This window comes from Poecilia reticulata, chromosome 15, assembly GCF_904066995.2.
Source record: "Poecilia reticulata chromosome 15, P_reticulata-male-v2, whole genome shotgun sequence".
In the NCBI taxonomy this organism is placed as follows: domain Eukaryota; kingdom Metazoa; phylum Chordata; class Actinopteri; order Cyprinodontiformes; family Poeciliidae; genus Poecilia; species Poecilia reticulata.
In genome coordinates this window covers 12,495,491-12,637,759 of record NC_088844.1, presented here as the reverse complement: position 1 = coordinate 12,637,759, position 142,269 = coordinate 12,495,491, and the positions used below count along the sequence as shown (strand labels likewise).

Here is a 142,269-nt window from a genome sequence, read left to right as displayed (position 1 = left end):
GGCTAAGAGCAGAAATGAGCGCGGGGTGCGGGAAAGAGGGGCGCGCCAAAGTAAAGTGCTCACCCTGGGCCATTATGATTAACCATCAGCAGTTTTTGTGTAATCATCGTCAATGTGCTGGCTGCAGAATTCTGTATGGAATGGGCTGCAGAGGAAAATCAATCACATTATATTACTGTGGACATGCTTTATTGACCTCTGTTGGTGTTCACACATTTCATACTTGATTTGTATCTACTGGCGGGCATTTAGAACAATGTGGGCAATTTGGGCGATGAGGAAAAACAGGGCAGCGTTTTTAAGCCTGGAGCCCCTGCTTATAGATTGAGTGCTGCTTCATACAAAAAAGGGGGGGAAACTACTGAGATGTACTTCCTGCATACATTTCATGAAATACCTAGGGGCTTCCAGATAGATAGATGGTGTGTAGATGTGCCTGCATTGGTTCCAGACAGACAGCACAATGTGTGACATCTCTTCTTCAGACAGACAACAGTAAATAAGGGCTGGATGTCTCATTACCTGAATACCAAGCTCTGACAGCTACATTCATCCAAAATGCATTGTATCTAAAGGTTAAGAGTAGTTATGAGAAAAGTAATGTATTATTAAAATACCTTTCGGAATGAAGTACCTCCTGATATATTTTCCTTGGTAATGAAAGTAGGGCTCAATGGAAAATCTAATAATTCGAAAGCCCAACCTTTTATTCCTGCTGCTCCATCTTTAACAATTTATCTGGGGGAGAGTGAAGAGCTCACAGCTCGCGAGCAGACAGTAAACATTTTGTTATAGTCAGAACCATCTCTTATTACTGGTTTTTCATTAAAAAAAGAAAGCCTTTCGAAGCATTCAAAGCATTTCGGCGGATGAAGATGCTTCACAATTTTCTCCCTCTCACCCTCTTTCTCTCCTCACTACACCTGAATCCTTTTTCTTTTTGATGCTGTTAAGGGAGTAATTGAGTGCAGAAAATGGCTTGGCTTATTTGGACTGAGCCTGATCCAGAAATGATTAAAGCTAAAGGGGTTTGAGGTATTCAAAGAGAGAGAATGACAGAAAGAATATGGTTAATGCTTTTTTTTTTCTTTTCTTTTTCCCATTTTGTGAGAAGAGAAGGAGATGCAGTGGTGGAGGAGGCAGGGTCGGAGGGGGTGGGGGGGGGGTTGACGGAGAGGCTGAGCAGCCAGACAGGTTGGTGTTCGAGGGGGCTCAGCGGAGGGACGGAGGGAGGGTGCGAGCGCACAGAATAGCCCCTACTCATACCCCTATTAAAAGCATCAGGGTTGTCAGAGACAGTAAAAAGACAGGAAATCACTGTAAGAAATGAAGCTTCTTTTACCAATTACTGAATACCGAGTACACACCTTGGAGCTCTTTGTCCTTTGTTGCACCAGTTCCCTGTCTCGCAACCCTCTCTCTCTCCCCGGCTTTCCAGCCTTTGAGTCGGATGCATTAGCACCAAGGCCTGGGAGAAGAGGCAGGGTTTTTCAAAGCCCAGTTGGACTCACTTCTAGCCTGTCGCCGTGGCTCCTTTTCAGGCTTTTATTCGCAGACAGCAGGGGCAGGTCTGAAAGAGACGCCCTCAACCTCTCCACTCAAACATTTATCTCTCCCTTTTTCTTTTTTTTTCCTCCCCTTCGCTACGGCAGAGATGATTAGCAAAAGAGACATTTGCTGATCGGCAGCAGCTTTCCATAAAGCACATTTGGTGCATTTGATTAACACTCCCACTCAAACGCGCACACTGTCAAATGAATGAAACGGTCGCAGTCTATCTCACAGACGGACACGACTGAGAGAGTGAAACTCTTTGGCGTGGTTTGTGGATGACAAAATTTTATTATTATTTTTTTATTTTTAATAAGCTCTCTTATTAAAAATAAGTAGCTAAGTCGAATGCAGATTTCTCCTGTTTTCGCTTACCTTGGCTCACTGAAGTGTTTCTGATCAACAAGCAAAGAGAGTCAAATAAATGGTCCATTCACTGGCATCAAGTTGTAAAGGTGCTGAAGAACCAATGCAGTTCGGGATCCTCCACCCTCCAAACACCACAATGGTAGAATGATGATCATAAATCCAGTTTATCTCTGTTTCATGTTTTCTTTATTTGTGGATGATGGCTCTCAATAAGGTTGCTGGAGTCGGTTTTGTAATCCTTTCCAGGCAGATATCAACAACTTTTTGATCCGGGTATGCCATGTTCACATTTTTGTACCTTTTTGAGGCATTTCTTGATCGTATGGGTCCGGCAGTAGTTAAGCAAGAAATGTTAACCATATAATTCGTGATTTACCAAAGGTTGAGGGTGCAACTCTGATAGATTTGGACATCTGTTTCCCTTATAAAGAAAATAATCATTTAGAAACTTCTTTTATTCTTTACAAAGGGTCTCAGTCAGATGTTAAGATTTCTTCAATGATCTGAAACATTAAGAAAAAAAATTGAAACAGAAGAAATCGTTCAAAAGGCAAATTTCACAGCCCTGTATATCATCAATTTGAGCATCTGTCAGGTCATTTACTTTAAACAGATCAGCTCTCCCATACCCTTTCACCTCATCTCACTCTCGGGACCCGTAAACGCCTCGCAGTCTTGCTTTCCATTCCGCCTATCGACGAACTCGGTTAATTACTTCCCAGTTAAAACAAAACCAGATAACTAATTTAGTCTTAAGAGACCATTTAATGCTTGCTGTTGCCCTGGTTTTTGCAGCCTGCTTTCCTTTTTGCCGTGCATTGTGGATTCACATCAGGGATTTTTGTAGGGATTCTTGCCGTGGACGCAGTTATGGTGATAGCCAGCGGTAATGGTGTCGTTAAAGAAGATATAGCTTCCAAATTAGAGGTTCGCAGAGCATATTCGCCATGGATATAGCCGCCTTCAGGATCCATAACATTGTTAGTGAGTTTTCATAGACCTCTCAGACAGACGCTGTCGGCTTGTTCAAGGTTTGCTCTTATCAAGACACATGAGAGCATTATTATGTAAGATTACTCATTCTGAAGGGATTTAACTCAGGGTCTGTTCCTGTGCGCCCGCTTTAAGCAGCCCAACCCCACCCAGGGCTCCGAGCCATTCGCTTCACATCATCCTCACCTCATCTGTCATCCCTGCTTGCAGACAGCACCAGACACTTTTCAAATCGCTCGTTGTTTTTGCCATGAGCGCCGCTGTGATGCTAATAAGATTTTCATGTACTCAGAAATAGATTACTCCTGTTTACCTCCGTGCATGTGCACAGGTGTTTTTAATGGTTAAAGAGATTTTTTGGCTTGGTGTTAATGTCAACCATCAGGAAGTTGCCAGCACTGACAGTGAGAATGTGCATGTGTGTGTGTGTGTGTGTGTGGCATGACGCATTGCTTCTCTCTGGCAGCCATTTGCAAGGTTAATGTTGTAGAAAACAACATCCATCTCTACATTCCCACCTCTCAAAACACTTTCATTAGTCCTTGTGCTGTGGCTCCTCATCTCCATGTTGTTCTTATATGACATGCATCATGTTATTAGAGAGTGATGCAATCAATAAAGGTATACAGTTGGCGCAGCCACAAAGTTGTTCGGCCGGTGTGTATATTACAACACACTGGGTAAAAGTGATCTTGTATTCTTGTATCCCTTCACCCACCCCCCACCCAGCAAGGTGATAAATAAGATGCTCCTCAGGCACCATATATCAATACTAATAGTAACATAATGGGTTTAGTTTATGACAATTTCATTAACAAATTTAGTGCAGCTTTATTTGCTGTTGTCACATTGAGTGAATGAGCAAATCCGAGACAACCAGGTGAGTCAGATGAATCAAAAACTGATGAATGACTACCAATGAGATTACCCAACTTCAACGGATCATATTTTAATTTTTAACATTATCTTGGCAAAAATAATAAAACATAGTGTCCATGAAGTGTTGTCATGGACTCAGGGGCGAGTTTGAAAGAGAAACAAAAGGAAGAAACAAAGAGAAGCAGGATTTACATGAACAAAAAAAAATTTAATGTTGTGTCAACATGCAATATTTTATGCCAGTCATCTCAGGAAGTGAAATTTATATATTATGCAGAATCATCTCGTGTAGAGTGATATAATCCAAGGCTTTTGTTTCTTCTAATTTTGATACTTATGGCTTACTGATAATGAAAACCCAAAATTTAGAGTCTCAGAAAATACAATACTGTGAAGAAGGTCATAAGTGGAAACTCTAGTTGTCACATCCTAATCAGCATATTTACACAAAACACCTGCAAAGGTTTCCTTTCAACTCAATCGATCTCAATGTGGGTCTTGTGGAAGACTGCTGACTTGACAGATGACCAGTCAAAGAAACGCTTCACAAGGAGGGTAAAGCCACAGAAGGTCATTGCTGAATAAGCTGGTTGTTCAGTGAGTTCTGTACCCAAGCATATTAACAGAAAATTGAGTGGACGGAAGAAGTGCGTTAGGGGAAGGTAACATCACCAACAAGAAGAACTGCAGTCTTGAGAAGATTGTCAAACAAATCCATTCCAGAATTTGGGGAAGCTGCACAAGGATTGGTTGAGGCTGAAGTGGCCAACGTCAGTGAGGAGACAGACCAAGCAGCACGACTGCAGTAGGTCAGCAAGGATATCCCATCCCAGACTAGACATGGCTGCGTTTGGGTTGCTCGTATTTAGAAAGAAGGGACAATTTCAACATTGATGGCGCTGGTGGGGTGGTTCGCCCAGGGCACCAAACAGGCTAGGACTGCCTCTGCCTGAATGAACTGGTGAATGTTTCAGAGTGTACCATGCTTCTCACCCAAGGAATAGCCAACAATACCTACCCTCCATGGACGGACGGACGAACGGACAGAAGGCTGGACGGAATCCTTGTCCTTAGGGCATGACAAACACAGGTTTTAATATTGAACCTTCAACATAAATCAACAAAGAAATTTCATCTTTCGTGTTGTTACTCACTGCAATGTGCTTCTATAAACAACCTGGACTGAATCCCATTAAAAATAATTCACAAACCGCAGAGGGGGGTTCACTATTACAGAATCATTATTTCTGGTAGCGACACTTTTGTAAATGCTGTGGTTTTTCAGGAAGACAGCGCACAAGACACCGTTCTTCTGTTCAGTTAAACTCAAAGGCACAAAATGACCTGCATGTAATCTGCGAGCAAAATATTCTTGTGCCTGAACCAACAGAAATGGGCAAAGAAAAAAGCCTGGATAAATTGCTTTGCTCATTGTGAATTCCATATTCAATTGTAGCATTTTCTGGGCTAAATGGGATTGTGCATTAAAGTCTGAATATGCCTGACTTTGGAGGAGTGATGCATTTTATTTTCCCTTTTTCCTTGCACAGATGTGGCTTGTGGAAGCCGCGGTATTGCGGTGCTTTCAGTGAAAAGGCCATCTTTAGGACCTCTTGATCAATCTGTGACCTTTAAGTATGTAGCCATCACGAAAATAGGAGGGTGCGCTTACAGAGACTTCAAAAGCAAGGGGACCCGATAATTTCAAAATGGAGCGGTGTGGAGTGGCACTGGTGGGGAGTCCATAAAAGCCTGCCTTGTTCTGCACACACCTCCTCTTTGCTCCACAACAGCCAGTTAGGGTAATAGCTCAAGGGAGAAAGGGGAAGAGAGAGGGAGAGGAGGAGGGGTGGAGGCATGGATGGAGGGGCGGAGGGGAGCAAAAAAACAGGTAATTACTTGTAATCATTGTCTGAGGAAGAGCTGATGACCCCTACAGCATAACAGATTGTACTGTTCCTCGTTGAAAACCGCAGAGGAGTCCGGATGTAGTCCTGTCAACAGGTAACAACTTGGAAATTAATTGGTAACCTTAAACCTCCTTTCATAATCATGGAAAAATACTGTTTTCCTTTCTTTCTGTTTTTCTCTCCCATTGAGAGGAGATGTAAAAAAAAAAAAAAAGCTCAGTAAGTGCCAAATAACCGGGCACAGCAAGTCCTCATTATCCTACGATCTTTTTTATTTAGATTGGGCATCAAGTAGAGAAAAGCCTGGTTCAACAAGGAGGCGTCACAAATAGATATGTTAGAGGAAGTGACAGCAATACTTCGAGCTGTGCCTCAAATCTGATATATTCAGTCATGGTTAAAATGAAAAACAGTCATTACTAAAATGTACACTAAACCACTTACACAAAATATGTCTTAACCTTTAATCAGACAGAGTGCTTTTTTTCTTTGAAAGCTAGTGTTTATGTAAAAAAAAAACAGAAAACAAAAAATAAAAAATGTAAGAGCCAGCTTTCTGGTAAATTTAAATTGTCTTCACTTACAAAAAGAAGAAGAAACTATTTTGTTGTAGCTTGTCATCAGGTGTTTAAATACTGAGTGATATATGTAATGTTTATTTTTATAAAATACAAATATGTTCAGGGAAAATACAAATACTACAAATAAATAAAAGTTGTTTTAAATTGGATAAATGTTAGTATGCTCATAAGTATCCAGATTTTTAAAATTTTTTTTAACTAAATACACTCCGTGCTTTGACTTTGTAACGCAATGTGACATGATGATGTCCAACCTGTGGATCTGCTAAGATGTTAAGGAAGCTAAAGATGCTCAAATGGTCGTCAGCCGGTCTGCCTTGTTGGTTCTTGTGGTGCCAACAGGAGAGTACCTGTGAATTTCAGGCGAGGTGAGTCTGTGTAACAATCAGAGTGATGCCATGTCATTACAGCATCAGGATCTTTAGCAGTGTGAGCAGGTGTTGAGTCTTACTGAAAAATGAAATCTCCATAAAGCTCGTCAGCAGAGGGAGACTTGAATTGCTCTAATATTTAGAGACCTGGAAAAACATCGGACTTAACAAATACTATATCAGACCAACTTTAGTAGAGGGCATGGGACCCCAAATCACCACTGACTGTGAAAAGCTTCATGCTGGAGCTCAAATATTTTTACTCTTTCTCGTCACTCCGTGACCTTGATTTCTAGATGAAATTCACAATGTACCTTTCATCTGATGGGAGGATTTTGAACCAGTGAGCATCAGGACTGGATACTTTTTGTTTTGTCTCATGTTTATGAAAAATACTAAAAGATGTGGCCTGTGTCCAGGAGATGTCCTTCCTTCTTTGAAAGCACTAATTTCAGCTGCAGTCACATTACTACTGAATCTCTCATCTTGAATTGGTTTGTCGCAATGCTTCAGTTATTCAAGATAGATAATTGTTTTCTACCACACTTTCTCCTACAAAATTAAATGTTCCATTAGTATTCTTGTCTACAACTGTTTGTGGATGGCCAACTTCTACATCAATTATCTTTTATGGCTTACACTCATGAGGATGCACATCATAAAATGAATCAAGATTTTTTTTTTGTTAGTCTTACATAATAATCTAACTTTCCGAGAAGCTAATTTTCAGAATTTATTAGCAGTAAGGGCTAATAATCTAAATTATTAACGCTATATTACCCTGAGTAATTAATCTGTATATTAACTGAGCTTTATTGACAGGGTAAAAATAAATAAATTCTCAATCACTATCTAACTTATTGAAACAAATAGCAACAATTTGTTTCAATATTTCTGATCCTTTTGTGTATTACTGTAGTTTTGCAAGACATTATTACCAATTTTCCACTAATTATTATTATTTTTTTTTACAGAAAGAGTTATTTTGAGTTGTAAGAATTGTAGTATTTTTCATATCTGGGGACACATTTTTGAGTGAGATTGTACCTATTTGTTACATAGATGGGTCAAATTGCTTGCAAACAATTGTCGCAATTAATATCATCAATGCAGCCCTGAGTATCACTTGTATTTAAATGATTTCCTACACTCTCTCGCACAGTCTCAATGAAACGGTATTGGAAGTGTGGACTTTTGCAGAGCCGGTGACACAGGAGGACGTATTGATTTGGAGCAGTGTCTCTTCTTGGGCTCGGTGCGACGAGACAGTGGCCTCCTGACGGTGGGAGTCTGCAGTGGATCAATTGGGAACACTTGTGCCGCTTGTACCTGTTTGTAACTGATAAGACAACACTTCAGACAACTGGTAATGATTAGCTAAACATAAACATAGCCAATCAAAATACTAATTGGGAAAAGAAACACTAGGATGAACATGGAGAAAGCTGTATTTTAGATGAGCTGTATATAGATTTTTTATTTTTTTTTTGCTTTTCTGTTTTGCTTTTTCTTCTCATGACATAGTTAATAGCTTAGAAGTAAAGGCATTTTTTTAATATTAAGCTGCAATAAACCATATAAATGTTTTTTTTTTTAAATCAGTCAGAATCAGCCTGAAGGACGACTTATTGAGCCTCACCGTTTACATAAAACAAGAATCGGAAACTATTTCTCAGGATTTCGGATTTAATTAGAGTAAACACAAAGATTAAAAACATGGATGAAAATAAAATGAGACATAAATACTAATATAATGACGAATTGCATTTATTAAAAATTCAATCTAAACTCTTACTAAACGCATCAGCAAACATCTAACAAAAGCAATCAGCACTAAGGATTATGCAAACTAATGGTAAAAAAGTACATTTAAACTGGGAAAATATCACAATCTAAACTAATCTAATCACCTAACATTGTCCAAGAGTTTCTCAGTCTAAAGAAATTAGTGTTGATGGAAACAGCTGACCAAATCGGCTGGGATTTCACAGACTGGTTGTTAGTTCTGGCAGAGGTTGTTGGGTTTCTGGAGGTTCCTCAGTTTAGGTCGGGAACCAGGAAGAAAATTAAGGGAGACATATTCCTAAAAAGTTTGAGATTCCTGAAAAAGATTTCAACAATGTAGAAATAATGTATTGTGGCGTTTTTTCATCTAACGTTCTTGTATTTGTTTGTTTTCCTTTATGGAGAGAGAGAAAGAGAAAGAGAGAGTCTACAGCTACGCCGGCCTTCTTAATGATGACCTCATTAAATCTTAGCTGCATACTAGAAGACTCAGGGGAGAAGTACCTGCCAGGGAAAACAGACTATTAATTAAAAAATAAAGCAGAGAACAGTTAAGGATGCACCTGAATGGGTGAAATATAAAAGATATTAAAGGTAAGATGAAAATATGATGGCGACGATAAGATTTTCTTCCTCAGGCATGCGATCGGAACACCGACTGTTGTGACTGCTGGTTTATTCCTTTAAACAGGACAGATCAAAATGTCGCCCCTGGGAGTTACACCTTCCCTTCACTGTGTTTGTTTTCAAAATTACAGTATGACTGAGACATCATCCCCACCCACGCCGTATCCTGTTCATCTGCCTGCTGCTTTGGCTAACGCTTAGTTTTTGTTGTGGCCATTCAAAAGGAATTAGCAATAACACTGTTCATGGTAAAAGACTTGTAACCGATACAGCAGCTAGTTGTTGTCTTGTTACAGTTTAATCTGGCCTGCAGGTATCCCACCAGTGCTGAGCAGGTAATGCGAGACTCAAAGATTCGCTGCATTAGTTCTGCTTAGCTAACCGTGAATGCTAATTGCAGGAAGAACAAAATGCTGCTTTTCCCTCCTTTTCCTCTCTCCACCCCACCTTTGCCCCACTGAGAACATCATCCAAATTGTGTTTTAACAAAAGTGCTTTCTCTGCATCTGATCACATTTGGCAATGTGCAATGTGGTACTTTTATAGTTGTTTGTGTTACACCCAGTCAGAAACATCTTAAATGTTTATCTGTACAAGACAAAAAGTTAACAAGTGTAAATAAGTAAGGTTTTCAAAAATTAGATGAAATAAGATTAAATTTGTCCAACAGTTTTCAGAAAACAGAATACAGTTTTTGTTTTCACAAATAAAGAGTGAACAAATCAAGTGTTATCCTCAAGGAGTGGTTGTCAATATAGAATATTCCAGTTGGCAATTAAACAAAATATGGCTTTCTTCAGGTTTGCAGAATTTGTGCCTTTTTGTGTTTTCACAAATAGATGACGTTTCATAAATAATAAGCAAATTAGGCAGTTTAGGTTTGATCACCGTACACACTTTGGTCAGAGATGATCATAAAAATATTTGAAACAGCCTTTAATGATGAAGATAGAAATCAGAAATTAAATTTAGCCTTGTTAGTGGCTAATGATTTGCCAACTGTTTTTGTTTTGCTTTTCTTCTTCTCTTTCCTTCATTGAGATCCAGATCTTATTTGCAAGAGGGACCTGGGCAGAAATATGCAACATATAACAACCTGGTTACACAAAGGTAAAACTGTCTGCATCCTGTCTTTCATAGTTTATTTTCCCTACAAAAATAATTTAAGTGAAATGCTGCATCTTCTATACTTATGTAACTGAGCATTGTCGACAAGGCAAAACTCAAAAAACACTTACTTCCTTACTTATCTACTTCATCTTCTGCACTCACGGCTTATGCTTATTCCTCAAGACCAAAGTTGTCCATCTGACAACTGGATGGAGCCCCATGTTATATCATGGCCAGCTCCACAAGATCTCTACATCCCAATAAATAACCACAGTCTTACATTTCACTAGATAGAAAATATTTACATAACTTCTCACAAATATTAACAACTGAGCACAAAATTATAATGTACCCTTACGAGAAAACAAGACAAAAAAAAAGAAAGAGTTTGAAGAACACAAGTTTAATCCACTCTCCACGCTGATACTGATACTAATCTGTGTGCAAGGTCAAAGACCCAGTTATTTGCCAGAGGCTACAGAGGCTCAGAGGTGCTGGTCAGTCTTAGCCCTCAAACCTGTGATCACACTCCGAGGCTCTGACCTGGGCAAATGAGAGGCCACAACCCTACCGGCAGTCACTATCTTCTATCAGTCTTCAACCCAGACAGCTGTAGTCTCTACCTGCAGGGCCTCATCAGGACACAGCTATCAAATAGCCACTGTACCGAGCACTCCTGCTTTTAGCTCGCAGTGGAGATTTATTGAAATTAGAAGATTCCTTTACAAAAGCTTGGGATCAGCTTTTCTTCAAGGATCCCTGCGCCGTCCCAAGGGGGACCACTCTTTGATCCTGACCTTCGAACCCTGGGGGTTAAGCCTTCCCTTTGCAAATTAGCTTGGCATGATGGGCCACTTCCTAATTGGTCAATTGCTCAGTGTCATTGTTGGTCCTACTAGTGTAACGTGGATGGGTTTTCCCTAACACCCCCTATTATCACCAAATCAGTCAGAGGATATTATACATGCTTTAGCTACAGGCATCCAGAAAAGACATACGCACTGTCTCAAAGTCCATTTGGTTTTAAGATGTGTAAAATAAAGTCTAACTTTTACAATGCATGTCTGTCTAGAATCCCATGTTTTGGACATTTCAATTTTTCTCCCTCTCTGTGATACGCTGACCATGCTATAGGCTATGAAAGCTCTTCAGCCATCAGAGGCAATAGAAAAGAAGAGGTTTCATGTCCCACCCTGCAGCATGTGGTTTGCAAGCTTGAGCCCCTCCCTGCTTCCATCTTTTTCTCAATCAGATTACTTTGTCTAATTGTGGTTGTTGTCACTGGGCCCTGCAGGCCTCAAAGAACAGGTGGCTTAGAGCTGATATGCAGTTTCTGCATAGAAAAACAGAAAGTTCTGCTTGAAGAAGATTACTGTATTTACTAACTCGAGATTTCCTATTAGGGTCTTTTGGATTTATCTCCAAATTTATTTCCAGGTGGATTCCACCGTAATCTTTCTCTGTTACCTGTGCAAGGTTTGTTCCCTTGCAGGACCATGGGAATCTCTCTGGCAGAAAGTGTGCCTCGCCAGCCGCCGAGACGGATTGTTAAGGGGCACAGTATTAGTCAAGGAAGGGGATCCATGGCCTTGGGCATGCCTAATTCCTTTCTAATGTGACAACTGTTCTTTTGAAGAACTGTTTTCTCCCTGGCCAAATCTCTTTAAAAGCATCTTGGGGGTGCAAACAGGGCTTGGAGGGAGTGCGCTGTGGCAGGCCCCACCAGAGCCAATGGGGGGGCTCAGGTTACACCCTGCCTGCCGTGATGCATTGTTGGTGGGACTCCCAGGCTCCACTGCTCCCTCCTCCTCCTCTTCCTCTGCCTCCCCAATCACCACGTCCATCCTCCTCCTCCTCTCACTCGGCGGTGTCCCTTCGAAAGAGACTGCCGCAGAGCCTCGCAGAAACTCTGACACCAGTCCAGAGGATGCACTCTGCACATGAAACCTTACACGCAACTAATGGTTACAAATGTGTTTTCAAAGAAATCCCTGGTCTCTGGAATAAACTACACTCACACCCCCATAAATGTGCATATGCGTACACACTGGGGTGCCACAAACATGAACACAGCAGCATGGGAAGGCAGGGGCTATTTGAAAGCAAGGGACTTGGAAAAGATTAGTTATGCTGAGGTTTACATTTTTATTTCAATGCAGTGAGGCCAAACCGGAATAAAACGTGAAGTATTTATTTTTACTACCATTTTACATACTTAACAAGTTGAGAAAAGTGATAACCAAGCATGCGCCGCTCAAGAAGCCATCTTTAGAAACTGCAGGTGCCTTGTGGCTTTGACTGACACTTCACACGGATTTCACTGACCTCTTGCTTTCTTCCTCTCATTCCGACAAAGACAATGTATTCCCTTCCAGCGGAGTGATCCCTAATTAGCTGTCAGGTGATAGCGTGCTGCTCTCATTGTGTTCCCCGCCGCTGCGCTCCAGGCAACGTGGTCAGAAGTCAGACTCGGACTGAAGTGACAGATCATCTCTCTATACACCAGACCCCCGCAGCCTGAAAAAGACCACTTGGTCCTTACAAAGAGATCCCCACTCTCTGCATTAAGAAAGCCTTAATATCAAATCTCATAACAAACAAAACCACTCGCCAAACAAAGAAAAAAAGAATCACTTCAGAATCTGTTTGTGTTCCTGCAAGTAAAAACAATAACCAGTGACTTTTTTTTTCTCTCTCGCTAAAAGAAATTTGCAACAAGATTCTCATAGGACGGTGGTTATAAGGAATGTAATCACAGCATAGACACAAAAATTCAAAACAATCGTTTTGTCAGTATGTTCCTTCAATTAATTTTATTCGACTTAATTAAACCAAATGTATCATTTTTGATGCAAACATTTTAGACTCTTCCATTACTTCTCCTTAGAAACCTGCTGTAATGAGTAAATGAGTTGCTAAACATATACAGATACAAAAGATTAAGAAAATGACAAGATGCGTGCAAAAAATAATACTTTGTGTGAAACCTCCACAAAATAGTTACATTTCTTTTAAATCAAAAATTTTGACAATTATTTGTACTCTTACTGTCAGTTTGCTCAATGTAGTCATTTAATTGGAGACGTGACGTTTTCCAACAAGGAGTAAACTCCACAAAAAAAAAAAACCCTATTGGAGCACACAAGAGGATATTTCCATCATTAGTGCAGAAAATAACTGGATTTTCCAATAAAAGCCATATCTTCTTACTTTTCAGGATATCGCAGGTCATTTCTGATACAAAGATATGACTTCTTTCCTGTCTCTCTGTTAGGTCCACTGGAGGTCTGCTCTCAGACACTTCCAGTATAGACCCGGGCAGCAGGCAGGGACCTTGTTTGAAGGTCATGTCAGCACCGGGGTGTAAACGTTAGAGCTTTTTGTGGTCAGGGTAAATGTACAAGCCCGCCCTGCGGGAGCACTCCTTCCCTCTCTTTAATCGGCGTGTAACAGGCCCTTGTAGAGCCAAACTGTCTGCGACACATCAGCACTTAGAAATAAAACCCCCTTTGCCAGCCCTGCAAACGGCTGTGGTTTGAGTACGGCAGCTGGATCATTTCAGGGGGACAACACGGACAGGTCCGCTGACTGAGGAGAGACAGGAAAGAAAATATTCTGTTCTAAGGCTTCGGACTGGAATTGGACAGTTTGCATGTTGGAATATAATTGTTTTTTATTAGCAATATTTATTGTTTTAGCCGTGATGAATATCCCTTATCAATATTATCAAAGTTTTTATCATATAACTAACCGTAACAAAGCTGATTTAGACATATTCGGCATGTTTATGTTTTTAACATTGGGGCTGATTAGAGCAGCAAAAATCTATGAAGACAAAAGTACATTGAGGAAAGATTTTACTGTTCCAAGATATTATGGTATGTTTAACAAAAAACAACTTATCACAGTAATGTATACGATTTTATTTACAACAGAACAGCAACACTTATCCATTCTCACTGTTGCTAAGACGTTCAAATACTCTTCCTTCTAGGACCCTCAATATTTCCACAAAAAAATTTATTTTCCCTTTTTTTAATCAGAAGAAACAGACAGAAATTGGCAGCAACGGGTGTAGGAGGGGCAGCACTATATTTCTCTATGCATCACACTGCTGACCAGTACGTTTTTTTTATTTATGGCATCTCTTTAACATGACTATAAATCACAGAGATCACATTTTTATCTTTACCTGTAACTATGACTTCTTAAAAGCTTGATCTCAGTAGCAGAACCATATTTTTATACCATGTATATAATTCATGTTTCCAGATCATTGCTTAAAAATGCAACACTGCTATTTAGGTGTCACTTTAGAATCACAAGATTTACTTTTAATCATTTACATTTATTTTGCTGCTCAATAATGTGCAACGCATGTCCAGATAATATCCAAGCTGCTCCTTTAGCAGATTGCTCTTAATGCCCCCAACATTCAGCACCCCCTTTTCTGTGAACTCTGCAAACATAAAATCTGCATCGAGAGAAAAACCACAAAACACACAACAGCTTTTCTTGTTATCAGAGAAGCAGACCGTTTGAAGGAGCCAAGACAGCAAACTTAACAATTGTAATGCTCCAGCCGAGAAACCTAATTTACCAATTTGCAGGAAGACAAGATGGCAGGAAACAAGCCAATTTGCCACGTGTGCAGCGCACAGCGAACCGCAGGCTCGCTCCCTGGCCTCATGAGAGGTAATTATCCCTAAAAAAGAATGCCAAGCCGTATTAAGATGTGGCCGCATCAAAACGAGGGAGACAGCCTCATTACAAGTAATTATGAGGGAATTAGAAACATCATTTAACTAAACGAGCAAATAATGTCCAGGATATTGAAGAAGCTGCCTGCACTTCTGCCGACCACTGCAAGTCCCATTACAAAAATTGTAGGTCTTTAATAGAATAATGACATGCTTTATCTTCCCTGATTCCCTCTGAGGGGTTTAGAAGCAGAGGGGACGGACCGAGGGGGGGTAAGGGGGGGTTGGTAAAACAACTGTTGCAGAGCTCTCAGTCTCGGTGGTCTCACGCTTGAGTGTGTAGTGCGAGGCCTTCAAGATAACCCCCACTACTCTCTGTCAGCCCCCCCCCATTATCCCTACAAATACAAAAATGGAGAGCAGAAAATTGTATGTCACAGCCATTATTGTGTCAAAGGTAATGCTAATGGACTTATCTCCAGAGTAATGGCTGCATTTTCTACACATACTGCAGTTTGTAATAGTCTGATGCATATTGTGCTGGAAGAGGAGCACTTCAAATAGACAGTTCAAGAAATGGTCTGTAATTTAACAATGAAGTGTGATTCAGTTTGCCAATGACGGTATGATCCATGTCTTTGGTTAAACATTGTTCTTGAGGATTTTAACTTGGAGACCTGAAGTTGTTTTTTTTTTCCATTCAGTTTAAAAGAAGACCAATTTTATGTGACTGCTAGCTGCAAATGTGTCTACATCTGAGTTGTCTGTCACATTAGGAAGAGTTTAAGCAAGTTAGATTTTGCTCCAGAAACCAAATTGAAAAAGAAAATGGATAAATGGACAATGCTGTAAAAAAAAGCATTTTCCCTCTCACAGATTTATTTTGTTTTTTGTGTGTCATGAAACATATTTTAATGTCTGATAAGGACAACTTGACTAAATACAATAGGCAGCATTAAAATAATTATCTGATATATGCCGGGGGGGCGGGGGGGTATTTATGGTAAATATATTGTGAAAATAATCATCAACACGTCAGTTAGGTACAACCTGTCTGTGAATGTGAACTAGGCCAAAATTTGCACATTGACTTAAAGAAATTCGAAAACAAGAGAGAAACAAAGTCATCATCATGAGAATTTGGGACTTCAGAGAACCAGAGTAAAACCCATTATACACAAAGAGAGAAAACATTGAAAAGTGAGGAACCCTTTATCCATCCATCCTTTGTCTGGAGGGAACAATGGGAAATCTTCCCAGGTAAGTAAAACCTACCAAATTTTTAAAAGCACACATCTGGATGCCTCACTTGCTGTTTTGTCAACTAATAACTTGATCTGAGAGACTTTTGAAAAAATTCTGCAGACTGAAAAAACAAAAGTGGAACTTTTTTTGGTTCCCGTACCCCTGGTGTGAAGCTCAAACAGTATTTCCTGAAAAAGGCACACTGACAGCTAAACAAAGTGTTGGTATTACGACTGTCTGGGGTTACTTTGCTTAATTAACTGGACAGCTTCCTGGTATTGATGTAAGCAAAATTTCTACTCTAACTGGAAATCGTAACAGCGACTGTCCACCCATCAGTTCAGGACTTTAAGTTCAAGCAAACTGGGGTTTTGCAGCAGGACAGCGCTCCAAAGCAAACCAGAAAGTCCAACTGTTGCTGGCTCACAAATAAATTATGTTGGAGAGGCCTAGTCAAAGTCTGGACAGAAATCTAATTGAGTGGCTGTGCATCCATGATGGTACAGCCCTCCATGTGGTTGAATTTAGCAAAATTCTTCCTCAGAGATGTAAAAGACTCATTGTCAGTCATTGCGAACTCTAATTGTTGGAACAACCATTTATTGTGTTCAGAGTGAAAATTAGTGATTTACAGGGGTCAGTAGTCTGGTTGACTCTTGATTCATAAATGTATCTTCTGAAAACGGCATTTTGTATTTACTATATGTTATCTCTGACAATAAAATGTTCATTTGTAATAACGTCAGGATGATAAAAAAAAAATATACAAAAGCTAACAAAATACGCAAGGGGCAAATACTTTTTCAATAGCACTGTGACTATTTCCCTTCCATTATTATTAATATTTTTCACGTTCTTAAATGGTTGCTAATAAATAAGTCTATATGTTTCATTTACCATCCTGCCTGCCAGGTAGCACAGTCCCTTTCTGTCAAGAGAAAAGGGGCTTTGTGTCGGGGAGGGGGTCGGTGGGCAAACACAATTTCCCTTCAGCTCCTTCATTTCCAGTTGATATAAAACAGAATCATAAAAAATCGCTCCTGCTTCGAGCTCTCCTTTTTAACCATTAACCCATAAATACAGTGGCTGGTTAAAGCCGGGCGGATGACAGGGCCTGCCTTCAAAAACCTCGTTATGCTCCTCTCAAATTCATTTAGGGAGCAAAACAGGTCTTGAGAGTTGCCTGGCTTAATGCATCGCGATCGCTTTTAAAACTCGTGCCCGCATCTATTTCTGGTGTTCTGTCCCTTTATTCTAATATTAAGACACGTCGTTCCCTTTCATTTATAAATCAAATGTCTGTAAACAAGTTGCGAGCGAGCTGAAAGGCCCTCAGTCCAGCAAATGATGAAAGGACGGGATTTGTACAAAAGAGGATCTTGAGGCGGGTTGGATAATATTGTTGCTAGTCTGTTTAAACTCAATAATCCTGATTAAGTTAGATTAGATCTTATCTGTGGATGTAAAGGGAGGTGATATCTGGAAGTTTTCCTATAATTCATAATGATCCTGTAAATATGTTTTTAAAAAAAATTAGCCTGGGAATCAATTTACTCGGTGCACTCTCCCCTCCCCTCCCCTCCGCATGGAGCCCACAGTTCCCATTACTCCTCTCATAAATTATCTCCCAGAGTGAATTACACTTGCTTTTCACCTTACCAGGACCGTTTGATGAATCCTAAGGCAAAACATATCATCTCAACAAATCTTCATCACTGTGCCAGTCTCCGTCTCTTTGCAGTTTAAGCCACTTCAAATCATTTTCATTGCCTTGCTATTAAAATTTGTAATTCACACCTGCCATTGCCGTGATACATAGTTACACAGAGCGCTCTTTCCTTGCTTCTGCGTGCGCGCTGCACGTCTCTTTCTCTCCCCCCCTCCCCTTCCCTTGTCTTGTAAATCAAACACCTGAGGGTGACAGGTCATGCAGATTTCCCACAAGTCAGTGGGGTGCAAACATCCATCCAAAAGCGTGGCGCATTGCCGTCACGCAAGATGACATAATGACCACTTGGAAACTAATAAACAGCTTCATTCAAGCAAAGCTATTGCTCCTTTTCGTAAGCGTTACCGTCCTCCACCCCCCCCCCTCGCCCCACACACACACACCCTTCCCTTTTCCTATCTGTCACAAATTCATCCTCCTGTACCTCACCTCCTCCTTGCCATGTAGCCACAGTTACCCATAAATCACATCTGTTGTTTAACGCTATCCATTTTCCCTGAAACACAGGGCGGCTGTTGCAGAAATTGGGTCAGGCATAATCTGCGAGGCAGCAGAGCCCGGCTAGTCATGATTTCTGCCAGGTAATGTAGCCATTAGCACACACACAGAAAGAGAGAGAGAGAGAGAGGTTGGTGGGATGGAGAGCGAGCGAGGGAGCAGACGGGTGGACAGGTCGCTTCCCTTTGTGGCCCACAGGATGTGACACCCAAGAAAAAGCTGGCAAATGGCACGATTTTATCACCCTTCCATCAACCACCAGACACCCGAGAGCCTAAACATGGGTTTGGCAGAGGCTCGGTGTGTGTGATAAAGTCCGGGTGTGTGTTTCATGTTTGCATGAATCAAATTGTTATAAAATCTGAGATCCCTCTTTCCCCTCTTTTGTCTTTTGAGAAAGTTCTTGAAAATTCTAACAGGCCTCTAAAGGACGAGGACGCGCCGTCCAGGATGCAAAGCGCGGCCTGTCCTGTAATCCATTACACAAATGGAGAATACGAGATGCAGCTCAATGACAAGAGTCTTGAACTTTTACAACGTGCCTCCTTCTTAGGTTTCCCTCCCTATACAAGGCCTGGTGCTTCTAAGAGCCATTGGAGGCAAGACTTCAAATGAGAGAAGATCCCGCCCAGGGGCGTGATTGGCTAATAGTGAGCATCCCGATTCTAGCCTTAAAATGTGCTTTATCTCCCAGTATGCATGTTTTCATCTGTGACAGAGTTCCCTGGTCACTTGTAATCTATAGTAATATGAGACAAATAAAATAAAAAAAGGCTTAAAAAGTGAAAGTTGGTAATTTTGTGTCGCAATTTTGGTTTTGGGGTAGGAAGCAATATTATAACCCTTAGACAAATATATCTAATGTATTTCATCTTATTATGTATTCCTCATGAGGTGAAGCTCTCTGAATGATTTTCACTAGAAAATTGTCTTTGAATGCAGTTTTACTTAATTTACTTAACATGCTGTGGATTTCAGCCCTCATGTTTTCATTTTAAAATTATTTTTATGACATTTCACCAAATGATTGCTGATGCTCTAAAACTAACAATTATATACATGCCAGAGATTCTCACACAGAATCTTAATAATTTGCTATTTTTGGATCCAAGAAGACAGAAAATAAAGCACATTAAATATAGCAATAAGAACTAAATTAGAAATCCCTTCCCCCAAATAAAATTATTAACTTCCCCTTGTTTTTTTGTTTGTTTGTTTGTTTGTTTGTTTGTTTGTTTGGGTTTTTTTTAATGATGTACTTTGTGGTCACCAGAAAAGTTGATTTTGTTGCCTTCTAAATCTAAAAAAGCTCAAAAAGGAGTAAAATTAAAATTCCGTATAATAAAACCAAGCAATCCCATTTGTCACTGAAATAGAAAAATTTATTGAATGTGTTTATAACTGAAGGTCTAAATTACAATTAAAAAAACAATGATATATTTCCTCATATGGAAGAATTATGTATTTTCTTGTCCTTAGGTGAATAAAATCATCAGTTATAAATAAAAGTGTAAAAGCAGCTTCTTCCAAATCCACTCATCCAGGTTTTGTTTTAAGTCCCAAAATCCAATATTGTAACAGTGAAAGATAATAAAAAATAAAAACGGTACAAATTTCTTGCTATCGTTATAAGCAATACACATGGTGTATTTTATATGTATGGGGGAAGCTTGGTTGCTTTCTCTTGTAAAGTACAGTTTTTTTTTTTTCCCAACAAATAAAGTGATACAATTAATATACATGGAGTTATGGAGACAAGTATATAAAGTTTGTATTGTTTGAAATGCGTCTCTGTTTGTTTTTTTTTCTCGTGGACTGCAGTGGTAAACGTAGAGCACAGTCTATCAGTACTCTATCTTGTTATACAGGTTGTATAAAGGTAACGCTGGCAGGTTGCTCCCCGGGTAATACAGGGGCGTCGGGAAGGCGATGGACCGAGGGACGGGGACGCGCAGGAGGTTGTTATCTCTGAAAACCAGCGGCATCCCCACTAATGTCTGTGCGGAGGCGTGGGCCATGTTGGCCGCCTCCAGCTCGGCGGAGAGCTGCCGTTTCCACTTGTTCCTCCTGTTCTGAAACCACGTCTTGACCTGAGTCTCCGTCAGCTGCAGGCTGGACGCCAAGCAGGCCCGCTCCGAGCTGCTCAGGTAGCGCTTCATGTCGAAGGTAGACTCTAGCTGGTACACCTGGCTCCGGGAGAAAACGGTGCGCGTCTTCTTCTTGGACGAGTTGCCGTGTTTGTCCGCGCCGTCCGTCTGTCTCTCTTCCGACAGAGGAGACATCTGATGGCACGGTCTGTCCTGCTCCTTCTTGTAATCCTGCAGCAGAGGCTGGGACAGGTGCGGCCGCCGTGCGAGTCCGTCACTCCCGGAGAGAAGACCTTTAGCGGCACCTGATCGCGTCAAGAGAAGCGCATGATCAGAACCGTTCCTGAACCGGTTTAACAGCCACTGAGAATGCGAATTACCTTTTTTTTTTTTTTTTTTAGACAGAGTCAGACTGAGCGAGTTTGACTTAAACCAAATGAGTGGCAAACATGGTGAATTTTCTGAATAAACACATCAATGTCGAGTGTGCTTAGTGCAGCTACAGTAAGCTATTAATTAAATTCCGCTATATTTAACGCTCAATTGACGGTGTGTATGCGTGTGTGTGCGTGTGTGTAGGGCCTGGTGCAGCCATTTTGGAAACATGCTTCATCAATTAGTGGGGCTCAATTAAATTTGAAATGAGAGGATTAGACATGGGGCTGTTTTGTGCGACCTTCCACTCTCGCCGCTGCCTCTGAGCTCGTGCGCACACACACGAGTGGAAGTGAACGCGGCTGCACGCGAGTGTTACAGTGTCAGAATGTAAACTAATGGAGCATGGTTTGAACATAGCAGCTAGAATCAAGCCAACCAACACCAAATAATTTAATAGGGAATAATAATAATAATAATAATAATAATAATAATAATAATAATAATAATAATAATAATAATAATAATAATAAATTTCTGACCTAAGCAGGAGAAGTTGTGGGCTTGGTGCTGCGTGCATGGCTCGCTTTGACCCGTGTCGGAGCAGAAGCAGTCCGCTGAGTCCTCCCCTCCGCTGCACTCCTCCTCGGAGGACACCGACAGCGAGCGCCTCCTCGGCGGCGACGGCCCCTTGGACAGCTCCTTGGCTCCGGAGCGCGGCTCATCGGACGCCGTGCCCAAAATGGACTGGATGGTGAAGCTGGAGACGGGGCCCGACGAGCACTTGCTCCCGCTGTCGTCTGCGCTACTCATTCTCGCTTCATAACAGTAGCGAAGTATTGGCTGAATCGGTTAGTCCCGTTGGATTCCGTGATTGCTTTCTACACGACTGGTGCGTAAAAATTACCAAAGCTTCTTTTGTCCGCTTTCTTTTTTCCTTCTTCTTCTTCTTCTTCTTCTTTAAACCCCCCCAGCCGGTTTAATTGTAGCGTTTTAACACTGAAGGAGGTGGAGGTGTTTTTTCTAGAGCTCTGGGAACATGAGTGTATTCCCGGTCCTCCTCCTCACGCTCTGGATCCGAGGCAACAAAGTTGCGTTGCTTCATTTGCATGTAGGTAAGCTCCTACTGGGCCAATCGCAGCACCCAGTATGAGCCCGGAAATTTCAAACTCCTGTCAGGGTTTTGAGATGGGAAGTGGAGAGGGAGAGATCGCCCATATGCCCAAAATTACATATTTCAGAACTTACGTGAAACTGTAAAATGCAGTATTTATATGGTCAATTTTCTATGTATTTATTGCATGCAATGCGTAATATACAAAGTTATTTTTTATTAGAATAAATAGTAACATTTAGGTAAATCAATTATTTTCCATATTTTTTTTTCTTTTAGAGTGGTTGTATGTTAACAAATACACGTTTTTAGTAAACATGTTTTTTTTTTTTTTTTTTTATCCTTATGCATGTCTCAAAACGATGACAGTCATGTTTTTTTTTTGGTTTTTTTTTTTGTATGCATGCCAAATTGGCTGCCCTGACAGTAACACGCACAAAACCTTTGGAACTAAGACAAAGACCCAACTAATTTTTTTCCCCCTGAAAATAATAAACTCATTCCCCGTCCATTATCTACGATTAAGAATTAATTTGATCATTACTGAGCTAATCTGCCTCGTGATGACCGCGCGTGGAGTGGAGGCCGGCTAATTGATTGACTAATTGATTGGAGGTGGTGGGAGGCTGTGGGCGCGCACGCGGCGGTGCAGGGAGCATAGTGAGCGCGCATCACCACCTTCTGAAAATATGTGAGTGTGTGTGTGTGTGTGTGTGTTGTGTGTGTGTGTGTGTGTGTGTGTGTGTGTGTGTGTGTGTGTGTGTGTGTGTGTGTGTGTGTGTAGGGGTGTGTGTGTGTACGCGCGTGACTCTCTTAGATTGTGTCTGCCTGCGGACACAATCTCACATTAGCACCATGCAAACAGTTTTGCAGCCGAACCAAGGCATTTGCAAGCTAAGCTGCTGCTTCAGGCCCCCAGGCCAGCAGGGGGCCCAGAAGAGCTCTCTACTTCTCAAACAGGACGTAGATCTCCAAACCTATCATTCGTACTTAGATTGATCAAGAATGAGCCTGATTTTAATTTTGCTCTAAATTTGAAGTGTAAAATTCTTTTAAAAACATTTACAATGTAAAATCTAGATTTATTTGTGTTTTAAAAACCTTGCAAATGTGCTAGTTGTTCTCATGCAGAGAAAAATCATCTCAATTTTGACAGTTTTGCCAAAGTCATCATCTGTTGCAAATATTTCTTTTTATTGCTTATTTCTGTACTAATGTCACATTTCATCCACAATGTAACTAAAGATAAAGCTGATAAATAGCATACAATGTCTGTTGTTGCTTGTAATAAATTATCAGCTGAGCAAATTGAGGCTTCAAATAGATATGACTGAGGTGTAGGTTGATATTACGTCTATGAATATCTTAGATTTAGGCGGAAATATTTCGTCTGTGGTTTGACCTCACATATGTAGTTTCACAAGCTCATTAATGAAGTAGAATCCATAAAATTAATTAACAATTCACAAGTACCATACACTACAGACCAAAATCTCAATCATGTCATGTTGTGATTCTATAATCAATGCGTGGGGGAAAAGAAAGACTATTTCTGTTCAGTAGCTATTACATGAAAACATCCTGTGGTCAGTCTTCCATCGTCCTTCCAGTTTTGACACTTCTAGTTATTTAAGTCGGTCAAAATGCCCAACAAAAAAAACAAAGGAACAATGGAAGTACTATTTTGTGTTTTAGAAATCTCAAACTGTTTTTATGAGCAATCTATGTGCCCTATAGATTATGCACTTCAAGTCTGATCAAGCTGGGTGTTTTCTATTTCTAACTGATCAAAGCATAAAAGAAAACAGTAAAATAACCATTTAGTTTAGCACTAAGTTTGAATCTGACCATTAGACATCAAAAGTCACGCTGGGCAGTGAACCTTACTGCTAATATTATAAATTTCAATTTGTATGTCTTTTAAAAAAAAATTTAACTTTTGCATTCAGGTTGAATACAATCAATTGTAGACTGGACGTGTGTTGACACTTCAGACATTCCAGATGAGCAAAACCAAAAGAAAAACTTCAAAAATAAATTTTGGCACCAAGTAGTGATCAGACATTTCTGGCAGGGGTTACCCTGCACACAACACAGAGGGACGCTCTCGTTGATTGGACACAGATAGGTTTGGTCGTATATGACACATACTGTCCTGATCTCCCTCCGGTAGAATGGAGCCGTGGGCAGTGGGCCCATGTTGCCCGTATCAAAAATAACCAAGCGATGTGGTCAATTTGATTCCTGGCAAAAATCCGCGACACCAGAAGTGTTAAATACCCAGCAGAACACAATTAATGGCGCTACGGTGGCTGCCTGGTGCGGTAATAACTGTAAGTCATCCGCTTTGGTCCCCATACAATCTGGTGCCTACTCTGCGTGTCAGCGACCTTCTTCGTACCAACACAACCGGTATGTTGTTTGGACAGCCTGTGAAAAGAAAAAAAAAACTACAGAAAAAGAGAAAAGAAGCTGGGTTAATTATGCAGGTGAGGTGACGCTGCTGATGCTGACATCAGATCCTGCCGTCGTCAGAGGCATCTGGAGCCGTGCGTAAATATTCTGAAGTGGCAGCAATGCCAGCAGCTGCTAAACGGTCCCGCTGAAACCCAGGGAGGGGGTGAGGGGGGCGGAATTATACGAGGGCAGTCGAGGCGGATGCTGGATTTATGGTGGTAACACATAAGGCGTGAAATCTGCAATGACACTTAAATGGGTTTATTTTTTATATGCCGCTTTTTTCATACAAAGACCCGTGTCAGCGCGTCGCCGCGCCTCTTCCGTCACTTTCAGACGACTTTAACAAAAAAAATATCCGTGATAGTGGACACGACGCGTTGCTGTAGTGTTAAAAGAGAAGAAAAAAATAAATTAATTAATTAATTAATTACGCATACCTACTTGATGGGGAGAGCTGACGTTTACAGGTCAGTAGCGGCAAAAGGCGAGGTGTGGTTGTTTTCTGGTATTGTGGCAACAATAATCCCCTCCCTGTGTGTCTTAAGGCCGGAGCAGCAGAGGAGCGCGCTTTTAAGTTCGCGCTCTATCACAATGATAGGTGGCGTGCGGCCGGCCTACCACAATAACTGAACAAGATCTTTAGCAGGAGAGAAAGCTCTGAGAAAGACAGATGAAGTTATGAGGCGCTTTGATCTGGGAATCAAGCTCCGATAAATATTAAACAAAGAGCCTTTACACGTGTGTATTATGATATATGGCGTGTCCAAGTCTAGAATAAGGAAATTACCAGAGAAAATGATATCAATAAATTTTCTAAGTATAAACGTTGATTATGTTTCGATTTTCATTCAAGAAAGCGGTGGCTGCTCCTTTTTTTTTCCCCTCCTTTGTGCGCGCCTTTCTTGCGTGCGTGTGAATGAAAGAGAGAGAGAGAGAGAGAGACAGAAAGAGAGAGAGAGGAGAGAGTTGTAAATGCAAGCAGAGCAGTCGAGCCCTGAAGGTGTACAATTTATGTAATCCGAGTGTGGAAATGAACTGGGTAATTTATTGGAAAACACAAAGTCAGGAAGATTGGATCAGCCACAGCCTATCCAAGGGCTCCTATCCATCAAGTTCCAATTAACAACCCAACCATTGAGTTTTAATGGCTTTCCAATCTACTGCCCTGATAGACTCATCAATTCCTCGGGGAGAAATTAAGAAAATCGACCGCCCCCTCGGCGTTTTGGTGTCATTCTTCACAGCAACTATATGTCAAATTAAAAACACAATTAAAATTTAAACTGTTCCAATCAGACGCTGCTCTGCAACCTATGTTTCACTTAATAGAACTTTGATGAAAATCTGATGCCCTGCGTTCAATCAGGAAAGCAAATGGCGTCGGTAGAAAAACAAGATTTCCTCTTCAGACGCGTGATGTGAAACGCGGGAGCGCGTGGTGAAGGCATCACCTTTGTATGGTCTCTGATTATTGATTGGCATTTATCTGTTGCTTGATACTCTACATTTAATTGTGGAGAGGCTGAGGGTTTTGTTTTCTTTCACGATCAAGTTTGGCCGTTTTGCCCAAGCTAATGATAAAGTTACAGAAACTCCGAAGGGTTAGCAGCATCCGCTTTGTAATTCATATTGAAAAATAAGAATATTTTCTTTAAGTTTGGGGAGAATAACTCCAAAGGAGGTCAACAACATATTCTACAATTTGCTGAAATCAAACGTCCACAGTTGCCACATGCTTTCTCGAAAGAAGGGATTGAGCAACTGAATGACCTGCCTTAAATGGACAGCCTTGCAATATAAACTAAATAAACTGAACTTTTGTTAAGTGTTTTAATTGACATGGTATTTGCTGTGAACCGGCTTCACTGAAATAAACTAAATCAATTGACTGCATAGCATGTCTGTTGGAAACACAAACCAATCTCTTGGGTCTTGACTGTCTAGGGAACAAACTCCATTTAAATGTGAGTTGGTATATTTGTGGTATATTCATTAGTACATTTGATCATAAAATGATCAAATTTATCCGAACGCGTTATGTTTGTTAAGATTTCTTTGACATTTAGTCCAATGCTTTGCCAAAGTTCACTTCAATGCATGCACTGTTAGGGGCTACACCTATGAAAAACATAGATGTAGAAAACACAGCCAACATTGCTTAAGTCATTTTATGGTCCATAAGATGGACAAAGGAGCTTTGTACATAATGAAAAACAAAAGCAACATTGAGACAATAAAGCTTCAAAGTACATTCACATGAAGCACAGCCATTATTACATTGGACATTTACAGTTCAAACCCTGACAGAAAGACGTAATTTTACATTTCATAAATCACATTGGAAAATGTAAGGTCACATGAGCGTGATGACCATGTGAAGCATCGCATTAAAATCGTATGTTGGATAATGTAAAACGCTTTGCGCAAGGGAAAAAAAATGATTTAGAACATTTTGATGGTGTATATGTGAAAGACATGTACGCTGACATGTGAAACCTTTGTGATGTACTAGAGGTACCCAACAGATACCCATAAACTTAATGCTTGTGATGCCACCGTGAAACTTGTAAATCACATATAGCATCTATGTGAAACCGCTAAACTTTATGTGATGCCCATCTGGAATGATAAACTTCATGGGTTTTATGTAAAGACCACACAGAACCAAGAAAACTAATGTGATGTACAAGTAAATCTTCAAAATTATGCATGATGCACATGGGAAAGCTGTAAATTTCATATGATTCCCGCCTTTAAAATTCATGTGGTGTCCATTTGACACTGATGATTTACATGTAAGGCTCATGTAAACCATAATGGGATACCCATATCAACACATGCATTTTGTGTGATGCCCTTTATTTCATAGCAGCACTCCTTCTTCTCACAAGCCCCCAAAAACTGATCAACAGAAACATAACATGGAATTATCAAAACTTTTGAAATTCTTTTCACGTGTTTGCTTTCAGTGTGCCAGATCAATCATAAGTGACACTTATCTGGCCACCACTTTGAAAAATTTCTCGACGCGCCCCTGTTTCTTGCTTCACACGGTCCGTTTTTGCGAAAAACTTCTTGATGTGGACTCTGTAACCTCTGCGCATGACACTCGCTAATAAAAATAACAGGTTGGCATTATGCAAAAAGTTCACTCTACTTGAGTGTTTCCCAACTGGCCCCTGAGTCCTGTGACGGGGACTGCTGAATATTATCCATTCAGCTCTCCATTTTAATACAATACACCCGGTCACGTCAGTTTGTCCCTGTTCGTGCAAATGCGTTTAATCTGATTTTTTTTTTTCCCCGCTCTGCTCCCTCCTCCCCTCCACTCCTTTACATAAAGATGTCGCACAAATGGAAATTATCGAGTGGTGATTTTTTTTTTTTTTTTTCAATTTATGCGCGCAAATCAAGGTCATGAGCTTGGCCGAATCAGCGTGTGAAAGCTGCTGCGCTTTACTTGACGCAGCGTGCTGCAGACGTTCACAGATCGATATGTGCCAGAGGAATAATGCTATACTAATCTATTAATTTGCAGTAATGGGGCCGTGCTGAGTCTTCATGGTAAGGTGCGCGTCAATATACCCGGATGATGTGATGATATTTGAATGAACCCTTTGTCTCTTGATGAGGTCATCACAACAGAGTTCATCCTGACTGATTACTTTCCAATAATGAAAAAATATATATATTAAACGACATGTTACTAACCAGCCCCTGACGCCCAAATAAAATCTAGTGGAAAATTATGTTTGTAAAATAGAAAGAAAAAAAAAACTGAAAAAAATTTCGCCACAACAATATTTAAATATCACCAGATATCATCAGATTATCGTTTCTGCACAAGCGAGATGCTCTCCTCACCTTCCTGGTCTGAGTTCCGTGTTTTTCTCCCTCATAAACTTTGGACAGAAGATGAGCATTTTAAAAAGAGATGTAAACACACCGTGTGTGTCTACGTCTGATCTGATTCATGTAGAAGAGGGCCTTTAAAAAAAACAAAAAAAAAACAAAAAAAAAAAAAAAAACAAATGGCCCGTTATTGTGTTTTGTATCTTTATTCCAAGTTAAAAAACGCGCCCTAAATAATTACGAACCAGACTGAATAAGGTGTTCGTCATTATAAAGGGCACGCTTGACAGCTTAATCCACTTTTTTAGGTGTTTTGGTTATAACATATGATGACCTTGCCATCATATGTTCCCGGTATGAGCTAGACCTCAGGAGTGCAGTGACACCTGTAGAACCTTCTGAGACAAAGTACCTGTTAAATAAAGTATCTCTCATTTGAAGATTTACATCTTCTTTTTTTCCCGCACATTTTAATATGGATGGGGCTGTAATTTGGGTTACGGTAGAATACTGCGAGCTTTAATTGTGCACTATTACTATTATGTTATTATTTATATAATCACAGATTTAAAAAAAAAAAAAGAAAAGCCATTACCAGCCAATAATATAGGCTATTTTTAATGTTGCTAAATTGCTTTATCGTATTTAAATTCAAGTGTTGTTATAAGCAAGCTACACATAAGTTCATAATAAGCCATGGAAAAAGAAAACAAAAAGTTTATGGTGAAAACAAACAAGCTAAAAATAAAACAAATGCAAAAACAATTATAAATCGATATTTTCAGATTGACATGACACAAACGTTAAAGATACCGGCACGTACTTGGAGAATAATGTCCTCGAATACATTACCCGTAATTTTGGAAAGATGGTGCCAATTACGCACGTAATTGACCGACCCACTCTTTATGTAAAATAACGTTTTAAAGTGCGTAACACTTGGGCGACGGCAGAGAAGCCACCTGCTGTTGCTCAAAGAGTGAGTGAGTGTGTAAAGTCCTGCTTTAACTTTTAATTACATATTTACATATATTAAATGGTAGCGAGAAAACAAAAGTGTAATAAGGCAAAAAACGAAACGTAAGGAATATTTTCGATTTATTTCACAACATGATCCAGCAATACAATATCAAAACGTGTTTTTTTTTTACTTTACAAATGAGAAGCGTGTAAGGAATTTTCTTTTTTCCACGTCTCATTAAATATATACATTTACATTTTTTTTACACCAGTGTTTTTTTGTTGTTGTTGTTGTTGTCTCATTATTTTTAATCCCTCCGTTTCAAAAACACAAATTGTCATTGGAGACTTGTGCTTAAGAGAACTGTCTGTGTGGAAGGAGCGTTTAAAAGAATCACTAAAAACAGAAAGCTACGTGGATATTTTTTACAGCTAGAGTGTCTTGATTGTCCCCCTTCAACCGCTTAAAAAAAAGAAAAACAAAAAAAAGATAAAAACAACTGTTTCACGTTTAGTGAATTGACTCATCTGACAGCAGTGTCACCAGCTCTTGAAAAGGAAATAAAATTCAAATGAGGGTGTTAGGTGAGAAGTAGGTCGCCACTTTTATGTAAACAAGTTTCCCCCCTTTGCCCCCCTTCTTTTTTGTGTGCATCGCACAGATCTGACCTGTCCAGCAACAATCAGGTTTTAAGACAAGGAAAATAATAATAAAAAAAAAACACACTCATACAGTGGGCAAACTCCTGAGATAATAATAATAATAATAATAATAATAATAATAATAATAATAATAATAATAATAATAATAATAATAATAATAATAATAATAATAATAATCGGTACCCTTATGGGAAATGACACAATTACCTGTCTGACAAAATAAGTCCATGTTTGCCTGACAGTGACAGTCTCTTGTTAGTTTTTTTTTTTTCGCAATGTCTGACTTTGTATAAAAAAATATTGTCTTTCTTTTTTTTATTATTATCATTTTGTGACAAGATGAAACATCAAAACTCTTTTCGGCGGTTTTCAAACCGGTCTGAGCAGCGGCACAGACGTGACGATGGGATGAGAATAGTAGACTCCCGGGTGCGGGAAGGTGAGCAGCGGCTGGCTGACGGGCACGCTGGCCGCCGCGCCCCCCGCGCCCTCCGAGGCCGAGTTCTCGTGGTAGAGGATGGGCACCCGGACTATCCTCTGCGCCGCGGCGTGGCTCAGGTTGGCGGCCTCCAGCTCGGCGGCCAGCTGCCGCTTCCACTTGTTCCGCCGGTTCTGAAACCAGATCTTCACCTGGGTCTCCGTCAGATGCAGCGAGGCGGCCAGACCGGCGCGCTCCGAGCTGCTCAGGTAGCGCTTCATGTCGAAGGTGGACTCCAGCTGGAACACCTGGCTCCGGGAGAACACCGTGCGCGTCTTCTTCTTGCGGCACGGCTTCTTGTCCTCGTCGCGCTTCTTCCACTCCTCCAGCTCGTCCTTCTTGGCCTCCTCCGCGTCGCTCTCCTCCAGGATGATCTCGTCGCTGCTTTTGTTGTTGCTGTGCTCGTCCTCGTCCTCGTCGTCGTCGTCTTTCGCGTCCGGCTCGGATTTGAGCACAAGGTCCGGGGAGTCTCTGTCCGTGCCAGAGGTCGGGGAGGAATCTCTGGCTCCTGGTTTCTCGATTGCTGGAATGGAAACACGAGCAACGGGGGGAATGTCAGGATAATAATATGCATCTTTTTTAATGGCTTTTTATGCGTTTTGCGGCATTTATCACCGCCTGTTGATATGAACCACTCACTAGAGTTTAGGGAAACAGTTGTCTGTCAAACAGTTTTTCTACCCACAAATAGGTCATTGTGAAATATTATTAATAATAATAAAAACTTGATTTTCAAAGTTACTTTAGTACTTGATTCTAAAACGGACCTGTTCGGGTCAGCTCGTTATGATCATACATGTATAAATCATTTTAAAAAAACGGGAATGTGTAAAAAAAAAGGCCGTCAGTGACGGAGCCTCGGGGGTGAGAGGTGCACCACAAGCGCGAGGAGACAAATCAAAAGCAAGCTGCGCATCGTCGCCCTCATCCAATGGTTTCATCATGTCTGCTTCATTTTATGCACAGCGTGTCGCTTTATTGATCTATTATACCGTGTCGTGGCATAACAAAGTAGGTTATGTAGGAGACAAGGTGTTAAATCTCCACACGCCTACGAAGCCTTTCAGGAAAACGCACGAAATGCGCGATTTTATGGGAAATCTGTCTTCTGCGGGAGACGTTTTAGGTAGGTCGAAACGGAATTGGTTTATTCTGTCGCGTTTATCATTCAAAATCAGACTACATAGGTATCACTCATCTTACCTTCAGTTCTGTGCAGATGAGCCGCCGAGCCGAGGGTGTAGGGGTACCACCACGCAGAGGTGCGCTCCAGGTAGTGCGCCGGCAGAGTGAACCGCTGCGCCGGCACGTCAAAGCGTGGAAAGTTGAATTCCCCGACCTGGGAGAGGGAAAATCCTCCCTCTAAGGCCGCCTTAGCGGAGGCGACGAGCGGCGGTTTGGGTTTAGACGGCTTGCTGTCACAGTTCAGCAGGTTCTTGATGAAGAAAGGGGAATCCTTGGCCGGAGCGCACGTCTCTTGTGTCGTCTCTGGCATCGCTGCAGCTGCGGTCTGAACGCAGAGGTCCAGGATTTTTATTTATTTATTTTTTTTTATATCAAAAGCAGAGGAGGGGGTGAAAGTAAAAAAAAAAAAAAAAAAAAAAAAAAAAAGCTGACTTACAGGCTGTGGATATCCCAGATACTTTGAGTTCCTGTTTTTCTTACTCGACTTCACACCCGGAGAGCGTCGTCAAAACACACTTCCTTCTCTGCGGGTGAAATAATAAAATAAAGCGCTGATACGTGTCACAAAAAGACAATCATGGGGATGTCTCATCCCGGAGTGTTTCCGTCTAAAGCGCGGGGGGGAGAAGAAGAGGAAGAAGAAGAAAAAAAAACTCTTCGTGTCCCAGCGTGTCAGTCAGTCGGTGTCTGATGCTAATGATGAAATAAAAATGTCATCCAAGTTAAATGCGGAAAGTATAGGCGATTGGGCATGTACAATGGCAAATGGGATTAAGGGAGAGACGGCGAGGGGAGGGAGGAAAAAAGAGGGAGAGACCATCCTCCCCTCCTCTCCCCACTCCGTGCGCCCTGTGGCTGCAGGCTGTGCGCGCTCCCCTGTTATTGGTCTCATACAGTACAATTAGCGACAATTGAACAGCACCAAAAGGAAAGACTTGGACCCGTCTCACAAGGAACAAAGACTGCATCGCTCACAGAAATCTACCTCTATTTCATCTAATATGAAGGCGTGTGTGCTTTAACTCTCTACAAATTTTTTTCCCTTTCTTCTTCTTCTTTCTAAATTTTAAATTAAACTGCTTTTTTTGAACGAGCATTGAAAAAGTAACTGGGAGACGTGAGGGTATTATTTTAAGAAGTCAGTTTAATTGAAAATGCATTTCAAGAATCCCCTGCACAGTAGGCCCATTTTTCGCAACAGTTGTCCGGAATTTTGGGTAATTGCTTCAATAAAACATTTTCTATTAGATACAAATTTACTTCTAAAAGCAAATCCCGTCGCGAGTGGGTGTGGGGTCTCATGTCAACAATCATCTTAGAGCTACCAACAGCACGGGCCTGTTATCCACACTGTTATCTCACCTAATAAATAACGACTGTGAAGCATTATTAAATAAATAACAATTGAATAAATCAATTTACAATCTGCTTCTTTGTGGATAGTCGGTTCACTCTTACTTCGTGCCAGCCTGAATACACTTCATGTGTTTAGCGATGTCTGTTCCTCTGTGCGTTCATTTATTGTCAGTTTATGTTCCTATAATCTGGGGAGAGAAGAAGAAGCAAAAAGTATGTAGCTGCACGGCGCGTCACCAATGGGTGATTAGATTCATATTTCTAATTCATTGATTTCCAGCGAGGGCCACTTCCACAATGCCTGCGAGTCGTGCCGTCATTTATTTATTTATTTTTAATTCCTAATCGATTGTGTTAATTCATCCCTCAGATTGCGCTCTTTGTAAAATGCACCATGTATATTCACTCATTGATATTAATTGACTTGTTAAAAAGCAGCAGCCTCGCTGGTTGGGGAACTGCTGGGAGGAGGAACGGCGGAGGGACAGCGCCCTCTGTGGGGAGCAGGGAGCATGTGCCTGATTCCACCGCCTTATGAGGGCAACTCTGTTGTCCACGCTGTAGGATTGTGTGAAGTCACACAAAAAGGACCCCATTAGACAAAAGGGGAAAAAAGTGAGTTTAAGAAAAAAAAAAGAATTGGAAGAGTCATGCACATAATAAATTCTCCAGATAAACGCAAGGTGACAATAGTGAGGACAGAAATGGCAGATTTGCAAAAGACTGAGTTACACATGTCCTTTCATTCATTCATTCTGACTCTAAACAGTGGGATATTCTGATGTTTGATCTTGTTTTTTAGAGAATAAATTAGAGTTTAAACATGTAATGTCAAATCTAAACATATTCACTGTTTCATAATGAACTGCTCAGATGGAGACATCCTGAGGCTACAATGTTTGCTATCATTGCAACTGAGGTGCAAATAAACACATCTGTACTTTGATAAAGAGAACTTCATCGAAGCAACATGTAATAAGCTTCATTCTGCAGCATTTTTGTTATTTTGTTTTGCTAAATTATACTAGTTTTTTATGAATAACTAGTTAATATGTACTATGTAATATGATCAACAGTCTGAAGTCACCATATGCTAGCTCAGGTCGAGGGATTGCTGCAAAACCAGTTTTGTTTTATTCAATCTTCTCCAGATGGTAAAATAAAGTGAACTTGACTTTAGTGTATCATCATTAAGAGGTCATCTGAATTCATGTAAGTGAATTTGAATCTACATGAATGGATTATAATGGACTGATTTAGGTCAATTCAGTGATTAAGATTTAATTTGATAAAAAAAAAAAAAATTTTATTATTTTTTTTACAGTCCCTGAAAATAATATTCATTGTGAAATGGTGCTGAACGAGGAGAAAACTGAGTAAAAATCTACCAGGGCAAGTCTGCACTCCAAATTAAAAAATAAATCAATTTTGAAATAAAAAAAATTCAACACAGCACACTCAAGTTAGGAGTGAGACTAAAGGTTTTCAACTCAAGAAATAGGTGACCATCAGAGTTGCCAAAGATGGGTTAAAAGGCATTTGTCAGTTGCAGTTTTTCACATTCAGCCAACAAACTCTGTGTTGTGCACAGTGTAAGAACCATGACAACCAGAAATAGCTGTGAATGGACCATGGGTGAGTTGTGACACTGAATTTAGGATTTGATTTGTAGCTGTCAAGTTAATTCTAATATAAGTCTGAGTTTAACCTTTTTATGAGGAGTTTGCTCTCTTTGATTAACTGAAACTCTGTGAATGAACATGACTATCCAACACTAGACATCTTAAAGCTTGATATTTAAACCTTTGTCATGTTTGGAAAAAACAAAACAAAACAAAAACTAAACGTGGTTTTTATAGTTTCATTGAAACCATTCACTGTACATTTGTGTGTTTTTGGTTTAGTTTCACAGATGAATCCGTAACTGTAATTCAGCATTAAATGCTGGTTGCAGGAGTCAGTTTTTGTATAGTGAGAATAAACTCAATGTTTATTTTTGTGAGGCATTGGAAATATTACAAAAACGAACCTCAGATTCATAAATGTAGAGTGCGTAAAAAGAATGTAAAAATGAATACTCAGTGGAAACATACACCTCAGCAGGATTTCTGCTCTTATTGCAGTCCATGTGGCTAGAAAAAACTGATACCTGAGACCCCATCATTGAAAAGAACGTAAAAAAAAAAATGGTATTACACAATCAGTTTGAGCTTTTATTATGCATTGATTACCAACATGTAGTAGCCCGTGCCCACACGCCATTTAGGCCCTCTGAATGCTCCATAAGTCTATTTTTGTTGCTCCTTGGGTAGGTTACTATGGCCTTTATATTATTTATTTCAAAGCGCCCAGATATTGATTATTTCACAAGGAAAAATGACAAATGGCAGCAGGGAATGACACGGTCAGCAGGTTCTATTAGAGAAATGATAGTGTTGCTCGTGGTTTGTTAAAAGGTCCAGTTTAGATACTTTATAGGTTTACATCCATCATCGTCTAATGACCTATTTGATGAAAAACACGCGCTCTGGTGACAACAGCCCTGTGCAGCCAACTTTGCTTTGTAATTGCCCCCATATTAAATATAGATTTTTGTTTTGATATCTTGTGAGAATTCCTTTCTGTGGGTCAGAATTGTGATAAAAGACAACGGCAAAAGCTCAGAGGGAGAGAAGGCAGGAGGAGAGAGGGCCGTGGCAAACAAGCGACTAAGAGGTGTTGACAGTGAAACTGGGAGTTTGTTGTGAGTTTCAGGAGGAAAAGATTTAGACCCTTAACTGGAGTGAAAACAGTAGTGCTGATAAAGAATACACCGTAAAAATGAAATCCAGAATGGAGAATTATGTTTTTAAAAACATCTCAGGGTTAAGCTCTCTTGTAAATGCCAGCTTTAGTTGACATTACTGTTGACATTACTAATTTTGCATACCACCACTGATAAAAACCTTCTGTCTCCAACATAAAAAGAAAGAAATTATTTATTTATAAGTATGAATTGTTTCTTTCAGGTTAAAGTCCCATGATGCTATTAATGCTTTTTTTAAACGTATATTTATCAATTAAACTACAGACAGATGAGAGTAATAGAGTTGATTTTTGAAAGAAAACAAAATTTTTTTGCTATTTATGGTTTTTGCCTGACGGTGATATTTAGCTCTTGCCAGATAGTATTCTTTTTCATGGTTCTCTTTATATTTTAGGTGTCATAATAATGGCAACAGTAATAATAACAGCAATAAAACAATTTAAAACTTGTCATGAATTAAATAATTTAGAAACAAGTAAATAGTCACAAGAAAGTGGATATATTCATTTTACTTTCATTCAGTTTAGCTGTAAAACTAGTACAATCTAGAATTACTATAAAGAGAAGAAGAATGAATATCCAGCATTAAATGTAAATGTGATTTCTAAAATAGATGGAATAATTGGCAAAAGAGAGAAAAAAAATTATTAAAATATTCATTTGAGTATCCGCATAGCGGATGCACAATGTTTTTCTTTAAGATTTGGAGATTTAAAACAAACAAAAATAACCTTAAAAAAAATTGCTGTAAGAATGAAAATGATTGAATTATTAATATAAATATGCAAAATTCTTCTTTGTTTGACTTCTACAAAAACAAATACAATGCATAGTGATGAACTGTCGTCTTGCTATGATCACTACAGGTTTTATAAACCTTTTGAGTTCATTTAGTTTAACACATTATAACAGAGCTTACCCGTCTTTGTGTCAGCCGCCCTTCACCCAAACAGCGTTTGGCATTTATCACCAAAACTGTGTCCACTCTGTGTCCTTCTTGGACTCTTAACTCTCGATTTCAGGTTGAAACAAGCCATTGAACCAACAAAGGCCACACGGAGATTGCTTAGATTTAAGCATTGCATTTAAAGGAATTAGTGGCTGTCCACTGACCCGGCAAGCTTTAATTGGGATTGTGCAGGCATTGATTGTAAGTGGCCATATGGCTCTTGAGTTACAGCCTGATTAACTTTTACTCGGCCCCTTTGCACCAGACAGTCGAAACGAGCTCAATGTCATTCAGCCGAGCCCATCAGAAGAGAATCTTGTTGCTTTGTGTGTAAAACAGGCAAAAACGTAGATAAAAGTGCAAATTCTAGTATATTCTTTTACGTTGTCATTGTTATACATCTCTAGATCTTCCAGTTGTCTAGTTTTATTTCATAGATCTTGTATAAAAAGCTGTTGCTCCGTGACCTTCTGCACATTTTGTCATGCGGAGGAAGCAAAACAACGCAAGGCGTGAAAACCTTTCCAAAGTCAACATGTGAAAGATTTTGTATGCGCTTGTACCCAGTTATTTGTGTTAAATATCTTGTAGAAGGAGAAGCAATTCCAGCTGTAAAGCTTTTGGGTGTGCCTCTACCACACTGTAAAAAAAAAAAAAAAGATTTTTTTTTTCTAATTTACCGTAAAATCCAGGGAACCACAGAATTTTAATGTATTACACAGATTTTACCTTGTTTATATGATAAAACTGAATAAATATGGATTTTACTGGACTTATATGGCAACATTCTGACAACTACAGCTGTCGGTATTACAGAGATTTGTTTGTTTTGTTTGGAGGTTTTTTTTTACAGTGCACATTGAGAGACTGACAATATTTTTAGCTTTATCCTTTGCAAGATAGCTTAAGCTCAGATTGGATGGAGAGCCTCTGTCTACATAAATCTTCAATTTCTTTTACACATTCTCACTTGAATTCAAATCTGTACTTTGACTGGACCACTTTATCTAACAATCTACACCATTCCACTGTAGCTCTGGCTGCATGTAGAAATGTCCCAGTATTCTAGTTTCAAGTATTTTAAAGAATTTAACCGACTTTCCTCCAGGTTTGCCTTAAATGTAGCTCCTCTTATCTTCCCATGAACTCTGACCTGCTTCTCTGTCGACGCCAAACAACATCTGATCCCACATCACGATGCTAACACCCCCACTTTCCTGCTATTGAGTGCTGTTTTCAGGGTATGCATGTTTTCCATTTTGGTCTCACGTTTGTCGAGCCACCTTGTTGCAAACGGCAAATGGGACTTTTTATGGATTGTTTTCAACACATGCTTTCATTGTGCTATTGTTCCATAAAGGCCTGATTTATGCACAGAAAACCATAGTCAAACAAATGTGCCGCATACTTTACTTTTTCACAATTTTGCACTGCTTTATGTTGGTCTAACAGATAAAACTGTAGTAGAAGAGAGATTTGCAGTTGCAACTTGACTACGTGAGAAAAACTAACTATATTGTTATTGTTTTCTCTTTTATTCCCCGTTGACCTCCGGATGATGCATAGGAAAACAGTCATTGGACCTTTTTTTTTAAATCTTTTCATCCAGAATTTAATCTGAGCCCTCCAGCCACCTGCCCCAAATGTCCATCCTCTGTACCTTTCAAAACTCTCCCCTGGATTGTCGCCTTTCACCCAGCCTGCCTGCATGTGTCATTACAAGTCAGTAATCCGGAGAAGGTAGCAGAAAGGTTCTCATCAGCGTCAGCCTGAGATATAGATATGGGCCCGGTAACAAATGGCCAAATGCACAGGCAGCAGAGCACACCATCAATAAAGCAATTTCTTGTGTCATAACAGCTGCGCTTTTCCTAAAGCCAACCTTTCAAAAACTTTTCCCCCTGCAAATCGCTGCAGCCCCGCCATTACAGCCCTGCCTTGTGAATTTAATGGATTCCGTACAAATAATATTCTGCTATAATGGAAAAGGTTGAAGTCACTGAAGACAGATGAAGTCATAAACATGTATAATTGAGAATCAAAGACCGATAAATTTTAAACTGCTATCCATTTTCTCCTCTTAGATGATGATATATGTCGGTGCGGCTGCGGGAAAATGGAGGAGATTATGGCGGAAAATTATAACAATAAATTTTCTAAACATACACCTTGATTATGCTTCGATTTTTTGGAAAGGGTTGAGGCCGAGGGGAGGAGGAGGGGGGGCTTGAAAGAACGCTGGGATTGCTGAAAGCTTGCCGGCTAAATGGCACCATAAAATAGGTTCCCTGCTCTTTTGCCTGCATAGCGTAGGCATGCCTGGAGGTGTGAGCACCCCACACCCCCCACCCACCCACCCTCTCTCTAAATGGGGGAAATGAATTGTGTAATTTATTGCAAACGTGCACACAGTGAGATTAGATCAGCATATCCCATCAAAGGAACAACAATCAATCAGCCTCTAGTTAACAGCTTGAAACACATAAACCAGGGCACCTAATGGGTTTCCAATTTAACAGATTGATAGACTTATCCGGTCCTAAGGGATGAATTAAGAAAACCGGGTACTTCCATACAGGCACTGGCACTTTTGACAGGACCTTTGCCCCCTTTTTTCCAACTCACTTTCTGTCTTTTCTTTAGAAGACGAAGACAACGTTAATATTGAAATGAAGAGGAAGCCAATTTCTCCTACTTTATTTATTATTTCTACCCTTTCTGTTAGAGAAACCAGGCCGGGACTTATTTGTTATTCAGATGAAGTGTGAGAGTAAAGTGTGTCAGATGTGGGGAATGGCCTGATTTTAATTACCTGATTATCGCGGGTCATTTGGAGCTGTGAATTCAGGGCGCCTATTCAAAGCCACTTAACAATATCTAAATGTGACCCAGGTTATCCGTTCAACCGAGAATGTAAAAAACGCCGCTTGTTTGTTTCATACGGTATTAATCACATAATTAACTGATGCAAATTCACACGTTTTAAATTAGAAGATGTAACCTTGTTGGATGGAGACAAATAAATGTTTATAAAGACGTAATAACTAAGCATAACTAAACAAAAATATATAAAAAGTTCTCTAAAATATATATATATATATATATGATTTTGCATTTTGTTGTTTGCCCTAAATGAGTTAATATTACGCTGTAATAACTCAAGCTACTGATTGCAGATAAGTTGCCGTTTTGTTTTTATTTGTACTTTTTGTAATGTATACTTTAAAATATTCTCCTACATACCTATACTTCTTTAAGCTAATAAAACTGCTGAGCAATATTTTGCACGGATTTGTAACAAACGTCATTTCACAATGCGCAACATCAACAATAATTCCTTTTTCCTTGGGGTATAAATGACTTGTGACATATGCAAGTTTCTTTTAGCCATTATTCAAAATGGGAAAGACAAGAGTGAGTTTTCTATTCAAGTTAGTCTGTTGATGTTCTTGAGTCTCTAAAAACATTGTGAACTGTGACGAACAAAGCTGAACAATGACCAAGGATTTCAATCTTACCACACAATGGTTGGATGCCAGGACGTTGATTTTAAATACCACAAAAATGTACACTTTAATGTGAGACTGCTGGACTTAAAAAAATAAAATTAAATTAAAAATTGAAGGATAAACTCCGGCATGTTTCTTTAGCAACCTTCGATTAAAACAGAGGCTCACGGGAGGTCATTTGTTGTTTCATCAGCCACGGTCGTTTCTAACGTAGTCAGTGGCTGATTTTCAATTTCTAATCTCCAACATCATTATTTGAGCTTATTAAATTTGCCTGAACACCAATAATTCTAAAAAAAAAAAAAAAAAGTGACCACTAACCTAAGAGAAGTCAAATCTTTGGAATGAATTTGCAACTTGGTTCCGTGTTTCAACCCAGTAATGATCACAGTTAGCTAAAAAAACTGATGTGATCAAAAATCCATTCCTTTTTCTTTGTGAAGCACAGATTTGCAACAGGCATCATCTCGGAGCGCGCAAAATGTCATCTTGAAATCCAGTTGAAGTCCAATTTCATCTAATTCACTGCAGCCGAACAGTCTTATTCAAAGAAATTATGATCCAGTTCAATTTAGTGCTGTCAGATTCAGAGTACGGTTACATTTAAAATGCCGATTGCAACAATTTATTTTTTTTTACTTTGGTCCAATCTCTCGCTGTGAGTGTGCACTTCACTGGATGAGCAAAAGGAGATCTGCCTTTCAACAGGAAAAAAATATCTCCAGCAAAAACCAGAGAAGAAGAATCACTTTGCCTTGACTGAATTAAGGGACCAGAGAGCAGGAAAAGGAGTAGAAAGCGAGGAGAGTGTTAAGATGTAGCTGTTACCCAAATATTTCACTGAAGATAGCCTAAAGTTCACCCCAACCAGAATTAAATAGAACCATTTCGGAGGGCCCTGTCTTTTTAAAAGGCCCCACTAACCCAGAACCTTGACCCAGAAATCTTATGTAACGCACACTCAGCACATTATCTTGTCCTCATCCATACAGACAGCTGATCTTTCTGTGTTGCTGCATAATTGAGGAGCTTTTGGTCTCAAGGATGAGATCCTGAGAGCGATGGGAAAGTGTTACCTTAGACCCATCAGAAACTGATCAGACTCAAATGAGCCAACAGACAAAGTCCATCCACAGGACAGAGCTCCAATCTGTCGGAAAGCCTTTGAGTCTGCCGTTTCATAAATCTGACATTAACTAAGTTGTGCTCCACAAACAAGAGTCATTTCTACTTGTTGTAAGTGATGTGAATAGTTGAAGGGGAAAAAATAATGTAACTGTTTTCATCTCAAGGTTTTAAATACGATAGAAAAGACATTCACCTTTACTAAAATTGTTGAAACTGAAGGTATTGCAAGCACAATTTTTGAAATACCTTCAGTCCACTCTGCTTTACAACAATTCCTCAGTTCACAGAATGTCAGTGTATCGTTATGGATCATTGTCCTGAAGAAGGTTTGATTTCAGCCAACCTTGAGTTGTGGAACAGGTGGTTTCATACATGTCTCAAGCCCACTAGTTTACATATGAGTCCATGGTGGATTCAGTCAGTGAAAGATGAGCTGAGGCTCTGTGACGACACATCAAGCCCACATAATCACTCACCACTACCGTGCTTGAGAGAGTTGAAATTTCTTCTCTTGTCTCATTTTTACAAATAATTTTTTTTTTCTCCTGGGGTTTTGCTGCCATATAAAGGTGGGTTTGTACTAGAAAGTTTTCCAAACGATCCACATTTCTTCAGTATTTTTCTAATTTAACTGTCATGAACTTTAACTTTACACTCCACAAACTCAGGTTTGTAGAGTGTGAAATTGAGCTCTTGGGCTATTTGCAATTTCTCCGACCGGTGGATGACAGGACTCTGGTTTGAATTCACCAGGAAGCCCGTTTCTTAGTGGTTTTCCACTTGTGAACAAGCTTTTTTTCTGCAGAATGACAGATGTCAGGTGGTTTGAAAATTGCCTTTTGACCCAAAGTCTCAGATTGATGAGCGGCAATAATTTCCTCTCATTGTTGAAGTCTTCCATGCATTATGTTCAAAGGACTTTTATAGAAACAGTCCCACTAAGCTGAAAATAAATAAGTCTGTTCTTTTTTTTAAATCAAATAATCATCAACATTGCACTTGAACAGGGTTTCCATTTTGGCTTTGCCTTTTGTTTTGTAAATAATAACTTCATTAAATTGACCCGAGGCTAGATTTTAATGTTTTAGAAACGTGTTAAGACCTGATCCTTGTTTTCTATCCTGATATGCAAAACCCCAGAACCGGTTCTTCCCCTGCTGTGACCCATTCCCTCTCACACGACACAGAAAATGCATTGAGATTCAGCTCACAGGTTAGAAATGAGCCGCAATTGATTACCAATAGATCAATAAATTGGACAGTGAATGGGGGCCCATTACTAACCATTTAAAACTAATAGCACTTTGATTGCCTCTTTCGCCCTGCTTTTCACTCAGCTCAGTAGAAAAGCGTCTGCCATCCGACACACGGCGGGATCAATCCTCCAAAACGGAAAAGATCAACTGTGAGAACATGCAAACACAAAAACAGGAACGCGGCTGTCAAACTCCACAATTACGTTCTTTGCGGGTTTAAAACCAACAAGTGCAATTTCCTACTTGACACTAATATCCTGCCTGTTGACACAATTTTCCTGACCCCTTGTGTTTGTTTTGTAACGAGAGAAAGGGGCACATGACAGCAAAGTACGTTCAGACATAATTGCCCCTTCCTCTCTCAGTCGTCGAGATGGACAGTAATGAGTGTTTATTTTGTCTCTCCGTTCCCTCTTTGTGCCATGGGGCGGTAAAAGAGCGCCATCATAGTCAGCCGCTTAGCATAGCTCATCTCCCTCTTGTAGAAGTTGCAAAAGCTGCCAAACAGGGGTAAGAAAGTGAGTCTGAGATTTTAGATTCACACAGTGCCTTGGGACAGCATTTAAACTTCTGAAGTTTTATATCGTTTGACGCGAAAACAAACTTCAGTGTTTTTTTCTTTGTTTTTTTATTGGGCTCTTATGTGATTATGGATGGATTCATCACCTCAATTCTGTGCAGCACAAAATTTGTTCTGCAGCAACATCTGCAAACAGTGACTTTGAAATTTGTTGTCAAAAAGTCACACGCATGAGTCCTCGATTTGATTCTGGAAGACTGACGGGAGAGTTTGTGATCGCACATTTTATTACAACACAAAAACATTTGTTTTTTGTCTTTTTTATAAGGTGCTGTAGAGTTTTTGTATTTATCTGCTATATTGTATCTATGTTGTTTTGACAAAGGAAGCAGTTCTTGACTTACCCTGTTATGTTGACAAAACTATTTTTTGAAAACTAATACACATGGCTTGTTAATCTGTTTTACAACACTGGGTTATAGAAGCACTAAAGCTCCCTCCACTTTTAAATTATTTATCTGGCACCATCTTGCACACTTTATATAAAGAATAACGGGAGACAGATTTGAAGACAATCTGTTGACAATTTGCAGTCCTAAAATACTGCGAGAATGCGGCAACTGGATGATCGTTAGCAGCTAACGATGCTAAAGCCACATCAGAGCTTTTTATCACTTCTTAAACAAGTCGCTGCATTTCATAATCTCATGTTCAAAGATTTACTGAGATTTTTCAGCACTATGTAGTTCTGTACTGATCAAGGTTTTTTTAAAAGCACAATCTGTAATGTGTGAAAGATTTCATTTGTTTTTGAGCACAAAAATAGGAAATCCTCATTTTCCCACAGAGCTAAAATCTTGTCTCGTCTCGCTCTTGTGAACCGAATATTGCACATCACCTCATGTCATGAATTGGATGCACTCTCTTATACACCTAGTAACAAATAAGTGTCCAAACAGATCTGCTTATGCAAAGAAGTTTATGAACATACAATGCCATACTTCACGTACGTAGAGCTTCGGTGTGTCAAATACGTCCAAATCATAAAGTCAAACAAAACTCCTTGAGGACTTTCCATCTTTTTCTCCCACACAGAACAAAAATGTGATAGATCACTGGGCAGCATCAATCCCTAATGGGCCTCTTAAAATTGGACTCTTAATACATCAAGTATCCACAGTAACCCCTCGACAACTCTATCTTCCTCACGTCTTAACGCAGCCCTGCAGTCCTCAGGGCACCCAGGAAAATTAACCATTTAATAGCAATAAATAACAGAGTCTGACTCAAGGGGACCTCAAATCACTCTTTCCTTTCAGACACTTGCACACAAAACAAGGAGCAGCCACATATGCCGGCTTAACAGCAAACAGTCCAGTCAAATCAGTGTGACAGAGAAGGAACGCCATCTGTGACTGAGGTTGATTTCTCAGTCACGTTCCAGTTAAACATAAAGGAAATTTTTTGTTTCACAAAATCCGAGATGCTGCAATCTTTATGATTGAGCTGCCTTAAATGTCACTTGAGAATCAGCAACAAATTCACAGCAAGAGTAAAGGTAGTTGAGTTTTAAAAAAGGCATGTTTAATTGCACTTCAGTCCAAAATTTAGATCATGAAATATATGTATTCAACCAAGAAGCTTGTTTCTAATTGTAAATTATCTATAAATTACTTGTATTTGTGTAAAAAATCTATTTCTGTTTAGCAGAGGGCCTAAGTGACACTCTTTATGAAAGTAATGACAGAAATATATAATGAAAATATATCTTAAATCTCATGATTGTCACACTTCTTCTGTAAATTCAGTGAATACATCTGTATGTAATCACAAAAACTAGCAGTGATTAACTCATCCACTAACCATGTCATAGACTTAATTTATTGGTTAAGTAAAGAGACAAGACAAATTGACACAAAGATTAAATCTAAGTTCGGGGAAATTCTGAAAGGAATTGAGAATGAATGTTCCGATTATCTTTATCTGATCAAAAGTTTAGCTTCTTCAAGTTGTCTTTATTTCAGAGGTGAACTTCACTTTCTAGACTTCTTCAATCTCCTTTTAACAAAACTGAGGCCTTCAAGGATCATACCTACTTTCACTAATGTATGTAAAAATGTGGCAAACTGCGTATTCTTATACATGTATGTCCTCCACTTTCCAAAGTACTTTTTTATCCACTACTTTGTGCCGGTAAAGACTATAAAACAATTTCATGTTTGTAGCTGTAATGTCGCAACGTGTTGGAAAGCCCATTTCACACCGATGGGAACGTCACAAGAAACAGTGAAGGTTTCTTCATGGGATATGAGGTTCAAACTTCCACATTTCAAGACTAAAACTTCTACTAATCTACAATCACTGAAACTAGAGCTGAGCCAGGATTTTGTGTTTTATAATATAGCTTTTTTTTCTCCACTCATCAGATATCCAGATTAATATATTTTCTGCCAGTAAAACACCAGTTGCAGTAAAAGGTCTTTACTTGTATTTCTGTTTGACATTGTACATTCGGCGCTGGATTTCATATTAGTGCAAGATGTAGCATTGATTACTTGAAAATCCCAAGCACAAATCACATCCAACCCCCGGCGCCCTGCAACAGGATAGAGCCGCCTTTACGCGCTCATGGATAGGGGACAGTTACTGACCAATTGATTCGATCTGAAGGAGGGGGCATTCGTTTTCCCCACAGCGGAAAAGACCTTGACTGTAAGTCTGGCAATCACTCCACCATCTTACCTCCAACTACAACTGCCTCTAATACCCAACTGTGTCCTCAATCTCCACTCCAATGGGCCCTAGTATGCAACTGTTCCGTCAGCGGCGTTATGTATTCGGCTTTCTATTTCACTTTAATAGGGGAGAAATTGCCAACATATTCTTTTACAGCCCCCTGGTACCATTAGAAAGCCACCTGTCATTTGGATTATTTATGAAAAACTATTTCATGCTTACTTACATTTGCTGCTTATTTTCCCCCAGTGTGACCTGCAGGAGATTTAGTTCCATTTTGAAAGCCTTAAAGCCAATTCTTTATGTCTGCAGGTCAGCCTTCTCAATTGAGTTGAGATTGAAATACTAGTGTGTAGTGGGGGAAAAGTATGGCAAGAGGAAACCAATAGTCTTTTAGTGTGTAGGTGGGGGCTGTAGTAAAAAGGAAGAAAGGGAAAGAGGGAATAGTGAAAGAGGTGAAACAACAGAGGGGTGAAAGAAGGTGATTTCAGGTGGATATGGAACGGGAGACGAGGCAGCTGCAGAAATACGAGGCAATGCAAATGTAGCAGTAAAAGTGGAAGAATGAATGGCACACAAACATCCGGCTGCTCCTGAGCTGCGACGGTAACAAGGGCTAGAAAAAAAAAAAAGAAGAAAAAAAAATCAAAAAACTGAGTCAGCGAGTTGGCTTTGAAAGTAAAAACAGAGAGAACATAAACCAAAAGTGGTCTTAAATCTGCAAGCTTTTATATTTCATCCAAAAACATGTCAAAACCCTTCTCATGCTCGGTGTTTCACAAGGACAACAATGATAAAATTAGCTGCTAGGTTTCCCCCTCGGTGTTTAAAAGCACTTGGATTTACAGTTATGTCTGTTCAAAACTGCTGGAAATCTTTTTATTTTAAGATATGATGTTCATCAAAATAAAGTCAAAATTTCCTTGAAACATTCCTAATGTATAAGAGATTTTCTGTCCCAGCTAGAAAATCTCAAGTAATCCAGGCACAAAAAAACTGACACATGTATGATGAGAAAATAATAAAAGTACATTTTTGTTTTTTCTCACCCCACTTTTTAAAGTAATTTAAAATTATATTTTAAAAAAAAACTTTCTTGTATGATTTGACTTTGATGGCACACATTTCTTGAACTAATGTACAATTATCTTAGTTAGAAACATACCTAAATACTTGAATAATAGCAACATTTGTGCCTCTAATTTAGCATTACATGAAGAGGAAAAGCAGCTATTCACATGACATTAGAAAATATCATTAAGCCATATGCCAACATCATATCCAGACTGCAGATCCGCCATCTTTGGTCTAATGTGTCCCCCTAACAAATGCAACCATGAAGATCAGCAGAATAGGACACATTTATTCAAAGTTTTGAAATCATCATTGAAATCATCAGAAACATTAAATTTAGCATCTGTTCCTAATTAAAGATAAAATTAGCATCAGTTTTCAACATATTATGATCTGTAATCAGACGTATTCAACCTAGCAACCAAATCGTTTTAAAAATAAAAAAAACTTAAATGAGTTCCTAAATAGTAAGTGTTTGACATTTTGATAGTTTGAATGCCTTGATGCTAACGGGATTTAAGTAAATATTTTAAATTCAATAATGACATTTGTAAAAAAACAAACAGCGTGCGACTATTAAGTGGTTGAGTGAGCATAAGTGAATGAAGTCTTATGTGAAATTAAATGTTTTTTGAATGTGAGCGCAACTTTCCTGTTTAAGGATAGAATATGTATTAATCATTTTTGCTATATATATATATATATATATATATATATATATATATATATATATATATATTTATTTATTTATATTTTTTTTTCCCATTTTCTCAGTACTAGGTATTTCATGTAGAACAGCACACAGTGAATTGAAAATCTCTTTAAAAAGTGTATCTTTGATTCTTGAGCAAAACTAATCAAATTATCGGTTCGTTTATTTCGTGCTTACTTTGTCCTCTGATTCTGGAATGACCCGCCTGCACTCATTATCTCATAATATGTAAGATGGATTCAACGTGAAACTCGCACACACATGCCTCTGATTGAGGCTTGGCTCAGGTTTTATACAGTGACCTTAATAAAGTGTGGCGTGGCCGCACAGGTTTGTCACTGTCACAGGTAAATGATGTAATTAATGAGGGTATAGCGGAGAGGATGGGAGCTGGAGTGTTTTGCTCTTAAACACCTCTCCAGCTGACTGGGTTTGGGAAGGCCCAGCTGGACAGAGCCAGCAGATCGATGCAGGGGTCAGGGGTCAGTCAACCCTCCTATTATGGCCGAGGTAGCTCCCATCATCGTCTGGCTAACGATGCCCGCAGGACAGCCGGAAAAAAGGAGGAACTGCAGGGAGAGGACTCAGATTTAGAGGCTTAAATCTGCATCGACCCTGAAGATGTTTAACTTCTGAAGGGATGTTTTCCATCTTTATTCTAAAAACCGGTTTTGAGCTAAAATGATAAAATATGTCACATTGTTAAACTGCAAAACACGTTTTGTGTCTCTTTTTAACAAATGAAACCTCCATGGGCTTGTTTTTTTTTTTTCTTCAGTTAAGGTGATTTATTTTGTAAAAAGAAAAAAAAACAGCAATCATTATCATTGCCAACAATCATTCCCAAACAAAGACAAGTCTTCGCAGGAAATCCATGTGGATTATTTGTCAAAGGTTTTTTACCAGTTCACTTGAAAATAATTTATCTTAATTAACTTCTTAATTTAATTTAATTTAACTTGATTTTATTAAATTTTTTTAGCCAGGACTGCTGATATTTGAAACTGCATGAGTGGGTGGAAATTTGTCCTCAAAAAACCTAAAGTCCAATTGGGACTGACGGTTTCTGACTAATTCATTTTCTCATATAACAGATTCATCTGAATCCAAGCTGATCATTTAAAATACCCCTCAAATTCCTTAGGACCCTGATTTTTTCTTTATTTTTTTATTTGCAGGTCCTCCACTGAACACAGTTTTGTTCTTGATGGTGATGCATTATTAAAATTACAGCAGAGGAACATGGGAAATCGTTCCTGGCCAGATTGCATTAGATCAATATTCTCAAAGAGCAAAGAGCTCATTAATCTAAAACTTCCTTCACATTAGATGCATTTACCAACGCAGACCACTAACTCTTCAGTCAAAAGAGTTAGGCACCACAACAAATCAAACCTCAGGTTTTTTTTCTAAGATCCTTGTTTCCCTCACAGCCATGAACTTTTCATGTCATACCAAAAAATGTTAAACATTGTAGTTGTTTCAAAAGAGTTGTAGATTGCTTTAAATGACAACTTAATATCTGAAACATACCGTAAAATAATAACTCAAAATAAAGATGGAGTACGCAACAATTATTGATCAAATTTAACTAAAAATGAGAAGAAAATATCAAATGAACATACTGCTATGATTTAATGGTGTAGGTGAATATCTAGAGGCTAATCCTTTTTTAAGGGCAAATGTACATTTTTAAAATAATTAATTATTTCATAATTGAACACCCGATTTGATGCTCACCTTTTCTAAGCATACTCGTATGTGCGTCACCAATTTAGCTTCACAAAATTTCAAATTCACTTCAGTATCAAATTATAGCACATTTGGTTTGTTGGACAATAAAGACAAAAAGTGAAAAGTCTACACCATCTTTTAGTCCTGGATAGAAAAATAGAAAACAAATAAAACTTTTATTTTATTTAGAGATATTGTGGAACTTTGTGATCAACAAAACTCCATTGCTCAATAGATCTGCAGCTTGATGTATTTTACCAGAAATTCTCTTCCTTGTCAAATTAAAGCACCTTCGCTGTGCAAGTCCTTAAGAAAATATATTACATTATTTTAAGAAAACCAATGTTCTATCTATTTACAAAAAATATTAACATAAGTATAATAAAAAGTGCGTTAAGTGTTTTTCTGTCCTCATAGGAGAATCACACCAAGTTCTTTTAAAAATGAACTGCATGACACAACAGATGTCATGCAGTACGTGACAATGAAATGCTTGATAATTTTCAAAATAATTTAAAGAACAATTTTTATTTTTTTTCTCACCTCCAAAACTAAATCTATTTATGTTTAAATTCAACTATTTTGAAATGCTACTCTGACTGCAACGCAGTTTGACACACACATCATCACATATTACTCCATGGTGTTTAAGGATGTGCTAGTGGATGTGCTATATATTATCTTCCAATAGACAGGCTGATCCATTACCAGCCTTCTCACGGCACAAGTGTAATGCTCGTATTAGGGCAACTGTGCGTTCAGAGGTATCATTCGGGACAATGAGCTATGGCCAGAAAGTGACAAGGCAGAAAAATGTCCCCACTTTTCCGGCTGTACAAATGACGTTTGGCCACGATAACTCACGACCGGACACTTCATTTCAAGTTGGGAGCCAGCCGGCCAGTCACAAGCTATTATACCATCTACTTATTTGTGGGCCGTGGTTTTGGTAGTGGGAGCCATCAAATAAATACTGCTAAAATGCCACTTCACTCAAAAATATTGGCCAATTCTTTCTTGGCCGTGACTGGGGCCTGGATAGCGACCTGTTTCTGATGGCATAAACCTCCGAGAGTCAGGTGGTCGAGGGGCCGGCATTCATCACTCCATGAAACTGCCACGAGCCGCCGCTTGGATACATATGCAAGTGAATGCGGCTGCCGCCGGTTTGCTTGGAGCGATGCTAAGAGCTTAATAGTCAAATGAATCGATTACCAATAAATCACGGGGGAATTGCTTGCTTAGAGGAATAATCACTCATTGATGAAGATGAAATGGCTGCGAATAGATTTCAAGAATGACAATCTTTGAGGAGTAATAGTATAATTTGTCACTTGTGACAGTCGCTTTGATTGTTCCTGATATTTCTGCCTGTTGGGAATATTGGAAAGAATCTCGCTGGGTTTGTTGCAGCCAGTCTGGTGCGTGCATGTGTGTGTATGTGTGTGTGTAGCTGAGTGGTACTTCAATATGAATGTAGGGCAGTGATACCCTGCTTAGACTTCCTAATGTGACAGCAGCTTTACTGCGCGTCGGTTCATAAAATCCCACCATATCTGTTCACCCCTGTTATTAAATGAGCATTTAGCGCACCGCTGTCTGTGAATGTGTGACACAGAGACAAAGATGATGTGTGAATAACCTCATTTGTTTTGTGCGCGAGTGAAGTAATGACAGTAGGGCAGAACAAGATCAGCATGGAAACTAGGTTGAGGCCAGAAAAAAAATGTTGTGAAGGATTGCAATCAAACAACTTAAACCTGCAGAACTTAGTGTAGTGTGTATTTATATTCAATCCCCTTTACTCAAATAACCCCTGAATAAAATCCAGTGCAACCAACTCCCTTCAGAATAACATGGTGACGACATGGGAAATAACTTTAAAAATTAGTCAAGTAAAAGTTGGTTAGGCTTAAGACAGGTTCAGGTCATAAAATATAATCTCAGATTGCAAAAAGTATGGTACACCTGTAAATCTAAACCCAACATGGGGATCAGAGAAGTAGCCAGAAGGCCTATGGGAACTCTGGAGGAGCTGCAGAGATCCCATCACCCATTAATGGAAGACTTAATAAATCTGGCCTGTATGAAAGAATGACCTGGAAAAAGCCATTGTTGAAAGAAAGCCACAGGTAGTCCTGTTCGGTGACTGCAAGAAATCTTGAAAGGGACATGCAGACATGTGGATCAAAACTTGACGTTTTGGCCTTTTTGGCTTTGACCACACTAACCCCTAAAGGCCGATCCTGGGACAAAACCTGTACGAGGACACAAAAGACTTCAGACTGTAGTTCAACTCCCAGCAGGGCGACAGAATCCCAATAAAATACCCTGAAACGACAAAATGACACATTTAAAGTCTATAAATACAATCCACCATAGGCCAATAAGATGTCTCGCTTTCCACCGAGTTGACACATCTATCAAATGATAAAACCTTCGTCTTCGCAGGAAAGATTAAGTTCAGCTGGGAAATAGTAGAACCTTTCCTATGAGCCATGCAGGAAATTAATCAAGGAAATGGGGTTTTGGTGCACCTATATCACATCTAATCTATCCTTTGTCCACATGTAGCCGCCTCCAAGCCCCACCAATCGAGAGCGACACGCTGGTTTTATGAAAAGCCACTTGTTCTCTGCATAATTGGGGGGTCTGACTGCTGAGTTAAATGGGAGGCGGAGGAGGAGGGAGGGCCAAGTCTTGTTTGCCCATGTAAAGTGTGATCCAGATAATAGCATTCTCATCAAAGGCGGCAATTACATTCATTACACCGGAGCAAGGCGCGCCTGCAAGGAAATTAAGTGGTGAGAGGAAAGAAAAGCTTAATATATACCTCCTTTATCCTACCCACCCCACCTCTCAGTTCTTTTTCAAATTCTCCACGTGGAGCAGGAGACCTCAAGAAAAGAAACAGTCTCAGTCAAAGGAGAATAAATCTCCAAGCCTCCCCTTCACTTTTCTGCTTCCAAGAGGCTCCTGTCTGCTGTTACTATGGCTGCACTTGTCTGGGATTAAAAAGCTTTTCCAGGAGGGTGATCTCCGAGACAGCTTTCTACGCAAGCATAACAAATGGCACGGAGTCTCACAAAACTGCTAAAGACCTTCTTTAAATTAAATTCTAATTTCTTTCAGCGAAAGGAGGAGTAAATTAATTGTCCAGTGTAGTGTTAAACAACAAGAGGCCTTTAAATCAAGTGATTAAGGGGAGAAGGGAATCTTGCCAGAAAGGCCTTTTAAATGCGAATCGGAGCAAGTGGATAACACTGTCAGCCTCTCAGAGACAGGTGTTGTCCCCGGGTTGGTTCTGTATCGTCTATTGTTATAATAATAATAATAATAATACCCATATTTATTTGCTTAAATCATGTCGGCGTGCCAAAGTTTTACTGCTAGGAGCAGGTTTTAGGAGGACTTCCCTCTGCAGTAATCTGCGACAACACGTTTTTGGGGACCCAAAATAGATTTTTTTTTTTTTTTTTATAAATTAATGTTTTGCAAGCAGGACTGTACAGTGAAGCCGTTGTAGCACTATTGCCTTGCAAGCAATAAGGTCCTGGGCTTGAGTCCTGGCCATGGTTCTCCTGAGGATCCATCCTCCTACAAACTATAAACATAACTTTCAGGTTAAGTGTTCTCTCTAAGCTGCCCTTCTAGGCGTGAGTCCACATGTGTCCATATGTGTTTTATGGGTTTTCCAACAAAATCTACAAGCCCATGTTGCTGTGATATGTTTTAACCTAAGAGGACATGGGGGGTGAATTTACATGTATTTACAGCACATACAAAACTCTTTCAGGGCACAAATGAGATGTGATTTTTTTTACTTCTCGTTTTGTGAAAGAGCGTCTAGCACCCCCAAGTGGAAGACGCCCTGGGTTTGGAGCCATAGTGTTCAAAAACCTCCACTTTTTGCACACTTGAACCTTGTAAGGGCATGACACCAAAACTGGTTTGAGTCCAATGACCCGAATCAAGTCTATTCCTTTAAAAAAAAATCCACATTACTGTGTAACCGACTGATTTATGAAACTGTTTTAAATTGATAACCTTTTGAAAACTTTTTAGTAACTCCAAAGGCATATTTCATGTGGGGGAAAAAAACATACCTGTACTGCAAAGAGTCACATACTGGATGCAATAAGAGTATAACCTGCTACCAGTCTCATTAGCAGAGCAGCTGCCCTTTAGCGGAACAGCTTAATGTATCTGGAATTGAACAAGTCATGAATGCAAAATTAAGTTTGACCCAATGCTCCCCTTTAGTATTTTTAGGCTCAATAAATCATTCCTTTAGTCAAGAGGCCACAATGATTTGAAACCTCTGGAGATTCGCAGTTTTAAATGCGACCGAAGATTAGTGGCTCAATAATTTCTGCGGCAGGATTTTTTAAAAAACAAAACTATTGAGACAAATTAGACCACCGCAATGGGAAGTGTGCTCTTTTGTCTTCTCGTGCCCACAAATCACCATGGCTGCTTGTAAATTATTCAGGAGGTTCAGGCCTCGGTAGAAACCTGAGCATAATTAAAATGCAATAAAATAACATTAGCGAGGACAGGCTGTTGGAGGGTGATGTAACTGGCTCTACTCGTGGCCGAGGTTCACCGGATAAGGTCGACTGTCCTTTGGTTCCGCAGGTGCAAGAACCTTCCAGAATCTTGGCAATGATGAGACGTTCAAGACACAGCCTTAATTAGTGTAATCTCACCTTATGCGCCATAACATCCCGGATGTGCTGGCTTCTCAAAGTGTTAATTCAAGCAGAGTGGGCGAAGCCATTTTCACTACTGGTGCGTGTGCGCCATCTGGTGTCCAAAGTCTTTACTGTACCAGAGAGCGTGGAGAGCTACTTGAACTTACCAAAGAATTGCTGCTCAAACGGTAAAAATCCTGCTCATTTTACATAAGAATGACCTACTGTAAAGATCCGATGGTAGTCAGGTAGATGAACCTAAAAATGAACTCTAAATGAACAGCTCAAATTGCAAAGTAAAGATGCCAGCAGGCTTTTGTTACTCCTGTGACATGCATGCTCTTGATGGTAGCAGTTGTTGAGGAGTAAAAGGATACAGTAGTCTCCATCTAATTGGCCGTTTATCATCTTCTCCTCGGTGGTTTTCCTACAAGTTTGACACAAATGGGGCAACATGATCTTCACTGTGCACTTAACTTGTTAATTATTGATTGTGATCAAATTTGAATGAATCTGTCAGTGGCCTCTGGACGTATTGCTATTGCCGTGCCTCATTTGACACTTGAGTATAATTACAAACTGTACATCTGAAAGTGTGTCATGTCTTATGGTATGTGGATGACAGGCTATCGGTTAATTTCATCAGCTGGTGACAAGAGATGGGTGCTTCCACTTCTCTGTGAAAAATGACACCGAAGGTAATGAACAGAGGATAAGGATCAGGAAATAATTACCTGTGTATATATTTCAATATAAAGAGGACACTTAACTGACAGACGTAAGCAGGACGGTGCATAATTTTGCATATTAGTTGATCTTTTACACAGTTTGTCCTATCACAACTACAAACTTTGATGTATTTTAGTGAGACATGGTGAGACTTTCGGTGATAGACCACAAAAAAACTAGATGAAAGATTTTAAGGGATAAACGTTTTACTCTTTTTATTCAAGTCAAAATCTGAAAGGTGCAAACCATCATTGAATGCAGAACTCTTTCTCGGTTGTCTTTCACCTTATAGAACACCTTGGTGATTGCTTGGTGATACCACATTCAGTTTAATTGACAAACTCATTCTGTGGTTATTTTCTTATCAGTTTGAACAGTCCAATGTTTGGATGATGTAAAAAACTATGTAAAATGTATAACCAAGCACATTCTTCTCTAAATAAAAGCAAAATCACTGGTTTAAAAGGGAAAGAGATGTGTAAACATGGACCTAAGGTTGCCAAAGGGGGGCAACATAGTGAGTAAGAGAGATGTCTCCTCTGTCTAAAGCCTTGTTTCTTAAATCGAGGCCAATCTCTGCCTCAAGTGGAAGTTTCAAGTTTCTTGGTGTCCTGCTCACAAGTGAAGGTGGGGCAGAGCAGGAAATAAACAGATGGGTTGGAGCCATGCCCTCAGTAATGTGGATGCTGCTTTGATTAGTTGCCGTGAATAAAGATCTGAGCCAAATGACTCTTGATTTACAAGGTCTCCGGCAGAAGCAGCAGAAATGATCTTCATTCGTATTAGGGAAAGTGGACTTGGCCTTAGACTTGAGTAGAGGAACACTGTGATCCAAGGAGAGTTAATATTAGAGCCCCTACTCCACCCCGTCAAAAAGAGTCAGCTAGGTGAACGAAGAACCACAACTTTCTTGGGATGATCTATTTCTTCTGGCCAGGGTACACACTGATCTCACAGGGAGCTGGAGAATGTTGTTGAGTAGAGGGCTGTATGTCCCTCCACATAGATAAGCAGAAGACAATCATTGGTGCCAAGCAACTGCAACAATGCTACTTTACCTTCAAAGACGAAAATGATCTATGCTATAAAAAAATACGTGACATGACACTTGACACAATGGGTTTGTAGAGTATAACTTTACCAGGGCAAGGTTCTGACATTCCCAAGAAAATTTTATGTTGCATTTTTTTCAACATCTCTAGAGCAACTAAATTAAAAAGGGGTGACTCACACATCCTTCGCCAGTTTCCTCTCTGACAAACTCTTTACAGCGTTTCCATTTCCCATGAGCAAGTTTAACCGTTCACTGTTTTCAAATCAGTTATGTTTTCTGTGTCCATTTCCCTAAAATGTCTTATAAATATAGTCAATGAAAGTGTAAATCTTCCTCAATAAAAATTTGATCAGCCCATGAATGTTTTAAGAACAAACATCAAGCACAGAGTCTCCTTCAACAAAAATGGACTCAAAAATTGACTTAAAATCACATACAAGTAAGTGTGCTCTTTTTACTCTACGGGAGGAAGTTATGACTAACTAAGAAAGACATGTTCACTTCATCTTTTTATCTTTGTAAGATAAATTACAAAGCATTTGTATCTTATCTTATTTTAATACTGGGAACAAATTACACACTTATGAACTCGGATTACCTAATTAGGTGACTTTTGCTGTAATTTGGTTGCGCTGGACTTTATTTTGAGAGTCTCAGACTAAGGGTCATGAGTGCATGCATGCCATACATTTTACGTGTAAAAACATCTGTGCTTACCCACCAGAGAAAGTTATTAATTGTTACGTGATAAAATGTGAAAATATATATAATAAATAAAAATAGAAATAATGATAAATAAGATGAATAATAAAAGTTCAACTTTATTTGAAAAGATTTTTTCTCTATATATGAAATTTTCTACCATTTGTGAGATAACTTGCATTGATTTCAGAAAAACATGAAAGTGGCCTGTGAAAAAAACTACGTAGAGTAGATTGAATTTGTAGATTCTTAAAAATTTGAAATTAAAAATATTTATTTTAATTTTAACAATAATTTTGAACTATTAATGAAGTGTTAAAGACTAAGACTTTAAAGTTCCCGACCAAATAAATGAGAATGTCTTGATTTCATATGGCAATTAAGTTTAAACAATTCTGACCAAATTAAAAATGTTTTTATAGTATTAATACAGTAATTTTAAAGATCTTTTTCATTTCTTGCTTTTTAATGCTGTCCTGGTTGACCTTTTTACTGCTTGCAAGAAAAGCATAAGAGACAAAAACAGTTGCTGACAAAATAAAAATAAATAAAATCAAAAATTACCGCTACATTCCCGGTGGGAACCTTTGTTTAGGTGTTGCAGTTTTAGGGGACGGTTTTTAACGACGCAACATGGACTTTAACTGGTTAATTGTTTTGATTTAGCCCGCTAGCTTCCCTGGGAAATACTTGCTGTTGTTCTCATAATTGTGAGCGATGTAAGTGATTTTAGCGTACTGGAACATTCTCCCTAATGTAAACTATTGTGTCTTCGTCTGATTTTCGGTGGAGTCTTTTTTAAAAAATATGTTTTTCACTAACGGAGCTAACGTTAGCTGGCCGGCTAACACGGTTTTGGTAACAAACATGACGATGATGGTGATGCTAACGATGATGAGGAGGAGCTGCGTGTAGAAAACACCGACCAGACATTGGATCGCGCCGATTTCCTGCTTGTCAATCATTGTTCTCCAGGGTTTTTCTGTCTTTGTGTCTGGCTAGCCAGTAAACGGGACTTAACACCAGTTTTTTATTATTATTTTTTTAAAGAAATCATCCGGCTGTTTTTATCTTTGGAGGTTGGTATGCTCTACAGTTCAACTAAATGACATTAAATACACTGACAAATGTGGAGATTACAAAACATAGCGTTTTACATGTACCTGCCCAGATGTTTTTGTCTTTTAAAAAAAAAAATCGCTTCAATGTTTCCGTTGTCCTCACTGATAAGTGTCCAAATATGTGATGTTGTTAAGCAGTGAGTTGAACCTCCGTCACTTTCTTCCGATGGGGGAGGAAAAGCCGGACACGCTGGACTTTGTGAAGGATTTCCAGGAGTATCTCAGCCAGCAGACTCAACATGTCAACATGATATCAGGCTCTGTGAGCGGGGTCAAGGAGGTGGACGAGCTGCCAGCAGGTGACGTGTTTCTCATGTGTTTTCTGTTCTATATCGTTGCTTTATGAATGTCCCCAGCAAGCAGCAGGAATATGCTTGGTAGTCTCAGTATTAACGTGTCTAAATGTGATTAATGTGTTAATCGCCGTTTTACGGTGGCTCAGAAGGTTCAACAAAATGCCAAAGCAACATAGCAACAGCAAAAAGCCACAAAGGAATTTATGCTAAAACAGAAGATGTGAAAAACATGCTAGCATAACTTCACCGTTGTGGCTTTTACGTTTTGTAAAACCCTCTAGGCCACCATACAATTTAGTCAACATAGTGAAGCAACAAATAACTGTATTTTATACATATTACTCCCAAGACATACTGAGTATTATTTTTATTTTATTTATTTATTTATTTATTTCAAACATGACAGCATGTCTTGGTTCTGTTTATGTGGTTATTTAATTTCCCTTTGGGATTAATAAAATAGTTTTGAATTTGATTTTAGAATGCATTTTTGTGTGTAGGTACAGTGCCTCAGATCAAGTATTTGTATCCTTTTAACATGTTCAAATCTCGCCATGTTACAGCCAGAAACTTCAATGCATTTTACAGTGCTTTAATGCTAAGCACCCTCACACAGTATTGTGAAGGGCAATTCAGTTCAATTAATTTCAGAGATACTTTTTAAATCCCACAGGGAAATTAAATATCACGGTGATGTTAAGGAGTTTTTTTCTTTTTAAATTAAATAAAATTTGAGTGTCTGCTTATATTCAGCCCCCTTTACTTTGAAACCACTAAACAAAATACAGTGCAATCGATTGCCTTTAGGATTTGCAGGTTTTAATCAACTGGTAAACCCATGTTTTAAATATAAAAAAAAAGCTGCAACGGTATCCACGAACACATAACAAACAAAAAGATTAGTATGTTGCTTCATATGGTTTTTGTGCAACACATTTTGGTCACAGAATGCAGCCAGAATGGCCTGGAACATCCTTCGGTGGACATATCCCTGGAGGACAGCTCAGGGATCCTGGTTGATGGTTTCGAGAGGACCTACGATGGCAAACTCAAGTGCCGCTACTGCAACTATGCCACGAGAGGAACAGCCCGACTCATTGAACACATCCGCATTCACACAGGTATGTTTTTTAGAGATCATTCCACAAATCACAGTGACTTATGTGACATGAAAATATTTGCAAACAAATGTTGGTCAAAATTTTTTTTCTTGATAAACAGGAGAGAAGCCTCACCGCTGCCACCTGTGCCCATTTGCCTCCGCCTACGAGCGCCACCTGGAAGCTCACATGCGCTCTCACACGGGCGAGAAGCCTTACAAATGTGAGCTCTGCTCGTTCCGCTGCAGCGACCGCAGCAACCTGTCGCACCATCGCCGCAGACGGCACAAACTCCTGCCAATGAAAGGTGCTCGCTCCCTTTCCCATAAGAAGATGCTGAGTGTCCTGCAGAAGAAGGCCAGCTCTCTGGCCTACGGTCGACGTCTCCTCATCAACTTCAGCCCCCCGTCGATGGTGGTGCACAAAGCTGACGGGGCCAACGACTTCTCCCACGAGCTGCCCCACTTGCGCCAAGAAACCTTCGACAACCAGAGCCGGGCGGCTGAGGACGGGCTCTCCTCTGACCCAAACCACCATCTCCACCATGAGATGGTGATGGATAACCCTCTGAACCAGCTGTCCACCCTGGCAGGCCAGCTGGCCAGCCTTCCCTCAGAAGCCCAGGCTCAGACCCAGCCTCCCATGTCTCCTGGAGCAGAGTCCGTAGTGGACGAAAAGCCCTTTCTCATTCAGCAGCCGCACCCCGCCACCGCCCCTGTTGCCGTCACGGCCAGCATGACTCGTGCCGCTTCCTCTTCCCCGATCACCCCGGAGCCCCGCGCCCCTCCGCACAGTAACTGCAGTCCCACGGGGGGACCGTGCAGCGAGCACAGCGGGCGCACCAGCACCCCGAGCATATCCAACAGCCAGCCCAGCACCCCGGCCCCGGGCCAGTCCGCCCCCGTTCAGGACCCCCACGTGCTGCATCACTGCCAACACTGTGACATCTACTTCCCCGACAACATCCTCTACACCATCCACATGGGGTGCCACGGCTACGAGAACCCATTCCAGTGCAACATCTGCGGCCACAAGTGCAAGAGCAAGTACGACTTTGCCTGCCACTTCGCCCGGGGGCAGCACAAGTGATCGCAGAACGGGGGGGAAAAAAACTCTTGAGAACTCTTTTAGCACACCGCTTGTTTTTACTTACTAGGAGTTTTATTTATCGGTATTTCACTTGGCCTGTATGTAGCATAGGCTTTTAAAGTTATACTTGCACAGGGCAACGTTGGCATTCAGAACGTTATTTTTTAGATATAGCTAAAGGTGCCCCGTTCTAGTGTGTTACAAAGGAATAATCAGTGTTTTTGACATCTCAAGAATTTATTTGCAGGTGGTGGTGGTAGAAGTCACATTTATTCTGGATCCTTTTCCCTATGTGGTTTATTTATTTGGAATGCACTGGATTTGACTCAAACTTGCATATGTGGATGCGTTTTAGCAAATAGCAATCTCCTAAATATTCAATCAGTTTTCTATGTTGAATTTTAAACGTACAAAGTTTTAATAGATTTGTGAACAGAAAATTACATCAAGTTGAAAGTCACCTGTGCAACATGAGTTTTCCAGGTCGTATTTTTTAATTTGCACTCGACACCTTTTCCTTTGGGGAAAAACTCAGTGCCCATCAGAGGTTTACATGCACTCAGCTTCGTATGAATGTCTTTGATTTTGGGTGTTTAATGATTCATTTGAACTCTTCTCCAAAACGGATTCATTATAAAACACAAAACTTTAGTGAACCTCAGAAAGACAAATTGGGTGCACACTGTTACATTTACGGTGGCCAAATTATATATACAGTCTCATAGATAAACACACTCCAAATAATATGTATTTGCATTGCTCATAACTACGTTTTTTTTGTAGCTATCGGCAAACTTTCGGTTCTGGCTGAAAGTCTTGCTACTGTTTGTGTCAGGATTGGTTGGTTGTTTTTGAATTTTTTGGTTTTCTGGTTTAAATGCTGCTTTAAAAGGTTGTCCACAGATTCAGAGTCGAGGTCTCGCTTTTGGACATCTATCCAGAAGGAACATGTTTTATAGATTCTGGAACCATTTTTTTTAATAGAATATTTAAGATCGTCATAATGTTGGAAAAAAAAAAACTGTTTTGTCAAAATTGTAAGCGTCTGAGCTCAGTCTGCATCACTAATGGCTCCTATCTCCACCAGTTTAAAATTTGCTTAAAGATAAATGAACTTTTGTACTTTAGAAAGAAAACTGTCAATTTTTCAGCCAGGACTGGGCCTAAAGAAAGCACGGCCATGACTGCAAAAAGTGCATCAACTTGCTGCAGCATATGCATCTAATTTTGACATTATGTGGATTAGAAAACACTACAGTATACAAAAACTTTTTTTTTTTTTTTCTAAATTACTGTCGTTTTGTAATCATTCCACCTTGGGGGGAAAAGAAAACTGTTCAGCTAAACCATTAACTGCCTTAAAAACAATTTGAGGTGTCTGCCTGTGTTTAGTGCTCGTAAACATCTGACTTGGCACTGAGCAAATCAGGCGATCCGGTTTTTATATTTTTACATCTTTGACAACACCACAAAAATGAAGTCTCAACACACCCAAAGTTACTTCTACTTACTCCTCAGATATTTACAGTTGGCCTTATTGAAGCCGTGTTGAAATTATTTCTGTGCTCGGTGCATTACTACGATTTCTTTGCAGTGCCTGACATTGTCATGTTTTTTTGTTTTTTTTGTGTGTCAAAAGTTTGAGACGACTGCCATTTTAAAAATACTATTTCCTGTTTGTGTTACAGCAGCTAGACCCAGAACCTTATGGATAACAGGAGAGTCGGTTGTTGCGGTTCGATTGTGGTTGCCGTGATTGTATTTCTCAACATTTTTCTGGCCAAAATTTCTTCTCCATGAATGCTGCTAACTAACCTAAGAGTTCATGCCAGCTCTGTCTGGCACAAGAAAAGTGGCATCAAGCAGTGAAACCTGGCCAAAGCTTGTATAAGACGGCGTTTGGTCAGGAAGTGTTTTAAGGTTCCTCCATCATGATAGCGTGGTTAACTTGTTTCTTTTAATTCGTTTTGTCCGAATTACATTTTTTTATTTTTTATTTTTTACAGCATCATGTCACCGTCTGACTTTTTTGACATTGTATGAAGTCATTTTGTAACAAGTGTCTCCGTATTTAAATACAAAATCAAACTTGTGTCTCATATGAACACTGTTTCAGGATTGCCACGTAGCACGATCTAGCCTTTGGTAGTTCTCGATGAAATCTTTCATTAAATATAAGTATCCCAGTGCTTTTTACTTTGAATATTTATTGAGTATTATATTCTGAATGGTTGGATAGATGTTCCATGTTAAAAAAAAAAACAAAAACAAAAAGCTTAACTGTGTTGGCTGTAAGACTTCAGCAAGGTTGTCCTTTGTCTCGGGTACTGTTGTCTGTTGCTTACCAACACACGTAGAGGGTGGAGTTGCTGTTTTTAGAAGCACCACCTTGTTATTGTTCTTAAATTCAATGGAGACATTCAGTAAAAGGCTGCCTTATGTTCTCTGTCTGTCGTAGATTCATGAATGTTAAACTTCTGACCATCACCGTCTCCCTGAGCTGAGATGGCAGAAGAGTTTCTTGTGATATGGATTACTAATTTATAAGTAAAGTGTTTTCTAACCGACTTGAACTTTGCCTCGTTTTTTTTTTTTTGGTTGGCAGGGGTTTTCAATTTTTTATTTTTTTTGTCTTTTTCCAGAATGGGGGCTGAAAGTGTGCTTTGACAAATGAGGGATGTTTACTGTAAGGGTGTTGGAGGTGAGGGTCTGACCGGTTGTCAAATCTTGGGTTCTGGAGGAACGGTGCATCAGATCCACTTTATTCATATTGCACTTTTCAAGATTAAAATCACAAAGCCCAATACAAATTTAAGCAAAAACTGAATTTAAAAAACTTAGTTTTTATCTGGCCTTTAAAGGAAGCCACTGATTCTGCTGATCTAACAGTCAGAGGCAGGAAGTTGGTGAATATAGAGTCTGTGTGTCGTGGTGTTCTGCTTGTATGTTAAGACGTAGGAGAAGAATAAAATGACTGAAGTATTTATGTCATGATGAAAAAGAACCAAAGCTAAAAAGGGAAGATCTATACATTTCTGCTGTCAGCTATGGGCTTGAGAAAAGGATCATGGCCCGATAATTAAGATTTTGCGCATCAAAACAAGTCAACGAAGGTTTCAGCACCTCATCAAGATTCCTCCTGAGTGTTTTTTTTTTTTTTTTTTTAAGCTTTAGTTTGGGAACTTTCCACTAAGAGGAGACCTTGTAGCAGGCCTAAAGCATCTTAGATTTGGCCAGAATGAGCAGGAAGGGGAATATCTGGGTTCCTGTTGTAGCTTTTACCGCAGCAAATCAAACTTGGATAAAGGAAAGATGATGGATGTCACTTCTTTTTTTTCCCACTGGAAGAAAATTCACTTCAGTTGAGAGTTTGACTCAATGAGACGCACAGCTTGTCTTTCAATAATGCATTTAATCAGATAATGAGGGAGAAAGGAAAGAAAGATTAAGTGGAATCTAGCATTTCATTTTTAAGGGATACAGATTTGATTGGATGAGGTTTCCGTAGAAACAACTTAAGCCTCGTTCTGCTCTTCGGGCTCTTTCTTCTCTTCCTCAGATTCTGCCAACAGAAAAATGCTCAACCTTAATTTTTCTGATGAAGTCACAACATCTCTTTGGGCTTCTGTTCGTATTCAAGGCACTGTATGGAATAAATTGAGATACATTCTTACTTTTGAGCTGAATGGGACCCATGACCAGAGTTTGGCTCTCGTGTTTGGGCTCCAGCTCCCTGGCCCTGCGTCTGCTGCATCCGCGGCGGCAGCGGGAGTTGCTCTCCGAGGCGGGGCAGATCAGGACCTTGCACTGGAGGTACACAGAGTCTGTGCCTCGCAGGAACGCGAAGGCCTTGAATGTAAAACGGGCTCTGTATGAGCTGCCAGAAGATATGGGGCGGTACGTGCTGTCAACAGAACACCTGGAAGTAAAAACAGAAAAAAAAAATCTCTTTTTAGCAAAAAAAGAAAAAGGAGGAAAGGAGAAAAATGGCAGCTCTGGTGAGCTGCATTTTCTCGTTTTACCCATTTCGCACTAAATAATAAGGTCTGGTTTCGAAATCAAAGGGCGTTGGGGCGGCCACGCAGGTGTCCAGGAAGAGGACAAGGTTACTGTCATGCCTACTCATGTCCACTTGAACATACAAGTCCTGGTTGAGGGCAACCTCATACGGGACATCAGTCACCTGAACGGAAGAAAGCGAAATATCAGCATCGTACCATTTCCAACATAAACTTTCCACGGCCCCGATCTCCAAGATCAAACAATACCTTATAGCTGAAGCTGCTGGACGTGTAGAAAGCCATGCTGGTGTTGTATCGCCCCGAACCAGCGATGCTGCTGTTACCCGCGTTACTCACAACAAACATGATCTGGGAGACAGAATCCGGCTCCATGGTGCAGTTGACGTTCATCTTCAGGTAAGACTGACGCACGATCTCTCCTTGCGACGAGGGAAATCCACGGATGTTGTTGGTGAACACAATTCTGCCGCTGTTGAGCTGATTGTCGAGGAAGGTTTTGAGACATGAGAATCTGCATGCGGTTCTCGAGAGTTGGCGAACGTTAAAGAATAATGCTGGAAAATGTTTAAATAGTATTCATATTTTTCGAGAATGCGCCGAGTTGCTCACGTGTTTGACGGTTCCACAAGAGGTGAGGGGGAAACTGAAGACCACCTCGGAGCTGGAAATCTGTGGCTTGCAGGACGGATCGTCCAGGTACAAACTGTGGGCGTCGTAGCCCAGAGAGTTCAGGTAGGCTCGGTTGATAACGATGTTCATGTTGTCTGAGGAGCAGTCAACACGACCTGAAGGAGAATTATGTTCAATATTCAATAAACAAATAGATAATTGTGCCCTACAACTTGACCAGTTCAGCAATTGCCTCACGTAAGAATTTACAACCGAAAGATAAAGACATGAAAACCCAGGCGTACCTGAGCTGGGTTTCAGAGAGCTCATGAACTCAGCTCTGAATCCTCGGCCGACCACAGACATGTCCGAATGGAAGATCACTGTCATGTAGTTGGAGGTGGAGTAGAAATTGCTCAGACTGTTGTTGCACACTTTCCCCAAATATGGTGAATTAGTGTACGGTCCATCGTAGACTGAAATGTAGTCACAGGTGCAACAGTTCTCCAATCTGTTTGTGGAAGCGGCAGGAAAATGTAAACATTTTTTGAAAAAGATTTGTAGAAATTTCAAAACAAATCCGGACAGTATTTTCCATTCTCGTAACGTGACTGGATTTGACTGTTTCTACTCACTGCAGGTAAGAAAATGCCAAGAAGATCCTTTGGTCGTATGCAGCTCTGAGCTGCCACACGCAGTAGGAGTTGTCGTTGTAGTAGTCGGGGTGGTTGGGGCTTGAAATGGTACCAGAACCAAACAGGGAGCCTCCGCATGGCCCTGCTACAGGAGGATAAGATCTCATTGAAGTTTTTTATAAATGTATTATGATAATTTTACAATTGCTGTGACACAACATTATTTAAATAAACTGTAATTTATATATATATATATATATATATATATATATATTATATATATATATATATATATATATATATATATATATATATATATATATATATATATATATATATATATATATATATATATATATATATATTGGTTTTTTTTATCTAAAGATTCCCTCCACAAACAAGTTCTATTATTATGTTCAACGTGTCTCTTTAAAATAGATCTACAGAAAACAAATGTTTTACCTGAGGTGGGAACTTCAGTGGTCCATTCACAGTAAGCTGCATGAATCAGAAAATAAATTGTTGTTTTTTTCTCTCATATATTTCACAACAGTCTAATTGTAATCAATTACTAATTGTAATGTCAAAATATGGATGCAGATCCAGGTGATGTTGGCAAATTTGAGCTTACAGTAGTAGTCATGGCAGCAGTTTCCATTCCACTGACATGAGTATTGGCAGGAACAGCTTCCCAGGTAGCTGCCACAGTTGTTTTCACATGACTGTTGAGCTGCCATACACAGGAGGGTAAAAATATTTTAATAATCAATGGAAAAGTAGACTGTTATCCTCAACTTTGCCTTTATCTTTGGGAAGCAATGGGAGAAAATACATCCACATTTGCAGTTATTATCTGACAAATAGTGAAAAAGTTCAAGGGGTATAAATACTTTTTAAAAGAACAGTAGCGGTGTTTGTTTGCTTATCTTTGTCATATTCATTTATTGTAATCTTTACAATATTGAAACAAATGCATATATTTCTTCTATTAAAGCCTCTGATTATGTTGTCTTACGTGAGGTGGGTGCGATGGTGGAGATTCCACAGTATGCTGCAAGAAAAAGAAAAAAAATCCACAAACTTTTTGCAGCAGTGTTTATAACAAGCTTTTATGAGCACTATCAACTAACAACGTATTGAGGTTACACTCACAGTGGTAGTCATGGCAGCAGTTTCCATTCCACTCACAGGAACTGGAGCAGGAGCAGCTTCCCATGTGCCATCCACAGTTGTACCGACAAGAAGGTTGAGCTGTTGAACGGGTCAGAGAGAAAGTAAGCAAGTAATTCACAAATGTTGTATCTACAAGGCTCTTCCAACAGTCATCCACAACTTTGTCTTTTTCTATGCTATGCAAATGAAATAAAATACATCCAAGTTTGCTGTTCCAATGTGACAAATGTAAAAAAAAAAGTTAAAGGGGTATAAATACTTTTCAAAGTAACTATCCTTTGCTTGGTTTTGTGATGTCCATTCTTTGTCATCTTAAATAAATCTGTTAAATTTTGTTAAAGGCTCTGATGATATTGTCTTACATGTGGTAGGATAGATGGTGGTATAGAGGTATCCACAGTATGCTGCAAGAAACAGAAAAAATGCACAAGCTTTTTGCAGCAGTTTTTATACTTTTATAAGCACTATCATCTAATAACCGGTTGAGGTTACACTCACAGTGGTAGTCATGGCAGCAGTTTCCATTCCACTGACAGGAACTGGAGCAGGAGCAGCTTCCCATGTTGTATCCACAGTTGTACCGACAAGAAGGTTGAGCTGTTGAACAGGTCAGAGAGAAAGTAAGCAAGTAATTCACAAATGTTGCATCTGCAAGGCTCTTCCAACCTTCAGTGGATGCAGAATCCTACAAAAATATTCACATCTTCAACTTTTTACACAAATTATTCAAGGGGTATAAATACTGTTAAAAGGAATAGTAGATGTGTCTGCTTTGCTCATTTTTGCCATGTTCATTTACTGTAATCTTAAAAAAGAAATTAATCAAATGCTTGTATTTTCTTCTGTCAAAGGCTCTGATGATGATGTCTTACATGAGGTGAGCTCAGGATACGTGGTTGTGAAGGATCCACAGTATGCTGTAAGAGAAAGAAAAAATGCACAAACTTTTTGCAGCAGTGTTTATAACAAGCTTTTATGAGGACTATCAACTAACAACCTGTTGAGGTTACACTTACAGTAGTAGTCATGGCAGCAGTTTCCATTCCACTCACAGGAACTGGAGCAGGAGCAGCTTCCCATGTTGTATCCACAGTTGTATTGACAAGAAGGTTGAGCTGTTGAACAGGTCAGAGAGAAAGTAAGCAAGTAATTCACAAATGTTGTATCTGCAAGGCTCTTCCAACTTTCAGTGGATGCAGAATCCTACAAAATGTTCACATCTTTAACTTTTGCCACATTATTTTCATGTTAAACTCACAAAAATGTATTGGTTTAATTAGAATTTTGGGGAAAGATAAATATTAACTTTCAATTTGCTTAACATAAAGGAAAATTCATTTGTATTCCAACCTGTTTGGCAAACATCTTTTAGAAGTGCAGTCACATCTGCAGTTCTCTGTACTTGTAGAGGCTCGAATGTCTTGGTGAGTTTACAGTTTTGCAACTATTGTAACTATATTTAAAACCTTATTTGCATGTTGTCCAGGAAAGCGAAAGGAGGCATTTAATTTTTATTTTATTAGATACCCACAACTTTGTATTTTCTGTGCTATGCAGTGGAAAAAAATCAGTTTTGCGTTTGTAAGGTGACAAAATGTTAAGAAATGTAAAAGGGCTATAAATACTTTTCAAAGTAACTATCCTTTCCTTCTTTTTGTCTTGACAATCATTGCAAACTTAAAAAAAAAAAAGTTAAATTCCATTAAAGACTGATGTTGTCTTACGTGAGGTGGGTGCGATGGTGGAGATTCCACAGTATGCTGCAAGAAAAAGAAAAAAAATCCACAAACATTTTGCAGCAGTGTTTATAACAAGCTTTTATGAGCACTATCAACTAACAGCGTGTTGAGGTTACACTCACAGTGGTAGTCATGGCAGCAGTTTCCATTCCACTGACAGGAACTGGAGCAGGAGCAGCTTCCCATGTGCCATCCACAGTTGTACCGACAAGAAGGTTGAGCTGTTGAACAGGTCAGAGAGAAAGTAAGCAAGTAATTCACAAATGTTGTATCTGCAAGGCTCTTCCAACAGTCATCCACAACTTTGTCTTTTTCTATGCTATGCAAATGAAATAAAATACATCCACGTTTGCTGTTGCAATGTGACAAATGTAAAAAAAAAGTTAAAGGGGTATAAATACTTTTCAAAGTAACTATCCTTTGCTTGGTTTTGTCATGTCCATTCTTTGTCATCTTAAATAAATCTGTTAAATTTTGTTAAAGGCTCTGATGATGTTGTCTTACATGTGGTAGGATAGATGGTGGTATAGAGGTATCCACAGTATGCTGCAAGAAACAGAAAAAAATGCACAAGCTTTTTGCAGCAGTGTTTATACTTTTATGAGCACTATCATCTAATAACCAGTTGAGGTTACACTCACAGTGGTAGTCATGGCAGCAGTTTCCATTCCACTGACAGGAACTGGAGCAGGAGCAGCTTCCCATGTTGTATCCACAGTTGTACCGACAAGAAGGTTGAGCTGTTGAACAGGTCAGAGAGAAAGTAAGCAAGTAATTCACAAATGTTGCATCTGCAAGGCTCTTCCAACCTTCAGTGGATGCAGAATCCTACAAAAATATTCACATCTTCAACTTTTTACACAAATTATTCAAGGGGTATAAATACTGTTAAAAGGAATAGTAGATGTGTCTGCTTTGCTCATTTTTGCCATGTTCATTTACTGTAATATTAAAAAAGAAATTAATCAAATGCTTGTATTTTCTTCTGTCAAAGGCTCTGATGATGATGTCTTACATGAGGTGAGCTCAGGATACGTGGTTGTGAAGGATCCACAGTATGCTGTAAGAGAAAGAAAAAATGCACAAACTTTTTGCAGCAGTGTTTATAACAAGCTTTTATGAGGACTATCAACTAACAACCTGTTGAGGTTACACTTACAGTAGTAGTCATGGCAGCAGTTTCCATTCCACTCACAGGAACTGGAGCAGGAGCAGCTTCCCATGTTGTATCCACAGTTGTATTGACAAGAAGGTTGAGCTGTTGAACAGGTCAGAGAGAAAGTAAGCAAGTAATTCACAAATGTTGTATCTGCAAGGCTCTTCCAACCTTCATTGGATGCAGTATCCTACAAAATGTTCACATCTTTAACTTTTGCCACATTATTTTCATGTTAAACTCACAAAAATGTATTGGTTTAATTAGAATTTTGGGGAAAGATAAATATTAACTTTCAATTTGCTTAACATAAAGGAAAATTCATTTGTATTCCAACCTGTTTGGCAAACATCTTTTAGAAGTGCAGTCACATCTGCAGTTCTCTGTACTTGTAGAGGCTTGAATGTCTTGGTGAGTTTACAGTTTTGCAACTATTGTAACTATATTTAAAACCTTATTTGCATGTTGTCCAGGAAAGTGAAAGGATGCATTTAATTTTTATTTTGTGAAAATTAAACAATTATCCACAACTTTGTCTTTTTCTATGCTATGCAATCAAAAAAAATACATCCAAGTTTGCAGTTGTAGTGTGACAAAATGTAAAGAAAAGTTAAAGGGGTATAAATACTTTTCAAATGAAATATGCTTAGCTTGTTTTTGTCTTGACAATCATTGTAATCTTTTTTTTTTTAAAGTGTTAAATTCTATTAAAGACTCATGATGTTGTCTTACGTGTGGTGGTATCGAGGTATCCACAGTTTGCTGCAAGAAAAAGAAAAAAATGCACAAACTTTTTGCAGCAGGGTTTATAACAAGCTTTTATGAGCACTATCAACTAACAACCTGTTGAGGTTACACTTACAGTAGTAGTCATGGCAGCAGTTTCCATTCCACTGACAGGAACTGGAGCAGGAGCAGCTTCCCATGTTGTATCCACAGTTGTACCGACAAGAAGGTTGATCTGAAAGAGAAATGTTAAAACTAAGGTTTAGATAAACTCCTCACTAAGGCAGAAAAGACAAAACTGTCACTGCATATCATAAACATTGCATGAAAGAGATAACATCTATACAGAGATTGTTCTGACTTTACATAAAAGTCTTTTAGAATTAACACCAAGTCACAAATTAGGATCATGGTTTAATCTAGTACAAGGTCACCACACTGTGGGACGGCAGAATCTGGAATCAAACAGACATATTAAACAACTGCCCATGTTACTTTAATAAAACACCAGTAGAACTTTGAGTAACTTGTCAGACCTGTGGTGGTGAGTCCTGGATCAGTGGTGGTTTCCGGTTGTTCGGTTGTTGTTGAACAATAAGCTGAAACGAGATGTAAGGACGTCAGAAGTAAGGGTCACAGTTGTTCACTCCTGTTGTGCAGCATCTTTTTTTGATGTGTAGCCACAAAACTGTAATAACAGAGAGACGCAGAAACTGCTGTACGCTTATCTGTCGTCACACTAACAACAGAGAATCCTCTTAATGAACAAATCCTCTTAATGACAGCAATAAACATTTGTGCTGCATTCTGATGATTTTGAATTTAAAATGTGAATGCTACTTCAACCAATAAGTTTTTAAGAATCTTTTAATTACAACTAAATGCCTTGAATCATGTTAAAAATTGATCAAGCTTGTTGCTGCAGATGAAAATATGCAAGAAAAGAGATTAATACTGTAATAGTCATTAATAAATGTTTTTGATTGTATTTCAGCAAACACACTATGCTGTATCTAGAAGCTTTTACCCTGTTCTGACATATATCTATTATTGTAAGTATTAGTTTCTGAAGGTTCTGGTGAAATGTTTAATTTGGAAAAGTGTTTGCTCTACTTAAAATTTGTCATTTTGTAATCATGTTGTGAATCACGTTTTTTCACTTGAGCCTTTAAAATACAATCATTTGCGCATAAAATCATATTTTGTCTGTTAAGTGAAACAAAGACATTTCTGTGAGGTTGAACACCCCACACAAGTGCATTTTGTTACATTGCATCACTGCTTACTTGAGTAATCGTAACAGCAACTCCCGTAGGTTTCACAATCATCAATGCAAGCACAGGACCAAGCATAGCCACCACATTTGTTTTTGCAGGAATAATAATCTACAAGTGAACAGAAAACAATTGTTGTTAAAATGGTAACCTATGTCTTTATGAACAACTCCAAACGAATAACCCGATTGCCGGGTCTGATGTACCATGCAGGTGTACTTTGTTTGGATTTTCATTTGGATAGTTGAGGCTGTAAATAGCAGTAGTAATAGATTGACAGTGAAAATAAAGCTAATGAAACCACCAGTTTGGAAACCTGCAGGATGAGAATATTTTCAAACTAAGTAATGTTCAGTCCTCTGCTGCTGGATAATCCACCTGGTCAGTTATCCAATCTGGAAGATCTTAAGAAATGCTGCATTAGTTGAGGTAAAAGTAATCATCTGAAAACATGTTGTTTGGATTGACATTAAATGATGCTCAATTACCTTCTGTAGTGGAATATACTGCTGGAGACGTCCAACCTGAAGGATTTTAAAACACATTGTGTTAATCGAGGAAGGGGTGATAATCTAAAATCTAAAATGTTGCTTGGATTTACACTCGATAGTGCTTATAAACTGATGTTCTAAGTGTTAAAAAAACATAATAAAATGATTAAGTTTAACAGAATCATACCTTGCACTCCCTGTGTGATGAGCACAACGCAAAGAATCACGAGAGCTCTCATGGTGAACCTGTTTCCCCAACTCTCAGTCTGCTTCATCTCCTGATCTCTGCTGCTTATATGCTCAACAACTGACTGGTTACTGCACCCATAAAGCTTCTGATGTCACCAAATGTTTGAGTGAAATATCACCCAGTAACATATACATATGAGAAACACACAGTTGATTAAATATAATAAATGATGATGGTTCACCCGATGCTTCAGGACGTGTTTAGGATTTCATGTGGGGTCTGTAAACCTTAAAAACAAACAGATAGTAAAGTAATACATTACTTTATGACTTTATCATAAAGTACGGTAATGAGACATCTACAACATAAATATTATATATTAATAAGGCTGAAAGTACATACAGTACACTTTCTGTTTCGCCCAACAAGTTAAATAGAATTATAGACAGCTTGAAGGCAAATTTATCTGGATGTAAAGACTCCTATAAACATACAGTCTCATAATAACACACTTATTTTGTGTTTTAGATGAATGATAGACAGACTGGATAGATTCTAAAGCGCATGCAGTGTTTGAGATCAAAACTGAAAATGTACTAAGAGATATATTCAGTAAAGTTAACATCATCCAAATTATTAGCATAACTTAAAAGTTGGCAAGATTTGTAAAATAATTTTCCTTTATTGCATATTTTTAATGGTTTTTCACACTTTTGTCTTTACTTTAATTGGGATGTTGTTATGTTAAATTCTAAATAATCACATTTTTTCCCCCATTTCTACTCTTTAAAATCTAATAATTACACTTGTTCTACAAATTTCAGTGTAAAAACATAAATATAAATACGACCATTTCACAAACTCCTTAGGACGAGGAAGTTATCTGACTGTCTCTTAGAGATGATGTCAAAAATAAGTTAAACTCCAAATTAAAATGAAGACAGACTAGAATAATTCAGCAGTAATATCTCACCTACGCACTTAACTCGTTAATAAAACTGCAACACCTTGTTGTCAGCTACAGAGGAAGTAAAAAAAAAAAATCATGCTATTCTTCATTTTCCTTAATAAATTTCTTTTTGTGGTGCCTGCACTCATTGTAACAGTCAGAATATTTACAGGAGATTAAAGAAGAGCTGTAAAACAGCAGACAGGATAAGGAAATAAAACTGGCCTTGTTGAAACAGGTGCAGGTTTTCCACCTAAACACCGGAGATGATGACTCTAATAGTGTAATACAGCTTAACATTGCGTAACAAAGTGCAAAGCGGAACACATGACTACTATTAGCTTTTTTCCCAGGACTTTTGTTTGTCTGCATCACCTTGGTACTCACCTAAAATTTGGTTCCCTCATATCCTCCCATGAGGGAACCAAATTTCTGAGTTTCTCTATAAAATAAAGGATCTGTTTTCTGAGGTGCAAACTTCTAATAAGTTCAGCGTAGATGCAGAGCTGTGAAAAAGTATTAACCAGAAAAGAAACATTGATTTATCAAAACCTCAATGGCCATGTTTAAGGAAATCTGGTTTGTTTTCACTTTTGGTCATTGTTTGGTGAACTCTTTGACATTGGTATGACTTGTAGACTCAAGTCATAATTACCACAATCCTTCCGGAAATAAACATTCCCATTATACGGTAATTTTTCAGTCAGACAACATTACAAAGAAAAAAAAATACACACAATTTCAGAGGTTCTTAAACTTCCTGCTGTACTTTTATGGAAGTTAAGCTTTTCTTCCTCTTTTTCCCCTTTCTGTCAAAACAAACCATTAATCTATAGCAGTTGTTCATCAACACAAGGCGAACTGTGACTCATGACAGTAAAGCCCCTGACTCAGTTTATCTTTGGTTAATGTGTAACCACCGCTGCTGACCAGCTGGACTTAAGTAAAGGAGCAGAGATCTGGGATCCTCATTCTGAACCTCACTCAGTCACTGCGGACACACGAGGTAAGAGTCAGTTTTGTCTTTTTGAGATTAACTAAAGAAGTGCATTAGAAAGCTGAAAAATTACGAAAAATCTTTGCCTTTGCAAATGTCAACTCGGTAACCGAGTTTCGTTTGATGGTTCAGTACAAAAAAAAAATTGAGAACCACATTTTAATTAAAGAACTGCTAAAGTTCTGCAGTCTGTTTCCTGTTAAAAGAAAACTTCTGTCACCTTTGGGAGAGACAATAAAGATTATCTGTCTTTGTTTTTGACAGAGGTCATTGCAGCTCAGGAGTTTTCTCAATAATAAACAAACATTTAGTCGCCAGTCGTATTGATCAGAAACCAAGGCCGTGGTGTGTGCTGCATAACAGACCATATGTTTGCTTAAATCCCACAAGAGTCCATCAGTCCACACATTCAAATTTGTTACTGGACAGTTTGAACATTTTTACCGATTTACTAAAAACATTTCCCATTAGAATTTAGCATGATTGTCTGATTAACTTCATTCCCTTTAAGCTCGCGATTGAATTGTTGAGTCTACTGTGGATTTTCCCCCAATCCTCTCCTGTGTGTATTATCTCTGCCTGCGATCAGTGAGCCTCCCTTTCCAGCTGACCTCTCAGACAACCAAAACCAGACGCAACCAGATTAGTGATGAAAGCTGTTTTCATGATCCTGTAACCGTGAGAGATAACCTCAAACCCCAATGTTCTGAGGGGCAGAGACGGCGGTTCGTGAAATAAAGCAGTAAGTTACTTTTAATACTGAATAATGTATCTGTGTTTACCCACAGAGAGAAAACCGTCTTAGCAACAGAAGATAAAATGCAGAAGCTACAACCACTTCTTCTAGCGGCCCTGGCGTGTTGCTGGATCTCCGGAAGCCAAGCCAACCGCGTCTACATTCACCCCTTCCACCTTTTTGCAGTCGACAATGTCAGCTGTGAGACTCTTCAGGGCTCCGCCGTGAAGCCTCTCGAAACCGTCGCCGTGGAGACCCTGGATGTTGAGGTTTTGACCCCTGACAGCAGGGACCGGTCAAGCCTGGATGCACAGACGCAGAACATGACAGTGAGGACGGCAGTCCTGGCTGGCCTGCTGAACCCCCTGGGTCTGAGGATGTACCATGCCCTCAGCAGAAAACAGAACAACACCGTCTTCTCTCCGGTCAACACATATGGGTCACTTGCTGCCTTCTACCTCGGAGCTTCTAAGAAGACTGCACGCTCGTTTCAGGTGCATGCCTTCGATTTGCTAGTTTTTGAGCTCTACTTTGATTTTATTTATGGAAAGCACAACTTACTGACCTTACCATCGCAAATGTTCATCCTTTGCTCATTATCAATCTTTTGTTTTTGTTCTAGGAGTTTCTATTGCTCAGTAGCGGCACCGACAGAGAGGACTGTGTGTCTTTAGTAGACGGACATAAGATCCTCAGTACACTGCAAGTCATTAACTCTCTGGTGGACGATGGGTCTGGAGATGAAATCACCACTCGGGTCTGGGCCTTCGCCAGGAGCGACGCTCAGCTATCTAGAGACTTCATTCAGGGAACACGAGACTTCTCCGACAAATCGTTTATCCGAGGCGTGGACTTCTCCAAGCACGAGGAGGTGCAAACCCTGGTGAACAGCTTTGTGGAGAAAACGTCGGACGGGAAATTGACGAATGTCTTCAAAGGCCTGAACCCAAGCAGCAACTTCCTCTTCCTCTCATCCTTCAGCTTCAAAGGCACGAGCTCTGGCTTTCCAAACCAACCACAAGAGCAACTTAAGGATAAAACTTGACATTTGCTCTCTGCTTGTGTCTGTTTAGGCAACTGGATGGCAGCTTTCCGACCAGATAAGATCTCCATGGAAGAGTTTCATGTGGACGAAGCGACAAAAGTGACGACTTCAACCATGACGCGCACTTATAACTACCACTACCTGAATGACACGGTACAGCTTTCTCCTATTCTGTTTTCTTTTGTTCCTTACATTCACGGCCCAACAGTACATCAGGTTTTGACTTCTCCGCTGTGTGTTTTATTGAAGGTGAATAGGTGCACTGTTGTGAAGCTGCCTCTCAGTAAACAGAGCCACATGTTGCTCATTCTACCTCACGAAGGAACGACGCTCGGTCACGTAGAGAACAAACTGCTCACCAGCTTCATGGGTGGCTGGCACAAGAACCTCCAGGAAGGGTGAGACAAGGTTTCTGTAAAGAGAGTTATTAATTAATCCCTTCAGAGTCGATCGGACAGACTGAAAATATTTTTGTCGCACACGTCAGCAGTCCAAGACAGTTGAAATATAAATGTAACCAGCCGCCCACCCAGCCCCCCCTATAGGTCCGCGCCTGACTGAGAGTTTGTATCCAATTCAGCCAGAGATCAGCTGTACCTTTCAACCAGAGGCTGTGAAGATATTTGTCTCTGGCTCACACAAATTGAGCGTATTCTAGCTAAAAAATTGGAAAATCAAGTGAATTTGCTAGTTGTTGTGGTGTTTTAACACAAGATGCAAAATAGCAATATTTGTTTCTCGTTCATGCATTCAAGCACTAAAGGAACATGTTCATTAACAGAGGTTGCACAACATTGTCTGCCGCTGGTTTAAGAAAAAAAACAAACTGCCACAAGCGCTCATAAATAGCTTTGCAAAGTTTCATGCATGGCGGTCACATCACTGATCAAACCGAACACTGCTTGACAACATCTGACGCTCTCAGGTGGAATTTCGATTTCAGGCTACTTTCTTGTTGCATTAGAAAAAACAAAAATCTTCTAACCCTAACCCTAGTACAGAAGTTAGAAGATTTGTACCAAGTCTAAAATAAGTGGGACTTTCTAGTATAGGAGGACTGGTGGCTCAGGTTGCAGGAGCTTGTCACGTAACCAATAATAACGCACTATAGGCACTACACATGTTGTGGCTAGCTACTATGTAGAAAGATAATTATTTCCTCCTGTTTTATGCATTTAAACACTTAATATATAAACTGAGGTTGTTCATTTTCTTTGTTTAATGACAAACCAACCATCACAAGCACAAATAGTTTCTAACATTAAAAGTTATTGTTTTGTATGAGTAGCAGCCACATTGGAAACTGAACTTGGGCATTAAAGTTCAGAAAAGATTTCATTCTAACATCTTTTCTGACATCATACAGTTTTACTAGCCTCAGTTTTCTGGACGATAGAGAAAGAATAAAACGATTCCCATTTTGGTTTTAGAAATTTCAGTTTTTCTCCTTTTTTTGGTTCTTAGTTTGTTGGAGCTGTCCCTCCCTAAGTTCTCCCTGTCTTCTGTGATTGACATCCATGACCTGCTGTCCACCATGAATCGCCGTCTGGGGCCCACGCTCTTGGGCTCCCAGGCCGAGTTCAGCCGCCTCAGCAACACCAGCCCTTTCTCCGTAGACGAGGTAAACCAGATGAACTGATCTTGTGGTCATGTAAGAAAAAAAAACGGCCACAGTTTGTGTCATTAATAGCTCTGTTTTTTGTTTTTTTTTCTGTCAGGCCATGAACAACGTGATGTTTGAGATGTCAGGGGAAGCTGCAGAACCTCAGGCCGGGCCTACAGAGGCAGGCGTCGCTCTGAGGCTGTCCATCAACAGACCGTTCTTTTTCTCCGTTATAGAGGAGCATTACGAATCGATCCTGCTGCTGGGAAAGATTACCAACCCTACCCTCTAAAACTGTTTGATTCTGAACAGAAGATGACCAGACCGTCAAAGTGCTGCTGCGTCTGAAAGAAATGACCAGATGGCATAGAGGACAGATGAAGCTACGGCTTTGTCTCTTTCAGCATTAAACAGTGTTATGGTTACTCAAGATCAGCACACAGAAAGTTACTGGAATCACTGGAGGTCTCATTGTAGTATTTATGGATAGACTTCTTTACAGTCAACTAGTTTAAAACTTCCCATCCTTTTTTTGTAATATTTTCATGATGTTCTCTACAAAACCTTTCAGTAGGCTTGGTAAAGTAGAATGAAATGAATAACTTCTTATATTGTAATAAAGAGTTTATTTTTGTTTGCCTGTGATTGTATAAATAAAACATTCCAGATGAATGGGTTGTGTGGATGCTTTTTGAAATAGGAAATATAAAAGAAAATGCCATTTGGGAAAGTCAAAAAATGGCAAACAAGAGTTTGGCTGCTCATCTCAACCTCCTACCGAAGGACCCAAGTTAAATTTTATTTTAATCAGCAATGCGGTGATAAAGGAGCAAGCAAAACAAAAGCAGAGTTTAAAAATAAGACATCAAACAGTCAGGTATGATGGTAGGTATTTTCCACTCCTACCATTTAAATGCAAATGATTTGATCAGCTGAGACAAAATTGAGCTTTTCTGTAAAATACTCTGAGGGCCTGGTGTAAAAATGCTCCATTCCCACTGTTAAGCATTGTAGAGGATGTATGGTGCTGTGGGCTTGATTCTTTCAGTTGCAATGGAGGCTTTGACTGGGTGCATCGCCTCATGAACACCTTAAAAAAAACATTTTTAATGAGTATCTTGTGGTTTCTGCCAGAAAACTGAAAACTGGATTTGGAATTATGATCCAAAGAATTATCAAATTACCAGAAAAACTGTTACTGAATCTTTAAAAAAATCTAAATATTTTTTCAGTAAAAGGACTGAAAAAATTTTTTAATGGTCCTGTAAATTAACCTAATCTTATCCCTTTATTAAATGAGACAAAACAATTGTTCCCAGAGTTGCCCTTTTTAATAGATTGTTAGAAAAAAAAACACAACAGAAATAAACAACCTGTTCAGGATCACATGTAGCTACCGAATCATCTGTAAATAAAGACACAGATGATATAAAGCCTTTTACTTTATTCCCAAGCTCTTAATTTTGATTCTGCAACCTTAGTTTGAATCTGTACATATTCCACATTAACACAATTTTTTTTATATGTAAGGCATTTAAAAAATTAAATAAACATGCTGTTACTGAGTTTACTCTTTAAAAATAAAATGTGGATCTATTAGAAACATTCAAACCCCAAGAGGTGATCAATAAAGCAGTTTTTACAACGAGGATACGCTACACAGTAGCATATGATCCCATAGTAACAGATGGAGCCTGGTCGTTGGTTGCATCGCGACGGCTCAGTGATTCGGACGATGATTTCATAAAGTCAGTTCTCTTTCCTCCTCGTGTCGTCGTGGACAAAACTTTCATTTCTTAGAAAGATCTGAAGGTGTGCAGAGAAATCCCCGTTGGCTTGGGAGCGGATGGTCTACTGGTTCTGTTCGGCGAGGTCCCGGGCTTCTTTCACGAGCTCCATCAGGGTGGAGAACATGGAGATGTCACTGGGCCGGAGGCCCATTTTCTGAATCTGAGACAAAATCAAACGGAGAAATGACACGTAAAACTAAAACGCCTGCTACTTTACGAGGCGCTTTGAGCTTTGATTGTGTCCATTTGTGTATTAACGCGACACGTACCTGTTCGCCCAGATATTCCACATCCAACGCCAGCTGAAGACGGATCTTGCTGTCGTCCGTCGGCCCGCCGTTTGTTCCTGTTGTGACAGCGGCGCTTGCACCTTTTCTGGCTTGCTTTAAACGCTTCAGACTGTCTTCCATCTTTTTCACCGAGCTCAGCACTTCTGAGATGGTCTCATAGTACCTGCAAAAAGAGAAGGAGAAGAGTTTTAACCAAAAGACCAAATTCAGTGCACAGGACGTTCTTTCCAGTAGCATCACAACCTCTTTGGGTTATTTCAGTTTCACGAATGTATATTTGAGACTTACTTCTGTGTGCAGTCAGACAGTGTAACTCTTAGCCATTCCTGTGCCGTTTGGGGGTTGACCAGCCCTGTGGAGTCTGCTAGCAGCTGGTGTAATGGCTGTAAAGCGTTGTCCATGTATGCCGATGCTCGAACTGGTAGGTCCTTCACACGGAAAGAGTCGTCGGGAACAAAAAGGCAAAAATACTCTAAGAGATTAAAAGTGTGAGCTGATAATATGTGGGGGAGAGGAAAGATCCACCTACTTTATTGGTCCTGCGGTAGAGTCGCGGGACCTCAGAGGCGCTCTTCAGGAAGCGGCAGGAGCGTTCGGTCAGATGCTGCGTCATCCTGGTGTTCAGAGACGGGATGCTGCTGGATAGGCGAACCCTGGAGTCTGCGAGGGCATCTGCCAGACAGAACGCTTGTAAGAGTCCAGGAAGCGGCAACGAAAGAATTTATAGAGAACGAACATCATCATCAACTCCTGCCTGTTTTATTTATTTATAGTTTCCGCATCGGTAAATAATGACGCTTTTAATGCAAAGTTGCTCGAAAAGTTGCACTGAAAGTCCATTAAAAATGCCAACTTTGCATAATTTTGTAAATAATGACAATTTAATGCAAAGTTGGCACTTTTAATGAACTTTTAATGCAACTTTTAGAGCAACTTTGCATTAAAAGCGTCATTATTTACCGAATGACACTTCATGACAACTGTCATAAACATTCATAAAGACTTCTTTATGTTCATGACAGATGTTATGTCATGTTTATGACAGTGTCATGTCAGTCTTATGCACACCCCTTCAAATAAAGTGCATTGATTTTTTTCCCCTCACATTCAGTGAGTCATTTCATATAAGCTTTGACAAGTAATCTCTCTTAGTTTTTGCTCATGTATCTTATAAATAGTATCAATTAAAGATCTATTTGATTGGTATCATAAGCGGTCTCGTTTTAAAAAAGAATCAACTGGAAGGAGCGCAACTTAAAATGTTCACAAAAATGAGAAACAAAACATGTGAGATTTGAGGATTTTTCTGATCATCTCCATAATTCGTGAGCATAAAAACATAATAGTTAATTACATGGGTAGGTATTCTGACAAGAAAGCAAATAAATAAAAAAAACCTGCTCCCAGTGTGCTTACCTTCTACAACTGCAAAGTTTTTGATCCCGATAGCATCCAAACGCTGTCTGACCGTCTCTGACAACTCTGGGATCTAAAAGACAGAAGACACAGAAAACAAAACAAAAAAAAAACTACATTGAAGTTTGGGGTTGTAATGTTACAAAACAGATTGGAATACCAACAAAGGAAAAGCAAACACCACAACCAGATGATGTGTAATGGAGGCACCATCTCAGTGCCTCCATTCTTGTGGTTCTGCGTCCAGACCGTGTGGGCACACACCTTCTCCTGCAGCTTCTGAACGTCAGCTGCGATGAAAACCAGCTGTTTGGTGGACAGAGCTGCCGGGCAGCCGCCCTCGCTGCCGCCTTCGTCCAGGGACGTTCGGCTGGAAGTGGAAGAGGCCGAGCTCGGCAGGGGTCTGGTCGGCTCCTTCGGCGCCTCGATGGTCGAGGTTTTAGTCAGCGCCTGCGGGGATTGGCTCAGTTAGGTAAAGCCTGGACCGGGTTGCTCTTCTCGCTCCGGTTTCACTTCCGCATTTGGCTTTTACCTCATCCAGAAACTTGGCATATCGCGAGTACAGCTGCAGAGTCAGCTTCCAGAAGCGATGAGCCAAAGGCGACAGGTAGACCTTGTCCGACCAGCACCTCACCAAGCAGGACCACAACACCTCAGACACCTGCAGGTGGAACGAACTGCCAGCTGGAAAGGAGCAGAAACAGAAACACAAGGGCGTTGTGGGGAAATGCGTGCGGCAAACACCGACGTTTAAACGTTTGGGAATGAACTCCCCACCTGGCGCTGCTTCTAATCCGTCTCCTATGGTGTTCTCCAGGCGCCCGGCAATCTCTTTGTACCTGAAAAACGGAGGAAAATATTCAGAGTACGGAAGGACAAAATGTTACGAGCTCAACGTTTGCGCCAGCACGGATTCGAAAACGCTCAACAACACGTGCGTGGACATTTTTTGACTTCCCGGAAAAGCTTAGCCACGGAGGGTTTGGGTTGTGAAATGTGGACAGGCGGCCTGATCTTTGCTCTGACGTGCAGAGATGAACCTGCACATCGTGTGTTTTATCGTGTGTTTCTGTGTGGGGGCTGGGGGAGAGGGGGGGGCGGGAGGACTTCTGTACTTTTTCCCCAACCTCACCAGCAGCCATTCTTCCAAGGTCTACCGTCATAGCAGTGAGCAACGTTCAGCAATGTGCTGACACACATTCTCAATTGACATTTTGTTATGAGTCACTCGTCACGGTGAGACCATCGGCCAGAAGTCGTTTCCCAGATTCCGGTAAAAGCGGGTTTTGTTCGTGTGGTGAGCGCCTGCCAAGTTGTCTTTATCGACAGAGAACGCTGACAGGCCGTTATTTTAATCTCAGTCTGTCTCTCTGGGCCCGAAAAAGCAAAGAAACGTCAATTTAACAAATTACACACTTAGCAGAATTTTCACTTGGACCCAAAACTCTGATTTTCACATGCACTCCTCTCCGCAAAAATGTATTCCCCTCAAAAATGATCATCAATTTAGTAAGAATTGAAAAGAAATCCCTGAAATCAATTATTTCACTTTAAAAAAATTTTATCTAATAAGCAATGAGTCCATCTTCTTAGCTTCTGAGGTCGATACAACAAAGTAAAACGAACGAACTTTCCAGGTTTCATGTCACTTTTTCACATTCGATCGCGTTAAAACCACAAATTACAAACAATTTTTTAAAAAGTGTGGTGTGGCCCCTTTACTTTAGCTGTACTTAAAACAAAAGCCAATCCAAAAAATACTGACATCGACTGACATGAAATCCTTATGTTGTGAAAGCCATGCGGTTGATGTTTATCTATTTTTACATGACATTTGGAGAAAACTAAAAGCGCAGAGACACTTTCACTGAATTTCTTGTCAAAATCAGGGGAAAACAGAATTTTCCATCGTTCTTGTGTTCAAGGATTTGGGAGCCTGAAAAGTAACTTAGAGATGTTTGTTCTCAGTGTAACTGGAGGAGGTGGACAAAGCTTATTCATTGATCTGATTCACTCAATGGGTTAAATAATACAAGATCAAGTTACCTCCGTACACATCTTCGAGATATTACATTTCAGGTGACGATTTGTGTTTCAAGGAGATGGAAAAAGTGCTACAGCAAAACATTTCTCCTTTCATGACGCAGCATTTGCACAGAAACCCTAAACCGTTTGCTTCGCTCCCGTCTGACATTCACCTTCAGGATGCTAAAAACTCATTTTAGGCAAAACGCTTTTTTTTTTTAAAGCTTTGTTTGAAAGCGAGAGAGTTTATTTTCCCTCGGCGCTGTACAAAGCCTGGATTTACAGCCCGACACTAGGTGTGTGTGAGTGCGTTGTGTATTCAGTAACAGATCTCCAGGATTAATAAAACGTTAAACAAATTAGGGGCATATTTACCGAAGCTGGAAGTAGACGGGCAGGTTCCATTTGTTGTTGAAGCTGGTGTACGACGGATGAACTCTCAGTCTCTTCACACTGGCCTGAGAACTGCACTGCTGCTCGAAACGCCGGACGAAGTCCATGCTAACGCTGTAGCGCTAAAACACGGGACAAGAAGCGCAGATCAAACCTTGGAGTTCATAGAGTACGGCAAGCTTCTGGTAAAAAAGAGCGATTTGAGCAACGTGCCAGAAACATTTGGGTACCTCGTAGAATACATCGGGGTTTCCAGGGTTGAAGATGTAAGCCAACCTTTCCTCTACTCCTTTGATCATCTCCGGCCACACAGAGTTCACCAGAAAGTCATAACCTGGCACAGTGTCAGCCTTGTCACTGAGGGGGGAAAAGGCCAAATTAAAACCGTTTTCACTAGTTTACCAAGTTTTTGTTTTCATCAAGTGTATGTGGTATTTTTTAGATTGTAAAAAAAATAGAAGATGCAAAGCAAGTAGTGCCAACTAGCTAATCTGATTTTGTATTTAAAAAAAGTACAAAAAGAATGACTTCATGTTGAATTTATTCTAATATTAATAATACCTGGATATAGCTCCTCCAGTCACCTCTCGGAGCAGTCTGCAGTGGTGAGGAACGAAGTCCAACAGTCTGGAGAACATCAGCTGAAGACCGCTCGGACTGGACTTCACAACTTCTTCTACTATAACCTGGAAAGAGAAGAAGCCAAACGATTTTTAGTTCTTACAAGCAAAATATTCAGGATTTTGCTAAAATCTTTCTTTTTTTTTCATTTGCATCGTGCAGCCTGCTCCCGTGTAGAATATAAAATTAAGGTAAAGTCAGGTTTATCCTAATAGTGGATTAAAAATCAACACATCAGCAAGTTTAACACCCGTTAAGATTTCTCCCCCAAAACTAAAAGAAAAGTCAATTCAGAACCGTTTCCACCCTTATCGAGACGTATAACCTGTACAAAACAACTGAAAAAACAAAGACTAATATGTTTCATCAGGATGCACAACCCCACATAAAGTTTAGTTCTTCTAGTAGGTTGTCATCACCAAATACACAAAAAATGGTGGAAACTTTATGTCACCAGAAAAATGGGTGTTTCTGCAAAACTGATAAGGGATGTGAATGAAACCGGTCAGGGAGGTTGCTTAGGGGCCAACAGCAACATTAAGGAGCTGCAGGAATTTCTAAAAAGTTCTGGCTGTGTCATACATTCGACTAAAATCACATGTATTCCTTGTACGGCCTAGATAAGAAGAAAGGTGGCCCAGCTAAAATTTCACAAAACCACGTCTGAAAAAAAGAAAATAAACTAGCAAAAAACCGTCAAAGATGCGTACCTGGTCCATGTATGGTTTAACCAGCACTTGTCCCACCAACGCTTCTGCGTCTCGGGTTTTGTCTATGGTGGCGTACGTCCTCAGGCAGTGGCGCACCATGTCCACGTTGGACGTCTGCAGACCCTCGATCAGCAGGCCCTCCAGCGACTGCTGCAGCATAGAGGTGATCCCCGCAATGCGCTGCCAGAACACAACAAACTGCGTCAAAAACAGACGCCGCCACTGCTTCGTCTTTTTATATACGACTTCAATGAAAATGTACAACACAGACACAACGAGGCTTTTCTGGGCAATCAGGACAGGTAAAAAGAGAATCAAGTCATTCAATCAAGTGGGAGAGAAGCTATTCGTTTATCAATCGTCTCTGCGGCTAACCGTTCGACACTTACAGGTCTGACTTTGTCGAGCAGGGGCATGCCTTTGCTTTGCACAGCGTGAAACTGAAGCTGGTTGAATTCTGTTGCAATCCGCTCCAGGATCTGGCCCGCTAACAAAGGGCTGTTCATGCATACACACACAGACACACGATCACTCATGGGGACATAAACATATAACCAAGCTGAGCAAATATTAACCTCCAACACTTATTTGCCTTCCGCAAAGTCAGTAGGAAATTAATACTGAATCAATATTATTTCTGTAAAAGAAGCTTTGTATCATTTTATACGGCATCTGCTGTTTGTAAAGTGTGAACCATCTTTTGTTCATCAATTAAAAAAAAAAATAAAAAAGTTCAAATGGAAAGTCTGTTCTGTTTTCCACCTGCTGATTTCCAGAGAACTGGAGTCCTTCGAGCTCTGTGAGTGGAGGATCTTCTCAATCTTCTCCACCGAGCGGACCACCTGAATCAGCCTCAGCACGCACACCTGAGGGGCAATAACAAAGACAGGTCACCTCACAAAGCGGAGACGCTCCACTTTGTTGTCTAATTAAACAGTGGAGAAGTAGAATTCAGTTTTTTTCTAACTGAATTTGCCCAGTTTGCCGCAGACAGCAGGTGACTGTATTACATCACAAATAAAGATCAGATATTGGGAAAAAGATCCAAGCCTTTTTTTTCTGCAGGTCTTCCTGTTTGGACAGTTGGTTGTCGATGGCCTGTATCACCTCACTCACACAGGAACGCAGACTCTGCCAGAGAGAGAGAGAAAAAAAAATTGAATTGGTATGAAAACACAGAGCAAAGAAAAGATCAAAGCTTATTAAGATTGTTTTGTTTTTTTTCTTTAGGGCTTCATACCATAACCTCCTCTCGTAACTGTCCCAGTGGCACCGAAAGCTGATTTAGGGCTTTGTCCATTCCCACCTGAGATGAGAAATAATACTCACAATAAGAAATATCTACTTTGAAACACATATAACGCCTATAATCTATGTGAGGTGAGTTTATTGCCTTGTACATAGAAATACCCATTCTTAATTTCAAGGCGTAGAATTTGTCTCCAAACTTAATTGCCTCTGATGAGCATAAATCAGGGCCTGATGACGCTTCACAATGCATCAGTGCTGTAGGAAGTTCTTGAGAACACAGTGAATGTAACATTTTACTGATCTCAATTGAGGGGAACAGATGAAGCCTGTGTTCATTCAGACACGCTTGGACAATGTCAGATGATGATGTTTCACTGAGCGTTTCTTACATTCTGATAATGACACGGAAACTAACCATTTATTGCTCAATAGCGACATCTGCTGGATACCCGAAATCCAAGACAATTGATCTTGATTCAATCATTCTGGCACCTGGATACCCAATGAGAGATGAATTGACTCACTTTGCATAACTGCTTGCTATTAAGTGATAGCTGAACGACATTTTATATATTACAATTATTTTTGATGTAAACAAATTGTGAGTTATGACAAATATGGTCTACTCTAGTTGGAGGTTTTTTTTAAATCATTTGGGAAATATAGCGGGTTGTGAAAGTTAAATTGCCTGTGTACATTGATATGAGGGCAGAGAGAGAGAGGTCCAAATAAAGTTTAATTTCCCTTCTTTGAAATAAATGCAAATGAGTTTAAACGTTTTCTAATGCCACGTTTATGCATGAAGACAATCTGTATTATTTACTGTGATTGTTTTATTGGTTCAAATGGAATTGTAGTGACACTGAAAACAACTCGCCAGGTTGGTAGAGAGGTTGACAAAATCTGCATAATCCTTGTTGATGAGCTCCACCATGGCTGTTTTCAGCAGTTTGTAGTACATCTCCAGGTCTTCTCTCATCTCCTCCAGCTGGACCTGCTTTCGACACTCGGCCACAAATTGGTCGACGTCAAAATCGTCCTGGAGGCAACACAAGAAAATGTGAGTGGCAGTTCCAACGCACAGAGATAATCATAAAAAAATAACCAAGTTTTCTTTTGTTCATACAAAAAATCTCAAACTATATGGTATTTCAGTGGGATTTTATATAATACACTATAAGTAAGTAGCACATACTTGTGAATCAGAAATAAATGGATACACGCTTTTCTTTTACAAATTGTGTGGCATCCATTTGTCTTCATTCCCCTTTAGTCAATTATGGAGCCAATCTTTACTGTAATAACAGCTGCAAGTCTTTTGGGGTGTGTCTGCAGCATCTTCGCTAAATTGCGTGAAAAATACATAAATGTTCAAATTATGCCTCAGATTCAGCTTAGCTTTTATAAATTCACAATGATTGTGCCAAATGAACGTCACACGTGTGAGATTTCTAGTTGTAAACAATGTTGCACAACTGTGTTTAAGACTATAAAATAAAATTCTGTGACGAAGTGTAAAAGTTAAAGGGGTGTAGGTACTTCTGCAAGGTAAAGTAAATATAAGAGATCCTGAGAACATGAATATTTAGTCCTTTACTTAAGACATACTGGTTGTAATAAAACGGATACTGGAAATTAAAACCGCAGGCGAATGCATGTGTATAAATTTGTGGACACCGTATCAAAAATAAATCTTTAAACATCAACAGTTAACATCAAATATCGACATTTGTCCTGTTTAATGCTAAACTGCTTGGCAGGTGCTAACCATAGCCCTCTAATACAACGCGAGTTTAACAAACTCTCACCTTCATAAAAACATCTTTATCGAAGCACAGAGAATCTGGTCCTTTCGGTAAATTCATTTTGGATCTCAAACGACAGCTCAGCACAACATTCACGGATAAAGATGACAAACTGTCAGGTTAGCTGCTACAGCGTAGCTTCCGCAAACATGGCACTTCCCGTAACACCACAGCGCCCTCTAGAGCTCGGGGGGTCTTCAGACGCCATTGAGGTGGTGGTGAGTGTTGTCCTGTCGCTTTACGGAGAGTTTGCCGTATTTACTTATAATAAGTAAATTTTCTTCACTTTTGATTTAACGTAGCAGTACAACTGTACTTCTACTGTGCTACAAAAATTGCCTGACCGTAGATAAATACGGGTAGATACCGTATTTGCTAATGTTCAGACGTACGTCTTCATGTCCGCCATCTTAGGTAGGTCAACGTTGGCAGCAGGCGATTAGAGCAGCTTTTATTGTAAACGTGACCACATCCAGAAATGCCTGTATCCTGTTCGGCTTATGGCTGTAAAAACAGACGAACCATTCTAAGTAAACATCGAGGGATAACTTTTCACCAGTGAGTTGACGTTTGTTGTATTTCAATCTTGTCTGCCGTTGTTAATGTAATTTCAACTATCAAAAACATTAACGGTATATGCTTTGATTGTTGTTGCCAAGCAAAACATACTTTCACGTTGTTAACTTTATACACACTCACCGAATTATTGCCCTAATTAGAAGTAAATCTCTCACGAATTTGTTTATTTTAAAGGTTCCCCAAAGACCCTGGACTCAGAAAAGCCTGGATTTTAGCATTCAGAAGACTGGACTTCAAGCCATCTAATAAAACCGTCCTCTGTAGTGATCACTTTACTCAAGCTGATTTTGACAGAACTGGTCAAACTGTTCGATTGAGGGAAGGTGTTATCCCTTCTGTTTTTGCATCTTTTCCAAACCATCTAAAGAGGGTTAGTACATACAGATTTCTTACCGATTTACCTGGGTTGCCACCTAATTTTATTTATTTTTTCTCACCAATATATCTCTGTTTTCAAATCTGAAGAGGCCCATTAAAACCAGGTCAACAAAGACATCAAGGCGTGCATTGGAACCAATCAAGGATCCCATCCCGGCGCCCAAATGTTCAGAACCTCCAAAGCCAGCAGTCTCTGTAAGTAAAGTGTCATACAAAAGCTTTGAGACTTTTTTCATTTAAATCTACAAAATTCAACATTATTTAGATTATATGTGATTCACTTGCAGAGTAGAACATGGATGTGAAGTGTAAACCAAAATGATTCAGAGTTTTAAAACTGTTCCTTTCTTAAAACATAAACAGTTCACAGCAATTTACGGCAAAAGTGTTGCTTCAGTCAACAAATCTTTCCTTCTGTAGGATCATCACTATGCTCTGGATCCAACTCAAGTAAAAAAAAAGCTATCTGACGCTCAAGCACGGATCGAGGAGCTGGAGCGACAACTCAGAAATGCAAAGGATCGAGAGAGGAGACAGAAACAAGTTTTAAAGTCACTCCTGGAACGATTAGAAGAAAGAGGAATGCTATCTGAGGCAATAGAGATCGAGCTGCTCCAGGAATCTGGTAGGTCCAGTGATCAGCTGTAAAGAATGTCAGTTCCAAGAAGAAAATATGAAAAATGTAATTAACTTCTATCAAATGTTTGACCATCATTGCAATAAAAGGAATGGGAGGGAATAATTTCTTTAGAAATTATTTCTCGAATTATGAAAACACTGAACAAAACTGGGATCACATCCTGTCCCTGTGATGTTGAAGAAAACCTTGGCTTTACTTGTGCCCCCACCAGGCTAAAGCATTGTTTATTTATCTAGATCTTTTTAAAATGTTTGCATTTTTTTTAAAGCCTGTATAGTTGGTGTTCAGGTATAACTCTTTCGATCTTTCAATAACACATAATTATCAAGTGATATTTTCAAATTTCCTGTCAGCTTTAAACATTTTTAATTCAAAAACACGACGGGTCGCTGGATGAATGACTGCACCCAAACACCGGGCTTTGCAAGTTTTCTGGGGGTAAAACCTTTCTTTCACTTTAAACCCAGTGCAAACGGCAAGGGGTGTTGAATGAACTACCACTTGCTATTTGATGTACAGGTACATCAAAAGTAAAAGTTTCTGTCTTAAAAGTACCTGTGAGGAGTTCTTTCAGTTTTTGCAAGTTCATTAAACCTGCATAGTTCTTGCAGAAACCAATATAGGACAGGAAGTGACTCTGTTAGATTAAGTGAACCAGTGTCTGGTGAGAGCATGACATCTCTGCTCTTTGCTTTATTTCTCAAAGCATATCTTAATCACAAACATATTTTTTTGTATTTGCCAGTATTACTAGAGATAGTGATGGCACATGCAGTAAGCAACAGAAAGTTGGGCTTTATGAAAACGTCTCTGCCTGAATAAAAACAAATTGCATCATGGATAAGTCACAAGCTCATTTTTATTGTAATTTTTGAGTTTTGCTTTCATTCAGTACCTGCTTCATGTAAAATTCTTCATTTTACGCCCAGAATAACTTTTTTTTTTTCTTTCTTTATTTTGGTTCACTGGCAGATTGACGCTTCAAGCGATCAGGGGGATCACACCACTGGACAAAAGTTGAAGACTTCTTGAAACCCCAGCTGTGCTATCCCTGCTGTTCCAGTCCACAAGGTTTACCTGAATGTGTTCACCACTCCTCCTCAGAAAGATGATCACTCATTTCAGCCAACAGAAATTCTGAATAAAAAGGGATGATTGTAAGTTTAAAGCCTGTTGACTGTGAATGACTCTCTTGACAAATGGGAAACTGAACTTTTAATAAATCGATTGCTCTATGGTTCTTGTTTTGGACTGTTCATAATTCACTGTTTTGTGAAACGTGATATATAGTATTACATGTTTTGAGTCAATGTAATCCATTAACTATCATTTTAATCTGAGAGTAAATGTCCTTGTAGATTTCTTTCACATCAGTTTCAGTTTGCACATGATGATATAAAAACTCTTTTTGGTAAAAAATAAATATGTATTGTACTATTTTTGTGAGAATTTGAGGCTACGGGAAATCTCTTTCAATTAAGGAAATACTGATTATTTCAGAATCTCAATTCACTAAGTGAATCACCGTACATAGATTAATTACATACTGGTGGATGTTTTCATATCATTAGTTATGTTTTTAAAAAATATATTTTTACAGCTAATGAAAACAAGACATTTAAGATTTAGAAAATGACATCAGATCAATAAACACATTTTTAATACAGCGATGTGGGGTTACTGAAAATCGTTAAAACTTGCTTAAAGGTTGTAATAGTCAAAAGGTATGTCAAGCCTCATGTAAATGCATATTCAAATTTTTTTAATATGATCATATGTAACCGGATCCTTTTCTGCGTTGTGCTGGTTATCAAGTGAATGGACCGTGACACAGTTTATCTTTCGAACAGATGATTCTCGGTTTATTTCTGACGAGAATACAAAGACAAAACAACCATGTTAAAGGCTGCCCGCTCAAAGTCTTCTCCCACAGGAAAGGGGAGGGGCTAAGGCGCGCAAACGATTTAAAGACAATACCACAGAAGAAGAAATAAAAGGGAGGGGCTTCCGATCTTAAAGTAACACGGTTAAAACAACGACAGGTGTTTCAGTAAGATAAGGAACAAGACAAATGACCAAAAAAAAAAGACATTTTGTGTAATTATAATAAAAGAGAATTACAACCAGGTTACACATATTTGTGTATTTAAAAAGTTATTGAACACTTAAGTAATTCTAGATCATTTCTTCATAATTTAAAATATCATATATACAAATATTTCCATAACAAAATACATATTTTTTGGATTGTGACACTTTGACCTCAGTAGGTATTGAGGGCAATATATAGTTCATTTAGAAAAAATAAGCAATTGGATTATAACACTGTTTTACTATTTAAAATAATCATCAAGTAATGTTATTATTGTTGTTTTGTATTTATGTAATTGATCTAAGGCAGAAAAATCATAGTCATATTTATTCTATGCATTTTTATTATTTTTGATGTTTAAACGTATCAGAAATAATCAACAGCTTTTAAGTTGAATACATGGTCTGTATTACTTACTTGAATTGTTTTTTTTGTTTGTTTGTTTTAATTACTAATAGTATTCAACAAATCTTTAATGGATGGTGGCACTTTTGGCAATGTTTTAGCTGTATGGAAGCAGGCATTAATGCAATCTTTTTCTACGTTTTATTTGTGTAGTCAAATGCTGGAAAAACTGGGCCACTTCCATAACACATTATTATTATTATTATTATTATTATTATTATTATTATTATTATTATTATTATTATTATTATTATTATTATTATTGCCATGAGTTATGAGTGCAAGTCCTCCCCTCGGTTTGGATCAGGAAATGTGATCTTATTGGTCGATGCTGGGGGGGGATTCAGTGTCAGGTGATGTGGAGGCAGACGGCTACTACTCCTCCTGCTCCTCCGTGGAGAGCGTAGATCGCCGTTCTATCAACCCGGATGCTGAGCACTGCCCAGTCGGCACAGCAAGGGGCGGAATTATTTCCCCGGACCTTTGAAGCACAGCTTTCCCTGGCTGCTCAGTCGTCTGGCCGCCAGGCTACATCCGAGCCGGGAGAGGAAGGTGGATTTAAAAGTGCAGCTTCCCTAGTGCACGGTAAGGTGCTGTGTGTCACGGTGAAGGCACACACATCCGTGTTCCTGCAAGATCTTGGCAGATCGTGACTACCTGCACGCCAGGAAAGACGTAGTGACAGACTGAGAAAGAGAGAGAGAGAGAGAGAGAGAGAGAGAGGAAGAAGGGAAACGGGGTGGGGGGAAAGGAGCATCACTGCTGAGGGAGATGGCCGAGTGCGGGCGGAAGGCGCTGTCTCTCCTGGAAGCGGCCCGCTCCCGGTACGAGAGCCTGCAGATATCCGACGATGTGTTCGGCGAGTCCGGGGATGACAGTAGCGACAATCCCTTCTACAGCACCTCGGGGGACTCCGACTCCGACAACTACCTAGCCGAGGCGGGCGAGCAGGAGCAGCAGCACCATCAGCACCACCATCATCCAAAACGCGGGGACAAGGATTGTGGCCACGGCGGGGGGTCTGGTGGCGGGTCTGCCGGCGGGAGCAGCGGGCCCCCGGGCTCCCTCACCCGGAGTCAGGCGGAGGAGGAAGGCTGGACGGAGACGCTGCAGGATGTCACGGTCCCGCCGTACAAAGAGACATACGGTGAGAGAGACACGATTCACGAAGAACGAATAAGGTCATTTGTGCAGTAGAGAAGAAATGCCCCCTGGCTTTAAGGTGAATGGAAACACACAGTGTGGGTTTTCAGGTCAGACAGGCCATTTCTCTGACTCTTACGACAATGTAGGGCAGTGATAACGCAGCTGAATGCACGCCTCCTTTCCGTCCTTGTGCGATGGAGAGGAGCGTGACACCGCACTGGAGGGTTAATGACACACGCTTAGCCTTTGATACTTCACCCCTCAGTGCTGTGATACACACGCTGCTGAGTTCATGTTTGATTGCAGTGCGGAGGGACATGCTGTGTAATTTAGAGAAGCAGCAGGGTACCTCACACAAACTGTCTAACTTATTCATAGGGGAATCAGGTAAACTGCATAAGCTTAATGCCAATGCTGTAGTTAAATCATTTCCAATTACATAACCAATCTTTAACCAATCTTATAGGACTACAAGTCAGTGAGTAGTCCTATATATACACACACACGCCTTGCCTTTCCATTCAGTCAGTCAGTGGGCAGGGCTAGAGCCATAAGTTACTGTAATCTGTGTGAAGTTTACAAGCTGTGCATGTTGACCAATGGGATGTCAGGGCCAAATGGACAGGAAATAAACCATGAAATAATAATTATTATTGTCTGAATAATTTTTTTAAACTGTTTTTTTTTATAATAGAAAAATATGTTCTCTTAATAAACACTACGCTGTGTGGTTCTCAGCTATATTTAATCTTAATATATATTTGGTGCCTTTTAGCACTTGCTACAAGCCTGGTTCAGTTTTCTTCCTCCGAAGAGAAAAGGAGACTTCAACGTGTGTGTGTTTTTGAGAACCCATCCAACTGCTCTGTCCATCCCTTTCAGTTTCTGCCTGTTTATCCATGGCAGCAGGGAATGCCAGTCTGTTTCCACAGCGATATAGAGCATCGTTGCAGCTTTGGATGCAGCTGCAGGCATGTGGCTCTGGAAGATATGAACCAAGCCCGGCTGTGCTCATAGCCTGTTTGTTGACTTTTTTTTTTACAAATGAGAACCCGGCGCTGGGTAAAGTGCAAGGAAAGCACTGAAGAATCAGAAATAACTTGCTTGCAAAAAAAAAAAAGAAAAGAAAAATAAATAAAAAATCCACCTTTTATATGATTAGAAACGTAAGAGCGCATGTGGAGGGATTTTGAGCCAATAACCAGAGTTCCCATGGAGATAAGGAAAGCTACAGGATGCTTTGTGCTTCCCACATCCTGAAGTGGGTGTTAGTTATTGTAAGGTAGCGCCCAGGTGTGTCTGTCTGTTTTAGTCTGAGGTGGATTTGTAAAAGAAAAACATTCAGTGTCTGTTTGCACATGGGTTTTGGCCGCTACTCTGTGAAGATAAAAACACATGAAGTGACAAAACTGTTTTCAGACTCATAGGCGTAGAAAGCGGGGGGGACAGGGGGGACATGTCCCCCTCAATATTGGAGAGTGTCACATTCGTCCCCCCCAATAATTTCACCTCAGTGGCGAAGAATTTTAAAATCTTCCACTTGCATGCTTTTATTTTGAAGGCGCACAACAGCGCATTAGCAGAGCTCTCCCTCCCCCCTCTGAACCGCTCAGAGTAAAGGCAGCAGCAGACGGAGTCAGAGAAACTCAGTTTGAATGAGGTAAACAATCTGTCAGGAATTTTGTCATGAATATCGCTCGTTTATAACATCTTGTTGTCAGTTTACTTTCATATATAGAACTAAATCTTTTTGGTTAAGCTGTTTTAATTCTGGAATAGTCACATGTCCAAAATTTTACTGCTAACTTTGTTTAAAAGTTAGCAGTAAATGATCACAATGATTTAGAATGAGACCGAAAAAGCAGCGAAATTTGCTTTTTTATTATTTAAAGTAAGCAACACCTGATCATACTCGACCACTTAACGTGTATTTATATATTATATTATTTAGATATTTAGGAGAACAGCAGTGCTAGAATGATGTTGAAGAAAGGTGAAGCTCTGGTGAGGTCTTCATTTAGTTTATTGAAATATGTATTAACTGTTTTAAATTTTTAAATAAGCTAAATTATTTTATTATGAGAGGAGCAGATCAGGCATATGAGAGCCAGGTGGAGTTTCAGAGTGTGAAGATATAAAAATAATATTAATTATATAAAAAATTATATTAATTACAGGAGACAATAAGAAAAGTGCTTGAGGAGAGGTTTAAAAATAAATTTGTGAACATTTTTGCAACATAGTAAATAGAGTTGAGATGTATAATAATGTATACATCTGAAAATGAAGTCGTTTAAATTCTCATTCTGTATGATAAAAGCATACTTTTTATATTTAGTTCACATTCTGACACTGTACATTACTGTAGTGTCTGTTGTAAATCCATGAATCCATGCAGGAACATCAGGCTGCAGAGAGTCAGAGGGAGGAAGAGACAGAAACACATATCCGTAGATATTTTAGTTAAATGTTTGCAGCTAAAAATGACAGGAGAATAAAAACATTTAGGCTTTTTGCTTCAGTGTTTTTTATGGCTCATGTTTGGTAAGTTACTGAATGCAGGGCTGGAAAGTGAGACTGAGTTAACAGTGAGGAGCTAAGGTGTCTGTTAGACGTGAAAAGAATCATTTTTTAATTTATTTTGTTGCACTGATGTAGAGAGTTGTTCAAGAAGAACACAACTTGTTTTTTAGATTTCATTTTTGTTGGTCAAACTGTTGTATTGAGTTTAAAACTGCAGAGTCCTATTTTATTATTTGTTTTTTACTTTGGTTTTAGAAAGAAGTAGAACCAGTTCAACTCCAAGTCAATTTATATCAGTGCATTTTGACCAATAATCAAATGTCTTTTGACCAATAAGATATATCAGAATCTGGTAGCCTGTCTGTGCTACCAGAGTATGTAGCTTGCTAGTTGTGAGGCAAATGCTAAAGTGAGTGTTCATCCTGGAATCCTGATTATTGGATTGTAAATAGAAACGTGTTAGAATACTTGTTCCTGAAACAAGGGTCAGATTAGAGTAACGCATTACTGATGTGTTGATGGCATAATTGTTTGACATTTCTGCTCAAAATATTTACTGATCTGTCAGGTTTCCGATATGCGTCCCCCCAATGACAGACTCGCTCCTACGCCCTTGCCTCGAACACTCTAAAAGGCAATACCTATTCTTACTTAAATTAGGTTTGTATGCTTTACTCAAGTCTCACTAAATTGTTTATTCAACTTAAGTAATGTGAGCAATGTACATGTTTGGCCTGAGAAAAGTACAAGACTACGTTATTTTGAGTAAACTGGATTTGACTATTTTTGTCACTGGAGTGAATGCTTCAGCTCAGCGGTGCGCATGCGCAGTAAAGTGCGGGAAGCTTCCATTGGAAGAAACAGAGCTTCTTTAAAGGTGAGTTATTCGTCTTCAGTATATTTTCATGTGCCATGTAAGCCTTTACTACTCGCATATATGGTTACAGGTTAATTTTTCTTTGAAAAGATGACGCATAAAAGTCTTTGCAGGCTAATATGCTAATGTTAGCATTGGCTCATGGGTCCAACATTAGCTAAAACTGCCACGCCTTTTACTTGAGAGCCTTTAAAGTTTTTGTCCATTGTTGTGGAAAAAAAAACTTACCAAGCACTGTTCAGGTAAAATCACTCAATCAGGTTTATTTATGAATTATGCACAATACAGAGAGCTTGTAGGACAGTTAATCATGAAGCAATTCTGGATGGAAACCTCTGCCAGGCAGAGACAACACATGAGTCTTTTACACACATTAAAGTTAATTTTAAATTGACTTTTCTTATGTCTAGAAGAATGAATTTCTAAACTCTTAAACATACTTAGGAGTCAAACAACTAAGAATTATCATAATTAAGCTACCCAATTTCATGTGTTTTCTAGGAAACCCAACAAAACAAAAAAATCACATAAGTGCAGTGAAGGTATAGATAAGTGTCCGTTCAAAACCCAACAAGAAAGCGCAGATTTTCCATCTGGAAAGTAGGTAAAGCGTAGAAGCAGGAACACTGATCGCCTGCTCAGGAGGATTTGTTACCTCCTGTCATAAAAGTATAAATCTTCACTCTCTGCTTCGGTCACTCGACAGTGGACCAGCAATAGTTCTTTGAGTGGAGAGCCTTTCAGAAACATCTAAACTAGCTGTTGCTCTGGACATTGTCCTCTTTGGTGTCAATAGTTGAAGTACTTGATACTTGGTAGAGTGAAGTTTTGCTGCTCACTCTATTGCTCTGTTGTTTCAGATTTAAAGTCGTGATCTAGATGGACATTACAGACAGGTTGTCCTTCACAGTGGTTGATGTGGATTCAGGTTGTTCCTTCCTTCTCGCCCCTCTCCCCCACTTGGTCTCGGCATTGCTGCAGCGAAATCGTCCCCCGTCTCTTTCCTCCAGCTTCCTGTCAGTCCAACTGATTCTGGTGTTGGATCTTTGGGTTGTCCAGATCGTCCCTCAGGAAATGTCCATGTTGTCCACATATGAAACGAGCGTCAACAGTTCAGAGTCTTCTTCTCTCACAGCTCTGAAGCATGTTTAGCTTTTCTTCCTCTACGCTGATACTGGGCAGCAGACCAGCAGAGGTTGTTAAAGCTCAGTCTCACACAGTTTTCAGTCCAAATGCCCAAGAGGAGACTGAGAGTTGTCCCCTGGAGGTGATGGAGGTCTTTTCTGTCTTCTTGATCCTCCAGATCTTCTCGATCATTTTCATCGGCTGGTTTTGAAGGAGGGACATCATCTGGTCCATGGGAGGACAGATGGGAGGAGTTTTGTCATTTTCCTTGTTGTTTTCTAATCATATATATTTATATTTATGAATCTTATTTTAACCTTTTACGTGATCATATAGTTTTAGTCATTTATTATCCATCCAGTATTATGGCTCCTGTTTGTGGAACAGTTTGTCAGAGAAACCTGAGGGCTAATTGTTCGTACAGCTCTTAGTGTGAGGATCTGTTTTTCTGTGTATTTAGTTTTGAGGTTTTTCTGTGTCTGGATCTGTTTTCCCCTGTGAGCCTCTGTGCCGTCTTGATTGTTCCCAGATATGTCTAGTCTCCCTAATTACCCTCTGTGTATTTAAGCCCACCTGTTGTCCCTGTTCTTTGTCAGATACTTGTCATATGTCGTTCGTTGTTGACCTTTAGTCAGTCTACTCAGTTGGACTGTTAAGTCCTGAGAGTCTGTACAATTAGTCGTCGTCAGTTGAACTGTTTGTCCTGAGTCGACGTTAGCTCTAGTTCCAGCTGCTCTGTTCGTACCGGTATGAGCTTAGCCTCCGTTTCTGCCGTGCTGCCAGTTCCTGGACTGTTGTGAGCTTCTCATCATTAAATAATCATCATCATTCATCTATCTACACCCTGGGCTTCGTCTGCGTTGGTTCCCTCAATTTAGAAAACTCAAGGAATCACCTGCCTTATTTACCTTCCCTATGACTTGTGTTTAGTCAGAATGCTGGATTTGGGGTGGAACCCTCCATGCATGGTCAGTAGTTTCCGAGTGGTCTTCATCTCTTCCTTTGGCCAGCTGATTATTCCTGCAGGGTCTCTGATTACTGGTAAGACATAGCTGTTTATCACATGGATCTTGTTCTTGCCATTAAGCTGGCTTCTCAGGACTTGCCTTATTCGTTGGAGGTATTTGGCTGTGGCTCCTTTCCTTGTGAAAGGAAAGGAGCCACCTCATTCAGGTGGCTCCTTTCCTTTCACAAAGGAAAAGGAGCCTCATTCAGGTTGCCATTTGCTTGTGGTATTCCCAGGTACCTGTAACTGTCCTCAATGTCTGCTATTGTTCCTTATGGGAATGAGACCCCTTCTGTGTGGATGACCTTCCCTCTCTTTGTAACCATCTGCCACACTTCTCTAGTCTGAATGACATCCCAATGTCAGTGCTGCAGGTCCTGGTGGTGCGGATCAGTGAGTCGATGTCTCGCTCGCTCTTGGCTTACAGCTTGATGCCATCCATGTAGAGGAGGAGAATTTTGGTGGCTGCATTCTTGAGTCGGTATCCGTGGCCAGTCTGGTTGAAGTTTGGAGCCATCCCGTTCTTCCAAACAGCGATGGTGGTCAGAGGGGCTTCCCCCCCCCATTGCTCCTTCCCACCTGCCTCACCCGGAGAGCCAGGCCGCCGCTGCTGGGACCTCTGTCCATGGAGCACCGGCTCCTTCGTCCAAAGAGGCGCAGGCAATTCTTCTTTGTGGCTGTGTCCTTGAGCTACAGGCGCGCCACCTGTAGCTCTGTATGTTTTTTTTTTTTTTTGCCACCATTCAGATCACAGCCACGGGGGCGGGGTTATCTGCCTGCGCCTGCTTATCAGCAGGTTTCTGGAGGTCCATATGGTGGCTAGGGTGAGCCACATCTCCATGAAGTCTTTTTTTGCTGTTTTCCGGTGGCTCACCCCATTCAGTACTAGCTGCGTGTCGAGGACCTCCCTTGCTGGCCAGTATGGGAATTGCAAGGAGCCGGCCTTTGCCCACAGATCCACAGCAGCGCTGCACTCCCACAGATGGTGCCTCACCGACTCCGGGTCGGGGGCAGATGTTGCGGGAGTGCATGACGCCTCTGACCGGGAGGATCCCATGAGCCACCATCCTGAAGTCTGTTTGGAAGGACAGGATGGCTCGCGTTGATGATTTGGCTGAGGGGGTTCAGACCTATGCAGAACAGCAGTGGGGGCAGAGAGTTTCCTGGAAAGAATTATGATTCTTTCCAGAGTTTTTGATTTCTGCCCCATTTGATTGACACTTGTGCAAGTGTTTTTTTTTTTTATTTTATTTTATTTATTTATTTATCTTTTTATATATATAAATATACTGCACAGAAACATCTGCACAATTGGTTTGCAGTTGCAGTTTTTTATTCATCCATCCATTTTCTTACACCCTTGTCCCTTAGTGGGGTTGGTAGGGTTGCTTAGTGGGGTTGGTAGGGTTGCTGGTGCCGATTTCCAGCTAACGTTCCGGGCGAGAGGCGGGGTACACCCTGGACAGGTCGCCAGTCTGTCGCAGGGCAGTTTTTTTATTTATTTATTTTTTAAATATATACTGCAAACCACTTGTACAATTGGTTTGCAGTTGCAGTTTTGTTTTTTTGTTTTTTATTTATATATAATGCAAACTGCAAACCACTTGCACAAGTGTCCACTGCTGTTCTGCATCTGAACCCCCTCAGCCAAATCACCAACAAGACTGGCTACGGATACCGACTCAAGAATGGGGCCACCATTAATGTTACCCTAACCCTCCTCTACATGGATGACATTAAGCTGTACGCCAAGAGCGAGCGAGACATCGACTCACTAATACACATCACCAGGATCTACAGCACTGACATTGGGATGTCATTCGGACTAGAGAAGTTTGGTCGGATGGAGGGAAGGTCGTCCACACAGAAGGGGTCTCACTCCCAGAAGGAACAATAGCAGACATAGAGGACAGTTACAAGTACCTGGGAATACCACAAGCAAATGGCAACCTCGATGAGGTCACAAGAAAAGGAGTCACAGCCAAATACCTCCAACGAATAAGGCAAGTCCTGAGAAGCCAGCTCAATGGAAAGAAAAGGTCAGTGCAATAAACAGCTACGCCTTACCAGTAATCAGAGACCCTGCAGGAATAACTAGTTGGTCAAAAGAGGAGATAAACACCACAGATGTTAAGACTCTGAAACTACTAACCATGCATGGAGGGCTCCACCCCAAATCCAGCATTCTGACTAAACACGAGCCGCAAGGAATGTAAATAAGGCAGGTGATTTCTTGAGTTTTCTAAATTGAGGTAACCAAACCTTTTTGGAATCCTTTACCGTAGCGATTTAAAATAAAACCTACTGGGCGTATGTACAGTAAAAAGAGGAGTGGGCCCAAAACTGAACCTTGGGGAACCCAAGCAGAGCAACGAGGTCCCAGAATACTGAAATATTAAAACTGTACAATTCATGTTTAAGGTCAGAAATCAGCAACTTCCACCCAATATACAGAGAGGGCGGTTATAATTTAAGAGGTGAAGGACATTTTTAAAAACATTGTATTAGAACAACTATGCAGAGTTTTTGTTTATTGGTGCGTGGAGTAGATGTATAGAATGGATTGAATGATGAGTTCAAAAAAGTAGAAATATAAACCAGCTTAAAAAACTGATTAAAAAGGAGCTATGTTCTATAAGATGACTGTTTTAAAGTCTGTAAATACTATTGATGATATAAATACTGTTTAAATAATGGGACATCTTTAAATGTCCTGTAAAATGGAAACAAGTTGTCTCGTTTTGATGTTTTGACAGTTAATTGATTATAAATTGATAAGTATGAAAGGGGCAGGACATTATAAGATATTACATCTTCTACCTGCTCCTTTTCAAAAAGAAAATATAAAATTTGCATGTCACTTGGGCATAATAATTTGTTTTACCTCTTATTTCTGTAGTCTGTTTCATTCTATTTTATTTTATTTTATTTTTTCTTTCTTGATTGTCTTTTCTGTCTGTTAGAAATAAAAATAAATACATAAATAAATAATTAGCTGGCTAAAGGAGGAGATGAACACCACGAATGTTAAGACTCAGAAGCTACTAACCATGCATGGAGGGTCCCACCCCAAATCCAGCACCCCGAGACTAGCCGCAAGGAAAGAGGCAGAGTACTAGTGAGTATGAGAGTCACTGTCCAGGATGAGACATCCAAGATCCATAAATACACCAAGGACAAGGTCTCAACAGACGATGTGCTCAATAAATGTCTCAGACAATGGGGAACAGAGGATGAGGTGCTTGAGGTACCTTCATGGGAGGACAAGCCCCTACATGGGATGAACCACCGACAAATAACTGAAGTGGCTGATATCTGGAAATCCTACCAATGACTGGAAAAAGCTGGACTCAAGGACAGCATATAGGCACTCACCCTGGCCGCACAGGAACAGGCCCTAAACACCAGAGCAATAGAGGCTCAGATCTACCACACCGGACAAGACCCAAGGTGTAGGTTGTTCAAGGAGGCCCCTGAGACAGTCCAGCACATAACAGCAGGGTGCAAGATGCAGGCAGGAAAAGCGTATGGAACGACATAACCAAGTAGCGGGCATAGTGTACACAAACATTTGCAGAATATGGACTGGAAGATCAAAGTGGGGAACACCCCCAAAGGTGATGGAGAATAACTGAGCTAAGATCCTGTGGGACTTCCAGATCCAAACAGACAAAATGGTAATGACAAACCAACCGGATATTGTGGTGGTGGATAAACAACAGAGGGAAGCCGTTGTGGTGGATGTAGCAATAACAAGTGACCACAACATCAGGAAAAAGGAGCACGAGAAAATGGAGAAATACCAGGGCCTCAGAGAGGAACTGGAAAGGCCCTGGAAGGTGAAGACCACAGTACCATACCATCCCATACCAACTTTATTTATGAAGCACTTTATACACCAATAAATTGATTAAAAACAAAAGAAAACTGACCAGCAGTAGAAGGGTTAAGAACAAAATAGAACCGAGCTGCAGCGCGTGCTTTAGCTTTAGCACAGGACAGCGTTATCTCAAATAAAACAGGCATATGGTCTGAAAATAAGAATCACTAAATTAAAAACTGGTAGACCATAAGATAAAACCAGATCAAGACTGTGACCATGCTCATAGGTAGCACCAGTCACAGACTGCACAAAATTAAAAGTATTTATAACATTAAGAAATGACTGAGCCATAGGTGAAGTAGGACGACAGACATGAATATTAAAATCATCAACAATGAGAACTCGGTCATACCTTGGCATGATATCAGCCAGGAAATCAGAAAAGTTATTTATAAAGTTTTTGTTGTACTTCGGTGGCCGATAGACCGCCGCACACAGCACAGTGTGAGAGCTGCCGAGTTCAAATAGGCTGATCTCAAATCTACTAAACGAGGCCAGAGGCAACTGTTTACAAGTAAAACTGCTTTTAAAAACAGTCACTATACCTCCACCGGACCCTGACATCCTTGGAGCATTAAAATAGCCGCAGTTCCGCGGTACAAGTTCATTAAAAATGCTGGAGTCACCAAACCACTTGTCCATAATTCTGTTAATAAAACATCCAATCAATAAGAGGAAAAGAAATCCCTAATGACGAAAGTTTTATTTGTCAGCGACCTGGCATTTACCAAACCGATCCTGGCAGAAATCGGCGGGTCTACACCATCAGGTGGCGTCCGGTGCTCCCGGAAAAGAGGCCACAGGTTGCTAGGATTCACCCTGCGTCTACAGGGCCGAGGAGTGCAGGGACCTATGGTAGTGCCTGTGGTCATCGGGGCCCTCGGGGCAGTCATCCCCAAACTGGAGCAGTGGCTAAAACAGATCCCAGGAACAGCATCAGACTTCTTAGTCCGGAAATGTCAGGTTCTAGGCACAGCCAAGATACTGTGCAGAACCCTCAAGCTCCCAGGCCTCTGGAAGAGGACCCGAGCTCAGTGGATGAAAGAGTCCACCTGCGGAAGGGTGAGAAGGGAATTTATAAAAATATGAATAAATATATATACACATTGTATGAGTATCTCCAAGTAGGTTTGATTTTAACTAGCGTTTCACCTAGCAGTAAACTACATAATTGTTTTCTTATGTGCACAACTATCAAACATTTCCCAAATACAATGTGACCCCAACACTGAAACTATGAGTTTCTGCAACAGTATATATTGAGTAAGTGAGGGAAATAACATAAACATACAATACTTAGGGCTCTCTAACAAGCACCAGGATGTGCAGAAGTGCTCACATCCCATAACTATTTCTAGCATTTGCAATGCGGCAGCCACAAATTCCAAGATATTTTACAACAAAGATGATTACTTCAGATCAGCACAAAGTGCTGCATAACTGTAAAGTGTAAGGAAAATAATTTGCAAACTTTCTAACTTTCTGATAACATTTTAAAACTTAGAAATCTGACTCGTTATCAAATTTCTGGGCTTCGTCAGAGAACTTGGGAACAGGAAATTTAACAAGGCAAGTAATATCAGATCTGAACCTTTCCGAACAATATCAGATGATACATAGGGTGCTCACAGAAAGGAACATTTTAAGTCTGCTTTTAAAGCTTGTGTTTCTGTTTTTTAATAGAATCCCTTTAACTCAAGAGTTAAAACCAGTTCTAGGAGTTTAAGATAAATGGTGGGTTTTTTTTCTCATTTCTGCCTTTGCAATGATTCTGCTTAAACATCTTCTGTAAATATTTCTGTCTTTGTTCTGTGGCCTATACTTGGTATCATAAAACATTAGGCAATATCAAGATCGAATAATGGTAATATTAGCCTAAATGCAGCCAGTGGCATGTGGGCTATAACTAGCATGTTGTCTTATATTGACTTCCTCCATTCAGTGTGCTAAACATGGTTAATAAATTAAAAAAAATAGCTAAAAAGCTTATTTTAGGAAAATGGCTACTTTTAATGTGGGCAGTAGTTACATTAGAAATGTTTGTGCTCTGCTTTTTGAGTTTTACTTTTGCAAAAGTAAAAATCTGAAGTTCACTATGTGGCACTTGGTTACCAGTAAACACACTCAGCAACAGATTAATAACAAATATTGTTTTTGTTCAAAAAACATATTTCTTTTGCTCTTTTGAAATACCACTTATTTTATACTTGTTAACAATTGTGTAGTTGGTGAATTTTTTAGAAAATTTAGTTCCTTTTGTCATTAGTGGTAGATATATTATAAAACACAAATTCAACACAAAAGTCAAAATCTCGATTTAGACTTTGTGGCAGTTCGTTACCAGAAAAAAACCTACTTATCTCTTAACTCCGAATTAATAATAAGTAATATAGTTTATAAAACATAAGCGCTTTCAAAATACTGCTTATCAGCTAAGATACAAGAAATTTATCGTTGGTACATTTTGCAAAAGTGAAAATCAGATGTTTACTTTATGGAACCTTGTGGAACTTGGTTACCAGAAAACGCAATTATCTCTTAGCAACAGATTAACAGCGTAGCAACAAAAATTCTTATTGATAAAAACATATAATGTTTCTTCCGCTCTTTTGAAATACCACTTATTTTACACTAACAAGAATTGTGCAGTTGGTGAATTTTGCAGAAAAGTGTTGTTGTTTTTTTCATTAGTCGCAAATATACTAAACACACATTCAACACAAAAGTAAAAATCTGGATTTATACTTCGTGGCAGTTCGTTACCAGAACGCTGCGCATGCGGCGGCGTCAGCTCGTGCCGCTGCGTGTCCGCTTCAACGCGCACAATGAACCGAGCTCCGTGCTCATGATAAATTAAAACAAATTCAATAATTTGCATTGGCATGATTTATCGCTTCTCTTTTTATTTCTCTCTTTCTACAAAAAACTATGATAAAAACTTTTAGGTTGGTGCTTTGGTCTCAGCTAAACCTTTTTTTGAAGGAAACATTTTTCAAAATTCATTTTATTTGTCGTTTTGTTTGTTTATTTTGGATATTTGAAATGCCTTCCAGTTGCAGTGTTAAATGTTCATTATAATTTAAAGTTTCAGATTGTGTTCTTGCATTATAATTTTGCCATTAACATTTATTACTTAAAAATGGTCTAAAAACAACAATAATGTTTATCAAAAATCAAAATTTGATTTGTTATTGTGACAGGTCTGCACACATATGTGATATATAGTGTAGTTAGTTTATTGACATGGATGGCATAGTTACTTTCAAAGAGTAATTTGATCACTCAATGAAAAATTCATCAGATAGAAAATGTGCATCTCTTTTAATGAAATTTAATTTTAATCTGATAATTGGATTGTAAATAGTAACACGTTAGATTACTCGTTACAAGGGGTCAGATTAGAGTAACACGTTGATGACACCATTGTTTGACATTTTTGCTCAAGCTATTTACGGATCTTTCACGTTTCCGATATGTGTCCCCCCCAATGATAAACTTGTTCCTACGCCCTTGTTCAGACTTAATAATCTGGAGCTGTCCGGTCTGAACATCAGTGCACGAATATGCGTCTCTACTGACACTGACGGCATCAGAAGCTTCTTAAGTCGGCCAATGCTGCAGTAAAGGGAGATATTAATACGTCTGGACTGCTGCTTTGCCTGTCTGGCTGCATATTTGTCACTCGCCTGCCCATTTTCTCTGTCAAGGTGTGCTGCCCGTCACACAAACACACTGCGGATGTGACAGCTCCACTCGCTGGATGCCGTGTCATGTGTTCATAAATTATCGGCTCCTGTCAGAACGCATTCGCTCACAAACCTTATGCAAACCCTAGATAGTTTGTTCTGGTTTTGCAGCAGAAGACAGGTGCAGACCTAAGGGAAAAACCCAGGTCAGGTTTTAGTTTATTTTTAGGGTTCATATAGTCGGGTGAGAATTTGTTTTCTCTGCACAGCAAGCAAGGCATTATTAAACCCATATCTAAACCTTTAGATTATACAAACAACTTATGGTGAGGAGTTAGGAGTTTGCTCACTTTGCTGACATCCTGTTAGACTGCTGCTTCTCACCATATACCAAGTTAAATGTTTTGACCTGGTATTTCTAAATGTCATTCTGTCTACATGTTGATGCAGAGACATAAAAAATAATCAAGGTTTTTCAACTTCATTGGTCTATTATGAAGAGAAAATATATAGTTAGACCTGAAGAAATCTGAACAAATCATAGATGCATTTTTCAGTAGACTTTCAATTAGATGTTTATATTGGATATTTGCTTTTCTTTGTACAGAAGTTTTCCAAATATTACATATTACATTGAAATAAAGCATTTTTATAATAAGAGTAAGGTATTCTGTAAAAAAAAAGAAAGTATTTTAACCCCTTTCAGATTTTTCTCTGTCTTTGCTTATTTTACCACATTGACACATATTAAATTTTTGTCTCGTTTTTCTGTTTATAACTAATATTAAAATCAGACCGTCTTCGTTTACTTTAGGAAACCCTCTTAACGATGACGGGCAAAAGATAATTTTCAGTTTTCTGCTTGGCTCCTCAGCTGAGCCTGAACCGTGTTTAGTTTGGTGAAGGGTTTATGCGCCACAAATATAGTGTAATCTCTGACTGTGTAATCCCTGGATATAAAAGCTCTCTACCAGGCAGATGTTTGTCCTCCAGCGACTGGAATAAAAAAAACTATCAGCAGATAGGATTTTCTTCGTTCTGGGATTTGAGTGGATTTGGTAGTAAATGATTTAGAAAATGTATATTTTCAATCCCCAGCTGACGAACATCAGGCAATGGTAGCAAACAGCATATTAGCCGGTTAGACTAAAAACAAGCTGCTGTTTCTTCATCGGAGACCAGATCTCTGAGGAAAAGGTGTAAACATCTGCTTTCTGATATTTTCCCTACTTCCTGCTGGTCTGCAAATTAAAGTCCAAATAAACTGCACAGGTTTGTGGCTGCAGCATGTAAAAATGTGGAGGTTGAATATTTTCAAGGCCACTTTTCTATGTTTTCATTTTGTTCTTTATAGAAAACGTGCCTCTGCATCCCGCTTAGATTTACATTGAACTTTAAAGTTTAGTTGGACATAAATGAGTTTGGCTTTGAGCCAGCCTGCCCATATTTTGGCCATCTCTTCTGCAAGCGGCAGACATCTTCTCGTGATTGTTCCCGATTCCCTCTTGTCCACATCCTGTCCTCCTCCAGGCCTGCAGCGATCTAACGTCCCGTCCCGATGGTGCTGTCTTTAATTGTACCTTACGAGGCTAACACAGCTGATGCAAACCATTCAGAGAAGCGATCCAAGGAGAAAATGTTGCTGCCTGCTGTTAAGAGATAATGAGACATTGGTGTTCAATTGAGCTTGACGTTGTTACACTCAATTTCCAATTTATTTATTTATTTTTTTCCAAAGCAGTCAACAAGCTCAGAGAAAACCTCTAACTGAGATGAGCCAATAAAAACCAGACAGAGCAGTGTGGGATGTTAGTGTATCAGCTGATAGTTACATTTATTTTTACCAACCTTGAAGCTTCACCCTTACATCATACTATGAAGAATGACTTAACACTGTTTTGTTTATTGGTATGCAAGCAAAATACTTTGCAGTGCATCGCTTATGAAAGTTGAAATTCCCCGTTTCTTTTAAATGTTTTCTGGTAGTAGATTGTGTTTGGCTTTAAATATAATTTGCATTTCTTTTGGAATACTATAAAATCCTCGTCATTTTTTTATTCTAAAAACAGCAAATTTGTGTTATCTCTGTAAGCAACATGGTAAATGACGATCCGTATTGGATTTTTGTTGTGGAGGTTGTTGTCTATGATAGTTTTTTTTGTGGAGTAAATAGACAATGGATGTTTCTTCTGCAGTTTATTTTCCCAAACCTCAGCACAATAGCTTAAATATGGAAATATTCCTGAATAGTAAAGAATATGTCGAGTATTTTTCTTCTTAGCCCCATTAATTTGAAATTGTAATTGTGCCTTTTATTAACCATTTCTATGTTGATCCTTTTTTTTTCTATTTATTTGAACCAGTTCAGGTAGTAATTGTAAATCACTACCTGAGCAAAATATATTATTTTCATGTGCAAATAAAAGTGGTTTGAGAATCTTGGATACTTTGCAAATATCGTTAATAAATAAAACAAATAATTTTGGTTCCCAACACTGAGCCCTGAGGGACTGTGGTTTATAGTGTTAAAGCCTGAAGCTGAAAAAAAAAAAACTACAACCAGAGCAAAACTTAAATGTGAGCCAAGTAAGGCTGCAATTATTTATCAATTCAAATCTGAAATCATATATACTATATCTTATAGAATGTCTCTACTGTTTTTGCTTTGAACTGTGGCAAATAGTGTAAAAACCTATTTTGAAAGTAAGTTTTTGAACTGTGGACTATATTCATTTATCTTCCAATCTACAATTAGCCACCGTTTATGTTATTCAAACTAAACTATTTTACTCATTATGTCTAAATGGACATTTTATCTGTTTTTTCTCTGAGATAAGGGTTATTTTTAACCGCAGCTGCAGCGTTTCAAGCACACGTCTCTTTATAAACCACCTAATCAGTGGACATGTTTGTTTGCTGTGTGTGTTTGCTTGACTAAATTATAAATGCTCCTGCCCCAGCGCCGCTATCTTTTATCAGCCGAGGCTTTATTGGCAGATGTCAGAAGCCTGATTCGGCTACTTGGGGACGCGGTTCTGACTCATTTCCTGCCATAACAATAAAGCAACGAGACACTGAGACCTTCCGCGAGCAGAGAAACGACAAACTCCAACACTCCCCACAGTGCGGTGGCTGTCAAATCTTCTTAACTTTCCAGCCACGGCCCACGGCCTTTGACATTCATACCAAAGGCTGACACGGTTCATTCATGAAAAAAAAACTGTTTTGATGCTGTTTTTTCTCTACTTTTGTGCTTTATGTCAGCAAGAAGCACTTTGCGTTTGTTCTCCTCCGCTTAAAGAATGACAGCTCACTTTCTCCTGTCAAATTGTCAAAAAGAGTAAACGTTTCATTGAGCAGAAGAGCCAAACTAAAGTCTGTCGCCGAACTTCAAGAGCTAAGATTGACAGCCGTTCCCGACAGTAAGCGTATGTCGGACTTCCTGTCGTTCTGTCTGTGCAGCATTTCGCTTATTTCCTTTCGGTCTCCTTCCAGGACCCGCTCAGAAGATGCCGGCCACTGCCACTGCCTTGGACTTTTTCCAGCTCTTCGTCCCAGACAACTGCATCCAAAACATGGTCACCCAGACAAACATGTACGCCAAGAAGTTTCAGGAGCGCTTCGGCTCCGAAGAAGGCTGGTGCCCCGTCACGGCCCTGGAGATGAAGGCCTTCCTGGGCTTCGTCATCTCCACCAGCGTGCACCGCTGCGAGTCGGTGCTCAGCATCTGGAGCTCGGGCTTCTTCAGCAACAGGAGCATCGCCTTGAAGATGAGCCAGTCGCGCTTCGAGAAGATCCTCAAGTACTTTCACATCGTGGCTTTCCGCCCGTCCCAGGGGAGCAATCAGGGCCTTTACAAGATCCAGCCATTCCTGGACTCGCTGCAGCAGTCGTTCAGCTGCACCTTCAGGCCCTCGCAGACACAGGTATGTGCAAGTCTCCAGATCGTCTACTGATGTTTCTCTACTGCAGACTCTTCGTTCTGCTGTAATGTGAGGAACCAAAGTACAGTGCAAAAGTTTAGAAATTATTCTGCTAAATGAAGTGTCATTTAGCAGAATCATTTTTGGTTTTGTGGGTCAGTGAGAAACTTGGCGTAATGCTAATTAGTTCTCCAACTTGCAAGTTTTCAACTGTGTTTAGACAGTTTTCCAATTTTCTGAACTGCAGTCAAAGTCAAACTGGAGATAAGGTTAGATTTAGACATAAAAGAGTAGTTGTAGAAGTGTTTAAATCAGATTGTTACCAACTCAGCAGTTTAGATAATGTTTAACCTTTTATGAGAAAATTAAGGCAAGGAATGCCCCACTTCCATTTAAAATGAGACAATGGAAGGGCTGTGCTTGAAGCAATGTGAACCTCAATCTGAAAACCATCCACATATTAATTATGTAGGAAAGCTCAGCTCGCTTTTTTTTTTTTTTTTTATCTGGCTTTTCCTCCAAAATTTCTTTTTTTTGGCTTCAGTTTGGACTCACTTTTGCAACTGGGTCAGTAGAGAACTATTTTTACTTTCTATTTTGGGTCATCGGGAAATATGTCCAAAATTTTCAGCTACTGATGAGCAGTACTGTTGTAGAAGAAGTAGCAGTCAGTCCATGTTTTATTAAGGTTTTTTTTTTTTTTTTATTTATTTATATGCTTTCTTCCTATATCATTTTTTTGGATAAGGAAAAAAGTCTGGCACTATTAAAGTAACAAAGTTGTTGTATTCATTGAAACGTTCAACCTCTTTCTACCATGAAACTGTCTGGATCTACATTCTTTAAAGAATGGATGGTTGTAGACGGTCGCTAACACTCATGCTAATCGCTTATATAAGACACTAAAGACAACTTAAAATGTCAGCATTGTCTCATTTTGTCTTATATAGTAGATAATAGTAAAACCCTGCTTCACACAGTCTGCTTTTAATGTAAATAATCAATAATTGCTGTTAGGTATATTTCTTAAAGCTGTTGGCTGGGTCAAATCTTCAGAGAACCAAATATCAGAAATCCACCATCAAATTCAGATTTTTGCAGATGTGGCCTGCTTTTGTGATGTGTGACATGAAAGCACTTCTTTTGCTTCAAGTGGAAATGTCAAACCTTTTTGAGGCTGTTGGTATATTCCTGGTAATATTTGACGGTAATGTTTTTTCTTTGGTATGAAACAGCAGAGGTTGCACTTTCTGGCAAAAAGCCTGGCCTTCAAAAGCAACTCATGTGTTTCAGTTAAAACCTGCACATGCAAAATTATTTGAATTTCACATTGATATAAATTACAACAACACTGATTTTCCCTTTGGAATCAATATAGTATTTTTGAATTGGAATATAAATATGAATTGTCATTTCTTACATGTACTGTTAAAAGAAAGTTTAGGGTTTGTTTTTTTTTTATTCAGGCAGCTACTGTCGCAGTGAGAACTGTGTCGAAGAAGTCCTCTTATTTTTCACGCAGCATCACAATAAAGGATAAGAGTTTCAGATTTTTACCCGATAAATGCATAGCTCTGACCCAAAAACAAATAGATCAACTTTAGAAAAAAACAACCAGAACCTTACTAGTGTCGGCAGTGTGCAGTAGAGATTTATTTTGCACAGCATTTGCAGATGTGGTCATGTAACCTCAGACTGAGGTTGCCCTTTCACACCCTGTGCACAGTTTGCAGCACTGATGACATCTGAGACAAATCATTGAATGAAAGGCTCTGGATTAATGTTTTCATTTTTCAAAACCCAGATAAGGTCAAACAGTTCTTTACCATAAAGTCTTGTTTTATAGTTTTAAGTTTGAAAGCATTGTATGGCAGTCACTTCTTAAGGAAAAAGGACACACTACTGTATGAAGCTTATGGACTTTTTGGATAGTTTAGCAAGTTTGAGTACAAATGCATAAATAGCAATATTGCTATCCTTGTTTCTGTTGCTATTAGCAGGGTAAACCGAAAGGAGACACGTTTAACAAATGAAGCTATAAGGTGTGGCACAAATATCTCAAACCCCCCATGTTTTGAGAAATAAAATAAAATGAATAAAATAAAAATCGAGTACAACCAACAGCTTCCAGAAGTGTATTAGTTAGCAAATACTGCACTTTGTATTTTCATTTTAGAATGAATGCATATATATATATATATATATATATATATATATATATATATATATATATATATATATATATGTTTGCAATTCAGCATTGCTGAATTGCAATTCAGCATATAAGTGCATTTGATATAAAGAAATTAAAGAAAAAGATCTTACACAACAGATTCGGAAGTGTCAGATTTCCAGTGAAAGTGTGGAAGGTTAAGAATACATTGTTATTTCAACATGAGTGTTGGTGAGTGTTAGGTTCCCTAAGTGTTCCAAAGAGTTGGACCAGAACACTCAGTCTGGTGTTGATTTAGATGGGGTGCTCCATTGTTGACTCATGGTTGCTAAAAACTTTACTGGACTGACTGATTTTAGTGACATAGTGGGTGTAAAATATTGAATAAAATGTTGTGCCACATGACTGGCTTTATTTTCACTCTTATATTTGACTTTATGACACACAAAACCACAAATTAATCGTCCTTATTTTCTCCAGGTGCATTCTGGGTAAAGCTTGTCACCAACGTCATCATTAGTCACTTGGCAACAAATATCAAACTAGCTGGATTGGGTGCTGTGGTGGCACAAGGGGCAAAGCACAACCCATGTACTGAGGCCTTAGTCCTCATGCCGGTGGTTGCAGGTTTGATTCCCAGAGTGAATTGACAAAAAAGTGGGTAATGGGAAGACCAGGAAGCAAACCCACTAGAGCCTTCATATGTGGGCAGTGCTTAACCCCTGTGCCACCACAGCACACTCTGCCAGTAGAATTTTAAAACTCAGATTTCTATGTTGTTCTATTCTTTACAGTGTTCTGTGTTAGATTAACACATTTATAGTGTAACTTTTGACAATATACACTAGTTTTTGGGTAAAATAACACGGAAGTTCATTTGAGTTCAACTACTGTGAGTGTTGAATCAACTCTATCAGAAATAACACATTCAAAAGTGTAACTTCTACACCATCCAGTGTGGACCTATATAGACACCTTAAAAGTGTAACATTTAACTCTGTAGGAATTGATGGAACACTTCCAAATTTGCTATGTGTGTACAGTACGTTCCAAGTGGTTGCATGAAGGGATCACAAGTAGTTTTGTTTCTTTTATAAAAGCATTGATTTAGCTCCACTTTCTCCATTGCTAATAACCAAAACACTGTACTTCATATTCAGTATTTGCTCATGAAGGGTCTCTTGGGATAAATAATCATATTTCAAGAGCATCAATTTTCATGCCTGCATCAAAAAAAAAGTAATGGAAGTAGTGGAAACTAGCTGATTCATTTGCTTTTAGTTTGAGCAGCTTAAGTGCCTCTCGGATCAGCGCAACTGATGAAAGATGATCCCTACTATTCCAGAAATACATTTGGGAATCTCGTAACCTCTGTCGTGTCACACCCAAATCTAATTCATCTCTGCAAATTTAAAGGAAACAGTTTAAATATTGTGGAGTTATTGGATTGTCAAATAGACCCGAGTTGTCTTTTTTTTTATTTTTTACGCTAAATCATCTCAATCTGCTTGCATCTAAAATTGACAAAATTGAAATAATGAGGGCAGGATGGCTGCCACGGAGTGTGTGTATGTGTGCGTGTGTGTGTGTGTGTGTGTGTGTATCCAGGACAATTTATTTTATCTGATAGTTGACTGTGCCAGGGACAGAGTGGGTGCAGACACCGAGAGAAGCACAGAGTGAAACTGTTGCTTTGTCAAACAATAGTTTACTCATTTAATGGAGAAACAGACTTTTCTTAGTAATTGTATCGTCCTGTTTTCATTTTGTTGTTACGTAGTTCAAACCTCTCCACACTCATGGTCTCCTCAGGGATCCAGTGTCTGATATGACACTGGATCATATCAGTGTCATATCCTGACACTGATGTTTTGAGGGGATTTAGAAAAAGAGAAACACAACGTTGTTTCCTTATATTTATTCTCACCGACAGTAAGTAATTTTTTTGTTGTTGTTTTTGATGTAGTTTCTTCAGAGGCTGAGCAGTAAAGATTTAACTAAGGACTTGTTTGTTTGAAACAAAGCCTTGGGTCATTACGGGTTGGACTCTAAGCCCACGGGGAGATCTGAGGTTTGGATGAAGTCATTCAGCGAGAGGCTAGAAAGCTTCATTATTTTTTCATGAAACGATAAACTTATATTTGACTGGGAAATGTCCTGTTTGACGGCAGAGCAGAACTGAACTTACAGCCACAGCTCCCTTCAGCGTTGGTTAGATTCAGCATGCAGAAAAGACAACAGAGAAACAGCAGGAAACATACATTTACACACACCTTATAAAAAGACACCTTTTTTTTAAACTAACATTAAACCTAAATTTCTGCCGTTTAGCATATTCTCTTTGTGTGCACGGTTTCTGTCGGGGTGCTCCGGCTTCCTCTTACGGTCCAAAAACATGGCGATTATATCTAACTGAATCCAACACAATATAAATGACTGGATTCATATTATATTATTGCATATAGGTAGATATCTGTTTGTCTTGTGAAGGGCTCACATGAGATTACATTGCTGTGAATTAGTCCTGTCTAAAATTATTTAAGTTAATCAGGAAAGATTGTCATTCGACAGCTAACCAGTTTTGTTTTGTAAAATGTATCGCAAAAAGTCAGATGCAAAGTTTAACTTGAGCTTTTCGACCAACAATAAAGTCAATGCTTATCAGCTGCTATATTCAGTGTCGTGAGGTTTGGCAATTTCACAAATTTCTACATTATCTAATGCATCTAAACAGGAGGGGAAAAAAGTCTCAGTGGCGATTAAAAAGCAAAAGTTGCGAACCAGAAGGTGTTTTTTTCTTTTTTTTTTTCTGCTGAAAACATTTTTTTTTTATCATTATCCCACTCAAACACAAACTACTCTTCAAAAGGCTGTACTCTCTGTCTAGTTTTCCACACTGACAGCCAGCCTGTTACTCCAGTAGCACCTTCTGTGCTACGGCGTCTTTAACACGTCTCCATGATAAAAATTTCATGCTTTTTAAGACTCTCTAGATTTGACGCAGTGTTTCATAACATTAGCATCGCTCTACTTGGGGTTTTAAAAACAGCACAGTGCTCAGTTTGACTTCTGATTTGTGAAATGTTATTATCCTGGAGGTTTTGGTGTCTGTGGGGTTTTTTTTTTGTTTTTTTTGCATGCGAGTTATTTAAGATCAGCTCTATATCACAGTCCACAACACCAAAGATTAAAGATGTAATTTAAAAATAAATAATCATTTTTACTTTCTACAGATTGAAGACATTTTTTTTTCCTTCCAGCCTGAGTAATGACATTGGTTTTAGTTTCATGGAAATGTTTTGACATGAGCTAACGTTTACTGAATCCTCTGTCCTCTTCCAGGTTCTTCATGAGCCACTGATAGACGAGGACCCCGTGTTTATCACCACCTGCACGGAAAGAGATCTGAGGAAGAGGAAGAAGAGGAAGTTCAGCCTCTGGGTCCGGCAGTGCACCTCCACCGGATTCATCTGTCAGGTAGAGGCGCCGGATGAGGGCAAAATAAATAAAAAACCTGCGGCACGTTTCGAAAGAAGCAAAGGAAGGATGTGGGTCCATTTTAATTTTACGCTTTGAAACATGATGGCAAAAAACGACTTCATGAATAAGGGAGCGAAGTTTCCACTCAGGCCGAAATCTGAAAGGCTTTTAATGAAGACGTGAGCGGCTTTGATCCGGGCCCGCCTCGGATCTCTGTCTCGACCCGTTGCTTGTGTGAGGCGGACAGAGGAAAACAGCTTTAATACATTTTTTTCATTTTGTGGGGAATGATGTTCACAAGCAGCAAAATTCGCTTTGAAAACTGGATGTGAGCGTGAGAGATGGCTCCTGGGCTAAAACGCTGGTTGTTAGTTTCCTTTTTGATGCCGCGGAGTGGAGTATTTTCTGGCTTCAGATTACAATCACAGATAGAGCTGCTGTGCCGACTGACGGCGTTGCCCTCGACGCAACCCTCCGCTCCTACGCTCGTCTCTTATGTAACACCGCGGATCCTCTGAGGACCAGAACTGTCAGATCGGTCCAACCCTCCCGAAAGCTGTGCTGTGTGCACAATTATTTTTTTATTTTCTTAGAAAAGTCTCTTTTCTATTTTTTATTTTTTTTTTTTAGGATTATTTTTATTAATTACCAACTACAGCGCTCTCAGTTAACCCAAAACGTCAAACCTTTGCCGGTGACTGTGTGAAAAAGTGAAAGTTAGGTTTTGGCTTTCGTAGGGCGACATGTAGACATGCACAACTTCTGGGAAAAATTATTACCAAACTAAATGAAAAACACACATTTCCCCCCATCTTACTTTTCTTTTATTTTCATCTCTTCATGTGAGAATTATGCAAAAATAACGCAAAACCTTCCAGTAAACATTTCGGACATCAAAATGAATCTGTGTTTAAGAACTTCTCACCAGCTGGGTTCAGGTAAAGTGATGAAGAAGATTTATATCACAAGTTTTTTTCATCTTTAACACCTTCGCTGGTTAGAAACGCAGAGGGGAACTTGGATGAATCTTTTTCTTTGCTCTTTTTGAAAGATGAAGACTTCTAGTGTCTTCTAAAAAGTGCCAGTCGGTTTCAGAGTTTATTTTTGACACAAAAGGTCCAACCGACTCCTCTTAGTAAGGAGAAATAAGGACTCCTCCACCTTACTGGCATCTGACTCAAAAATGGAGGTCCGTCGCCTTTACTAGGCCCCATCCATCTGATCAAGAGTCACTGTCATTTTATCCGTTCATAAAACCTTTTTTGACTAGCTGTGAAAAACCCTGCTTTATATAACACTATCGACATAATCTGTCTTTAAAAAACCCAAATCTAATGAAAAGTAGTTCAATTTAGAACTTCAACTCAATATGTAAAAAACAATATCGAGAGATTCTTATTAAAGTCAGCAAAAAGTAAAGAGTTTCTGCACTGTAAGCACACAGACCATCTTCAAACAAAGATATGAAACACGAGAGCGAGGCTCATCATCTATGAGACGGAAACGCCCTCAGAAAGAAGGAAGAGTCTGATGTCACGTCTCCAAGACAATAACCTGATACTTCCACCTTGAAAGGTGCAGTGAAGCCATGCATGTTGGGATGTTTTAGCTGTGGACTCATAATTTTAAGCACTTTTTAATTTGAGAATTACCTGACCAACAAATACAACGAAACTTCTGGAGCGATTAGAGAGGTACAAAAATACGACATTGTAAATTTACTACAAGGAACACGTAAACAGATCAAATTTAGCATTTTATCTATAAACACAACATGTGTTTCGTTAGTTAGCCCGGAAAACAAGCCAGAGTTGCTTTAGTTTAAAGAGAAGCATTGATACGCTGAAATTAAGCCATTTGTTTTTAACATTTATCGTTTTTCCCTTACATGAAAGCAGTTGTTAAACAACATAAATTATTTATTCATAGATTTCTTGTGCTTTTATTCAAATAAAAGTACCTTTAATGCACTGTGCTTCATACCCTAAAGCCACGTTCCATTAACTCGTCCATTTCAGAGAAGAAACATTAGCATTCACACCGACTGCAGCCATTTGGCAGCAGCTCCTCCTTTACCAGTTTGCTGCACACCAACTTGATTCTCCACTGATGTATTCTTCATCTAAATCAGGGACAGGAGAACAAAAAAAGGAAAGAAAAAATGTGAATCATTCGTCTGTGGCGCTACAAAATAATATCCAAGCCCCTCACAGAATTAGAGAATCTCTCCACTCAGCTTAATGGCTTCATAGCTAATGTAGATCTGGAATAATCAGACTAATGCCATTTGACTCGGTGCAGAATGGAAAAATTCAACTGTTTGCTAATAATTCTGAGTTTATATTTCTAAGATGTACAGATTTAATGCCCCGTTTGCAAAAGGCTTTCCACGAACAATCGACAATATGGGAATTTCGCTGAAACCAGCTCAGCGTTTGGCCGCTCTGTACCTGATGTTCCGTCTGGTTTCCGCCCACCGTGCAGATCTCCGTCCATCTGAAGGAGGGACAGGGCGCAGACGGACTGGCCACCTTGAAGAACAAGCCGCAGCTCCACAGCCTCGTGGCCAAGCAGCTCTGCCAGAACATCTCCGGCAAGAACGCCGTCATCTTCACGGGGCCGTCCATCACGAGCCTCGGCCTCTTCTCTGAATTCAGCAAGCAGGGTAACCAAGCAGACAGCTTTCTCTTCTCTGGCTTCGGAGGGCAGATTGTAATCTCACTCGTTGTTTTATTCCACTTTTGCCTTTGTACAAATTTGATTTGTTTGTTCCGTTTTAAAGCGGGGTTGATGGCACAGCCCTCAGGCTGAAACAGAATAGGCAGGACTAATGTAGGATAAAACCACGCAACATAAAAGACCGTAGCTTGGATTCTCATTAGATTTCAGCCTTTACCCATTGAACATCACCATTTTTTGACTGGAGTGACCTTTTAAACCCAAAATTATGTTAGCAAACTAAACCTATAGTTTATTCCTTCACCCTTACCCCGATTCCAAATCTTCGCTTTGAAGACCACAAAAAAAAAAAATTTACCAAGAGAGAAACAGCAGTTCAAAACGACTCACTCTCTCACTGATCCCCTCGTAAACAGGGATGCCTTGTTGACCGGATCTCCAATAAAACGTTGTCTTTTTCTTGGGGGACTTTAAAACATGAAAGTGAAAACAATGTTCTGCGGTTTCCTTGGTCTAGGCCGTTTGGAGTTCAACCGAAAATTAAGGAAGTCCGGGATTTTCTCCATTTATACATTAAAACCAAAGACTGCTCAGCCTCGCTTCCACCTCTGAAGATTTACATCACAGGACAAATCGTTGCTCCGTTGAATAAATGAACCGAGAGTTTGTGCTCCAGCACAGATCGGAGCCGATCAAGGGAAAATTGGTCTGATTAGTCAGGGTCTAATTAATTTATCAAGAGTAACTGGCGCCTCTCTGCAGTCAGACGTCGTCCCGCTAATGAAAATGGGTTTAATTAGGACTTTTCACTTAATCCAAGAGAAACCAATCAGAGTATAGATTTCAGTTTTACTAATAAATAAAATAGCTCTGCTCCTAGTTAGTTCTTTAAGCTCTTGTTTTCTGGCTAGTGGCGTCTTTTTAGAACAAAGCAGAAGACGTGCCGCTTGACCGAGGTTAATTAGCATTTTTAAGAACGGGACAGAACCAAAACGTTAGAATAAAGAGCCTGGTGGCGCTTCTTTATTCTAAACAAAATCCAGAGAAAGTGAAGTGACAGTACATTCACTCTGTTATGCTAAGCAAAACTCAGCCTGAGTGTCCCTCCACCAGGACGACTAAAAGACCCCAGATATGATCAGCATTGTGTTATCACAATTAGTAGCAGCTGAAAACATTCCCCCCCCGTCCCCACGATAAATAGCTGACTGAACACACATTGTCCAACAATTTCGTCTCTCAGTTTTATCTTGCGTGTTTAATTAGCGGACCTAATTGCTCCGCGTTATTCTGCAGCAGTCGTGCACACTCGTGAGCGGAGACGGAAGCCGCTTTGTGAACCGTTGACGCATCAGCGGTGGCCGTCCACATGTCTGTTTTGCCTCTTTCTCATCCGAGGAAGAGGCAAAGAGAGTCAATTGTACGCACTGATGAAAGAGGTCAAACAGCCAAAACGGTCCTGCAGGTTTCTAGTTCCCAAACTAAACGGGAAGACGGAATGAAAGCTCTTTTCATGGCTCGTAAATTAGTCATTTAGTCGTTCGTCAATTTTATATTTCCGCCAAATCCAACCCAAGAAGCCAGCCTTGAAAAACTCCTCACACACACTCTTGGACTTTTATACACTCTGTCACTCTGCTACCAAAACAATCTGTGCATTTTCTTAAGATTAAATATTGCAAACCATCACAGGTTGTTGTAAACGGAAGGGGAAGATTTTTGGTTTTTAAGCATAAAAATCCAAAGAGGGTGTCGCCCTCCGTGAGTCATTTTAATGTTCTCTTTTGAAACATAAACGTGGAAAAAAAAACAAAAAAAACCAAACTGCTTGTATACGTTTCTCTCTTCTCTGTTCAGATATCTACTGCTGTGGCTTGCTGAGCACCAGGAAGAGTGACTGCACAGGTCTGCCCCAAAGCATGCTGGTCTGCAGCTCCACGCCGGCGCAGCGCGGCCAGTCACGCGTGATGATGAAGGGCACCATGTCTCTGATCAGCTGGTACAATAAGGGACACTTCAGGTTCATAACCAATGCCTACTCACCAACTAAAGAAGGTGAATGAGGAAATAAGATCCTCTTCAATGTGTCCTGTTTAAACAGCTTTAGGTTGAAATGTCTGTTTCTAACACACAATCTGCTTTGCTGCATGAAAGGAAAACCGTCTTCTGATTAGGTGAAATAAAACTCAACATTGTTCTGCGATGCGAGTTTGCCATCGGTAGATTCCCCCACTTTTATCAAGCATTCCTGACATTGAGATACAATGAGAGCTTTTAATCCACAATAATCCTTTTTTAGGAGCCGAGAGGATCATGGTGTTGCATAAACACCCTCATACTGTCTAATCCACTTTGTTAAGTTTTAAATCCAGCCATGTTCATGCTCTGTGCTAGAGGAGTGTGGAAGTGAGGAAGCAGATCAGTTAAACGGTTACTATCTAGTATTGATTTTCTTTGGCCTGTGTTTGTGTGTGTGTGTGTGTGTGTGTGCGTGTGTGTGTGTGTGTGTGCGTGTGTGTGGGAGTCTGTGTGGGAATGGTTCGTAATCTGGAATTAATAACAAAATAGCCTCTTATCCTTTCATTTCGTTTGAAGCATCAACACCGCGGTCGATTGATATTTGTGGTAACAGTATCAAGTTTTAATTTCCGAAATTGAGCAAAAATGAAAATGTGCCACAAAATAATGCATAAATGGTGGCAGGTATGTTTACATGGATTTATTTCTTTCTCCTGTTTGTTCTCTATGCTAAACAGCATCTCAGCTATTTCTTGTGTGTGCTTTTTTTTTTTTTGGCAGGAGTGATTATTAAGAGGAAAAGCGGAGAAATCCCGTGTCCCCTTGCCGTCGAAGCCTTTGCGGCACATCTCAGCTACATCTGCAAATACGACGACAAGTACAGCAAGTATGTGCAGACCTGACGGTGCCTCTGCATGGGGCTCGCTTGTTCTCTCCAGGTTCTCAGTACTGGCTAGATGAAACTAGCTAGCAAGCTATGCCTACACTTGGCAGGTTGAAATTTAAAGCAATATTGTTTCTACTGACTGGAATTTTCTGAAATACCCCTTACTTGAACATCATTGAGAATCAGACGAGGGAGCAGAAGATTGCTTTGAGCAAAGACTTTGAGCTCATTGCTAAAGATGAATGGTCAAAATATCAGGAGAAACATGCTGAAAGCTGGCCAGCTATTATATAAGGTTTTTGGTTTTTTTTGGGGGGGGGTTGCTTTAATAAAAATGTTTCCATTGATTATTGAGAAAGATGATAATTAAATTTTCATAAATTATTCTCGATTTACAATGTTTTACTTTGAGAGATACGTCTCATTTCTATCATAACAAACTTCTTGTTGAACAGAAAATCATTTTAGGATCTAAAGTTAAACATAAAAGCCCGGGTTATGACGACCACTAAGAACCGAGTGAAAAATAGAGCTAGTTCAGTAAAAAGGCTGCTGCACTGTTTTTAGTTTTTCACAATAATAAACAGCTTTTTTTATATATATAAATAGTTTATTCATCTGTTCTACCCCTAACATGTTATTTTGTATCCATCCTTCATTTCAGTGGTGTAGGAAGACATAATGCAATAGGAAAATAACACTCCAACATCGCCTTACAAACTATAAACACTTGAGCACATTTTATTTCCCACATAAGCCGGCCTGAAAGGGGGTCAACAAGTGAAACTGCATGAGCACCACAGGTCTCACACGTCTTCTTTTTTTTTTTTTGGTTTGTTTCTTTCTCTCTGTCTTATAGATATTTTATCTTCCATAAGCCCAACAAGACTTGGCAGCAGGTGTTCTGGTTGAGCATCAGCATCGCCATCAATAACGCGTACATCCTTTACAAGATGTCCGACGCCTACGCCGTCAAGCGCTACAGCCGAGCGCAGTTTGGAGAGAGACTGGTCAGGGAGCTGCTGGATCTGGACGACTGTTCCCCCACACAGTGAGAAGAAAGAGGAGGAGGAGGAGGAGGCGGCAGAGGATGAAGACAGAAATACAATCTCTCCCACATGTTAATTTCCACTTGGTTGTACAGACCTTCCTGGGTCTGTATCAGTGTGCCAAGCTCCCGTCTCTCTCTCTTCCCGTAGTCGTTAATTTCTGCCCATGTAAATATTCACTAACACACAACTGCACTGTATACATTATTAAGAGCCACCTGGGGTAGCTCCCCCCCCCTGCTTCAGCTGCTACTGTTAGCCACACACTTCTGGCGTCGGCAGACATCAGTCAGCAGAAGCGGAGATGAAACAAGAAACAACAAAATGAGTCGGATTTCACTCAGAAATGATGTCACCTTAAAGTTTTTAGTGTTATCAAAGAGTTCAACTATTTAACAATTTAATAAGCCTGAATTAAACGCAAAATATCTTCAAAAAAAAAAAAAAAAAACTAAAAACACACCTGGCACCTTGTAACAAAGTCCGAGTAAACACGACACTGCATGCATTGAGAATGTAGATTGTGATGTTTGTGTTAAGTGTGGAAAAGATTTTAGCTCCAGGCGAGCTGTGAAATAATTGCGTGTGTGTGTGTGCGTGTGTGTGCGTGTATGTGTATGTGTTCAGTAAGTAGAACTGCCATTTGTGTGTCTGATGTCGAGCCTGAGGATTGAAGCGTGTGACACCTGTGACCCAAATGTGTCGTTCCGTTGCACACCATGTTCGCTAGGGGCGCATCGTCGGTAAAAAGGGACGCCTCATACGGCGCCATTTCCATCTGCCCATCACAACTGCCCGCATCAGAAAACTCCTGACAAGAAAGCCATAAAGTTCCCTTTGGAACTGTAGTTTTTTTTTTTGTTTTTTTTTTATTCTCTAACTGTAATAGCAAAAAATAAATAAAATGACACCCATACAGGGTTTTGCAAAAGTATTCATACTACTTGAGCATTGACTTTCTTTCAGCAGAGACAAAGTTTTCCAGGTGGAGGGAAAATAAATATGGATCAGACCTGGAAGGAAACCTGTTAGGAGGCTGCAAACGCCTTAAGACCGTGGCAGGGGTCAACCGTCCGGCAAACCGCAGACGCGATGGAACGATTTTAGCTCAGAACATCTTCCTGTCAACGTCCGTTACCTAAATCCTCTCCGTCCAACCCGGACTGAGCTTGAGCTGTTTGGGAGAGACTAAGTGGCTAAGATTGCGAAAGTCGGGCTGCATTCAAAAGAACGCCACACTATTTAGGTTTTTGGGTTGTTTTTTTTAACTGAAAACTATGCATCGTTTTCCTTACACACTACTTTGTGTTGGTTTGTTTAATCCCAGTTTATACTTTTGGGCTTGTAATCTAACAATGTGAAACCGTTCAAGTGGTGTGAATACTTTTGGAAGGCTCTGTGTGGTTCATTTTAGGAGATTGACTGATTAATTAAAATGATCGATCTGTTAGATTTTATTTTTATATAGGCTATACATATTCTTCATAACATTGATTTCTTCTTAATTACTTCTTTTTTTTTTTTACTCAGAACTTCATTACACTGTTTACACCCAACTAAGCATTTAATTGCCGGCCCCATTGCTTTTGGCAGCGAGTCCTTTCCCTCCTCCTGCTTCACAGTGAGGTATAACTGAGTTTTAGAGGGCAGGAAACGTCCGAGCGCTCCGGCGTTGCCAGGCAGTGAGTACAGACTTGGCCGCCGTTCAGGGCTGCGTTCAGACAGTGACGTTTGGCCAGATTCACTGTGGAAGCGGGGGGCGGCGCAAAACTGGGTCTAGAGGCAATCAGGTTAAGATGATGCTAGTCGTGGTTTGACTTTGATGCGACATAACAAAACTGCGCCATATTGCCGTCTGAAGAATGACTCACTTAGCTTGGCTGAACATGGTGGGGCTTCGTTCCTGTTGTTATGCTGGGAAAACGTTTTGAAGAGTTTAATATGTGTGAAAAGTATTGTGTCAGCATGGTTCGGTGTGTGAATACATGATGTTACAGTGATACGACGGCATTCGTTGAGTGATTCACTCATTCATCCCCCCCACCCCCACCATCACTCCCTTCACAGTCTTGCACTTTGAAAGCTCTGAAGCTAGTAAGATGGGTTTTTTATTTTTATCTTGGGCAAAAAAAAAAAGTCAAATATACATTGGTCGTGTAGGTGAGATGTGTAAATATAGGTAGAGAAATGAATAATATATATGTGAAAATACGCAAATGATTAAAGGGTGAAAATGAAAGTAGATCTACAACAGAAGGACGACTGTTTGTAGTTTGGTTTCATGTTAATAATCACTCCGTCTCTCAGACTGAAGATTGTGATTTCTTTTTATCCTCTCACTAATCCAGATCATAGCTGTTTGTTACTCTTGTGCGTGTGAACCGCTGAACTTTGTAAAAATGAATGTTTCGGACTGCCACCAACTAACACTGTTTATCCGAGGGATCGCGTCTCTCATGTCACCTCATGATTTTAATACAATGTTTGATATTACGTCATACACTCTAAAAAGTGTTTTTTGGGCTGAAGTTCATGTTATGGAGTTATTTACATTAATTTAACTTATTTCTTTTGCTATGCCAACTTACTTTTTTGTGTTCATTTAACTCAAAAATTATACTAAATAGTTGAACCAACTTAATTGAATTGCTTCCATAGGTAACAAGCAATTCAATTAAGTTTATCCAACTTAATTTATTAAGGTTCAACCAATTCAATATATTCTAATCATTCAACTCAATTTGTTAATTTTATTTAACAAATTTATTAAGTATGTTTAAGATAACAGATTTAAGTCACTCTTACTCAAATCATTTATTTTCTTCTAATAAACATTTAAAACCTCTTTGTCTTAAATCTACAGAAAGTCAACTCAAACTTTTAAATAGTTCCAAACTAAATATTTTGAAAAACTTTTTTTACAGTGTCCTCTAAATATACTCTAATTTAAAAGTTACAAATCTTTTCCTTAAAGGATCTTTTTACTTTGACTTTACTTGAAATAATTAAGTTCAATACCATATTTGTATCCCACGTCTGACCATGACTCAAGCTTACCAGGGTCAGATCCCCTGGTGTGCGACTGTGGCTCTGTGGGTAGAGTAGTCGACTTGTGATCGGAAGGTTCTAGGTTCAATTCCAGCTTCCTCCTGCCATGTATCAATATGGATATTGGTGTGTGAATGTGACTCTAATGTGAGGTGCTTTGAGTAGTCAAAGTGACTGGAAAAGTGCTGTGTAAGTTCAGTCCATTTACCATTTTTTGAAGTAAACTAAATGATTTGAGTAAGACTGACTTAAATCTGTTATCATGGATGGATGGATGGATGGATGGATCTTAAACATACTTAATAAATTTGTTTAAAAAAAGTTAACAAATTTAGTTGGATGATTAGAATATATTGAATTGGTTAAACTTAATAAAGTTGGATGAACTTCATTGAATTGCTTGTTACCCATAGAAGCAATTCGATTCACTCAATTGCAAAAAAGAAAAACAAAAGGAGATATGACATGAAGCTAAAATGTTCCGTACCCCCTCGGTCTGCGTATTGAAAGGATAAAAAAAAAGGTTTGCAAAATTTGCACTTCTTGAACTTCACAACTCGACACATTGCAGCCACAAACCTTAGTGTGTTTTAAAACGGTATCGTGTGACGGACCAACTCAGAGCGGCGCATAACTGGGAAACGGAAGGAAGACAATAAATGCTTTTCAAAAATATCTGGAAAGAGCACCGACACTGGAGTACTGGATTTTGGTGGATAGTCAAGTTTTTTTGTTAGTTTTTTTTTTTTTAGCACCAATTGTGCGTTTCCCTCCCATGTCCAGATGATGAATTGAACGTTGGTCCATGAAATGTTCAAAGCTGATCGAACTGTTTTATAAACTAACCCTGCATTAAACGTCTCCACACCTTTATCCTTGGCATGTCTGCTGTGTTCCTTGCTCTCCCTGATGCTGTTTGTTCACCAGTGTTCTGTTGAATATGTACCAAAAAAATAATGAAAACAAACCTCACAATCATAAAGTGATTCACGTTGGTTTCATCTCACAAAACATTGAAGTTTGTGGTTGTAATAATAATAATTAAAAAAAAGACGAGGGGAATGAAAACTTTTACAAAACCCTGTATATATGGCTGCTGCCCTCAACATTTTGACCTCTTCTCAAAAATCTTTTCTGTTACGAAGCTTTTAAAATTTGACATGGATGCCTTAAAACCTCTAATTAGGGCTTAACCATCTTTACATCCTGTCTTTGGCAAGCACTGCCACAAACTGCACAGTTTGTTAAAACAGAAAAAAGGAGAGAAAAAAAAGCGTTTTTCTCTTTTGAGCTGTCCCGATTCCTTGTCGTCCATGTACTGGGCTCCCAAATACAAATATAGAAAAATACTTCATGACAAAATCACAAAGTGACTGATTATTATACTATTTACCTTTTCAACATACAAAATAAAAATCATGGATGCTTTGTTTATTTTTACCAACAGACTGCAGTGAATGTAAAAAGCCTTTAAGATGTCATAAAGTGATTTTTTTTGTTGTTGCACCAATGCTGAGCAGTAAATATGAAGCTGTTGGAAAGAAAAAAATAAAGTAAATAGATGCCTAATCTGCAGCCAATGTGGATGTTACTGAACTTAGATTTTCTCTTTTTGAGTGGACAATTCTCCTTTCAATTCTACTCCTTTCAAAGCGTATATTATTCACCGGGGGCTTTGTAAACCATGGTTGCCTGGCAACATATTCAAAGGGTGGAAAAAGGGACGTTTTTGAAGTTCTTTTTCTTTTAAATAAAATATTGTCATCACCCGCAGCTGCAAAAAGAGAGCGGAGCAGCATCGAGTGGCCCTCCTATTCACCGTGTTCCAGAAGAGATGTGGCTTTTTTACGTTTTGTTTCATAATGGGGCTTCTTTGTGTTGCAGCCAGTGTACATGAAAAACATGCAGTCTTTATGTTTTCTGGGTTGTATACAGTATTGTGGAAAATCTCTTTCAGTCTTCCTATGCTGCTCATTCTATTTAACAGCCATTTATTGGATATTTCAGCAGCCCCTCCTCTTCTGTTGACCTTGTCTCTTAGGTGAATACAAGACTATAGAAATGACTGAAGAGCTGAAGCTTTTTACAAACTAGAGAAAACATTCGACAACAAAGACAAAGAATGCTTTTCTAAATCAACAGACTTTCAGATAATGAAACCTGAGCCACCGTATCTTATCCTTGCTCTGTATGTCTAATTATGTATAGTGTGATAATACGCTCAATGTAGTAATTTTATTTGCAGCCACTATATTCTAAATATTCCAATGAAATTACACTGGAAGTGAACGCGGGTCACATTTGACCTGCTTATGGAAGCTTGAATTAAAAACACCAAATACTAACTTTTGAAAAAGCCACGAGAGTTTAGCTAAAATATTGAAATGATGTAACACCAATAAAAAAAATTTCAGGTAAATAGCTGAAATATGAAATAGCTACAACTTTGTGTTTAAAAGATATCGGTGAAAACAACCTCCCCAGCTCATTTTGACCCATTTATTTAAAGGTTTTCGGGGTTAAATTACAGCTTTGGAAGCCACTGGTTTCGCTCACAAAGCTGTAGAGCTGAAGCAAATTGTTGTATGTAATGTGAAAGTGGACCGGCAGATGGCAGCAAATCCTAACTTCCTCTTCTTTTCTCCCAGTCAGTCTATTGATCCCGACTGAGGTTAAACTGATTATAACTGGCCTGAGCATTACAGTGAGACTGTAACTGGATTATTTTCCTCCCTTATTGATGACATGCTCAATAACAGACTGTCCAGCGAAGCTCCTGGAAACTGGAGATAACTTAACCTCCAGGAAAGAAAGGCAGTTTGGCAAAAAAAAAAAAACAACAACAATAATAGTAATAATAATAATAATAATAATGTCTTGTTTTTCCATCTTCAAAGCTGAAGAAGCTTTCAAAGAAAATATTATTCCTGCCCCCAACAGAGAGTGGCAGAGACAGTGTGTGTGATAGAGAGAAAGAGAGAGAGAGAGAGAGAGAGAGAAAGAGAGAGAGAGAGAGGTGGTGAGGACTGAAGCAGACTCTCCCATGCCTGAAAGCAAGAATCACAATGATTTGTACAGAACTGGGAGGCCTGTGGTGAAGTTACACAATGAAAAGATCAGAGGAGCCGACCGGCAGCTCGTCTCTGGGGTTCAAACAACCACAAACAGCTCCTGAGAAGAACCGGCAAACAGGAGAAGTCGGATCAGAGGAGGTCACCTCCAGGAGAAGCGACTGCAGCAGCAAGCAGACCTGTAACAACAAGCCTTACTGATCTGCAGCCCTCGCTTTAATCGTCTCGTCCCTCTTTGGGGAGCTGCAGCGTCGATGATGGTTGCTGTTGGTCTTCCACAATAAAACAAGCAAAGCGGGAGACTGAGAGACCGTGACACTGTCGAAGAAAGACAGGAACCAAGCCTGTACGGGAGTAAGAAGCAAACGCGTTAAACTTTTGACTTTCTCCAAATAGAGACGCAAACATTAAAAATCCTGCTTTTAGAAAATCTACCACATGTATACACTTAATTCGTAAAACTGTCAAAAGCTAATCCTTTATGCATAGACTTTATTATAAATTTATTTCACTTATAATTTGGTGTGTTCTTTCTCAGGCTCTCAAATATGTGGGGGGGAAAAAAAATCAGGAAATCCTGATTCAGTAAAGCGAGGGTTGAACAACATGTTCACCAAAATGAAGACAAGAGGGCAGAAAAGGATGTAAGACAAACTAAAGTTCAGAAAATTCCCGTTTTATTTAAAGGATTCTTAGTTCAGAAAGACAAGAATCGACAAGCGAAGCCAAGGAGAGCATCTCTGTGTGCCAACGCGCTACAGTTTTGCACTGAACAAAGCATTAAAATATATAATTACATAGTTCATGACCCCAGCATTTTGAAAGTCCAGACTTCTGTTGTCAACTGCGGCTCGATCGTTTGTCTCAAGTCCCAAAAGCAGAGCTTTCAGCAGCATGAATCGTGAGTCCTTTTTAAAAAAAAAAAAAAAAAAAAGCATTTGACTTTTAACCAATATGTTGTCTGTTTAACGAACCCTGATGACTCATCATCTTAAGCAGATGTCGATGCTTTCTCCAACCAAATCCCATTTGTGATTCACTCTCTCCGCTGTCTTTCTTTAGCTTCATAAAAGTTTTCACTACGACACAATCAAAGAGCGCTGACTGGGATCAGAAGGCATTAAACGAGGGTCAAACATTTATTTTCTGCGTCGTTAAACGTAACGTAGTGAAAGAATCCGAGACCGTTTTATAGGAGAAGCCTCAGACGCTCAACGCTTGAACCATTGTGATGGGGAATGATAAAAAAAAAATTAAAAAATTAAAAGAGGTTTTGGCTTTGCAATCTCATCAGAATAGCAGGGTTTTTTTTTTTTTTTCAAAAATCTTTTTGGTAACCTGTTATTTTCAGCTATTCCAGTCTGTTTTCTCAGCTGGCCACACCTCTCACCTGTTCTTTGTTTCCAGTAACTTGTTCTCTTGATGAGTTTTTAAACCACTTGTTTTTCTTCACTGCTTCTTGGATTTTATGTTCTTGTTCTTAGGAATCTCCTAAGAACAGACTATTTCGTTCGGTCTCTCAGCCTCTCTTTACTTTTCTTCTTTTTTTTCCAGGATTGAAACCTGAACATTCAATTAACTTTAAGCTTTTCAGAAATACGAAATTGAGAGTGTACATGAGTTAAATTAGGACAGTAACCAATTATTTGTCATCTTGGTGTAAAGACAAGAGAAAACCTTTGTTGTTGTAGTTTTTTTCCCCCACTTTTTAAAAAAATACTATTATTGTTGTTGTTATTTTCAAGAACACCAACGAAAGCATTGAATTATTATTTGCTTGAAATGTTTTCCTTTCTAATTATGTTACCGTGACAACCAGCAGTTTGCCATTTTGTTTATATAGTAAAAAGTCATCAGAGAAAAGCATGAATTATTTCAGCAGCACGATCCGAGGCTTAAAACAGAAAAAAACGATTAAAAAAATTGAATATATAAATATATATCTATCTATATATTAACATCTAGATAAATAAAGATATCTATATATTTTGATTGGTTACTTTCGAATTTCTAATTGTGTCAAACGCGGAAGCAGCGTGTTTGAAGTGTGACTTTAAAATGCATCCATTGTTACTCCAGCTAGCTCAAATGTGACAGGTAGCCTATCAGACGTTTCCAAAGCCGTGACATCATCATCTGGGATTTCCTATGGTTGTCAAAGTATGTAAACATCTGAATAAATAACTAAATCTGTGACATATTCTAATCTTATTTTTGTGAATTTGGCAAATAGAAGTAATTTAGGTCATCCTATGTGATCTAAAACGAGAGTTTACCCCGGTTTAACTTACGTTGGTGAGGAAAAAATATTGTTGGGTGCATCTAAACTTCTGGTTTCAACTGTGGACGGATCACAAAGAAAGTACGGATTGGTTTTCAAATCCTTTTGTTGTAAATAAACATTCGAAAAGGTGCCGTGCCAAATATTAGGCTCTCCTTTCACTTTGACATCCCTAAATAAAACCCTGGTGCACCTAATTGCGATCAGAAAGCATAACAAATCTCTGGAAGAAAGTGCTACAGTCACTCAAATCCAGTTTGTGGAGAAGAAAAATATATATATTCATATGTGAAAATGGAGCTGTTAAAGTTTACATCCAAGTCCATTTGATAGCCCGGGGAAAGACTTGAACATCTATGTTCGCAGGCTCTCACCATCTGATCCCAAATAAGTTTGAGTTTTTTGGCACTGAAGGTGTAAAGGATTTTTCCAAAACGTTAACCTATAGGGGTCCCTGTATAAACATCTTCCCATACTCTTGAAATCTTTATTTGTAATTTGCCTTTTCCACAACACAATTCACTACTTTTTGGTGGTCTATTGTGGAAAATCCCAATAAAATACATGGAAGTTTGTGATTTTAATAAGAAAAAACTTGAAAAAAAAACCCCAAGTGGTTGAGTAAATTTGGACATCAGGAAGATCCTATAAATTTTTTTTTTTTCAACCTTATATACATGCATAAAAAAAATAAAAAATCCCAATCAACTCCAAACAGCAAACTTCCTGTTTGGGGACCCAAACTTACCAATTCAACGAATTCAGCTCAAGTGCAATAAATCTAACGCCTACTGTGAGTCCTGACAGATCATGAAACATTAGTCATCTGAAATATAAAAGTGGCCTAACAATGGAGTTTCGTGAGAGAATGCTTTGCCAAGTTTATAACCTCTGTCTCCACAATGTCTGGAGTCTCCACCCTTCTTATGTGCAACGTTTGACACACTCTTTTAATCAAGCACTTAACCTTCACACTCGCTCACGCGCGTGCATGCACAAACACACACCTTCGCTGTACGTGTTAACGTGTAATCATCGGTCTAATGATTATATTTATAGTTTTCTTTTGATACGGAGGCTTTTGCTTTGATATATCTGGAGGTTTGCGTCTTGTTATCGCCTGTGAAGAGACTCTGCTCTGAAGAATCCGGTTTTAGAGGGAGGCAAAGCAACATAAGAAAAAAAAAAACGAAACACTTTCCATCACTGTGACTCTTTTTTTGTTCCATTGGTTATATATTTATCTGTCAAAGAAAGGGCTGGATCCTAGACGATGTGAAATGATTAACCAAAGTTGTCCTGTTTTCTTTTTTATTCTTTCACATCCCTGCAGCGACAAGGCTATACGTGAAGAATTGTTTGGAAAATGTCAACCACTCATTTTGACGTGAAATATGGTTTCGCTTGGCCAGGAGAGAGGGCCTGTCCAGATAAGGGTGGACTTTTGACACCGGCTAATTAGGTCCTTCTTATAAGTTGTTCTTTGCACAAAGGTGTGGAGAAACTCTCGGTGAGCGTCATGCAGTCGCTTTCCAGTCCCGTGGCATGAGTGAGCGTTGGAGAGGGGATCTGACACTGAGCTGCCATCTTTCCTAGATGCTATGCCGTGACTCACACGTCGGTTTTCAGAGACAGCGGCTTTTGGGAGTTGTTCTCAGCCGGTTTTTGCACGTGTAGGTTTTTTGTCCTTTCTTGTTCCCAACACAAACGCATCTTAAGCTCGGTCAGACTGGATGGAGAGCGTCTGAGAACAACTATTTTTTGGGTTTTAGCCACAAATTCCCAATTAGATTTAGGTCTGAGGCTTGCTGGGACATGTGTGAGGTCCGGCTGAAAATTCAGGGCTGTCATCCTGCTAAAAGGTCATCCTAGACCTTATTTTTACCTTTATTATTTTATTTTATTTTTTGTCGATTCTTACAGGTTTTATTCATGGTCTGACTTGTATTTAACTCTATCCGTCCTCTTACTCTGAACACCTTATTAAGAAAAGCAGCCGCACATTATGCTACCACCGCCATGTTCTACTGAAATGTTCAATAATGACTTTCCTCTCGCCACATCTTCCTGAAATAACAGATTTGTGTTTTGCCAAACAATGTTGTCCTGTGGAAAGTAATTTGTCATTAGATAGCTAGCTAGTTACATACATACATAGCTAGCTAGTTAGTTAGCTAAATAGCTAGCTAGTTAGTTAGTTAGCTATATAGCTAGCTAGATAGCTAGTTAGCTATCTAGCTAGCTAGATATAGCTATATAGCTTGATAGAAAGACAGATAGGAGGAAAGAAACAATAGCTCACAGATGCTGTGTGCGCTGAATGATCGTCTTCTCTCCCACTCAGGTCAGATGTGAACAACAGACCCGGGTCAGGACCGCACAGATTAAACCATTATGATGTTAGTAGGACTCCAGGGTGGAATCATGGCCAGCAGTTATGAATACCAGGTTTCATACAATTTACTTCAAATGACGCACAGCTGCAAAAAAAAAAAAAAAAAAGAGAGGAAAAGAGTGAGTGGAAGAAAGAAGCTCATCAGATGTGTGATCCTCCGCTTTTCTGTGCATTTGTGTGCTTGAGCAGTTGCGTTCAGCAACTTTGTGTAGGTGTTAGGGGATATTTTGGCAGCATCAGGGGGATTCAGGCATCAGAGAGCCTCTCATCATATAATAGGATAATATGAAGGAAGGAGGGGAAGAGAGTTAATGAGAAACACTGGCTTGTCCGTCTCTGAGAACTCCACAACCTGCTAGACGTGTTTAGTTGTTAAACAAACTTAGCGTGATTAGTTAAAGTGGATAGTATCTGGTCAGACAGGTTAGGGCAAGCTTTTAATTAGGCAACAGCCAAAAAGAATTATCGTCTTTTAAATTTAGCTACCAGAGCTCACATCTCGGTGTGCATGTGTGTGTATTTGTGTGAGCGTGGTGCACTACTTCCCACGCCAATCAGTTTGATTTTTGCTTGTTAAAGGGTCTTCAAAAAGACACTGAGCTAAATATTACTAACTTTTAGCGAGAGTGTCTTCTTGGACATTTTGTAGTCTGAGACAAGTAGCTGGTCTGGTGAATGCAAGACTTTTATAAAAGTATGTTCTTGGACTGGAAATTTATGAGTAAAAAAAAACAAAACAAACATTTTAATACAGTGGATGGCACATTGTGGATTTAATATTCTGTAAATCTATGTAATGCAGCAGCACTGAGGTCCAAATACAAGATTTTTGTCTGACGTGAGGTGCAGGTTACCCTGATTAATGTATTGCACGATGTGCCCAAAATTTTCACAAAGGCCACATTTGTTCAGATAAGTATCAGTTGTTTAAACACAACCTTTGGTATAGAGGCTTTGGGATAAAATCAGAGAGAAATGCCGATTGAGCTACTTGTGAGCAAAAACATAGAAGGCAGATCATGGAGAAATCGAGTTGGTAAGAAATCCAAATGGCAGGTAGGAAGTTAGCGTTAGCTGGTTCTTAGCGATGATTTGGGTTATATCAGCAGATTAAAAAAATAGCTTAGAACTAAAGTTAAACCAAACAAGTCATGGACTAGTCGAAGTTAGAAAGTGACTTTAGTGGCAAAACTGAAAAATTTATCACGAAACAATTCTAAAGCGTCATACCTTCTTCTGTTTCTTTGTGAAATTATAGAAAACAGAACAGACTGAAATCCCTTCTATTATCTATTATTTATTCAGCCTCTGTTTTACCAGGAAGTCCTTGGAGACCAAATATATTTTTGTGTATTAATACACACAAGTGTGTACAAGCAGCTGGTGTATTTTTGAGACAGGTGGGAGTTTCATCACCGTGGTCTCAAATGCAACACTGCATGTTTTAAACACTTTTCCACAACACTTAAGTGATCTGTTTTGACACAAGCTTTATTTCATTGGAGATGAAATGAAGAAGTTTGATTTATTTAGATGAATACAATGACTTTCTTTCTGTCAGTACAAAGATCTTGGCTTGACTTTACTTTCTCGGGGAGCTTCTTCAGAGGGTGGAAAAGTTACTCGTCTTTCAATTAGTGGATCATTACAAGATCCATCAATCTTGTAATGATGGATACCTGGAAGCTGGACTCGTTCGACAGCAGATTGTCTCCAGCCTTGCTTAATGTGTTTCTTTTGTTCTTCATCTAATATTTTGAATTCACTTTAAGTGAAGCATTTTGTTTTCCTTGTTTTTTTGTGCTTTTTTTTTTTTACCATCTATTGTGTTCACATTCACAAGGCAAAACTGAAAGTACTTTCACTCTAGAGTTTGCTTTTTTTCCGAACTGCATCAAAAACAAAATGACAAAGTGGTATAAAAAAAATCTAAAAATATTTACATGCCATTTTAATTTTAATTTTTTTTTTTTTACTGAATGAAAAGGAAAACAAAAAGGCAAACTAGACAGGTTTACAGGTTTAGTTTATGTTATCATGACTGTCATCAGTGAAGATAATTTGAGCTGTCAGTCAGGTCATATTTTTCCTTTACGAGTTTGAATAGACTGGTATGAGGATGTAAAGTCAACAGATAAACAGAAGCGTCTTTCCTACTGTCAACACAAAGATCCTTGTTTAACTTCCTCTACGTCTTCAGTGGAGTTTCTACGCCTGCAAATTAATGAACGCCGACGCACAGCAATATTCTCCAGGTTGACCTCATACGAACTTAATGAATAATTTCAATTAAAAGAAACGTTAACTTTGTGGTAGAAGAACTCCTCACTCCTTCGATGCAAACACAGCGGCTGTCTCGACTGTTGCTCCTCTACCATCTGTGATCATCAACATCATTTTGGATCAAGACTCACATTTATCACTTAGCAAATAATTAAGTCATCAAATACTTAACACTTCTAGAGGAACTAACTACGCAGAGGCAGAAAACGTACTCGTCTTTCAACCCTGTCCACAAACGGTGGATACCTGGATCCCAACCTGTTCGACAGCAAGTTTGCTTTTCAGCCTCGGTTAATGTGTTTCTTCTGCTCGTGACCTAAATGCACTTTTTGAAGTGAAGCGGGTTTTTTTGTTTTTGTTTCGTTTTCTTTTATTTTTATCTCTTGCCATTGTGTTCATGTTCACAGTGGTAAAACTGAAAGCACTTTCAGTCGAAAACTGATCTCTTTCCTGGGCTGCTCAACTGCATCAAAATAAAATTACAAGTGGTATATGAGATTTAAAAAAAAAATTCACATTTCATTAAGTTTTTTTTTTTTTTTATGATTAATTTTTTTTTTTTTAAAGAAAAACAAGTCAGAAACCAGATCTGAAGTCTTCGTTTAATTACCGTCTGACCCGTCATCCCTGCAAATAATGAGAGCTGTATGGAAGGACTTTTTTTTTTTTTCCCCCTCATGTGTTTAGACAGATTGGTATGAGGATGTAAAGCGTACAAACGGATGCTTTTGTTAAATTCACATGCAGGGAAAAGATCCAGAGAGTAGTATGCAGAAATGCACAAGTCTGCAAACTGTTTATTAAAATGAAACTAAAATACTCACCATCACCATGCAACTAATAAATCATTTATTATTTGTCCGCTCACAAATCAACTGCTTCTAAATCAGCTCCTTCAGGGATGACTGAAATGTGTCGCTACCCATTCGGGCAAACCAAATTCTTTTTGGGTAAAAGGTCAAATGAAACAAAGACCGAGTAATTTAGAGACAATGACTGGATGACAGTTCGGAGGAACGCAGGCGGCACTTTCAAGTCTGAGAACACAGAACTTACTCCGCAGCATGGTGGAGGCAGTATCATGCTTAGGGTCTGTACAACTGCCAGTTGTACTGCTGTATTGTGCAAACAGGATAAAACGATGAAGAAAGGTTCACCTAAAATCAGCCGCTAGATGATTGAAACTCAGGCACGGCTATAGGTCATCCAAACTCACAAACTAAAACGTCTATTAGATTTGTTAGGCAAACACTTGAGCTTCTGGAATGGCTCCTACCTCAAAACTCTTAAGCTTTTCCTTAAAAACGGGGTCTCTACTGGGATTCAAGCACTTTGAATGAGCTTTCCTGGTTCTCCAATATCCAGTCAGAAATATGCCAGAGTTTTCTTCTGCACGTGGTTTTCCTGCTGCACCATCTTGCTAAGGGACATAAAACCAAATTCAAGTGCAGGGGGGTATGTATAAATTTGAATCAGCATATATAAAACTGACCTTGTGTAAGGGGGAGAAGATCCAAAAGAAACTCAAGCTCGTGCATCCAATTCTAGTCTTTAAACATCATCGGAGTATTTTTAGAATCGTACGCACCGCCAGCACAAATCCATGCACAGTGGATGAGGGTTTTTCAACCCTGGTTCCTCGCTGCCCTGCATGTTTTAGGCATTTCCCCCTGCTTCGGCACACATGATTTCAATTGATGGCTGATTAGCAGGCTTTTGCTGAATTGCCATCATCTGAATGGGGTGTGTTGAGGCAGGGAAACATCTGCAACATGCAGGTCAGGTCATGCAGACCTTGAGGACCAGACCTGGGAAACGCTGCTGTAGATCAAGCAGAAAACATGTGTGTTCATCACGTTTTTACTTGTGCTATTTGTGTAAACTTAGACGCAACACCTGGTGTTGTCATTGTAATGACACCTTACGTAAGGAAGTGCTCCTTACGTAAGGGAACGCTTAAACTGATTTAAGTGCAAAATTGAAAAAAAAAAGAGGTTGATTTGAGCTGCTGAATGCTATTTGACTCAAAATAGACACAAGCATTGGAGCTGATATTCTGCCTTATGGGGATGAAACTGTTGTGCCGAATACTTAGAACTCAGTTACTGCAACGTCTCTGTCATTTCATCACCACCATGCGTGAATGCTCAGCATAATGAGCTTACATGCTGCGCTGGGTTTTCTCTAAACGTGTTGCCATGCTTTATGACTTAGCATCTCTTCTTTGGCTTCCATTCGTGTTTTGTGAAGCGTTTCTACTGTACTGCTTCGGGCCTGAAGCTGTATGCTTGCTTGCTTGCTGCTGGTTCTTTTCCACTTTGGAACCTCTCCAAATGAGACACGACTGTCCAGTTATTTTCCAAACGTCCCGTGATAAACATTTTAACATTTTACACACTAAACAGGAGCTTTAAAGTCTGATCTACGGCTCTAGAGTTTCTCTTCTGTGTTGTTTGCTCCCTGTGAAGTTGGTGGGATGTCCACGTCTTGAAAGCTGGAGGAAGTGTGTTTTTATTGGTGGTGGGTGTTCTGTTTTGTTTTTTTACTCCAATTTGTATGGAAATATCCCAATAGCTAAATGAAGATTCACTCGCAGATTAGTTGAATACTTTGATTAGCAACACCTGACTGCTACGTCTGCCCTTGTTTTCTACAGAAGCAGTAAGGATCTACTTTTTCTTTATTTTTTCATTTAAGGTTTTGTTGCCTAAATAATTTAGTCATTTTCATTTCAGGTTGCATTTGCCTAATCATTTGATAACAAAGAGAAATATCTTAAGCTTTGTTGCTCTATTATTTTGTGACTACAGAGATTTACAACTAAAAGACAAAAATAAAGGAAGTTAGGAAAACAGGAAAAAAAAACAGCAAATAACCTCATGACTGTTAATCGGCTAACTAAAGTGATTATTTTTCTTATTTTATTGATGTGAATTATCTTCATCTCAGTTCATTTTACATGCCCAATTTTCTGTTTTCATGCTGAACAACTAATCAGGATTTTTTTTTTTCCCTCTTGCACTCTGTTCACGCAGAGGCTGATCTTAAGCAGCGTCCTTCAGAACGTCTGAGCTGTCACAGAAATTAAATTTCCATTGATAACCACTGAGCCGTGTCTGAAGCAGCTGCCCGTCTGGTTCTCTACTATAGACATGGGGGTTGGGGGGGGTCACATTCAGAGAGACGCAGAAAATCTGCAATCACGACTTGTTTCATAACTCCTTACTAATGCGGCGTCGGATACACCAGTGAAGATTGGGAGAGAAAAACGGTGCACATCAACTGTGAAGCTGAAATAATGACAGGAATATGTTTAAATTTATTTTAAAGGTACCAAAACTGAAAAATAAGCTGAACTGAAAGGGTGCTAACCAGGCTTACGGTTGCCCTTTCCAACAGACATGATTGCTAAACTGCCAGTAAATCTACATAAGCCTCATAACTCTGGTGATTCTTTTTAAAAACCTCCTACATAGAATAAACATTTAGTAATGCTGAATCATACATTTCTGAAGCATGCTTTCCTCCACCGAGATGAAGTGGAAAGAAAAACAGGAAAGCATATGTTATGAACTTCAGTAAATTGCAACAAAATTGTAATGCAAGGTAAGCCGGCCCAGGGGATGTGCAATCTAAGCAGCTTTTTTAGAGCCTTCAAAGGTCCAGGATATACACAAAACCTCCCAGCTTCAAATTTATAAGTACATTTATTGTTCCAATTGGAAAATTATTCTAAAACTTTCCAAAGAATTGACATTTCTTTTTAATCTTTCAAAAATGTCTTTGGTTCCTTGAAAGAATCAAATTGCGCTGGATCATGCAGTGAAGAAAAATCCCATTCCACGGTGTAGTCAAAGTAATTGTTCAGTCGAGCTTGTACAACTTAAAAGTTGCTTCAGATGTCCCATTGGTGGCCAGAGGTTGTGGTCTTACAGCTCCAACACCACATTCTCTTCAGGACCCCAAACAAGCTTCGGGCCGCCTCTGACTGCAAACAATGCATTTATGACATTCCATAGCTGTAGTCGACTACAGCTATGGAACAAGCAAGCTTCCAGTTATGCAAAAGTATGACTAACTAAACAATGACCACATGCTCCATCACCTCTGTCCTCTGAAACCATGAAGAATGTGAGAAAACACGTCGCAGAGCTTCGGTCTTTGGTCAGGGAGTTGTTCACTACGGTCCAGCTGGTTACAGTGAACAAACTGCTGTGATTAGAGAGGCTGTAGAAACTGGAGATATGTTTTATTTGTTTTTTTTTTTCTTCTTCTTTTTTTTTCCCTTTCCAATGAATCGAGATCAGAACCTGCAAGGAAGATTACGAAAGCTAAAGGTTTTTTGGTGATATCCTCTGATGCCTGTTGCACAGGTTCAGAGATGACTGATGTCAAATGAAGTTTGGTGGTTCTTCTTTGGATCTAGTTTACATGCGGCGGGGAGTGTCTATGACCTACGGTGACTTACTGTCAGGACTTGGGATTTGTGTCGAAAATAAATGAATTATTACCAGAATGTTCGCTTTTAACGGTCCTTTACCAGGAAATTTGCTGATTCACATGCTGCTTTATGGTGCTTTGTACTCATCATTTCGACATTAGTCACTGAGTGTGTGGCCGTACCTCCCTAACAACTGATAGTATGCTTCTGTGTAGGCTTCAAACAACAGCAAAAAAACAACAAAAAACCCTGAGAAATATGTGAAGTCAACTAAACATTCAGTACTGTGCAAAAGTTTTAAACCCCTCCTCGTTTGTTTCTACTTTGCCTCCCTGACTTTTTCATTGGAAGTCTTTTAAAACCGGTCTCAAGCTCTGCTTCTACTGTCTTTCTTGAGTTATTAAAGCTTTTTTCTTTTGGACTTTGACCACCACTTCACTCATTTTGCCTGGAATCTGTCAACGGAGAACAGCATGTTGCGCAATGTGCGCCGAAATAAGTATAGAAATGACTTGAAGGGGTGAGGCCTAAACAGTCATCAAGGATCTTGCACGAGACTTAAGAATCACATCATAATTAAGCTCATCGGCAGGTGCGGGCCAAGCTTTCAGCCGACAGCTCTGAGAATGACTGTAATGATGCTCCACCAGTAATTAATAGTAATTTTTTATTTTATTTTTTTACAGATTCAACTAAAGAAACAACCCCACAGACTCCGTGGGTAAAGTAATCTTCTTGCGATCGGAAGGTTGTAGGTTCGATTCCAGCTTCCTCCTGCCACATGTCCCCTCCCCCCCCACCCCCCCCACCCCTCTCCTGCCCCCTGGGCAAGGCACTTAACTTTATCCAGCGGTGTGTTCGTGAGTGGTTGGAAAAGCGCTACATAAGTTCAGTCCATTCACAAAAAATAAAAATGTAACTCTAGAAATAATCTGGTACTGGAATGGACGTAAAAAAAAAGAAAGAAAGAAAGAAAGCCCGCCTAAAGTAATAGCATTTTGAAGACATTCTGAAGAAGCCAGATGGTAAAAAAAACGCCATAAATTAAGTAACATATTCATTAAACACAAACAGTAGCGCAATGTAGGATGATTGTCAAGCATTCATATAGAATAACTAAAGACTCCAGCTTCGATTATGCTTCATACTTAAACGTTTTCGAGAAACCATCAGTGTCACCTTTAGACACCATTTCATTTTATCTATTTATTTTCTTATTTAAGTAAAAATGTCTTGCGGCGAACCCTTCATCTTTGATATTATCTTTCGCTGTGAGCTAGCATGTCAGCTGCTGTGGTATCTCTCCCATCTCTGGCAACAACGTGTTCTATTCTCAGAAAATTGGGAAGAGTTGATCTTGGACGGAGCCGCGCATGATGTGAGTGCGCGCCGGTGTCTATCCGCTCCCTCCCCGCGGTCACTCTGTTGGTCCTCCGAGTGGGTGGTCTGCTTCAAGAGAGGTGCGCTGGAAACTTTATACCAGCATGCACACTCACAAACACACTCACAAAAAGGAGAGGGGGGTGAAGGTGGGGAAGAGGAGGGGGGAGGGGGGGGAGGACTGGGAATCACACCAACGCAGCACAGCAGAGGGTGGAGCAGGCAGAAGCCTTCTTCCAGATGTGCGACATTAATTTAGCTGATCCAAAAACATGAACCGGTAGCTCCCACTCACTCGTCACCGCCGAGCGCGTGTGCGTGTGTAGGGGTGTGTGTGCGTGCGTGTGTGTGAGAGAGACAGTCCTTCTGCTTCTTTTTTAAACATCAAAGCCTCAAATAAATACCTGCAAGTTTTTCTTTCTTTCTTTCTTTTATGAATGAAGATGAGGATGAGGATTTGAGCAGGTTATGAGAACAGCGTCCTCTCTGACCTACGGAGTAGCGCCGCTGGACTTTTCATGCAATGCAATACTTTCCACCGGGAAAGTTCTGGGGAGGGGTATGGAGAGAGGAGGGGGCGCGGTGCATGGAAAGACAAGGCAAAGCAGGAGGAGAAAAAATGAAATCAAATAAGAAGAAGAAGAAGAAGAAGAAGAAGAAGAAGAGCGGAGGAGGAGATGGAGAGAAGATGTAGGAGGACGGAAGTGGTTTTGATTGGGTCCCTCCAGAGATTCTTTTGTTTGGATTGTTCCGCGTTTCACTTCTCCCCCCAACCCCCCACCCCTCTCCTTTTCTCTCTCTCCATCTTCCTCCCTCCTCTCAGACATCTGAGGTAGATTACAACAGAGACCCCGGGTCACATTTATGACTTAAACCAGGAACATATGGTTCCGAGAGCGTGTTTGAACGTCCAGTTCAATGCAGTGGGATTCCCCCCAGTCAGGTCCCCAAGTGGTGCTGGTCAGATTTATTTTCTTGTCCATTGTCTCTTGCTGGGATATCAAAGAACTATTGTTTGTTCATCAGCAAGGGTACAGCAGGTTACTTACAGGTCCTGGATGAGAGGTGGGGGGCGGGGGGGCTCTGCC

General features: G+C 39.6%; 8 protein-coding genes and 1 long non-coding RNA gene across 16 annotated transcripts; 4 read left to right on the top strand and 5 right to left on the bottom strand.

Moving 5' to 3' along the window:
• Positions 1-20,163: 20,163 nt before the first annotated feature.
• On the bottom strand, positions 20,164-22,286 carry hmx2 (H6 family homeobox 2). Its single transcript, XM_008429292.3, has 2 exons — positions 21,353-22,286; positions 20,164-20,740 (listed from the first exon to the last, which is right to left on the bottom strand). Exons 1-2 carry the CDS (start codon positions 21,621-21,623, stop codon positions 20,193-20,195), a joined length of 819 nt encoding a protein of 272 aa, XP_008427514.2. The 5' UTR covers positions 21,624-22,286; the 3' UTR covers positions 20,164-20,192.
• Positions 22,287-29,321: 7,035 nt separating this feature from the next.
• On the bottom strand, positions 29,322-33,872 carry hmx3a (H6 family homeobox 3a). 2 transcript variants are annotated; one of them, XM_008429291.3, is made up of 3 exons: positions 31,959-33,872; positions 31,541-31,847; positions 29,322-30,860 (listed from the first exon to the last, which is right to left on the bottom strand). In XM_008429291.3, the coding sequence occupies exons 2-3, from the start codon at positions 31,830-31,832 to the stop codon at positions 30,229-30,231; spliced, it is 924 nt and encodes a 307-aa protein (XP_008427513.2). In that variant the 5' UTR covers positions 31,833-31,847; positions 31,959-33,872; the 3' UTR covers positions 29,322-30,228. The 2 variants fall into 2 exon arrangements, with proteins under 2 accessions (XP_008427513.2, XP_081472534.1); XM_081616408.1 differs by having other exon boundaries at positions 31,541-33,872.
• A 23,222-nt stretch (positions 33,873-57,094) lies between these two features.
• On the top strand, positions 57,095-62,654 carry ikzf5 (IKAROS family zinc finger 5). Of its 4 annotated transcripts, none has more exons than XM_008429284.3 (4): positions 57,095-57,560; positions 57,741-57,901; positions 58,846-59,019; positions 59,120-62,654. In XM_008429284.3, the coding sequence occupies exons 2-4, from the start codon at positions 57,769-57,771 to the stop codon at positions 60,085-60,087; spliced, it is 1,275 nt and encodes a 424-aa protein (XP_008427506.1). In that variant the 5' UTR covers positions 57,095-57,560; positions 57,741-57,768; the 3' UTR covers positions 60,088-62,654. The 4 variants fall into 4 exon arrangements, with proteins under 4 accessions (XP_008427506.1, XP_008427507.1, XP_008427509.1 ...); XM_008429285.3 differs by having other exon boundaries at positions 57,738-57,901; XM_008429287.3 differs by having other exon boundaries at positions 57,104-57,200.
• Positions 62,655-63,479: 825 nt separating this feature from the next.
• On the bottom strand, positions 63,480-70,813 carry cuzd1.1 (CUB and zona pellucida-like domains 1, tandem duplicate 1). 2 transcript variants are annotated; one of them, XM_081616479.1, is made up of 24 exons: positions 70,684-70,813; positions 70,284-70,382; positions 70,154-70,183; positions 69,425-69,523; positions 69,281-69,325; positions 68,907-69,005; positions 68,770-68,811; positions 68,388-68,486; positions 68,251-68,286; positions 67,543-67,641; positions 67,399-67,443; positions 67,025-67,123; positions 66,889-66,930; positions 66,506-66,604; positions 66,369-66,404; positions 65,985-66,083; positions 65,816-65,851; positions 65,354-65,498; positions 65,024-65,229; positions 64,719-64,894; positions 64,356-64,586; positions 64,110-64,270; positions 63,762-64,006; positions 63,480-63,649 (listed from the first exon to the last, which is right to left on the bottom strand). In XM_081616479.1, exons 2-24 carry the CDS (start codon positions 70,345-70,347, stop codon positions 63,603-63,605), a joined length of 2,280 nt encoding a protein of 759 aa, XP_081472605.1. In that variant the 5' UTR covers positions 70,348-70,382; positions 70,684-70,813; the 3' UTR covers positions 63,480-63,602. The 2 variants fall into 2 exon arrangements, with proteins under 2 accessions (XP_081472605.1, XP_081472606.1); XM_081616480.1 differs by having other exon boundaries at positions 65,354-65,495.
• Positions 70,814-71,445: 632 nt separating this feature from the next.
• Positions 71,446-72,592, bottom strand: LOC145555039 (uncharacterized). The gene is made up of 3 exons (XR_014091093.1): positions 72,100-72,592; positions 71,910-71,945; positions 71,446-71,532 (listed from the first exon to the last, which is right to left on the bottom strand). It is a non-coding gene; the product is annotated as an uncharacterized LOC145555039 (long non-coding RNA).
• Positions 72,593-73,931: 1,339 nt separating this feature from the next.
• agt (angiotensinogen) lies at positions 73,932-78,104 on the top strand. The gene is made up of 7 exons (XM_008429281.2): positions 73,932-74,057; positions 74,837-75,278; positions 75,407-75,773; positions 75,858-75,982; positions 76,079-76,227; positions 77,294-77,450; positions 77,548-78,104. The coding sequence occupies exons 2-7, from the start codon at positions 74,868-74,870 to the stop codon at positions 77,722-77,724; spliced, it is 1,386 nt and encodes a 461-aa protein (XP_008427503.1). The 5' UTR covers positions 73,932-74,057; positions 74,837-74,867; the 3' UTR covers positions 77,725-78,104.
• Positions 78,105-78,741: 637 nt separating this feature from the next.
• Positions 78,742-87,876, bottom strand: cog2 (component of oligomeric golgi complex 2). Of its 2 annotated transcripts, none has more exons than XM_008429277.3 (18): positions 87,737-87,876; positions 86,806-86,967; positions 85,918-85,983; positions 85,728-85,808; positions 85,440-85,543; positions 85,067-85,175; positions 84,678-84,857; positions 83,908-84,032; positions 83,577-83,703; positions 83,329-83,468; positions 81,706-81,767; positions 81,461-81,612; positions 81,193-81,378; positions 80,929-81,001; positions 80,042-80,184; positions 79,801-79,940; positions 79,492-79,675; positions 78,742-79,382 (listed from the first exon to the last, which is right to left on the bottom strand). In XM_008429277.3, the coding sequence occupies exons 1-18, from the start codon at positions 87,791-87,793 to the stop codon at positions 79,284-79,286; spliced, it is 2,190 nt and encodes a 729-aa protein (XP_008427499.1). In that variant the 5' UTR covers positions 87,794-87,876; the 3' UTR covers positions 78,742-79,283. The 2 variants fall into 2 exon arrangements, with proteins under 2 accessions (XP_008427499.1, XP_017164689.1); XM_017309200.2 differs by lacking the exon at positions 87,737-87,876 and adding an exon at positions 86,344-86,420 and having other exon boundaries at positions 86,806-86,882.
• Positions 87,865-90,567, top strand: LOC103476744 (THAP domain-containing protein 6-like). 2 transcript variants are annotated; one of them, XM_008429280.2, is made up of 6 exons: positions 87,865-87,951; positions 88,148-88,291; positions 88,487-88,682; positions 88,778-88,885; positions 89,111-89,315; positions 90,303-90,567. In XM_008429280.2, exons 2-6 carry the CDS (start codon positions 88,212-88,214, stop codon positions 90,305-90,307), a joined length of 594 nt encoding a protein of 197 aa, XP_008427502.1. In that variant the 5' UTR covers positions 87,865-87,951; positions 88,148-88,211; the 3' UTR covers positions 90,308-90,567. The 2 variants fall into 2 exon arrangements, with proteins under 2 accessions (XP_008427502.1, XP_017164690.1); XM_017309201.2 differs by lacking the exon at positions 87,865-87,951 and having other exon boundaries at positions 87,963-88,291.
• A 1,601-nt stretch (positions 90,568-92,168) lies between these two features.
• pgbd5 (piggyBac transposable element derived 5) lies at positions 92,169-126,203 on the top strand. The gene is made up of 7 exons (XM_008429276.3): positions 92,169-92,974; positions 109,569-109,999; positions 115,512-115,646; positions 118,134-118,314; positions 120,186-120,383; positions 121,128-121,233; positions 122,093-126,203. Exons 1-7 carry the CDS (start codon positions 92,599-92,601, stop codon positions 122,286-122,288), a joined length of 1,623 nt encoding a protein of 540 aa, XP_008427498.1. The 5' UTR covers positions 92,169-92,598; the 3' UTR covers positions 122,289-126,203.
• Positions 126,204-142,269: the final 16,066 nt, after the last annotated feature.

Bases quoted from the DNA above. Each gene is read 5' to 3' on its own strand.
- hmx2 (XM_008429292.3), bottom strand. From the start codon at position 21,623: ATGAGTAGCGCAGACGACAGCGGGAGCAAGTGCTCGTCGGGCCCCGTC. The intron at 20,741-21,352 runs GTCAGAAATTTA...TGACGCGATCAG, and splicing joins CCACAACTTCTCCTGCTTAG to GTGCCGCTAAAGGTCTTCTC.
- hmx3a (XM_081616408.1), bottom strand. From the start codon at position 31,832: ATGCCAGAGACGACACAAGAGACGTGCGCTCCGGCCAAGGATTCCCCT. The intron at 30,861-31,540 runs GTAAGATGAGTG...TTTCCATTCCAG, and splicing joins TCATCTGCACAGAACTGAAG to CAATCGAGAAACCAGGAGCC.
- ikzf5 (XM_008429283.2), top strand. From the start codon at position 57,727: ATGTTGTTAAGCAGTGAGTTGAACCTCCGTCACTTTCTTCCGATGGGG. The intron at 57,902-58,845 runs GTGACGTGTTTC...TTTTGGTCACAG, and splicing joins GGTGGACGAGCTGCCAGCAG to AATGCAGCCAGAATGGCCTG. The intron at 59,020-59,119 runs GTATGTTTTTTA...CTTGATAAACAG, and splicing joins ACACATCCGCATTCACACAG to GAGAGAAGCCTCACCGCTGC.
- cuzd1.1 (XM_081616479.1), bottom strand. From the start codon at position 70,347: ATGGGAAGCTGCTCCTGCTCCAGTTCCTGTCAGTGGAATGGAAACTGC. The intron at 66,931-67,024 runs GTGAGTGTAACC...TGTTTCTTGCAG, and splicing joins CTGCTGCCATGACTACCACT to CATACTGTGGATACCTCTAT. The intron at 64,271-64,355 runs GTATTGTTTGAT...TCTTCCGTTCAG, and splicing joins CCAGCAGCTTCAGCTATAAG to GTGACTGATGTCCCGTATGA.
- agt (XM_008429281.2), top strand. From the start codon at position 74,868: ATGCAGAAGCTACAACCACTTCTTCTAGCGGCCCTGGCGTGTTGCTGG. The intron at 75,774-75,857 runs GCACGAGCTCTG...GTGTCTGTTTAG, and splicing joins CTCATCCTTCAGCTTCAAAG to GCAACTGGATGGCAGCTTTC. The intron at 75,983-76,078 runs GTACAGCTTTCT...GTTTTATTGAAG, and splicing joins ACCACTACCTGAATGACACG to GTGAATAGGTGCACTGTTGT.
- cog2 (XM_008429277.3), bottom strand. From the start codon at position 87,793: ATGAATTTACCGAAAGGACCAGATTCTCTGTGCTTCGATAAAGATGTT. The intron at 85,809-85,917 runs GTATGAAGCCCT...TCTCTCTGGCAG, and splicing joins AGTTACGAGAGGAGGTTATG to AGTCTGCGTTCCTGTGTGAG. The intron at 81,768-83,328 runs GTAAATATGCCC...TCCGTTTTTCAG, and splicing joins CCCGTCTACTTCCAGCTTCG to GTACAAAGAGATTGCCGGGC.
- LOC103476744 (XM_008429280.2), top strand. From the start codon at position 88,212: ATGCCTGTATCCTGTTCGGCTTATGGCTGTAAAAACAGACGAACCATT. The intron at 88,292-88,486 runs GTGAGTTGACGT...TTTATTTTAAAG, and splicing joins CGAGGGATAACTTTTCACCA to GTTCCCCAAAGACCCTGGAC. The intron at 88,683-88,777 runs GTTAGTACATAC...TCAAATCTGAAG, and splicing joins TTCCAAACCATCTAAAGAGG to AGGCCCATTAAAACCAGGTC.
- pgbd5 (XM_008429276.3), top strand. From the start codon at position 92,599: ATGGCCGAGTGCGGGCGGAAGGCGCTGTCTCTCCTGGAAGCGGCCCGC. The intron at 110,000-115,511 runs GTATGTGCAAGT...GTCCTCTTCCAG, and splicing joins TCAGGCCCTCGCAGACACAG to GTTCTTCATGAGCCACTGAT. The intron at 115,647-118,133 runs GTAGAGGCGCCG...CCCACCGTGCAG, and splicing joins CCACCGGATTCATCTGTCAG to ATCTCCGTCCATCTGAAGGA.